This window comes from Bos grunniens, chromosome 8 (genome assembly GCF_055505025.1).
Source record: "Bos grunniens cultivar Pamir isolate PY7600 chromosome 8, Bosgru_T2T1.0, whole genome shotgun sequence".
NCBI lineage: Eukaryota > Metazoa > Chordata > Mammalia > Artiodactyla > Bovidae > Bos > Bos grunniens.
The window spans coordinates 68,241,055-68,385,233 of NC_141172.1; the positions used below are offsets into that span (position 1 = coordinate 68,241,055).

General features: G+C 42.4%; 2 protein-coding genes across 9 annotated transcripts; both read left to right on the forward strand.

Annotated features, from left to right (window-relative positions):
• Positions 1–437: 437 nt before the first annotated feature.
• PIWIL2 (piwi like RNA-mediated gene silencing 2) lies at positions 438–82,172 on the forward strand. 4 transcript variants are annotated; one of them, XM_086416183.1, is made up of 23 exons: positions 438–624; positions 2,708–2,906; positions 4,694–4,781; positions 4,927–5,065; positions 5,545–5,745; positions 6,369–6,479; positions 8,545–8,662; positions 9,117–9,241; positions 10,092–10,172; positions 10,449–10,562; positions 41,025–41,213; positions 41,826–41,910; positions 42,633–42,722; positions 44,174–44,314; positions 47,904–48,017; positions 49,103–49,291; positions 51,500–51,601; positions 52,176–52,292; positions 52,873–52,961; positions 53,834–53,939; positions 78,723–78,976; positions 79,407–79,514; positions 80,324–82,172. In XM_086416183.1, exons 2-23 carry the CDS (start codon positions 2,715–2,717, stop codon positions 80,478–80,480), a joined length of 2,910 nt encoding a protein of 969 aa, XP_086272309.1. In that variant the 5' UTR covers positions 438–624; positions 2,708–2,714; the 3' UTR covers positions 80,481–82,172. The 4 variants fall into 4 exon arrangements, with proteins under 4 accessions (XP_086272309.1, XP_086272310.1, XP_086272312.1 ...); XM_086416184.1 differs by having other exon boundaries at positions 440–650; XM_086416186.1 differs by lacking the exons at positions 47,904–48,017; positions 49,103–49,291; positions 51,500–51,601; ... (4 more) ...; positions 79,407–79,514; positions 80,324–82,172 and adding an exon at positions 47,341–47,722 and having other exon boundaries at positions 444–650.
• Positions 82,173–91,136: 8,964 nt separating this feature from the next.
• Positions 91,137–142,592, forward strand: SLC39A14 (solute carrier family 39 member 14). Of its 5 annotated transcripts, none has more exons than XM_086416188.1 (9): positions 91,137–91,307; positions 126,210–126,487; positions 128,481–128,667; positions 131,991–132,160; positions 134,110–134,232; positions 134,962–135,150; positions 135,301–135,508; positions 136,585–136,769; positions 139,464–142,592. In XM_086416188.1, the coding sequence occupies exons 2-9, from the start codon at positions 126,224–126,226 to the stop codon at positions 139,608–139,610; spliced, it is 1,473 nt and encodes a 490-aa protein (XP_086272314.1). In that variant the 5' UTR covers positions 91,137–91,307; positions 126,210–126,223; the 3' UTR covers positions 139,611–142,592. The 5 variants fall into 5 exon arrangements, with proteins under 5 accessions (XP_086272314.1, XP_086272317.1, XP_086272316.1 ...); XM_086416191.1 differs by lacking the exon at positions 131,991–132,160 and adding an exon at positions 129,451–129,620 and having other exon boundaries at positions 91,167–91,307; XM_086416190.1 differs by lacking the exon at positions 91,137–91,307 and adding an exon at positions 93,938–94,385.
• The last annotated feature ends 1,587 nt before the right edge of the window (positions 142,593–144,179 follow it).

Consider the following 144,179-nt stretch of genomic DNA (forward strand, 5'->3'; position numbering starts at 1 on the left):
CTTGGAATTCTCCTGGCCAGAATACTGGAGTGGGTATCCGTTCCCTTCTCCAGATCTTCCCAACCCAGGGGTCCAGCCCAGGTCTCCTGCATTGCAGGCGGATTCTTTACCAGCTGAGCCACGACGGAAGCCCCAATGGGAAGGTTGAGGCAAGTCAATTTCTACATGAGCATGTAAGCTAACTCTGTTTACATGAGTTGCTCTCAGTAAGAGAGTCGGGATGTTGAAAGCGAAACACACTTCAACACTTAATTTCACTCCTAACTTTTGGACACCATCCCCCGCCACTTTCCCCGCCACTTTGAGCACCCTTTCCGGGTGAACCTCGCCAGCACGGCGTGAGACGGCTGGAATGGGAGAGGAAGGCTCTTTGCAGAAGAGCCAATGAGATGGCTGGTTCTTGTGATTGGCACGTCATTTGGCCAATGGGTTCAGTCGCTTAGGCCTCGCGAGAGGACGGGAACTCGAGGTCTGGAGCATGTGGGCTTTTGGCGTGGTAGGATCGTTGAGCGCTGGCTTCTCCTGAGGCGCAGCCAAGATGCTCGGTGGAGTCCAGCACCTGTGAGAGGACGGGACGCAGGTGTGGAAGACCAGGGAGGCAGAGGTCGCTCTGCTACAGGCCAGGTGCGCTCGCACTCAAGTTCTTGGTGGTAAGCTGGGGTCCTTGTGGCCCTCTCCCCCTCTCCCCTTGGAAAAGTGCGGAGTCTGTGGGCCCCTGGGTGGAGGCTGGGCCTGGGGCGGGGGCAGGAAGTCGTTATTTGAGGTTGGGGGTGTAGGCGGAAGGCAGGCCCTTGAAAAGGTGGAACAGAGGAGGGAGGAGGCTATTGGCAGGGAGATGGTTGAATGCGTTGAGTGTTCCTTGGGCGGGAACAGTGGGCCAGACCGCTGGTGAAGTCTTGGTTTGGGGAATGATGCTTTCTCCAGGTTGAAGGAGCGTAGGGGCCCTTCCCTTCTGGTTACATCCCAGTCATAGACCCCAGTCTGGAGGTCGCGCCTGGAGGAGTACCGAACGTAGGCCTCGCCTGTCCTGGGATCTGTCTGTCCTGGCATTCTTCCGGGTTGGGCCTTAGACTCAGTCAGCTATTTGTTAACTAATCAAAGGAGAAAATCCACAGTAAGGGAGGGCTTTCTGGAGGAGGTGCTTGAATCTGTAGAAGTGATGTTGGAGGTAAGAGAGGGGTGAAGAAAGAAGAGGATTCCAGAAATCCTGTAATTGGTAGGTATCACGGTGCCTCTCAGTGTGTACCAGTTAGACTACTAATTGCTCTGGTTTCTTCCAGTGGTGGTGGGAAGGTGTGAGCCAAGAGGTCAAGCTAACTGAAAAGGAGTTTGAACAATTATAGGGGAGAACTCTAGTAGCCTTTGAGGAGGAGGCATGCCTTTCCGTTTTAGTGTAAAAAATAATTGTATAAAAAAGTTTTGCCAAATCCTGAACCGCTTTCATCTGTAGACTTGACTTAGAAATTGTATGTCAGCCTTTTCTTTATGTGCATGACCTGATTTCTCAGTAATTTATAGTTAAGACAGGTTTGTAAAAATTAAGAAGAGGCTTACTTGTTAATTACAGAAGCTTCTTTGGGAATTGGGGTGAGTCAGGACAGTGAAAAGGAGCCCCTGAAAGAAGGAGTCCTGGGCCTTTGCTAGGGGTCTAGTTGGTTAAGTCTCTATGCTTCCACTTCAGGGGGCATAGGTTCGATTCCTAGCTGGGGAACTAAGATCCTATATGCCCCTAAAAGTGAAAGTTGCTTAGTCATGTTGGATTCTTTGCGACCCCATGGGCTATACAGTCCATGGAATTCTCCAGGCCAGAATACTGGAGTGGGTAGCAGTTCCCTTCTCCAGGGGATCTTCCCAACCCAGGGATTGAACCCAGGTCTCCCACCTTGCGGGCGGATTCCTTACTAGCTGAGCTACCAGGAAAGCCTAGCATGGCCTTTTAAAAAAAGAGAAGTCTTGAAGTCTGTAGATTATATAAAGTGATTTTGAAGAGGCTTAGTGAGTCTGAGACTTGAGGGCCAAGAAGAGCATCATCCCTGGTTACCTTGAGGGCAGGGGCAAGTATTAAATGTCACCTGTGAGACTAAGCAGGAATCATAGGCTCAAATGAGGAAGGGTCTGTATGCTGAAGACCTCAGTTCTGATAGAGTGAGAAAAGAGCTCTGTTGAAAGAAATTGGATAAAGATTCAGAGAAGCACACTAAGGAATCAAGGAGGAGATGGAATAGTTTACTATGAAAATAGACTGGGAAAAAGATTAGGTCCCTGGTAGAGAGGCCCCAAATAAAGCAAAACATAAATATTTATTGACACAAAATTTTTGTGATATGTTAACTATATACTTACTTATAAAGCAAAATCATGCCCATACATAAAAAATACGTCCTTCCCCATCTGTTAACTTGCAGGACTGAGTTCTCAAAGAAGCTCTTTGGGTAGAAAATATGAGTAAAATTAAGGAGGGTTTGGCCTTTAAGAGATTGTTGATTGAGAGTATTTAGAAAATTCTGGGCTAAATAGAAACTTTTGAATATAATATATTGTGAATATCATATAGGAGTATCATTGGTATGATCCAAAGTAGCTTTTTTTTCTTTGAATGCTTTGTGTGTCTGTTGTGGAGGAAAAGGAAATTCTTTGGGAATCATTTAAACTATAAAATGATGGCAGGTGATAAACAAGGACAGATTGACACTCATGTCCTCTGCAGCCTTACAATGGATCCTGTCCGACCACGCTTCAGGGGCCTGTCTCCCGTGCACCCATCTCAGTCTGTGCGGATGCCAGGCTCTTGGCCACAAGCTCCAAAACCTTTGGACCCAGCTCTGAGCAGGGCAGGACCTGCAGGCAGGGGCCATGTGTTTGGAAAGCAAAAGGAGCCGAGTCCACAGAGTGGGCCAATGCAAAAGGTAAGACCATGTCTGTATACACAGTAGCAGCATGCAGCTTATCTTTAGAGCAAATAATGGATTTCAAGGTACTTAGGAAACCGGGAAGCCCTATATGAAAGCAGGCATTGTTTTTATTTCCCCCTTTAACAAGTAGTTTGATCTTCTAGGAATATATTTGAAATTCTTGAATTGCAGGTCTAGAAAAAGTGCCTCATAATGAATGTTAGATGGACTTGGGTAAATGGCTTAGTTTCCTGACTTCTAAAAGTATAAATATGTACATACATACATACATGACAGGTTTAGAGATACAGCCTTTAGTGTTTAGGTTTTCACTCTGGGTTGGACTCTGTGTATTAGCAGCCACTGTTGCCTCTAAGGTCGTAATTGTTAAGAATAGTTCCTTTCAGAAGGCTCTTTGCCCAAATCTTAAAGAAAAAAAGGATCTTTGGCTATTGTTACTGCTGTATATATACTTACATGGATGTGCATTCTTAATCTCCTGATTATATAGTAATTGTTAAAATGGTTTTTGTCTGTAATTAACAAATTTCAAAGAATAGAGAGTTAGATATAGGAAGAACCTAATAATGCAGTTGTGACCATGTGAAGTAGTGTTGACCGTGTTAGATGTAACGTTTTATAAAAAGAAACACTGATGACAGTAATCCTGTGTTTTCACTCAGATGGGATTGCTTGAGTCCATATGTGGCAACTCTGATTGGTGTAACAGTAGTAAACTTCCAAGACTGCCACAGGAAAACAGTAACAAGTTCTGTTGAGGATTGTTTAAAAAACAAAAACAAAAACCCCAAGACATCCCGGACGAGCCCCCCCCCAAAAAAAAAAACCCCAAGACTTCTGATACCCTTAAATGACATGTTTTTTGGGAAAATTTATTAGCTGGTATGCTTGTGCTCACTTATATTAGGTGTACAGGAAATGAGCTAGAAAAGTAGTTCTGTTGCATTTGGAATACTTATATTAAATCATGAACTATCAGTTCAGTTCAGTCGCTCAGTCCTGTCCAGCTCTTTGTGACCCTGTGGACTGCAGCACGCCAGGCTTCCCTGTCCATCACCAACTGCTGGAGCTGTCTCAAACTCTATCCATCGAGTCGGTGATGCCATCCAACCATCTTATCCTCTGTCATCCCCTTCTCCTCCTGGCTTCAGTCTTTCTCAGTGTCAGGGTCTTTTCTAATGAGTCAGTTCTTCTCATCGGGTGGCCAAAGTATGAGCTATACTGCTGCTGCTGCTGCTGCTGCTAAGTTGCTTCAGTCATGTCTGACTCTGTGTGACTCCATAGACGGCAGGCTCCCCCGTCCCTGGGATTCTCTAGGCAAGAACGCTGGAGTGGGTTGCCATTTCCTTCTCCAGTGCATGAAAGTGAAGAGTAAAAGTGAAGTTGCTCAGTCGTATCTGACTCTTAGTGACCCCATGGACTGCAGCCTACCAGGCTCCTCCGCCCTTGGGATTTTCCAGGCAAGAGTACTGGAGTGGGTTGCCATTGCCTTCTCTGAGTATGAACTATATTTATGCTTAAAAACCTAATATGAACTATATTTATAAAATCATGAACTATATTTATGTTTAAAAGCCTAATATAACATAGTTATAAGTGTTCTTAAAGAAAACCGTAAGGATTTAAACAATTTTATGAGGTATTTTTATCCTTTATTCTTGATATTTATAGAATTTGAAGTGTATAATTTTTATTATTTACCAAGGTTTGAAGAAAATCAACAATATTTCTGGCCTTTTAAACTGTATCTTAGAATAACATTATTCTTTGACTTTCTGTAGGAGTCTGTGGGTTTAGTCTCAATGTTCCGAGGACTGGGGCTTGAAACAGCATCCCAGACCCCTCTGAAACGGGAGGTGCCTCCTTTAGGTATGTGGAAAACTAACTTGAGAAAATGTGATGTTGTGTATCATTGCTTTGTTCTTAAATTAACACAGTTTATCTTCAAAAAAATTACTGTATTTTACAAAATGTTCAGCTCACAGTTACAGCTGGGATCTGACCTTTCCTTTAGGTAGAGGCATTTTAGGTCTAGGCTTATCTTCCAGTATGGCATGCAAGGACAAAGAAGAACCCCATCCCACTTTTCTGGATCCTTCATCGTTGGCAGCTGGGGATAGCAAGATGGCAGAGGCCTCCGTTGGTTGGAATAGGTGGGTAAAGTTGCCTCCTTGGGTAGCTATCAAATTTGGATGAAATATCTCCAAGTCCAAAGAGAAACTCTAAAGTGCGTTATATTGCCTCACAAGGAAACAGTGCATGGTTTCGTGGTAAGAATGGGCATTTTTCAAAAGTAGTCAGTAACTACTGACCCAGTCAGTCTTTGGACAAGGTAAAAGCAGTTTTCCACAGCACAGTTTACCACCTCGTTTGCCCTCTTAAGAAGTCATACTGATGGTGCTGATTCTTTATCCCAGGTGGGTCAGACTTCCACCTCAATTTCTGCTATGGAAGTTGGCCCTCAGAGTCCATATTAATAGTAATTGAGGAGTGAGTCTTGTTGGCATATTGGATTCAGAGAGAATCCCAATGTTTGGGTCCCATTTGCTGACTCCTCCAGGGAAAGAATGAGATTTGAGGATGATTGAGCATGATTGAGAAAGTCCTGATTTGTCTCTTTTCAACGATTCAGGATGCTCAGAAGAGGAACTTTGGACGCATCTTTGTTACCAGTGGGAAGAGCAGCTGGTTTAGGCAGAGGAATATACAAGGCTCCTGGTGCTCTCAGCCCGCCTTATCAGGATCCTGCCCAGCTCTCACCTCTGCCCACTCTGCCCCAGGCCCCACTATACTCTCTTGATACCCCTCCACTTGGGACTGCAGAGCGCAAGAAGTAAGTCGGGAGTGCTGCCTTCCTGCTTGGGGATGATGTAGCGGAGGCCTTCTTATAGGATTGCACACTCTGTTCTCTCATAGAATTGCACACCCTCTTTTGTTGTGTCTAAAGTCCTCCCTTGTGGTAGGCACCACAGGGTTGTTTTGTTTTTTGCCAGTGGGGAGAATGACAGAAGAGGTGGACAATTCCTGACGAGGTGAAATGGGGTTAGTGCTGATAATATGTATCAATCAGCTCATGACTTTTCATTTCCTTCCCAATTCAGACATAGATAATTCCTTGTCATGTTGTAGATAAGAAAATTATCTGGGAAATACATTGCAGCTGTTCATTTTTCTCTACAGAACTAACTCTTATGTTCTTAGTTAGCTGACCTAGTTATTCCAGTGATATTACTAGGACAAATAGGGTGACCTTGCTGCTCTAATTAGAAATTGCAAGAATTTACCTTCTTTCTTTCAAAGCTTCTTTTGTATGTCTTGAGGGCCTGTGTACCTATAAAATACTACTTCCCCCAGTCTATCTTTCCTTCTTTCTTTGCTTTCTTTGTATTTTTGTGGCATGGGCTATTTGTTTTTGGTATCTGTGGGTGCTTTTATTTTTTTATTTTTATTTTCTAGAGAGCTTTTTGTGAAGCAAGGATCAAAAGGAACACCTCAATCTTTGGGATTGAACCTTATCAAAATACAGTGTCATAATGAAGCAGTTTATCAATATCATGTGACTTTCAGGTATTCAAAGCTTCCCCCCACCCCGTATTGTTTACTTCTTAGAGAGCAGTAAAGAAATAGTTCAATAGGAATAACTGAATTGTTTTTCTGTATAATTCCTGATGCATATACCTCCCCCTACAGACTTCAAATACTCAAATCTTTGCAATAAGTTTGAAATTAACTTTTCTGTGTTGTCTGTTTAGCTGTATTACCAATCCAGATTTTAACTTAATAGGTACAATTTTATGCATGAGGTTAGAAGTGGATTTTCTTTGAAGTTAATGAAACTTAGGTTCAGGGCCTTTTACTTGCATGGTACTCAGTCGTATTGGACTCTTTGTGACCCCATGGACTGTAGCCCACCAGGCTTCTCTGTCCATGGGATTTACCAGGCAAGAATACTGGTATGGTTGCCACTCTCTCCTCCAGGGGATCTTCCCAATCCAACGATCGAACCTCTGTCTCTCAGGTCTCCTGCATTGGCAGGCATATTCTTTACCAGAGGCACTACCTGGGAAGCCCCTTTATTTGCATAGACCCCTTCATAACCTTTTAACTTACCTTGTATTTGTATTCCTTTTCTTTAATGTTATGAGGGAAAAAAATAGATTAAAAGAACAAAGGGGAGCATGGGCCATGAGAAATAGCCAGGGAACTAGCCACTTATTTTAAACGTTTGTAAGATGATTGAGAAATGAAATGCTAATTAGAGAGGGTAGCCAGATTGCTTTAAATGTTTCTGTGAGGTAAGAAACCAGAGCTGAGCATGTATGACAAGAGAAGGAGCCAAGAAACTGGGTTAAATTGAACTCACAGGAGGAGAAGGTAGTGAGAATGGGCCTGTTCTGGAACGTAAGGAACAGAGATGGGTGTTAATGCGAGGAAAGTGGACTGACGACTGTTCCTGAAACAGAACTGGTGTGTGACTCCTCGTGTATCTGTGCGTTGACCAGGCTGTGGAGACAACGTGGATTCTGTACATTTTGAGATTGTAGCTACAATGTGATGAGAATGCCAGGCCCTTGAGAGAATACCGAGAGGATGCACTAGAGTGACTGGTCATCCTGTGGATTCCTTGACATGATAGGGCTCTAAAAAGACTAACTCAAAAGTTGTCTGGGGCATAACGCCTTGTGTATATTAATATATGATTGTTTTTGAAGAAACATTTTGAAATGTGATGTTAGCATGTGAGTGCTTAGTTTTGGCAATGACTGTACTGGATTACCACCTGAACTTTTTGTAGTTTTTATCTTTCTTCACATACTTGAACACGCTTGACCCTTTTTAGCCTTGGGTTTGTTTAAACTTCGAAGTTGTAGGATAAGGTTGTGCATTATTGTAATCTAAGGGGAAAATCATCATACAAAATAGCTATTGGAATTTTTCAAAACTAAGATTTGTGCCAATGAATTGATAAAAAGTTGACATTGTTGAGCGAAAAATGGTTGTACTAAAATACTGTCTTTTAAAAATATATTTTTTAAAAAGTGTATATTTCTACAGATGTTGGATCAGGGATTAGCAGACTATGGCAGCCCTGCCAGGCAAATCTGACCCACTGCCTATTTCTATAATAAAGTGTTGCTAGAATGTAGCCTTGCTTATTGGTTTACCTATGGTCTATAAGGCTTTTGTGCTATGTTAGCAGAGATGAGTAGTTACAGCAGAGACCATATGGCTTGTAAAACCTTTCTGTAGAAGTTGTTTGGCCCTCTGATCTAAACTCTCAAAGAATGTACCCCGACATGCTAAGGCAGTTATGTTTGAGTGAGGATTGTTTTTATTTTAAGTGAGCCTTGGGTCAGAGTTCTTTTTTTTTTTTTGGTGGGAATTTTTATTTATTTATTTTTAAAATTAATTATTTATTTTACTTTACAATATTGTATTGGTTTTGCCATACATTGACTTGAATCCACCACGAGTGTGCATGTGTTCCCATCCTTTTAATCAGATAGATATATTTGAATTGTTTAGTATGACCACTAGATGGAGCAGTAGTCACAAGTGACTGTTTCTCCAACAAACCTACTGCCCTACTGTAAAGTCATACTGAAGTAAAATCCTCTTTATTATTTTCTAGCCCCAACGTGGAGTGCAAAAGCATGAGGTTTGGCATGTTGAAGGACCATCAAGCTGTCACCGGAAATGTCACTGCTTTTGATGGATCCATTCTCTATCTACCTGTTAGGCTTCAGCAAGTGAGACCAAATAGGAAATGCATTTTGGGACGAAGCCAGAGTGGTGGGAAATCATAGTGTCCCTGAACATTTGAGTTGTACTTACCTATTGTGAGAGGGAGGGCGGACTTCTCTACAATCAAGAAATTGCAAACTGAGAAACTTTTTATATATGAGTTCTTTCTAGTTCCTTCTTTCTTTAAGAGGAGTGGTTGGGAGCCTTTGACCTCAGTGACAAAGAATACTATAAGATTTCAAAATCATGAGGCTCTATTGCTAGTTCTCCATTGGGTGTCTCTTACCAAATCCTCTTGTAAACCCTGCTTGTCCTGCTGTGATTTGTCTAGTGTGGACAGCAAAGTAACAGAAAAAAATAAAACATGATTAAGATATGTTAGTGTTCTAGAACACAAGTTGGATTAGATTAGGGTTTGGTAATGGCATTTCTTTTTACATACATATGTTTATTTGTTAGGTTCTTGAGTTAAAGAGTCAAAGGAAAACTGACAGTGCTGAGATCACCATTAAGATTCAGTTGACAAAGATCCTGGAGCCCTGTTCTGACTTGTGCATTCCCTTCTACAATGTTGTGTTCCGTCGGTGAGAGATGGCTGAAGTCTTATTTTCTTTAACCTCAGTCTTTGTAACAGAGCTCTTCAGGAGCCTTGGATGGTATTAAAACTGCAGTGTGTATATGGAGAGTTTGGAAATATTTAATAAGTAAATGCATGACATTAAAGGCTAACTTATCTTGGGTGATTGGACAGATTTGGGTATATGAAAGTAGATCTGAGGTGGTTGGCTAGAGGAAATGGGTTCCTTTGATTCATTCAGGAACTTTAAAAGCAAATGTTGATGGTGTATATTTAATGATGTTACATTAAACACCGTGATGGGTCTACATGAAGAGGTAGTGTGTAAAAATTTTTGCTAGAATATCTCTCGGTCGTTTGAAGGTTTGGATATAGACAGCTCATAATTTTTTATTTTTACTCTTCTGAAAACTCAAATTTTCATGAAACTGTTATTTCCAAACCACTTCTTTTACAAAACACAAAACCTGATTTCTACTTAGTAAGCTGAACTGCTAGGAACAAACATAACTTCCTGTGCCAGACTGATACTCACAAATTTAGAAATGGACTCTCTTGTGCTATTTTTAGTTAATAGGGTAAAGTAATGTAAATTGAGCTTGGGAAGTCAACTTGATTTTTGGTTACCTAGTTAGGAGAAAAAGCTGCCATCATTTGCATATACAGCGAGATAAATGCTTTGGTAATTTTTATTTTCCTTTTGGTAAGAGTGTTCTGTACATAAACACTATATTGTGCAAAGAACATCAGCCTTTCTGCCCTTTTAGGCTTCCAAAGGAAAATGTAGCTAAGAGCACTTGAACTTATTTATTTTTAAATCTTCTACTAGAAAACTCATTCTTTGCTCTTTATTTCAGGGTAATGAAACTTTTAGATATGAAGCTTGTGGGAAGAAACTTCTACGACCCTACAAGTGCTATGGTGCTGCAGCAACACAGGTTGGTGGTGATTTCTTCTTCCTCAGTTTTGAACGTTCTACAGAGAAAATTTTCATTGCAATCACTGTATCAGTTTTTTATGATAGCAGGTACAATTTGTGAGTTAATTAAGTGTTTTATTAAGTTCATAGTGATGCTGACTTCATTTGTTTCCTGTTGCTTTCTCATTGTTATTGGGGGGGGGCAGTATCTGCCCAAAGTATTGCCTCAAATGGGGGCATGGAAATATCTGTGGTTCTTTTAGCATCCCAGGGTAAAGGCCATCTGTGTCTTCAGATTGCAGATCTGGCCGGGCTATGCAGCTAGCATCCGGAGGACAGACGGAGGTCTTTTCCTGCTAGCGGATGTCTCCCATAAGGTCATTCGGAATGATTCTGTGCTGGACATCATGTGAGTGGATGGATGGGGGGAATCTGCCTTCAACAGGTTAACAGTTTTCTGAGAAGTTCAGTAGTAGCTGCTAATAAATACACATTTAGCCCATTGTTCTTTTGGGGTTTTAAATTGTAGAACAGATTAAAGATACTGAATGGATGTGCTCTTTCCTTGAGTCCTACCAAGATAGACATCTGAGTAGAGACCTGCTGTGCTTAGACTGAGGAGGAATGTATCTAAGTCTCTGGTTGAGAAGACTTGGTGTAATATACACACACCCTGAGTTTTTGTTTAAAAGTATTACGAATCGCCAGTCCAAATTCGATGCAGGATACAGGAAGCTTGGGGCTGGTGCACTGGGATGACCCAGAGGGATGGTATGGGGAGGGAGGTGGGAGGGGGGTTCAGGATGGGGAACACGTATACACTTGTGGCGGATTCATGTTGATGTATGGCAAAACCAATACAATATTATAAAGTAAAAAATAAATAAAACACTTGTTCAAAAACAAAAAACAAAACAAAACAAAATATTACTGTAGTAAATATTTACTGTAGTAAATATGGATGTGTACAATTTATAATGGCTATATGAAATCCTACCTTATGCATAAATCTGTGCATCTATAATTTTTTTTTTATTTGGGTACCTAGAAGTGGAATTACTTAATGGAAAGGCCAAACACTTTAGACTTGAACTATTTACTATAATATATTTAAATACATATTGATTGATTAGCCTCTAGAAAACTTACATTATTTTCTCACCAGCTGTGTATAACTGCTAGGTTTATCAGGCTCATCAGTCTTTGCTTATTGGATAATTCATTCATTCCATCAACATGGATTCATAGAACTCCAGTTTGTGCCAGAGTTTTGGGACTTTGCAGTTAACAAAACAAAGATCCCACTTCTTATGGAGTTTGCATTGTAGTCAGGTGAGATAAATAGTAAATAAAAAACATGATAAGTAAATTGCAAGGGGTACAATAAGTACATAAGTGTAGTGTACTAGAAATGATGCGAGCTGTGGAAGAAAAAATAGGTAGAACACAGGGTAGGAGAGATCAGGAGTCCATGGAATGAGGTGCGTTGGGATGGAGAGCTGGCATTTAAGTGGCATGTCAAGCTCAGTTGAACCAACACTTGGAACAGGTGAGGGAGTTAACCAGGTGAAGGTACAGGCTAAGGGCATTCTTGTTAGAGGGACAACTGAGGTACAGACCTAAGTTAGAAGTATGCCTGGCTCTTCAAGAAGCAACAGAGAAACCAGGTTGGCTAGAACAGGGCAAGTGAGGTGAGAGCAGTGGGAAGATGGAGTAGATGGAGGGACTGAGGATGTAGAGCTTGGTAAGTCTGTTGTGAAGATTTTCACTTTTACTGTGGGCGAAACATAGGGCATATAGGCAGGAGTGGCATGGTGTGACTTGAGTTGTGGAAGGATCCCTCTCCTTACTGTTTGGCGAATAGGCTTGGTGGGATGGGGTCAAAGTGGGAAACTAGCCAGAACGCTCCTGTCCTAATCAGTGGGGAGGCGGGCGTGGCAGCGTGGTGGCAGCAAGCAGCGGCCGGCCCCTGGATAGGACCTGAAAGCGGCGCCCAGTCCATTTCCCAGCAGGATGTGGGCTGTGAGAGCGAGGGAGACGAGGACTTGGGTTTTCTTGAATGAATTTGTAATGGTTTATTCTGTCTCGACTCTGTCTTCATGGTGGGGACCATGTTTCTTTTTCTCACATGGTACACCCAGAGTGAGTTTATTCCTAGCCTATAGTAAGTGTTCAGGAATGTTTGTTAAATAAAAATAGATGTCTTTGAATTCACTCTTTTTTTTATGGTTTCTGTCTTTGTTTCTCTGCTTAGAAAGATCTGAAAGAGTGAAAGTGTTAGTTGCTAAGTCATGTCTGACTCTTTGTAACCGCCTAGGCTGTAGCCCACCAGGCTCTTGTGTCCATGGAATTCTCCAGGCAAGAATACTGGAGTGGATTGCCATTCCCTTCTCCAGGGGATCTTCCTGACCCAGGGATGGAACCCAGGTCTACTACTTGCTTTATTTTTATTTCCAGTGTTTTAAACCTTCTGGAACTTATCTTGGTATGATGTTAGGATTATCACAGTTGTTTTGGTACTGTTACACGATACACTGAAAACATTTTGTATTTTAAGTATTTTTATTGATGAATCAACTATCAGTGTTACTTTTTTTTAAGGTATTTTTTTTTTTTTTATCTTTAGTTTTCAGCAGTTTCACTATGGAGGTATACCTCATTTTATTGTGCAGTGCATTATAGTGTTCTACAAAATGAAAGTTTTGTGGCAGTCCTGCATCAAAAAAGTATGGGCACCATGATTATATTTGTTATGATCTTTGGTGTTACTGTTACAGAAAGAGTACAACTTGCTGAAGGCTCAGATGATGGTTAGCATTTTTTAGCAATAAAGTCTTTTTTAATTAAGATGTGTCACATTTTTAGTCATAATGCTGTTGCATACTTAATGGACTACACTGTAGTATAAACTCAACTTTATTATGCACTGTGCTCTGCTCATTCAGTCATGTCTGACTCGCTGCTACCCCTTGACTGGAGCCTGCCAGGCTCCTCTGTCCATGGGATTTCTCAGGCAAGAATACTGGAATGGGTTGCCATTCCCTTCTCCAGGGGACCTTCCCTACCAGGGATTGAGCCTTCATATCCTGCATTGGCAGGCGGGTTCTTTACCACAGAGCCACCTGGGAAGCCCTTTATATGCATTGTGCTGTGCTGTGCTTAGTCGCTCATTCATGTCTGACTCTTTGCAACCCAATGGACTACAGCCTCCAGGCTCCTTTGTCCATGGGGATTCTCCAGGCAAGAATTCTGGAGTGGGTTGCCATTTCCTCCTCCAGGGAATCTTCCCAACCCAGGGATCGAACCCAGGTCTCCCACATTGCAAGCGGCTTCTTTACCACCTGAGCCACCAGGGAAACCTTATATGCACTAGGCAGCCAAAAATTTTGTGTGACTTGCTTTATTGTAGCCATCTTGAACTTAATCGCAGTGTCTCCAAGGAATACCTGTAATGTGTCTAGATGTGGTTTCCCAGTATTTCTAGTGCTTAGCCCTCACCTCGAGTGTGGGCTGGATTTATTGACTTCCTTTTTTTTTTGCTATGCTGGATCTTGGTTGTGGTGTGTGAGCTCTTCATTGCATTGCATGGGCTTTCTCCAGTTGTGATGTGCAGGAGTGTCTCTGGTTGCAGCGCAGGGGCTATTTGTTGTAGCATGTGGGCTTCTCTTCTTGTGGCCTGGAGACTTAGTTGCTTCTCGACATGTGGGATCTCAGTTCCCTGACCAGGGATCGAGCCTGTGTCCCCTGCATTGAAAAGTGGATTCTCTACCACTGGACCACCAGGGAAGTCCCTGACTTATTTCTAATGAATGAAAAGTGGCAACAAACAACCCAATCAAAAAAATGGGCAGAAGACCTAAATAGACACTTCTCCAAAGAAGGCATACAGATGGCCAACAGATACAAGAAAAGATGCTCAGAATCACTAATCATTAGAGAAATGCAATCAGAACTACAATGAGATATCACCTCACTCTGGTCAGAGTGATCATCATCAAGAATTCTACAAATAATAAATGCTGGACATGGTATAGAGCAAAAGGCACCCTCCTCTACATTGTTGGTGGGAATGTAAATTGGTGTAGACACAATGGAGAGTATGGAGGTTCCCTAAAAAACTAAATATAGAGCTATCATATGATCCAGCAACTCCATTCCTGGGCATACATCAAGAGAAAACTCTTTAATTTGAAATGACACATCTACTCCAATGTTCATAGCAGCACTGTTTACAATAGACAACCCATGGAAACAACTTAGATATCCATTGACAGATAAATGGATAAAGATGATACAGTATATATATGTATACAATGGACTATTACTCACCCATAAAAAAGAATGAAATAATGCCCCTTGCAATGACATAGATGGACCTTGAGATTATCATAGTAAATGAAGTAAGTTAGAGGAAGACAAATATATGGTATGACTTGTATGTGAAATATTAAAAAAAACTTACAAATGAACTTACTTACAAACTGGAAATAGATTCATAGACAGAAAAAACAAACTTATGGTGACCAACAATGGCACCCCACTCCAGTACTCTTGCCTGGAAAATCCCATGGACGGAGGAGCCTATTAGGCTGCAATCCATGGGGTCGCTAAGAGTCGGACACGACTGAGTGAACTTCACTTTCACTTTTCACTTTCATGCATTGGAGAAGGAAATGGCAACCCACTCCACTGTTCTTGCCTGGAGAATCCCAGGGATGGGGGAGCCTGGTGGGCTGCCGTCTATGGGGTTGCACAGAGTTGGACACGACTGAAGTGACTTAGCATAGCATAGCATAGCATATGGTAACCAAAGGGGAAAAGGGAGACGGATAAATTAGGAGTTTAAAATTAACATATACACAATACTATTTACAAAATAAACAACAAAGATCCTCTGTATATCACAGGGAACTATATTCAATATCTTATAATAATTTATAATAGAAAAGAATCTGAAAAAGAGTACATATATATGTATAATTAAATCACTTTGCTATATACCTGAAACTAACACAACACTGTGAATCAACTGTACTTCAGTGAAAAAAGAGAATATGGCAGAAGGGATCAGATAGAACATCACTTCAAAAAAATTGAGATGTAGCTGACATATCAGAGATCAGATCAGTCGCTCAGTTGTGTCTAACTCTTTGCGACCCCATGAATTGCAGCACGCCAGGCCTCCCTGTCCATCACCAACTCCCGGAGTTCACTCAAACTCATGTCCATCGAGTCAGTGATGCCATCCAGCCAGCTCATCCTCTGTCGTCCCCTTCTCTTGCCCCCAATCCCTCCCAGCATCAGAGTCTTTTCCAATGAGTCAACTCTTCGCATGAGGTGGCCAAAGTACTAGAGTTTCAGCTTTAGCATCATTCCTTCCAAAGAAATCCCAGGGCTGATCTCCTTCAGAATGGACTGGTTGGATCTCCTTGCAGTCCAAGGGACTCTCAAGAGTCTTCTCCAACACCACAGTTCAAAAGCATCAATTCTTCGGCACTCAGCCTTCTTCACAGTCCAACTCTCACATCCATACATGACCACAGGAAAAACCATAGCCTTGACTAGACGAACCTTTGTTGGCAAAGTAATGTCTCTGCTTTTGAATATGCTATCTAGGCTGGTCATAACTTTCCTTCCAAGGAGTAAGCGTCTTTTAAAAAATTTCATGGCTGCAGTCACCATCTGCAGTGATTTTGGAGCCCAGAAAAATAAAATCTGACACTGTTTCCACTGTTTCCCCATCTATTTCCCATGAACTGATGGGACCAGATGCCATGATCTTCGTTTTCTAAATGTTGAGCTTTAAGCCAACTTTTCCACTTTCACTTTCATCAAGAGGCTTTTTAGTTCCTCTTCACTTTCTGCCATAAGTGTAGTGTCATCTGCATATCTGAGGTTATTGATATTTCTCCCGGCAATCTTGATTCCAGCTTGTGGTTCCTCCAGCCCAGCATTTCTCATGATGTACTCTGCATATAAGTTAAATAAGCAGGCTGACAACATACAGCCTTGACGTACTCCTTTTCCTATTTGGAACCAGTCTGTTGTTCCATGTCCAGTTCTAACGGTTGCTTCCTGACCTGCATGTAGGTTTCTCAAGAGGCAGGTCAGGTGGTCTGGTATTCCCATCTCTTTCAGAATTTTCCACAGTTTATTGTGATCCACACAATCAAAGGCTTTGGCATAGTCAATAAAGCAGAAATAGATGTTTTTCTGGAACTCTCTTGCTTTTTCCATGATCCAGTGGATGTTGGCAATTTGATCTCTGGTTCCTCTGCCTTTTCTAAAACCAGCTTGAACATCAGGAAGTTCATGGTTCACATACTGCTGAAGCCTGGCTTGGAGAATTTTGAGCATTACTTTACTAGCGTGTGAGATGAGTTCAATTGTGCGGTAGTTTGAGCATTCTTTGGCATTGCCTTTCTTTGGGATTGGAATGAAAACTGACCTTTTCCAGTCCTGTGGCTACTGCTGAGTTTTCCAAATTTGCTGGCATATTGAGTGCAGCACTTTCACAGCATCATCTTTCAGGATTTGGAATAGCTCAACTGGAATTCTATCACCTCCACTAGCTTTGTTCGTAGTGATGCTTTCTAAGGCCCACTTGACTTCACATTCCAGGATGTCTGGCTCTAGGTCAGTGATCACACCATTGTGATTATCTGGATCGTGAAGATCTTTTTTGTACAGTTCTTCTGTGTATTCTTGCCATCTCTTCTTAATATCTTCTGCTTCTGTTAGATCCATACCATTCCTGTCCTTTATCGAGCCCATCTTTGCATGAAATGTTCCTTTGGTATCTCTGATTTTCTTGAAGAGATCTCTAGTCTTTCCCATTCTGTTGTTTTCCTCTATTTCTTTGCATGTATCGCTGAAGAAGGCTTTCTTATCTCTTCTTGCTATTCTTTGGAACTCTGAATTCAGATGTTTATATCTTTCCTTTTCTCCTTTGCTTTTCGCTTCTCTTCTTTTCACAGCTATTTGTAAGGCCTCCCCAGACAGCCATTTTGCTTTTTTGCATTTCTTTTCCATGGGGATGGTCTTGATCCCTGTCTCCTGTACAATGTCACGAACCTCATTCCATAGTTCATCAGGCACTCTATCTATCAGATCTAGGCCCTGAAATCTATTTCTCACTTCCACTGTATAATCATAAGGGATTTGATTTAGGTCATACCTGAATGGTCTAGTGGTTTTCCCTACTTTCTTCAATTTCAGTCTGAATTTGGTAATAAGGAGTTCATGGTCTGAGCCACAGTCAGCTCCTGGTCTTGTTTTTGTTGACTGTATAGAGCTTCTCCATCTTTGGCTGCAAAGAATATAATCAGTCTGATTTCGGTGTTCACCATCTGGTGATGTCCATGTGTAGAGTCTTCTCTTGTGGTGTTGGAAAAGGGTGTTTGCTATGACCAGTGCATTTTCTTGGCAAAACTCTATTAGTCTTTGCCCTGCTTCATTCCGTACTCCAAGGCCAAATTTGCCTGTTACTCCAGGTGTTTCTTGACTTCCTACTTTTGCATTCCAGTCCCCTATAATGAAAAGGACATCTTTTTTGGGTGTTAGTTCTAAAAGGTCTTGTAGGTCTTCATAGAACCGTTCAACTTCAGCTTCTTCAGCGTTCCTGGTTGGGGCATAGACTTGGATTACTGTGATATTGAATGGTTTGCCTTGGAAACGAACAGAGATCATTCTGTCGTTTTTGAGATTGCATCCAAGTACCGCATTATGGACTCTTTTGTTGACCATGATGGCTACTCCATTTCTTCTGAGGGATTCCTGCCCACAGTAGTAGATATAATGGTCATCTGAGTTAAATTCACCCATTCCAGTCCATTTCAGTTTGCTGATTCCTAGAATGTCGACGTTCACTCTCGCCATCTCTTGTTTGACCACTTCCAATTTGCCTTGATTCATGGACCTGACATTCCAGGTTCCTATGCAGTATTGCTCTTTACAGCATCGGACCTTGCTTCTATCACCAGTCACATCCACAGCTGGGTATTCTTTCTGCTTTGGCTCCATCCCTTCATTCTTTCTGGAGTTATTTCTCCACTGATCTCCAGTAGCGTATTGGGCACCTACTGACCTGGGGAGTTTCTCTTTCAGTATCCTATCATTTTGCCTTTTCATACTGTTCATGGGGTTCTCAAGGCAAGAATACTGAAGTGATTTGCCATTCCCTACTCCAGCGGACCACATTCTGTCAGATCTCTCCACCATGACCCACCCATTTAGGGTTGCCCCACGGGCATGGCTTAGTTTCATTGAGTTAGACAAGGCTGTGGTCCTAGTGTGATTAGTTGACATATAATGTCGTGTTAATTTCAAGTGTACTACGTAATGATATATGTAAATATTGTGAAATGGTCACCACAGTAAATCACTGAGTCTCATTAGCATCCATTACCAGACAGTTACAAATTTTTTTCTTGTGGTGAAAACTTTTTAAGATTTGAAAGCAGCTTTAGAATACACAGTGTACTATTATTAACTATAGTCACCATGTTGTATGTTACATTCCTAGGATGTATTTATTTTATAACTGGAAATTTGTATCTTTTGCTTATCTTCACCCATTTCATCTATTTCCTGTCCCCTGCCTCTGGCAACCACCAGCCTGTTCTCTGTATGGATGAATTGAAGATTTGGTTCCTTCTTTCCTCCGTTCCTCCTTTCCTTCCATTTCATACATACATGAAATCATATATTTGTCTTTCTTTGTCTGATTTATTTCTCTTAGTGTAATACCCTCAGGGTCCATCCATGTTGTCCCAAATAGCAGGATTTCCTTCTTTATAGCTGAATAATACTGCATTGTATGTTCATGTGTGTGTGTGTTTAAATAATATGGTTTCTTTTTCCATTCGTCTGTTCGTAGGATGCTTCCACGTCTTGGCTTTTGTAAATAATACTGCAGCAAACATGGGAGTGCATGTATCTTTTCTGAGTTGGTGTTTTTATCTCCTTCAGATAAATACCCAGAAGCGGAATTGCTGAATCGTATGGTGGTTCTATTTTTAGTTTTTCGAGGAACCTCCATACTGTTCTTCAGTGGCTGCACTAATTTACGTTGCCTCCCAAGTGTATAAGGGTTCCCTTTTCACCACATCCTCACCAATACTTACTTCCTGTATATAATAGCCATTCTAACAGCTGTAAAGTGATCTCATTGTGGTTTTGATTTGCATTTTCTTGATGAGTAATGGTGTGAGCACCTTTTCATGTACCTGTTGACCATTTGTATGAGCTCTTCAAATCCTTTGCCCATTCTTTAATTATATTGTTTTCTTTTTGCTGTTGTTGAGTTGTATGAGTTTATTACATATTTTGGGTATTAACCCCATATCAGGTATGTGACCTGCAAATATTCTCTCACATTCTATAAGTTGTCTTTTCATTTTGTTGATGGTTTCCTTTGCTGTGCAGAAGCTTTTTGGTTTGTTGTAGTCCCACTTGTTAATTTTGCCTTTGTTGCCTTTGCTTTTGATGTCAATGGATGTCACTTCTGAGGTGAGATATAAAAAGACTGTGGCATCTGTCTTGGGTACTCTCTCTTGCTGTCTTGGGTCACTCACCCTGGGGAAACCAGCTGCCAGGTTGTGGAGCAGCCCAGTGAAGTGAACTTAGAATCAGAGCCTTCTTTGAGCTTTGAGATGTCTGTAGCCCTGGTTGACATCTTGCTTGCAGCCTTGTGAAATACCCTGAACCAGAGACACTCAACTAAGCCACACCCAAATTACTGACCCTTTGAAACTGTGAGGCAATAAATACGTGTGATCCTTTTTAACAGATTTATTAAGACATGATTCACACAACATTCACTACCTATTTTAACTGTGGCTTAATATAAGTCACATAGTTGTATATCCATCAGTACAATCAACTGTAGAACATTTTCATGGCTTCAGAAAGAAATCCTGCACCTCTTAGCTATCACTTCTCAATTCCTTCATCTTCACCCAGACCTCGGCAACAACTAATATACTTTGTATATCTATAGATTGATCTATTCTGGATATTTTATATAAATAGGGTCATGTAATATATGTGTAATAATTTTTGATTTGGCATGTTTTTAAGGTTCATCCATGTTGTGATATGTATCAGAACTTCATTCCTTTTCAGTGGCTGAATAATATTCCATTGAATGGATATATATCTTATTTTTTTATACACATTCGTTTAGAGACAGACATTAGAGTTGTTTTCGCTAGAGAACTATTGCAGATAACACTGCTATGAACTTTCAGGCACAAGTGTTTCCTGTGGACTTATGTTTTAATTTCTTTTCTGTAAATACTTGTGAGTGGAACTGCTGGATCATATGCTAACTTTATGTTCACCATTTAAGGAACTGCTAGACTGTTTTCCAAAAGTGACTCTACCGTTTTACATTCCCATCAGCAGTGTGTGAGGGTTGTGATTTGTCCATATCCTCACCAACATGTATTATCTGTCTTTATGATTCTCATCATTCAAGTGGTTGGAAATGGTGTAGCTTTGATTTGCATTTCACTGATGATTAATGATATAGAAAATCTGTTTCTGTGCTTATTCAGTTCAGTTCAGTCCAGTTCAGTCGCTCAGTCGTGTCCGACTCTGCAACCCCATGAATCGCAGCATGCCAGGCCTCCCTGTCCATCACCAACTCCCAGAGTTCACCCAGACTCACGTCCATCGAGTCAGTGATGCCATCCAGCCATCTCATCCTCTGTTGTCCCCTTATCCTCCTGCCCCCAATCCCTCCCAGCATCAGAGTCTTTTCCAATGAGTCAACTCTTCGCATGAGGTGGCCAAAGTACTGGAGTTTCAGCTTTAGCATCATTCCTTCCAAAGAAATCCCAGGGCTGATCTCCTTCAGAATGGACTGGTTGGATCTCCTTGCAGTCCAAGGGACTCTCAAGAGTCTTCTCCAACACCACAGTTCAAAAGCATCAATTCTTTGGCGCTCAGCCTTCTTCACAGTCCAACTCTCATATCCATACATGACCACAGGAAAAACCATAGCCTTGACTAGATGGACCTTTGTTGGCAAAGTAATGTCTCTGCTTTTCAATATGCTGTCTAGGTTGGTCATAACTTTTCCTTCCAAGGAGTAAGCATCTTTTAATTTCATGGCTGCAGTCACCATCTGCAGTGATTTTGGAGCCCCCAAAAATAAAATCTGACACTGTTTCCACTGTTTCCCCATCTATTTCCCATGAAGTGATGGGACCAGATGCCATGATCTTCGTTTTCTGAATGTTGAGCTTTAAGCCAAAATTTTCACTTTCACTTTCATCAAGAGGCTCTTTAGTTCCTCTTCACTTTCTGCCATAAGGGTAGTATCATCTGCATATCTGAGGTTATTGATATTTCTTCCAGCAATCTTGATTCCAGCTTGTGCTTCCTCCAGCCCAGCGTTTCTCATGATGTACTCTGCATATAAGTTAAATAAGCAGGGTGACAATATACAGCCTTGACGTACTCCTTTTCCTATTTGGAACCAGTCTGTTGTTCCATGTCCAGTTCTGACTGTTGCTTCCTGACCTGCATACAGATTTCTCAAGAGGCAGATCAGGTGGTCTGGTATTCCCATCTCTTTCAGAATTTTCCACAGTTTATTGTGATCCACACAGTCAAAGGCTTTGGCATAGTCAATAAAGCAGAAATAGATGTTTTTCTGGAACTCTCTTGCTTTTTCCATGATCCAGCGAATGTTGGCAGTTTGATCTCTGGTTCCTCTGCCTCTCTGCTTATTGGCCATATGTATGTCTTCTTTGAAGAAATGTCTATTCAGATACTTTGCCTGCTTTTTAAGTGGAATCATTTGTCTTTTTATTAAGTTGCAAGATTTATTTATATATTCAAGGTACAAGTCTCTTTATCAGATACATGATTTGGAAATTTTTTCTTATTCTGTAGGTTTTCTTTGCTTTCTTTAAGTACAAAAGTCTTTGAAGCATAAAAGTTTTCAATTTCATTAAGTCCAGTTTATCTGTTTTTCCTTTTGCTGCTTGTGTTCCTGTATCATGTAAAAATCCATTGCAAAAATCTGAGGTCATATAGATTTACCTCTGTGTTTTCTTTGAATAGTTTTATAGTTTTAGCTCTTACATTTAGGTTTTGAATAAAATTTTCAGTGTGGTATGAGGTAGGTGTCCAACTTCATTCTTTTGCATAAAGATAACCAGTTATTTCAGTACCATTTATTTAAAAAACTGATCTTTCCTCCATTGAATGTTCTTGGCATCCGTGTTTATAATCAGTTCAACACATGGATTTATTTCTGGACTCTCAATTCTGTTCCATTGGTCTATGACTGTCTTTAATAAAGTGCCACACTGTCTCATTACTGTAACTTTGTGTTAAGTCTTGAAATTGGGAAATATGAGTCGTTTAACCTTGTTCTTTTTAAAGATTTCTTGTGATAGTTCTGGATCTCCTGCACTTCATATGAATTTTAGAGTCAGCTTGTCAAATTCTACCAGTATATCAACTGGGGTTCTGATAGGGATATGTTGAATCAGATTGATTTGAGGAGTATTACCATCTGAACAATATTGTCTTCTGATCTAGGAACATAAGAGCTTTTCCACTTAGTTAGATCTTCTTTAATTTCTTTCAACAGTGTTTTGTAGTTTTCAGAGTGTAATCAGTTCAGTCGCTCAGTCGTGTCCAACTCTTTGCGACCCCATGAACTTCAGCACTCAGGCCTCCCTGTCCATCACCAACTGCTGGGGTCTACCCAGACCATGTCCATTGAGTCGGTGATGCCATCCAACCATCTCATCCTCTGTCATCCCCTTCTCCTCCTGCCTTCAGTCTTTCCCAACATCAGGGTCTTTTCAAATGAGTCGGCCCTTCGCATCCGGTGGCCAAAGTATTGGAGTTTCAGCTTCAGCATCAGTCCTTCCAATGAACACCCAGGACTGGTCTCCTTTAGGGTGGACTGGTTGGATCTCCTTGCAGTCCAGAGGACTCTCAAGAGTCTTCTCCAACACCACAGTTCAAAAGCATCAATTCTTCGGCACTCAGCTTTCTTTATAGTCCAACTCTCACATCCATACATGACTACCGGGGAAACCATAGCCTTGACGAGACGGACCTTTGTTGACAAAGTAACGTCTCTGCTTTTGAATATGCTATCTAGGTTGGTCATAACTTTCCTTCCAAGGAGTAAGTGTCTTTTAATTTCATGGTTGCAATCACTATCTGCAATATGCTGTCTAGGTTGGTCATAACTTTCCTTCCAAGGAGTGAGCATCTTTTAATTTCATGGCTGCAGTCACCATCTGCAGTGATTTTGAGTGTATTTTGCAGTGATTTTGAGTGTAAGTTTCACATTTATTCCTAAGTACAGATATTTTAGTCTTTTAATGATTTTATAAATTGAATTTTTAAATTGCATTTTTGGATTGTTCTTTGTAAGTGTATAGAGGCACAGTTGATTTTTGTATACTGATCTTCTATCCTGCAGCCCCTTTGAACTCATTTATTCTATTAATTTTCTTTACATATACCTCAAAATTTTCTATACAAGAGACCATATAATGTGAAAATAGAGATATTTTTACTTCTTCCTTTCCAATATGGATGTCTTTTATTTTTTTTCTTGTCAATTGCCCTGCCAGGACCTGTAGTACAATGTTGAATAAAAGTGGTGAGAGTGGATATCTTTTCCTGTTCTGATTTTAAGGCGGAAAACATCCAGTCTTTTACCATTAAGTACAGTGTTAATTACGGGTTTTGAAGATACCCTTTGTCATGTTGAGCAAGTTCCCTTTTATTCTTAGTTTGCTGAAAGTTTTTTATCATGAAAGGCTATTGGATTTTGTTGACTGCTTTTTGTGTGTCTGTAGAGATGATCACTTTAAAAATTCTGATTTTTAAATTGATTTTTGGATGTTAAATTGACTATACATTGCTGGAATCTACTTGGTCATATCGTGTAATTCTTTTCTTACGTTGCTGGATTTGGTTTCCTTATAGTTTGTCAGGAATTTTTGTGTCTGTATTCATAAGAGATACTGATCTGTACTTGTGATGCCTTTGTCTCGTTTTGTTATCTGAGTAGTATTGACCTTATAGAAAGAAATGGGAAGTATTCTCTCCCTGTTTTCTTTTTTTTTTTTTGAAGAGTTGTAAAGGATAAGTATTCAGTTTTCTTTGAATGCTTCATAGAAATTTAACAGTGAAGCCATCTGGGCTTGAATTTTTCTTTGTGTTCAGTTTTTAAATTACTAATTTGTTGTATTGTTAGAGGTTTCTTCAGGTTTTTATTTTATTCTTGGATTAGTTTGTGGCTTTCTAGGAATTATCCATTTCATTTAAGGGGATCTAATTTGTTGACATACTGCTAATAAGTGTTCTCTTATAATCCTTTTTGCTTCTTTGAGGCCAGTAGTGAAGTCCCCTGTTTTATTCCTGATTTTAGCAGTCTGGTCTCCTTGTTTTCATCGGTGGTCTAGCTAAAGGATTGTCAATGTTGCTGACCTCTTAAACCAACGTTTGGTTTTGTTGATAATCCCTATTTCATTACTTTTCACTCTTTTATTTATTATTTCCTTCCTTCTGCTTACTTTATTTCTAAATTTTTTGAAAAAACTTGCTGGTTTATTATAAACTCTGCAAACTTAGAAATAATCAAATGGAAGAGCAGTTTGAGGCAGTAGAGAATAGGGCACACTCTCCAGGCACACCCACCCTCCCATCATGTCCATGAGTTCCTCAAACCTAGGTCCCCTGCAGGCAGTCTTGTGCATTGCAGGCAGATTCTTTACCAACTGAACCACCAGGGAAGCCCCTACCAATCTAGAACCTCCCTCAAACCTATAGGTTTTTATGGAGGTTCCATTACGTAGGCATTATTGATTAGATTATTTGTCTTTGGTGGTCAAGTTCAATCTGCAGCCCCTCTCCCCTTCCCAGAAATGGAGGGGTGGGGCTGAAAGTTCCAACCCTCTAGATATGCCTTGAACTTTCCTGGGATCAGCCCCAATCCTGAAGCTACTCATGGGCTCTCTGTCCCTTGTCATCTAATTTTCTGCTTGTTTCAGGTTTAACTTGCTCTTCTTTTTCCATTGTCTCAAGGTAGAATTATTTGAGATATTTCTTCTTTTTAATACAGGCATTTATAGCCATAAATTCCCTTCTAAATATTGCTTTAGCTGTATCCCATAAGTTTGATTATGTTGTGTTTTCATTTTCATCGAACTCAAAGTATTTTCTGATTTCCCTTGTAATGTCTTGTTTGACCCATTGATTATCTAGGATAATATGTTGTTTAATTTCCACGTTTTGTGTATTTCCCAAATTTCTTTCTGTCAGTTATTTCTAATTTCATTCTATTGTGGTTAGAGGCCTTATGTATTTTTATCCGTTTATATTTATTGAGGTTTGTTTTATGAGTTAGCTTATGATCTATACTGGAGAATGTCACATGTGCACTTTGGGCATTTTAACTTTAACTGAAAAAAAATTTTCCCCCGTTTACCAAGGAAACGGCAAGATTAGGATAGCAGTGTGTCTTTTATATCAAAAGCAGGGAGACATTGAGACTTTGACATTAACAAACCCATGACAAACAAGAAAAAGAAGCGCTAAGGTCATTGAAGGATGTGTGTTTGTGAACCGTATCTCAGGTTCCAACCACAGATAGGAAGGGGCCATGAGATCAGTGACCCAACTATCGTTGACCCTGGAATTTGAACTAAACAAACAAAGTGACCTTCTCTTACAAATTGACAAGACGAGGAATGCCTTCATGACTTTTGAGAAATTGCTTTTTTACAAATTGGTCACTGGTCTAGTGGACCTATAATGTTCAGGTGTAGATCGGCTTGGTTTCAAGATTTATCTGGCTTAAGTCTCTGTCCATTCATTGTAGAACACTCCCTCACACATTGAACAGAGACAGGGAAGTCCAGGAGAAAACAAAAACAAATGAAGACTTTATGCATATTGACACGTAATAGCAAAAGCAAAATAAGCAAGTGAAGAATAGTCAACTTAATATCAAAAATATTTTCAAATAGTATATCTTCAAAACAGAAAGCCTAAAGACCTTGTACAAAGACCTCAATCTAATTATATACCAGATAATGCATTTGTAAACTGAAAGGCCAATGTTATTAAAGCAATTGGAGTCTAATGAAACTAGTCAGACCTCAGCTGGTTTTGGGATTTACTGTCTTGGCAGCAGACCTGAAGGATAAGTGGAGTTAAGCATGGGGGGCCCAGATTGGGGGCCCAGTGAGTGCATCTGTTGGTTTGAGACTGCCTGGAATGCTGCCTGGGAAGAGTTTTCACAGTTATCTTGGTGAGACGTCCAGAATTGTCAAAGGATGATGAGACCTCATAGAGAAAGCTGATTTTCTACTTACACCAGTAAGAGACTGTTGATCTCATATAGAGTACTGTATTTGAGAAGCATGTAGTTCAGGACTGCAGACTTGCAACTGACCAAGTAGGTCAACATTGTCTATAAAAGCACTGTTGTTCAGATGAGAGTTTTGTTGATTGATTGAACCAACTCAATTTTAAAAAAAGAAAAATATGGATAGAATAATTTCCTAACCATTTAAATAATTAAATTCTTATGGGATGCTTATTGGACTGTCATTCCTTCATTTCCCTGGTGGCTCAGACAGTAAAGTGTCTGCCTACAATCTCTGGGTTGGGAAGATCTCCTGGAGAAGGAAATGGCAACCCACTCCAGTATTCTTGTCTGGAAATCCCATGGATGAAGGAGCCTACTAGGCTGCTGTCCAGGGGGTAACAAAGAGTTGGAGACGACTGGGCAACTTCAGTTCACTTCACTCCCTCATTTCCAGAAACGGGGTTGACAGTGGTTGGGTTGGCTTGCAAAAGTGTGTTTTCTGAAGTGAGTTGATATAAATAATTAAGCAGGTTTAAAATTGGTTCTTATGATTACTTGTTGAGGAGGACATGGCAGCCCACTCCAGTATTCTTGCGTGGAGAATCCCATGGACAGAGGAGCCTGGAGGGCTACAGTCCATGGGGTCGCAAAGACTCAGACGCAACTGGGGGACTAAGCACAGCAGATGACTACTTGTTACCATGACTGCAATTCAGAACAATCCATTGTTTCTGAGGTTTGTGGAGATATTTTTAATTCCCAAGAGTATAAGACTGTCTATGTTTTCATCCAGTTGTATTGTTTAATCTTTAACATAATTTTAAATTCATAAAGAATTTATTTAAATGGTTAGGAAATTATTCTATCCATATTTTTCTTTTCTTTTTTAAAAATTGAAGTATAGTTGATTTACAGTATTTAGTTTCAGGTATACAACGTAGTGATTCTTTTTTTGCAGTTTATTAATATATCCCATTATAAGTTATCACAAGATATTAGATATAATTCCCTATCAGATCAGATCAGATCAGTTGCTCAGTCGTGTCTGACTCTTTGCGACCCCATGAATCGCAGCATGCCAGGCCTCCCTGTCCTTAAATCCTTGTTACTTACCTTTTATCTGTATAGTTGTTTGTATCTGTTAACCTCATACTCCTAATTTGTTCCTCTCCCCCTCTCTCCCCTTTGGTAACCGAAAGTTTGTTTTCTGTGTCTGTGAGTCTGTTTCTGTTTGGTATATGGATTCCTTTGTATATTTTTTTTAGATTCCACATATAATTGATATTACATAGTATTTGTCTTTGTCTGATTTACTTCAGTAAGTATAATATTCTGTAGGTACATCCATGTTGCTGCAGATATCAATATTTCATTATTTTTTAATGGTTGAATATTTTTTCATTGTGTATATATACACTGCGTCTTCTTAAACTAATCATCTGTTGATGAGAATTTGGGTTGATTCCAAGTCCTAACTGTTGTCAATAGCGCTGCTATGAACAGTGGGGTACATGTATCTTTTTGAATTACAGTGTTTGTTTTTTTCTGGATACATACCCAGGAGTGGAATTGCCAGATCATATAGTAGCTTTGTTTTTAGTATTTTTAGGAGCCTCCATACTGTTTTGCATAGTGGAGAACCACTTTACATTCCCTTTAGCAGTGTAAAGGAGGGTGTCTTTTTCTTTACGTTTGTAGACTTTTTGATGCTGGCCATTCTGACTGGAGTAAGGTGATACCTTATTGTAACTTTGATTTGCATTTCTCTAATAATTAGCGATTTTGAACATCTTTTCATGTGTCTGTTAAACATCTGTATGTCTTCTTTGAGGAAATGTCTATTTAGACCTTCCTCCTATTTTTTGAATGAGTTGTTTATTTTATTCATATTGAGTTCTGTGAGCTGTTTGTGTATTTTAGAAATTAATCTCTTGTCAGTAGCATTGTTTGGATATATTTTTTCCCATTCTGTAGGTTATCTATCTGTATTGTTGATGGTTTCCTTTGCTGTGCAAAAGCTTTTAAATTTGACTAGGTCCTGTTTTTTTTTTTTTTGCTTTTATTTATTTATTTTTTTGCCTTGGGAGAGTGATCTAAGAAAATACTGCTACAGTTTATGTCAAAGAAAGTTTCACCTGTGTTCCCTTCTAGGCGTTTTATGGTGTCATGTCTTACATTTAGATCTGTAAACGATTTTGAGTTTATTAAAATTTGTCTATAGTGTGAGAGAATGTTCTAATTTCATTGTTTTCTGTGTAACTGTTCAGCTTTCCCCAACATCATTGTTGAAGAGACTGTCATTTCTCCATTGTATGTTCTTGCTTTCTTTGTCATAGATTAACTGACTCTAGCAGCATAGGTTTATTTCTGGGCTCTCTGATCTGTGTTTATTGATCTATAGTCTTTTTTTGTGCCAGTATCACACTGTTTGACTACTATAGATTTGTGTTTAGTCTCAAGTCTGGGAGGGTGATACCCCATCTTAATCTTTTTTTCTCAAGATTGCTTGGGTGATTTGGGGTCTTTTATGGTTTCATATAAGGTTTAGGATTATTCTGTTTCTGTGAAAAATGTTGAGTATTTTGATAGGAATTGCATAAACCTGTAGTTTGCTTTGAGTAGTATGCCATTTTAACCAGAAACTTGTCCGTTTCTTACGGATGGTCCCATTTGTTGGCATATAACTGTTAATAATATTCTCTGACGATTTTGCGTATGTATGTGGTGGTGTTGTTACTTCTCATTCTTCATTTTGTATTGTGTTTATTTGGGTCCTCTCTTCTTGGTGAGCCTGGCTAAGAGTTTGTTGATTTTGTTTATCTTTTCAGAAACAAACAGCTCTTGGTTTTATTGATTTTTTTCTGTTGTGTTTTTTTAATCTCTATTTCCTGTCTGATCTTTATTATTTTCTTCCTTCTACTGACTTTGGGCTTTGTTTGCTCTTCTTTTTCTAGTCCTTTTAGATTGTAGGTTAGGTTGTTTGAGATTTTTCTTGTTTCTTGAGAAAGACCTGTATCACTATGAACTTCCCTCTTAGACCTGCATTTGTATTTCATTAAGTTATATTTTCATTTATTTCTGTCCATTTTTCTCTTTTGACTGTGCTGGGTCTTTATTGCTGTGCACAGGCTTTCTCTAGATGCAGTGAGCAGGGGCTACTCTTCGTTGTGACTCACGGGCTGCTCATTGTGGTAGCTTCTCTTGTTGCAGAACATGGACTCTAGGCACACAGGCTTCTGTAGTTGCAGCACATGGGCTCCGTAATTGCAGCGTGCAGGCACTCGAGGGCATGGGCTTTAGTTGCCCGAGGCATATGAAGTCCTCCCAGACCAGGGATCAAACCCTGCATTGCCAGGCCAATTCCTGTCCACTGTACCATGGGGGAAGTCCTGTCCATTTTTTAATGATTTTTTTTTCTCACTAATTGGAAATGCCACCAGTAATTACTGTATATGCAATCCTAATCTGTAGTTCAGTCTAGTTCTGGATCTTTTATTCTCTTTTTTCAGATCTGTTAAAGACACAACTGATTCTCAGTAAACTGCACACATTTAAAGTCTACACTTTATAGAGCTCTGCTCAATGTTATGTGGCAGCTTGGTTGGGAGGCAGGTTTGAGGGGAATGAATTCTTGTATATGTATGACTGTCTCCTTTGCTGTTCCCGAGAAACTATCACAGTATTGTTTGTTAGTCAGCTGTGTGTGTGTGTGCTAAGTTGTTTCAGTTGTGTCTGACTCTTTGCAACCCTATGGACCATAGCCCACTAGGCTGCTCTGCCAATGGGATTCGCCAGACAAGAATACTGGAGTGGATTGCCATTCTCTTATTCAGGGGATCTTCCTGACCCAGGGATGGAACCCGCGTCTCTTACGCCTCTTGCATTGGCAACTGGGTTTTTTACCACTAGCACCACTTGGGAAGCCCTTAATCAGCTATACCCAGATAAAAAATAAAAAGTTTTAAAAAAAAGTCTACACTTTGATGAATTTTGACATATTTTTCTATCTTTGAAACATATTCTTCCTCTGCTCCATGGGCAGTGAACACTGATCTTCTCTGTGTCACTAGAGATTAGTTTGCTTTTTATAGAATTTTATAAAAATAGAATTGTATAGTATATAACTTTTTTATTTTTGGCTGTGCCACATGGCTTGTGGGATCTTGGTTCCCCAACCAGGAATTAAACCCAGGCACTCAGCCATGAGAGTATGGAGTCTTAACCATTGGACTGCCAGGGAAATCCCAGTATATTCTTAGTTGTAGATGTATGTATCAAAAGTTTGTTATTTTTCATTGCTGAGTAGTAGTCTTTTGTATGAATATACCATGGTTTTTAAAGTCTACTCACCTGTTGTTTCCACTTGTTGGCTGTTACACATAAAGTTGCTGTAAATATTAGGGTACAAGTCTTTCCATGGACACATACTTTGATTTCTCTTAGTTAGGTAATACTTGGGAAGTAAAATGGTGGGTCAAATGATAGGTGTACATTTAGCTTTCTAAGAAACTGTTTTCCAAAGTATCTGTACCATTTTATGTTCCCACCAGCAAATGTATGAGATTTCTGTTTGTTCCACGTTCTTGCCAACACTTGATATAGTCAGTTTTTTAATATTAGAAATTCTAATCAGTACATAGTAATACTTTGTTGTGGTATTTCTTTTTATGGTGAGAACATTTAAGATCCTGTGCTTAATTTTAATGCTTTCTAAGTGTTTTTATAGTAAAAAGCAGAGATACTACTTTGCCAACAAAGGTGCATCTAGTCAAGGCTATGGTTTTTCCAGTGGTCATGTATAGATGTGAGAGTTGGACTGTGAAGAAGGCTTAGCACCAAAGAATTGATGCTTTTGAACTGTGGTGTTGGAGAAGTCCCTTGGACTGCAAGGAGATCCAACCAGTCCATCCTAAAGGAGACAAGTCCTGGGTGTTCATTGGAAGGACTGATGCTAAAGCTGAAGCTCCAATACTTTGGCCACCTCATGCGAAGAGTTGACTCATTGGAAAAGACCCTGATGCTGGGAGGGATTGGGGACAGGAGGAGAAGGGGACGACAGGATGAGAAGGCTGGATGGCATCACCGACTCGATGGACATGAGTTAGAGTAAACTCCGGGAGTTGATGATGGACAGGGAGGCCTGGTGTGCTGCAGTTCATGGGGTCGCAAACAGTCGGACACGACTGAGCAACTGAACTGAACTGAAGGGTTTTTAAAATTTTTTATTTTATATTGGAATATAGTTGATTAACAATGTTGTGTCAATTTCAGGCAAACAGCAGAGTGATTCAGTTATATATGTATCTATTCCTTTTCAGTTTCTTTTCCCATTTAAGGTTATTACAGAATATCGTTGTGGGTTTTAATCTGCATTTCTCTAGATGATGTTGAGCATCTTTTTCTGTGCTTATTTGCCATTCATTTATCTATTTTGATGAAATGTGTATTCAGAGTTTTCACCAATTTTTAAATTTTTTTTTATGGAGTGTGTAACAGTTCTGATGAGTGAGAAATATAAGCCCTATATCAAGATACATGATCTGCAAACTTTTTCTCTTAGTCTGTGGCTTATCTTTTCATTTTTATCAATGGATCCTTGTAAGGATCAAACATTTTTAATTTGACTGTCTATTATTAGTTTTTTTCTTTCATGGATTGTATTTTTGTTTTCAAATCTAATAAATCATTCCCTAACTCAAAGTCATGAAGGTTTTCTGTGCTATTTTTGGAGGCACTGTTGTTCCACTGTTATGTTTAGGTCTGTGATCCAGTTCGAGTTAACTTTTGTGGACAATATGAGGTAGTGGTCTAAATTCATTTTGTTGCATATAAGTCATAAAACACTGTCCTTTCTTGATTTAACCTGACACCTCTATCATAAACATGTAAGATTATTACTACCTTTCTCATATAATTTAAAGATGTAAACTTCCCTCTGACCACTGCATTAGCTATAACTCATGATTTTTTGATATTGGTTTTTTGCTTTCTTTCAGTTTGAGGTACTTCCTAATTTCTTTTGTACTGCCTTCTTTGAATTATTTAGAGGTTGCAGTTTAATTTCCAGATATTTGGGTACTTCCTATTCTGTTTTGTTTTCTAGTCTTATTCTGATGTATTTGGAGAACATACTTTGTATTACTTCAGGTGTTTTAATTTTATTGAGACTTGTTTTATGGCCTAGTATAGAATCTGTCCCGGGAGTTCCTTTTGTAGTTGAAAAGGATATGCATTCTGCTGTTTTGGGTGGACTGTTTTATGTACTCAGTTAGTTCAGTTGGTTTACTAATGTTGTTCAAGTCTTCTGTATCTTTCCTAATTTTCTATTTGTGGTATCAACGATAGGAATATTGAAATCTTTTCAAGTTGTTTAATTCTTTGCACTTTGTCAATTTTTTCTTCAGGTATTTGCCTTTGGCTACACATGCATCTATACTTATGATAAATGTACATATTTATAATCACTATATCTTATTGATGAATTAACTCTTTTATCATTGTGAAATGTGCCTTTTCGTCTCTAGTAATAATATCGCCTTAAAGTCTATTTTGTCTGATGTTAGTGTAGCCAATCTAGCTTTTTTATGGTTACTGTTTGGTATGTATTTTCTGTTCTTCTATTTCCAACCTGTTTATGTCTTTGAGTTATTAATAAAATGTATATCTTTTTTTTTTTTTTTTTAATGTATATCTTGTAGACAGCGTATATCTAGATTTTGTTTTTTTTCCTCGGTCTGACAATCTGCTTTTGGATTGGCCTGTTTAATACATTTATTAAGTCTTAGGATTTATACTGTTGGCTATATATCTGCCATTTGCTATTTGTTTTCTGTCTGTCTCATGTCTTTTTTTTCCCCTCCATTTTTTTCTTTATTGCCTTCTTCTGTGTTAAATATTTTTTAGTGTACCATTTAAGTTCCTCTGTAAATTGTGTGTGTGTCTATGTGTGTTTGTTCTAAGTATTTCAGTATCTTTCACATATCACAATCTATTTTACATTAATGCATACTTAATTCCAGTAAAATATAGAAATTTTGCTCCAGCATAGTTCCATATTTCTCTCCTCTTTATGAATACATACCCAGAGACACAAACTGGATATATGTTATAAACGCAACAGTACAATGTTTTAGTTGTTGCTTTAAACAGTCTTACAATTTTTTTAAGACATGAAGAAAAAGTATATTCATATAGTCACTTTATATTTACCGACATATATATCGTTGCCAACATTCTTCCTTCCTGTGACTCCAAGTTGCCATCTGGTATTGTTTTCTTATGCTGAGGGATAAAAGATTTATCTGTTAGTATTTCCTGTAGAGCAGAGTCTTCCAGGAACATGATCTCTTAGTTTTTATTTACCTGGGAATGATTTTATCTTTCATTTTCTTAAAACAGCTTCATTGAGATTTAACTGTATACCATAAAGTTCTCTCATTTAAAAGATAACATTAATGGCTTTTAGTATATTCATTATGCACCATCACTACAATCAGTTTTAGAACATTTCCATTCCAATCAAAAGAAATCCTTTACTCCTTATCTATTACCCACCCTCAGTTCAGTTCAGTTAAGTCGCTCAGTCGTGTCCGAGTCTTTGCCACCCCATGAATTGCAGCACACCAGGCCTCCCTGTCCATCACCAACTCCTTGAGTTCACCCAGACTCAGGTCCATCGAATCGGTGATGCTATCCAGTCATCTCATCCTCTGTCGTCCCCTTCTCCTCCTGCGGCCGATCCCTCCCAGCATCAGAGTCTTTTCCAATGAGTCAGCTCTTTGCATGAGGTGGCCAAAGTATTGGAGTTTCAGCTTTAGCATCAGTCCTTCCAATGAACACCCAGGACTGGTCTCTTTCAGAACGGACTGGTTGGATCTCCTTGCAGTCCAAGGGACTCTCAAGAGTCTTCTCCAATACCACAGTTCAAAAGCATCAATTCTTTGGCGCTCAGCTTTCTTCACAGTCCAACTCTCACATCCATGCATGGCCACTGGAAAAACCATAACCTTGACTAGATGGACCTTTGTTGGCAAAGTAATGTCTCTGCTTTTCAATATGCTATCTAGGTTGGTCATAACTTTCCTTCCAAGGACTGTCTTTTAATTTCATGGCTGCAATCACCATCTGCAGTGATATTGGAGCCCCAAAAAATAAAGTCTGATACTGTTTCCCCATCTATTTCCCATGAAGTGATGGGACGGGATGCCATGATCTTCGTTTTCTGAATGTTAGGCTTTAAGTCAACTTTTTCACTCTCCTCTTTCATTTTCCTCAAGAGGCTTTTTAGTTCCTCTTCGCTTTCTGCCATAAGGGTGGTGTCATTTGCATATCTGAGGTTATTGATATTTCTCCTGGCAATCTTGATTCCATCTTGTGCTTCCTCCAGCCCAGGGTTTCTCATGATGTACTCTGCATAGAAGTTAAATAAGCAGGGTGACAATATACAGCCTTGACATACTCCTTTTCCTATTTGGAACCAGTCTGTTGTTCCATGTCCAGTTGTAACGGTTGCTTCCTGACCTGCATGTAGGTTTCTCAAGAGGCAGGTCAGGTGGTCTGGTATTCCCATCTCTTTCAGAATTTTCCACAGTTTATTGTGATCCACACAATCAAAGGCTTTGGCATAGTCAATAAAGCAGAAATAGATGTTTTTCTGGAACTCTTTTGCTTTTTCCATGATCCAGCGAATGTTGGCAATTTGATCTCTGGTTCCTCTGCCTTTTCTAAAACCAGCTTGAACATCTGGAAGTTCACAGTTCACATATTGCTGAAGCCTGGTTTGGAGAATTTTGAGCATTACTTTACTAGCGTGTGAGATGAGTTCAATTGTGCGGTAGTTTGAGCATTCTTTGGCATTGCCTTTCTTTGGGATTGGAATGAAAACTGACCTTTTCCAGTCCTGTGGCCACTGCTGAGTTTTCCAAATTTGCTGGTATATTGAGTGCAGCACTTTCACAGCATCATCTTTCAGGATTTGAAATAGCTCAACTGGAATTCCATCACCTCCACAAGCTTTGTTCGTAGTGATGCTTTCTAAGGCCCACTTGACTTCACATTCCAGGATGTCTGGCTCTAGGTGAGTGATCACACCATCATGATTATCTTGCTCATGAAGATCTTTTTTGTACAGTTCTAGGCAACCACTAACCTACTTTCTGTGACTATAGATTTACCTCTTCTGGACATTTCATATATATATGGAATCATGCAGTGTATGGTCCTTTGTGACTTGCTTCTTCATTTTCACTTTTGAAAAGCAGTGTTGGAAATTCCCTGCCATTCCAGTGTTTAAAACTCCATGCTGTCATGCCAAGGGCCCAGGTTTGATCCCTGGTTGGGGAACTAAAATCCCAAAAGCTGTGAGGCATGGCTAAAAAGAAAAAGAAAAATGGTTTCCCAGGATACAGTTTTCTTGCTAGAGAGTTGTGTTGTTTTTTTTTTCTGCCCTTTGAACATGTCATTACACTACCTTCTGGTCTCCATAGTTTGAGATGGAAAGTAGGTTTTTAACTATATTGTTGTTCTTCTGTATATGATGCATCACTTTTCTCTTACCATTGTCAAGATATTCTCTTTGGCTTTGGGTTTGTCCATGTGTAGGTAGCAAGAAGAGATAAGAAAGCCTTCCTCATTGATCAATCCAAAGAAATAGAGGAAAACAACAGAATGGGAAAGACTAGAGATCTCTTCAAGAAAGTTAAAGATACCAAGGGAACATTTCATGCAAAGATGGGCTCGAGAAAGGACAGAAATGGTATGGACCTAACAGAAGCAGAAGATATTAAGAAGAAGTGGCAAGAATACACAGAAGAACTGTAGGCTTCAGCAGAATGTGAACCATGAACTTCCAGATGTTCAAGCTGGTTTTAGAAAAGGCAGAGGAACCAGAGATCAAATTGCCAACATTCGCTGGATCATGGAAAAAGCAAAAGAGTTCCAGAAAAACATCTATTTCTGCTTTATTGACTATGCCAAAGCCTTTGACTGTGTGGATCACAATAAACTGTGGAAAATTCTGAAAGAGATGGGAATACCAGACCACCTGACCTGCCTCTTGAGAAACCTATATGCAGGTCAGGAGCAACAGTTAGAACTGGACATGGAACAACAGACTGGTTCCAAATAGGAAAAGGAGTATGTCAAGGCTGTATATTGTCACCCTGCTTATTTAACTTCTATGCAGAGTACATCATGAGAAACGCTGGGCTGGAAGAACCACAAGCGGGAATCAAGATTGCCAGGAGAAATATCAATAACTTCAGATATGCAAATGACACCATCTTTATGGCAGAAAGCGAAGAGGAACTAAAAAGCCTCTTGAGGAAAATGAAAGAGGAGAGTGAAAAAGTTGACTTAAAGCTCAACATTCAGAAAACGAAGATCATGGCATCCGGTCCCATCACTTCATGGGAAATAGATGGGGAAACAGTGGAAACAGTGTCAGACTTTATTTTTTGGGGCTCCAATATCACTGCAGATGGTGACTGCAGCCATGAAATTAAATGATGCTTACTCCTTGGAAGAAAGGTTATGACCAACCTAGATAGCATATTGAAAAGCAGAGACATTACTTTGCCAACAAAGGTCCATCTAGTCAAGGCTGTGGTTTTTCCAATGGCCATGCATGGATGTGAGAGTTGGACTGTGAAGAAAGCTGAGTGCCAAAGAATTGATGCTTTTGAACTGTGATGTTGGAGAAGACTCTTGAGAGTCCCTTGGACTGCAAGGAGATCCAACCAGTCCATTCTGAAGGGGATCAGCCCTAGGATTTCTTTGGAAGGAATGATGCTGAAGCTGAAACTCCAATACTTTGGCCACCTCATGCAAAGAGTTGACTCATTGGAAATGACTCTGATGCTGGGAGGGATTGGGGGCAGGAGGAGAAGGGGATGACAGAGGATGAGATGGCTGGATGGCATCACTGACTCGATGGACGTGAGTCTGGGTGAACTCCTGGAGTTGGTGATGGACAGGGAGGCCTGGCATGCTGCAATTCATGGGATGGCAAAGAGTCGGACACAACTGAGCAACTGAACTGAACTGAACTAAAGTGTGGTACTACTGTGTTTATCACACTTGAGATTCATTGATGTTATGGATTTATAAGTTACCATTTTCATCAAATTTGGGAAATTTTAGAGTGCTGTTTTTTTTAATATTTGTTTTTACTCTCTTGTCCTCCTTCTGGTACTCTCATTTCTAGGTTGGGATCTTGACATTGTCTCACAGGATTTTGTGTCATTTATATTTAATATCTTTCTCTATCTTCTTTGCATTGAGCAGTTTCTATTACTCTATGTTGTAGGCTATTTATACTGCCATCTCAAATCTGCTGGTGAGTTCATCTTAATCAGTGTTTCATTTTCATTATTGTTTCCAACTCTACAGTTTCTTCTCCCCTCTCCCCTCCCTCTCCTCTCTCTTCCCCTTCTCTCTCCCTCCCTTTCTTCTTTCTCCTTTTTTGTGCTATTTATTTTACAGTTTCTATTTCTGTATTGAGACTATTCCTTGTTTGTTGATTTGTCATCGTATTTTCCGTTAGTTGTCTGAATGTATTTTTATTAATAGAAGGGCTTTCCTGGTGGCTCAGATAATAAAGAATCTGCCTGCAATGCAGGATACCCAGGTTTGATCCCTGGGTTGGGAAAATCCCTTGGAGAAGGGCATGGCAACCCGCTCTAGTATTCTTGCATGGAGAATATCCATGGACAGAGGAGCCTGGCAGGCTACAGTCCATAGGGTCACACAGAGTCGGACACGACTGAAGTGACTAAGCAGCAGCAGCATATTAATAGAAAAGAATTGCTGACGTCTTCATACTGCCATAATGAGAAGTCTTTTTTTAATTTCAGTTTTTATTATTGAGGTATAATTAATGTGCCATAAAATTAGCCCTTTTTAAGTGAATAATTCACTGGTTTTTCAGTTCAGTTCAGTTGCTCAGTCGTGTCTGACTCATTGCGACACCATGGACTGCAGCATACCAGGCCTTTCTGTCCACCACCAACTCTTGGAGTTTACTCAAACTCGTCCATTGAGTTGGTGATGCAATCCAACCATCTCATCCTCTGTCCTCCCCTTTTCTTCCTGCCTTCAATCTTTCCCAGCATCAGGGTCCTTTCAAATGAGTCAGTTATTCGCATCAGGTGGCCAAAGTATTGGAGTTTCAGCTTCAACATCAGTCCTTCCAATGAACACTCAGGACTGATTTCCTTTAGGATGGACTGGTTGGGTCTCCTTGCAATCCAAGGGACTCTGAAGAGTCTTCTCCAACACCACAGTTCAAAAGCATCAATTCTTTGGTGCTCAGCTTTCTTTATAGTTCAACTCTCACATCCATACATGACCACTGGAAAAACCATAGCTTTGACTAGACAGACCTTTGTTGGCAAAGTAACGTCTCTGCTTTTTAATATGCTGTCTGCTGCTGCTGCTGCTGCTAAGTCGCTTCAATAGTGTCCGCCTCTGTGCAACCCCATAGACGGCAGCCCACCAGGCTCCCCCGTCCCTGGGATTCTCCAGGCAAGAACACTGGAGTGGGTTGCCTCCAATGCATGAAAGTGAAAGTGAAGTCACCCAGTCACGCCCGACTCCTAGCGACCCCATGGACTGCAGGCCACCAGGCTCCCCTGTCCATGGGATTCCCCAGGCGTGGGGTGCCACTAAGTTGGTCATAACTTTCCTTCCAAGGAGTAAGTGTCTTTTAATTTCATAGCTGCAGTCACCATCTGCAGTGATTTTGGAGCCCAAAAAAACAAAGTCTGACACTGTTTCCACTGTTTCCCCATCTATTTCCCATGAAGTGATGGGACCGGATGCCATGATCTTCGTTTTCTGAATGTTGAGCTTTAAGTCAACTTTTTCACTCTCCTCTTTCATTTTCCTCAAGAGGCTCTTTAGTTCTTCTTCACTTTCTGCCATAAAGGTGGTGTCATCTGCATATCTGAGGTTATTGATATTTCTCCTGGCAATCTTGATTCCCGCTTGTGCTTCTTCCAGCCCAGCGTTTCTCATGATGTACTCTGCATAGAAGTTAAATAAGTAGGGTGACAAAATACATCCTTAATGTACTCCTTTTCCTATTTGGAACCAGTCTGTTGTTCCATGTCCAGTTCTAACTGTTGCTTCCTGACCTGCATACAGATTTCTCAAGAGGCAGGTCAGGTGGTCTGGTATTCATTTATAGGAAATCTGTCTCAAGGATACAGTTTAAGTGTAGAAGAATCTTTGTAAAAGATGTTCAGTCAGTTATTTGTAAGAGTGAAACAATAGAACTACTACTAAAAAAGTGAAAGACCAGTGAATTAATGTACCGTCCACTTAGTGAAATACTGTTATGTAACCATTAACACAGTTGAAGAGTTTGACTTAAAAATATTTTTTTAAAATAGTTGTATTGTTGAATAAAGCTATGTAAATAGGAAGCAAAGATTCATGAAATGATCTGTGATAAAATCTCTAATCTTATTTCAAAACACAGTGTTATGTTCTCAGTGCTTTACATGAATAAAGTCATGGAGTTCTATCAGCAACAGTGAGTTAGGCAGTTTGTTCTGATCCACTTTGACACAAGGAAACTGAAACACAAGGTTAAGTTACTTGCTCAAAATCTCATATGCTGGTAAGTGGCAGAGCCAAGATTTGAACCGAGGTTTTGGCTCCAGCGTCTGTAGTCAATGTGAACTATTTCAAGTTTCTCATGGTTTTTCATCACTGAACTGCAGCAAGTCCAGCAGGATACTAATCACCTAGAATGGTGATAGTTGTTCAAGGGACTAAAAGGGAAAAGGGAGGGAGGAGTCTGGGTTTATTCGTAAATTGTAGGTGAATGAAACTCAACATGTTTCTCTTTCTGTAGCAGTCTGATGTGGTAATGTATGTTGTGAAACTCTGAGAAGGGGTTATAATATGAAGAATGGACTCAATTTTTTTGATCGTAGAACCTTTTTCACCCCCTCAAGACTTCTCAAGGGACCAGTGTTCCTAAGGAGTATACTCTGGGTGATACTGGCCCACAGAAGAGTCCATGCTCTGACCCACAAGGAAATTAGTATCTGGTCCCTGTCTGTCTTCAGCCTCCACTGATCATCTTCATCTTCGAGGACCTTTTTTCACCTTTTTGCCTCATGAGTGTGGTCCTCCAATAGTTGTAATTTCTTCCTTCAGCTAGTGAGGGCAAATATAGTTTTAAGAATGTTCTGTTGTTCCTGTGTAGACTGCCTCCTAATAATGATGATACAGATTATTCTGATGATTAGAGTACCTTATTTTAAGGACTGTAGTGGATTTTGTCAATTTTTAGTTGTTTTTATTTTTATCTTTTCACTCTTTTTGGGGGGCATTTTTAAAAAGAGATATGAGAGTTCTGTCTCCTAAAAGAGACAGCTGGAGCCTTTTTGAACTAGGTGTTGGCATTTGGAACCCTCAAGTACTTACAGGCATCCCCTGTCCCTTTCATGTTGCTCTGTGTATACTCCATATGATCCAGAGGTCTTTTGTCTCTTTCCCAAGGCACACCATGTACTTGCAGAACAAAGAAAACTTCCAGGATGAGTGCACTAAGCTTCTGGTTGGCAATATTGTTATAACCCGATATAACAATCGTACCTATCGTATTGATGATGTGGATTGGAATAAGACTCCAAAAGATAGCTTCATCATGTCTGATGGGACGGAGATTACATTCTTGGACTACTACAGGTAGAGGAAGGAACTGGGCTTGGGCTTGCAGGTTGGTGCGTGGTCTATCGTTCTCCAGTAAGAGTGACATGTAGCAGGACACGTCAAAAGTAATTGGATTGGTAATGCACCCAAGATTGACGAGTTTGTTTGTGGGATTTGACCTGAATTTGCTACCCTTACAGTTTTATTTCCTTTAGTACTTTTTGCAAGTTATTTCATAAATTAATCTCAGAGCTTTAAAATTATGTTTCCTTTTCTGTTTTGGTTCGAAGTCTGGTTGGAGAGATTAAATTCAAGTCATTAATCATTTGACTGTCATTTTGCCTTTCTAGTTACCTAAGCCCTTTGGCCTGATGAAGATTTTTATTTTTATTTTTTTGTTTGTTGGCCTGATTGAGTTTTTAAAGAATTTCTTTCCTGGGCTGTTATCCTGTTTCCTCTCTATTTAATTGCATTAACTTGAGTCTGCTTTTTCTAGTTATGAATGTACTCTGGTGAATTTATGATGGATCTTTGACAAGGGTATAATACAAATAGTATACCTCAGTCCTGGTTAACGCTCAGACTGTGTTGCAGTAAGAATGGTGATGCTGCTACTGACAGTTTCTTCCTGCCTCTGTTCTGCTCTAGCAAAAACTATGGGATCGCAGTAAAGGAAGAGGACCAGCCACTGCTGATCCACAGGCCCAGTGAGAGACAGAATAACCAAGGGATGGTGAGTGGTGGTGGTGGTGGTGCATGTCAGGCTGATGCTTCCAGCCAGATTCTCTACCCATCAGCCGCTCTTCACCTTCTTCATGGCTCTGGGAGCCATGAGGCTATGATTACAGTGTGGTTAGGGAAAGCTGTGCATTCTTTGTCTGTCTCCTATACCCAGAGGTACTCTTGAAGACCCCTTAGTGAGAAACTAAACATCCAAAGAATGAGTTAGGTTAGGAATACGGAGAATTGACTGCTAAAGAAGATTGAAACACTGGGTCCATTTAGAGAAGCTGGAGACATTTTAACAGGGTTAGGGACCAGGGAAAAATACCTTGACACCTAACTCCTCTGTCTTCAGAGTGGAGACTGAAGATCAAAATAGGTTAAGATGAGACAGAGGCACCAGCTTGATAGGATATATTGTGTGATATCCACCTACTTACTTGGAGGCCCAAGTGAAAAAACAGTTCTAGTTTTTCTAGTTTTCCCTCTGCTTTTGACAGTTTTAATATTTTTCTCTTTACCTAGTGCAACCAATTGTGACCAATTGTGACCCAAGTGAGAAAAGGATAAAACACTGGTCGTGTTTCCTGCCCTCTTCTCTGGGGTCTTATGTTCCTAAGAGTGCCTGTTATACCCCTGTGGGACCAGTTTGGGCCTGCTAAAGTCTTATACCAGTCAGAGGAACAGGATCCTCTCTGACTGCCTTGCTTTCCCTCTGTTCTCTCCTCCAAGTTGCTAAAAAGTGAAATCCTGCTGCTCCCTGAGCTTTCCTTCATGACTGGAATCCCTGAGAAGATGAAGAAGGACTTCAGAGCCATGAAGGTGAGAAGGGCCTGCTTTGAACCCAAGACCATTTTGATAGAGATATGGCTTGCATTGGGCCAGATTTGCATCATCACCTGGGCAGGTTCATTTTTCCTCTCCATAAGCGTGATATGTGTCTCTTCCCACACACTGGGAAAGAGCTGACCAGAGCTTTCTTTGGAATGTTGTTACAATAGTAGAACCACTAGATTATAAGGTAAAAGGATACAAATAGTTCTAGCATCACCCTCCCCAATCTGATGGGGGACTGTAGGCTGGTCATGTGACCATAAATGATGTTCTTTGAGAGCACTGAATTTTTCTAACATTTCTGTAAGCCTTCAGTTTATTTGAAGGGATGGAGGAAATAATGTAGCAAAAAGTCAGCAAGTTGGAGAGAGAAATTAGAGGATAGAAGTTCATGCTGTGGTGCTTGGGCGTCCTGGAGGTCTCATGTAGGGCACAGTAGCTGGGAGGCAGAGGTGTGTGCAGTAGCGAGGGTCCAGACCCTGAGGGCTCCACCTCCATACTGTCCGCTTGGGTCTTTCCACCTGCATGCTGCTCTTCTGTCTCTGTCTCAGTCCTTGTCTGTCCCAGTTTTGGACCCCTGGGCTTGTCTGAGATGCCATGAATTGTTTTTAGTAACATCGTAAAGAGCTAAAGTGAATTCCTATAAGAGAGTTCTTTCATGTTTACCTTCTGATACTTCTGCTTTCAGTATGTAGGTCAAAGCTCTTCCTTACAACTCCCAGTTACCTAATGACTTTATGATCACAGAGCTATCTATATAGCCCCATAGACTCACTGCCCTAATGACTGCCACGCAGGGAGCAACAGCCGCACAGTTCATTAGTTCCAGAAGCTAAAGAAAGAATTCACTTGCATGATTCTGAATCTTCATCCCATTAGATGTTCATTCAACAATAAATATTTAGAAAACACCTATTATGGGTTACACCCTGGACCAAACAAGTGTTTTATAGTGACATTAACTGACTAGTATCATATGACATGAAGTATAAGACCAGATGTGTTTTACGTTTGCCTGCGTGCCTGGCATAGGGCATTTTTCTGCCCCGATGTTTAATAGGTATAGTCAAGTCTCCTTACATGGCTTTGAGAAAGAGAATAAGATTTAGATGTCATGAGAAAGAAACAGTGACAATTTTAAATACTTTGTATCTATGTGTGTGTGTAACTGAATCACTTTGCTCTACAGCAGAAATGAACACAACATTGTAAATCAACTATACTTCAATTAAAAAAAATTCTTTTATGGCTAAAATTTTAACCTTATACTTCATTCACTTTCATGAGCTATTATAATAAAGTCCTTGGAGACACTTTAAAATTTCTACAGATTTTAGTGGGAAAAAGATTTTTCTATGGAAATGTTCTCTGCATTGGGGTTTCTTTAATCTCATACTAGAGAAGTAATAGCTTAGTATCTCCATTTTGATTCTATTCAGGATTTGACCCAGCAGATCAACCTGAGCCCCAAACAGCACCATAGTGCTTTGGAATGCTTGCTACAGAGAATTTCGAAAAATGAGACAGCTAACAATGAACTGACACGTTGGGGACTCTATCTGCAGAAAGATGTACATAAGGTAAACTGGAAGATATGATGGTAGGAAATATCATTACAAAGAATTAAGAGCTTTCTGAGACTAGGTGATAACTTCCTATCTTGTCTTTATTTTACAGTTTTTGCTTTATTATTATACTTTTTATTTGGTCCTAGTCATAATTGAATTTCCTTGACTTAATTTGCTATTAGCTCTTACAGATTTTCTTCTGTATTTCCCAGGATCTGAGTTGTTACTTTCCAGTCAAGCAAAAGGAATATTGACCCTCAAAATTTACCTCATTTTTAGTTTTCCAGCCCAAATTACTCTTAACGTTCTATGTCTTTTTCTACCCCCTCTGCAAGTTTTTCTTTCCCAATGATTAACTTGTGTTTCTTTGAATGTATTACTGTTGTTGTTTTCATAGGCATAAAGTCTCAGACTTGTACATTTTAATTTTCACGTGGCCCTTTCTGCCTGCAGTTTGCCTGAGTCCACTCCATTGTATTTTATGCAGCGTGAGACAGTGCAGAGGCAGCATGAGTTGGTGAAGTCCTTGGCTTTGAACCTCAGTTCTGCCTCTTGCCTTGTTGGTTACTTGAAACAAATTGCTTAGCATCTCATAGTTTCTTTATCTGTTAAATAAAGATGATATTGAGTTAACAGAATTACATGGTAAAATCGTTAGCATAATATTTGACACCTAGCACGTGTTCAGTAAATACTAGCTTTTATTGCTTTTTTACTTTTCTCTCTAGGTTATACCTAAAATACTAATAATTGATTCTGTCTTTTGTTCTCTTTCCCTCTGAACGGACTCCTTGTTAAAATTTTTTTTTAATATTTATCTTATTTTTTGGCTGTGGTGGACCTTTGTTGCTGCGCGCAGGCTTTCTCTAGTTGCGGCAAGCGGGGCTACTCTTTGTTGTGGTGCACAGGCTTCTCCTTGCAGTGGCTTCTCTTGTTGCAGAGCATGGGCTCTAGAGCATGCAGGCTTCAGCACTTGCAGCACATGGGCTCAGTAGTTGTGGTGCCCAGGTTTAGATACCCCCAGGCATGTGGGATTTTCCCAGACCAGGAATCAAACCAGTGTCCCTTGCATTGCCAGGCAGATTCTTAACCATTGGACCATCAAGGAAGTCCCAAAATTGTTTTTCTTTTTTTTTTTAAACAAAAGTAGTGGAAAGTCTATAAGGAAAATGTGGATATCGTAGAAAATGTAAAGAAGGGAATAAAAACATCAGTAGTTTCATTGCCCAAAGATAATATCTTAGTGATTTATTTTAGGCACATAAAAAAAGATAGTATTATTTTCAGTATATTTTGTTTCCATAAACTTTTTTTCCTGTGAGAGTGAATCTTTTCTTATAAAATTGTGCTTATACTATATATGGTTTTGCATCTTGTTTTTCATGTATTATTGTATCTTGAACATGTGTTCATGTTATTAAATATTATTTGAAGATGTAGAAAACTTAAGCCAAAGAAGAAAAATGTTCATCTGTAGTCATGCTATATCAGAATACCTATAACCACTGTTAACATTTTGGTATATAACCTTTAGTTTTTTTGGTCTGGGTATATGTGCATGCACATACTCACATGCGGTATATATTTAAATGGTTTCCTCTTTTTTTTTATTTTATTTTTAAACTTTACATAATTGTATTAGTTTTGCCAAATATCAAAATGAATCTGCCACAGGTATACATGTGTTCCCCATCCTGAACCCTCCTCCCTCCTCCCTCCCTATACCATCCCTCTGGGTCGTCCCAGTGCACTAGCCCCAAGCATCCAGTATCGTGCATTGAACCTGGACTGGCAGCTTGTTTCATACATGCTATTTTACATGTTTCAATGCCATTCTCCCAAATCTTCCCACCCTCTCCCTCTCCCACAGAGTCCATAAGACTGTTTATACATCACTGTCTCTTTTGCTGTCTCGTACATAGGGTTATTGTTACCATCTTTCTAAATTCCATATATATGCGTTAGTATACTGTATTGGTGTTTTTCCTTCTGGCTTACTTCACTCTGTATAATAGGCTCCAGTTTCATCCACCTCATTAGAACTGATTCACATGTATTCTTTTTAATGGCTGAGTAATACTCCATTGTGTATATGTACCATAGCTTTCTTATCCATTCATCTGCTGATGGACATTTAGGTTGCTTCCATGTCCTGGCTATTATAAACAGTGCTGCAATGAAAACTGGAAATAGAACTGCCTTATGATCCAGCAATCCCACTGCTGGGCATACACACTGAGGCTTCCTCTTTTTTTATTCAGTTTATTTGTAATGTTTTTTCATGTCATTTAATATTTTTCTGAATATTTTAATGGATAACAGATAATTCATTTTACTAATAATTTCTTACTCTTTTACATTCAAATTGAATTTAGCATTTTCCTATGAAAATCTGTGAACATCCTTATAATTATATCTTTGTACATGATGTTTATTTTCATAGATTTATGGAAGTGAAATTGCTAGGTCAGTGGACATATATATTTATGTTTCCAGTACTTTTTGGTATTTTGCCCTCCAGAAAGTTTCAGCAGTTTTTTGCTTTCATAAGCAAAGATGAGTCTGATTCCTTTGTTGTTCAGTCACTAAGTTGTATCCAACTCTTTCATGACTGTAGCCCTCCAGTCTCCTCTGTCCATGGTATTTCCCAGCCAAGAATACTGGAGTGGATTGCCATTTCTTTTTCTGGGGATCTTCTTGACTCATTCTTCAATTCAGTTTTTATAATGTATACATTGCTGTTTATTTTTTGCAAAAACAGGATTATGTTAAGTGCACTTAGAAAGTGAGTGTAATGGTCACAAAATATCCATCATATAGATATATCAATTTAGTTATTTTCTTACTTTTGGATATTTAGATCTGATTTATTTATTATTCTTCATTTTAATTTGGTCTTTCATTATATGAATTTTTTTCCTGTTTTTCTTTTGTATAAAGTATAATAGTTTATGTTTAGTCTTATTACAGCATTTTCTCTTTAATTTTCTACTTAAATTTTTCTAAATATTATTTTCCTGTTCACCTTGAATTTATAGGCATTTTACCTTCATTCTCTGGTTCTAAAGACACAATGTTTTCTGATCCCTTTCTTGGGGACCATGTTGGGAGCTTCAGTAATTAAAGGGCTGCTGCTGCTGCTACTGCTAAGTCACTTCAGTTGTGTCCGACTCTGTGCTACCCCATAGACGGCAGCCCACCAGCCTCCCCCATCCCTGGGATTCTCCAGGCAAGAACACTGGAGTGGGTTGCCATTTCCTTCTCCAACGCATGAAAGAGAAAAGTGAAAGTGAAGTCGTTCAGTTGTGTCCGACTCTTCACGACCCCATGGACTGCAGCCTATCATGGGATTTTCCAGGCAAGAGTACTGGAGTGGGGTGCCATCGCCTTCTCCGAATTAAAGGGCAGTGCCTATCAAAACTGTGTGTGTTCAGAATTTTATTGACATGGATTCTTAACTGCTAACAGTTGCATTTTTCTACCATTTTCAGAAGTTAAGACCAGAACAGGTGTATATAGTAGAGTAGACCAAGCCTTTGAACATTTTTCTAACTAATGTTTGCAGATGGTTCGTGTCATAGGTGCTTTATTTTCTGTTTAGATTGAAGGACGTGTTCTGCCAATGGAAAGAATTAACTTAAGAAATACATCATTTATCACATCTCCGGAACTAAACTGGATTAAGGAAGTAACCAGAGACCTTTCCATCTTGACTGTAAGTGATTTGTGAGGTGGTAAAGAGAGGGCCAGTATTCCTAGAAGTGTGAGGAAGCAGAAATTATTTAGTTGTCCTCTTTTTGAGAGGAAGTACCAACTGAATTCCCATGGAATTACTTACTTAACTAAGGTTCTTCAAACAAGAGCAAATTGATGAGTTGTCAGAGGTAAGCCCTTTGCTTGACCATAGATTCAGGACAAAGAAATAAATTGCTGTGGTAATTCGTACAGTGCCAGCCTATTGCCAACTGCTCTTTGTTCTTCCTTCTTCCTTTCTCTTTCCTTCCTCTTTTCCCCTACAGTTTCCGTGAAAGAAGTAAAATTAAAAGTTTCCTACCAAGTCAACTAAAGAAAAAATGGTATTATAATTATTCTAAAATCTTTTTTGCTAACCTGGTTGCTATGGCCATGCATAAAGTATACACATTTTGTTTCTAAAATGTTTTTTGGAAATATATTTAAAGAAAAGGTACATTTATGTATATCAGATCAGTCGCTCAGTCGTGTCTGACTCTTTGCGACCCCATGAATTGCAGCACGCCAGGCCTCCCTGTCCATCACCAACTCCTGGAGTTCACTGAGATTCAGTTTTGATTAATTTTCACAAATTGAGTAATCAATACTGGGTTAAGAAGCAGAACTTTACCAGTGCCCCAGACTCTTCCCTCCATGATCCTAATTACTACTACCTGTTACCCTTACATAGTCCCAAAATGGCCACTGTTCTGACCTCTGACAGCATTGAATTTTTTAAAGCCGTGTTTGTATGTAACATATACATGGAACCATACCGTATATATTCTTTGATGTCTGCCTTCCTTTCTTCAACCTTGCTTGATGAGTTTCTCCATATCATTAAGTATAGTTATAGAGCTTCCATTCTCATTGCTGCATAGTATTCCATTGTGAGCCTGCCACAATGTACTTACAACACACATCTACATTAGTAATTGGCATTAGATAAGACAGGACTGAAGCAGAGTGAAAAGCAGTTTGTTCTTTGGAGTAACATCTCCTGAAATGATGTTGGCGTGTTGGAGATGTCATGGGAAGTACTAAAAAATAGCTTGTGGTTGTTCCTAGGTCCCCATGCATTTCTGGGCACTGTTTTACCCAAAGAGAGCAATGGATCAAGCCCGAGAGCTGGTGAACATGTTGGAGAAGATAGCCGGCCCCATTGGCATGCGTATGAGCCCACCGGCCTGGGTGGAACTGAAGGATGATCGCATAGAGACCTATGTCAGAACCATTCAATCCATGCTGGGGGTTGAGGTATAAATTAACTTGAATTTTCTGGATGCCCATTTTGAAATACTTGAATACTTGATTTTATATTACCCTGGTTGTTGGTCTGCTGTTGATGGTGTCCAGGAACCTGTGTCTTACTCATATGCACGTGAAACAATTAACAGAGTAGTCTACATGCCCTTTGGCTGGGTTTGCTTCTCTCCTGTGTTGGCATTCTCACTCACTCTAGTGTTCTGTTCCTCATGTAATTGGCCGAGAGAATAGCTGACTTAACTTCAGTTTGTTATCATTATAGAACATGTGCTCAGAAAGCAGTTTCCTGGGCCAGGTGCTATCTTGGACGATTCAGTACTGAGCTGTCACAGTCTGGTCTGGCTTAAGATTCAAATTGCTCCAGTGATGAACTTGGCAGGGGGCCTATCAGCTTGTTCCTGATAGCCGAATGGTATCACTAGAGCTGAGCAGGTCATAGTATTCACAGCTTAGTAGTTCAGGCCTACAGTTCTTATCTGTACATAAAACAGAGGAAGAAGATTAAGGAGAGAGCAAAAGCAGGCAAAAAATTTTGGAGATAACTGGCCCTTGAATTGAAGAGTCAGTTCATGTGAGATCAATACTAGAATTAGGTTATGTTCGCGTCATGACTTTCTCTTGATCCACCACTCTGGGTGTATCATCTGTAGCAGCACACTCATGTTCTCCCTTTGTTTGTATTTTCTTGCTGACTTTCCATGTCTTCTTATTCTGTAGTGGCCTTCCCTGGGCCTGATAAATTCTGCCTTGCTTTCAAAAGAAAAGTCCAGCTTAGTACCTCCGCTCGCTCCCCCCATCTCATGTTCCTTGGCATGGTCCTTTTATGAGAGTGCACTGCCAACAATCTTCATGGATATTGACATGGATATGAGTTACATTCCTAATGTAACTTAGTCTTACTTGGTCATATTGGTCTTATTATCTGTCATCTTTCTGGCATTCTGTTTCATTATTCTCTTTATTTCAGGGTCATAAACTCAGATGTCTGCCAGAGTGAAGTGAGCCAGGAGGGAACTCTAGTGAATAAAGAGAGTAAACCCCATGACTGCAGATAACAGCCCAGCATTGTCAAATTGATTTTTAATTTGTTTTTCAATAGAAGCCAAAAATCTAGATTTGCACTTGTATATCTACCTAGCAGTTTAAATGTTAATGTAAAACAAACTTGTGACTCATTATAGAGACTAAAAAACCACATCCATTTCTTAGATCCAGCCCATAGGCTCACAGTGTACAGCCTTTGTTCTCTGTGACTTTGGAAGTTCTTTGATATGATTGCTGGAATGTGTGTCCTCTGAAAGATCTTAATTTAAAACTAATCTGGTTTGGAATAGTATACTATTGATTTCTGATTGTAGCATAAAAGGTTGGCAAATTTTTTACTTCTGTGCTGCTTTCCTTTATTCACATTTTGAAAGAGCCTCTTTTTTTTTTTCCCCTCTTACTTTAATTTTTTTCAATTTTTAAAATCACACTGCACAGCATGTGGTACCTTAGTTCCCCAACCAGGGATCAAACCCAAGCTCCCTCCAGTGGAAGCATGGAGTCAACCACTGGACCGCCAGGGAAGTCAGATCCTTTGTTTTTAATATCAGATCTCTTAAGTAGTGAGAGGTAGAAGATACTGATATAAGATAAGCTGCTGGCAATATTTTTCTCTATCATAATCAGAGAGTTAGGAAGATCTTATGGATTTGGCAGTGACTTCATTTCCTCTGCATTTGGCTCTGAATCCTTTCTTCTGATATTATGTTCCCTATTTCCTAGTTAAAGTTCTGTGGCATGAATGTCATAAGGCACTTAGTTTACTAAAGAGAGTGGCAAAAAAAAAAAAAATGTCGGGAATTAAAAGCATCAACTAATAAGAAACCCTTTCATATTTTTAAGTCTGGTCTTTTGCAAGCATCTTAAGTCTCCTAATGAATAAGTCAGGTAATCAGGACCAGCTCTAGATAATTTAACATAGCATGTTACATAGCTAAGCAAAGAAGCCTGGAACCCAAAAAATGTGAACCCAAAGGTCCATTCATGTTCAAGGACCTTTGTCTGTGTTGGAATGTCCACCATCTTTGTTTCAGCCCCCATTATACACTAAAGGTCCTCTGGCTTTCCAGACTCTTGAACTGCCCCTGACTAGAACCCTATCAGGGTCCCCTCAGAGTTCCAAAGCCTGACTTATATATACTTTATCTCCTCAAGGGGAAGATACAGATGGTTGTTTGCATCATCATGGGTACACGTGATGATCTCTACGGGGCCATTAAAAAGCTGTGCTGTGTGCAGACTCCTGTACCCTCACAGGTGAGTGGGAGCTAGGCAGGAGGTGCAGATGGAAACTCGAGCATCCCTTGAGGCTTGGAAAAGCGGGATAAATCTGTTCAAAAAGACTGAAGTCACCATTAGAAGCCAGTGTGTGTAGACCCAGCTGGTGAAACTTCTCCTATTAGAGTAACCTGGGAATAGCAGATGCTCTTTGTAAATACTGCTTTCATGTCCCCACATGAGCACTTGTGCTTGTTCACAGCCAAGTCACCAGGTTGTTTCACATGACTGGGTTCTGAGAGTATAGGCGTCCCTTTGAAAGGGGAAAGCTGGCTTTTCCTATGGAGATTAATTTTTTTTTTACTCTGCATGAGATATTTTTGAAAGTTTTTATTGGCTGGTTTTTTGGTTTTCATTTTCATTTTGTGTGCACATGTGTGTACACGCATGCCTGACTAGAGACCCAATTAGAGTTAGAACTGTTAGTGCAAAGTAAATGATCTGCCAGCTGGAGTTTCTTGAGCAAATGTAGTATTTGCTTTAGAGTAGTTTATGTTGTCTGAAAGGTTGCTAGTGTCCTCTTTCCCCATATCTTTTGGTCCCTGTATTACAGGTCATCAATGTCCGAACCATTGGTCAGCCCACCAGACTTCGAAGTGTGGCCCAGAAAATTTTACTTCAGATTAACTGTAAATTGGGTGGTGAGCTCTGGGGAGTAGATATTCCTCTGGTGAGTGATGCTGAGATATGTCTTCATTCAGTTCATCTCCCCAAACAGTCCTGCCTGGCTATTTTCCTAATTTCCTCCCAGAGTTTTCCATATTCTCATTGCCTTGAAATCAGAGTGGTTCATTGCTTGTTTTCGTATAGGCCAAAAGCTTAGACTGGTTTTCACATTTTTAAATGGTTGAGAAAAATAAACATATCTCCAGACACGTGAAAATGGTGAAATTCAGTTTTCACTGTCCTTAAATGAAGTTTTATTGGAACATAGCCTTACTCCTTTATGTACTACAACCTGTGGCTGCTTGTGTGTTGCAGTGGCAGAATTACATAGTTCCCCAGAGACCGTGTGGCTCACAAAGCCTAAGGTCTTTACTGATTAGCTCTTTACAGAAAGTCTGCCAATCCCTGATCTTGACAATCTCTGACTATGTTCACAGTGTTTAAAATTTTCAGTTTGGTTGCACCCTTTCTCCCCCTCTCCCCAGAACTTACTTCCATATGTTGCTTTGGGGTTCAGACAACAGTTCAACGTGGGGTGACAGATTACTTGGATGTTTTGGTTTGTTTTTTGCTTTCTGACCCAGAAACAGTTAATGGTGATTGGAATGGATGTCTACCATGACCCCAGCAGAGGCATGCGCTCCGTGGTTGGCTTCGTCGCAAGCATCAATCTGTGAGTGCCACTCCTGGCTCTGTTGTGTTTGGTTACCTTATTTGAACACCTAGTCTTACTATAAAGCCATAAAATTTTTTGAGTATTCAATATTGTAGTAAAAGTATACTAAAATCCTTCCTTCTCTCTCTTCCTAAAATATTAATTTGTGCAATTCCTTGTCACATGTCTTAAGTTTCTTCCCTGGCTGCAGTGTGATCCCTTTCAGAATGGAGCCTGTGTCTTGGTGGTAGTGGATTTTTCCCCCTGAGAAATGAGGGATTTTTGTTTTTTCTGATTATAAAAATGAAGCTTGCTTATGTAAAAATCTCTGGAAATTGAGAAAGTGAAAATTCTTCATGGTTTATCTTTTATTAACCACCACCAAAGATTTGGCATATATATACTTTTAGGTTCTCTTTTATGTACATATTAACACTTCCAGGTAGCTGGTGGACACACAAGTGGCATATTACTATATATTCTGTTCCTCATTTTTTGTGTACTTAAACTATATATTTTGGACATTTTCCCATATCAATATAAATAAATTGTCCATTGTTTCTTTTTAATTGCTGCATGGAATTTATTATATGCTACAGCACTATTTATTTAATCCTCTGTAGGTGGATATCTAGGGTTTTTTTTTTTTTTTTTTCAATTAAAAGCAGTATGGTAGCAAATATTCACAATTATTTATATTCTGTAGCTGCTTTACATGTATCTTTTCCTTGCATCAGCATGTGATTTTACATGTAACATAAATGCATTTGCTGGGTACTTGTATGACTGATACATGCAGAAGCCTGTGTGTGCTGACATTCAGATCTAGTCCTTCCTCTGTGGATGTGTGTTCATCTTTTCTCTTTCTTTTGTCCCCACCTCTGCCCCAGCACCCTCACAAAATGGTATTCACGAGTGGTATTCCAGATGCCTCATCAGGAGATTGTGGATAGCCTGAAGCTATGCCTGGTGGGCTCCTTAAAGAAGTTTTATGAGGTGAGGAGAACAGCAGTTTTAAAGTATCAGGGTTTTTAAGGACTGCCTTCCTGATCATTTTAAGAGGAAGTCTGATTTAGTGGGGCTTCCCCAGTGGCTCAGCAAGTAAAGAATACTCCTGCAGTGCAGGAGACACAGGATATGCAGGTTGGAAGCGGATTCAATCTCTGGATGGAGAAGATCCCATGGAGGAGGGCATACCTCCTCCATATATTCTTGCCTGGAGAATCCCATGGACAGAGGAGCCTGGTGGGCCACAGTCCATAGAGTCACAAAGAGCTGGATACAACTGAAGCGACTGAGCACGTAGGTACTGATTTAGAGAGAGGTATCCCAGATCGAAGGTGAGTTTCCCAAACAGACCACCAGCAAGCAGCTCAGAAAGACTGCGTGCCTCTACTTGTCGAGCAGCTTGAAGAGCTCAGTGCTTTGATTTGGTTTGGTAAGTAATGATTATTTCCTGGCTTATCGGCCTGTTGCCTATAAATATAATCTTTAGGGCCTTATCAGAAAAGTCAGGGTAAATTTCAGTGATTAAAGCAGCTTATTAATTTTCTCAGCTTTTTATGGCTGTTATTAGTCCCTGGCTCTTTTCATTTAGGTTCAAGATCAGTGCCTCCCTGAAAATCACCCCTAGAACTCCAAGGAATGCTGAGTGTGGAGAATTGCTGTCATTAAGCTGATACTGGGTCTGGGACAATGAGCAAGCGAGGTACTGAGTTTTGCCTTGGCCCGTACATCAAAGGAAGCACTGATAAGTGGCTTTCATTTCTTAGGGGTCAGAGTTAGCCCTTCGCATAAAGATTAAACAGCAAGAAATCTAATAATTTCTCATGATTAAGGTCAATCTCAAGAACTCTGCCTTGTTTCATTTTAGAGTAACATTTCCTACAGTGTCCTTCAAATAGTTTGATACTGTTTCAATATTAGACAGTAAACCAGAAATTCAGTTTCTGTCTCTGATGAATTCCATGATATGCTACTTTGTTACCAAGTTCTCCTGCACCTTCCTTCTTATTATTGCTGTTGTTTTCCTGCAAAGTTCTATGTGTCTTTTAGGCCATAGCTTGAAGATTGCTTCTGTGAAGCCTCTTATTCCCCGGTCTGCTCTGTCCCTTGAAAGAAAGTGAAAGTGATTTAGTTGTGTCCAGCTCTTTGCAACCCTGTGGACTGTACAGTCCATGAAATTCTCCAGGCCAGAATACTGGGATGGGTAGCCTTTCCCTTCTCCAGGAGATCTTCCTAACCCAAGGATCGATCCCAGGTCTTCTGCCTTGCAGGCAGATTCTTTACCAGCTGAGCCATGCTTAGCTAGACTGATTTTTTATGGTCCTCTCTCAAGGCCTTCTGTTTACATTCTGCATGGTGATTATCACATCCTGCTTTTTGTTAGTTGTTTGTATCTTTATTTATCTCTCCCTCTAGGTTGTAAATTATTTGAGCCCTGTTCAGTTATTGATGGCTGTGTAATAAAATGCCCTAAAACTTAGTGACATACAGTGAGCATTTATGATGTTCACTGTCAGGAAGTTGGACAGTGGGCTCCCATTCCTCTCCCTTTGGTCATCTTCGTGTGGTCTTTTCACATGAGCTAGTTTAGGCTTCCTCAAGCAAGGTGGCTGGGCTCAGTGCTTGAGCATTCCAAGAGACTATAGAGAGCCAGGTGGAAAATGTGTTGCCTTGTATACCTTAGCCTTAAAATCCATGTAGTGTCACTTCTACTGCATTTCTATGAGCCAAGTAGTAACATTGTGAATTTTTGGAGGGGTCACTTTGGGGTAGGGGTAGACTTAAAGAAAAAGCTAATATGCTCTAAAAAGTCTTACTTGTATTCTCAAACTTCTATACTAATTATTATTCCCTTCTTATTTATTGGGCTTCCCTGGTGGCTCAGATGGTAAAGAATCTGCCTGCAATGCAGGAGACCTGTGTTCGATCCCTGGGTCATGAGATCCCCTGAAGAAGGGAATGGCAACCCACTCCGAATTCTGTTTGTACCTTAAAATAAACTTGTACAAAACTCTTTAGCATGGGAGTTAGCTTATGATTTGCTAATCCTGTTCTTCCTCTGAGCAGTTATTTTTCCATCAGTATTATACATCCTGAGGAGGCTTTAACCCAACTTCCCAGTATATTTGCTTACCAGTTCAGTTCAGTTCAGTCTCTCAGTCGTGTCTGACTCTTTGCGACCCCATGGACTGCAGCACGCCACGCCTCCCTGTCCATCACCAACTCCCAGAGTTTACTCAAACTCATGTCCGTTGAGTCGGTGATGCCATCTAACCATCTCATCCTCTGTCGTCCCCTTCTCCTCCCACCTTCAATTTTTCCCAGCATCAGGGTAAGATTTTCAAATGAGTCAGTTCTTTGCATCAGGTGGCCAAAGTATTGGAGCTTCAGCATCAGTCCTTCTAATGAATATTCAGGACTGATTTCCTTTAGGATGGACTGGTTGGATCTCCTTGCAGTCCATGGGACTCTCAAAAGTCTTCTCCAACATCACAGTTCAAAAGCATCAATTATTCGGTGCTCAGCTTTCTTTATAGTCCCAACTCTCATATCCATACGTGACAACTGGAAAAACCATAGCTTTGACTAGATGGACCTTTGTTGGCAAAGTACCGTCTCTGCTTTTTAATATTCTGTCTAGGTTGGTCATAGCTTTTCTTCCAAGGAGCAAGGATCTTTTAATTTCATGGCTGCAGTCACCATTGCAGTGATTTTGGAGCCCAAAAATATAAAGTCTGTCACTGTTTGCATTGTTTCCCCAGATATTTGCCATGAAGTTATGGGACCAGATGTCATGATCTTAGTTTTCTGAATGTTGTTTTAAGCCAACATTTTCACTCTCCTCTTTCACTTTCATCAAGAGGCTCTTTAGTTCTTCTTTGCTTTTTACCATAACTGTGGTATCATTTGCATATCTGAGGTTATTGATATCTCTCCCAGCAATCTTGATTCCAGCTTGTGCTTCATCCAGTCCAGCATTTCTCATGATGTGATTATCAACATTAGTATTATCACAAGACATAGTATAGATGAATCTTACCAACAAGATTAGTGTCACATCACAATGCAGGGTGATGGGTAGATATAACCTGAAATGTAAGAGTCAATAGTGACACATTAGTAGAGACCCTCATAGGCATGAATAATTAGTCCAGTTCATCATTATACTGTAAGACTAAAGTATCTCCCACAGGCATGCCACTTAAGTTTTTAGGCTTACATTCAACTTTATCAGTTTCTGAAAACAGCAGTTCATTTGCGATTTCAGACATCTGGTATTTTTGAGCTAACAGACAGTATCATCTCTTCTCTGGGACTCTTAAAAGAGACCAGTGTAATACTGTAATTTCCTCATTGCACAACCATTTATTTCTTTATCCTCAGCTACCATTCTTATTATTTTCCATTTTTTAATTGTAACTATTGTGAAGTGGAATCTCACTGTGGTTTTAACTTGCATTTCCTTAATGATTAACCATGTTGAACATCTTTTCATGTGCTTATTGTCCATTTGTATATCTTCTTTAGAGAAGTCCTTTCAGGTCCTTATCCTGTTTTTCAGTTGATCTTTGTCTTTTTATTTTTGACTTGTAAGAGTTTTTGTTTTATATATTGTGAATACAGAACTTTTATCTGATGTATGATTTGCAGATATTTTCTCCCATTTTGTAGAGTTTCTTTACTTTTTTGATAATGTTATTTGATGCACAAAAGTTTAAATTTTGATAAAGTCCCATTTGTCTATTTTTTCTTTTATTCCTTGTGCTTATGGTATCAAGTCTGAGAATCTGTTACCTAATTTGAAGTCACAAAGATTTACACCTTTGTTTTTCTTCTAGTAGTTTTAGAGCTTTAGCTCTTACATTTAGGTCATTGATCCACTTTGAGTTACATTTTGTGTATGGAGTAAAGCAGGGGTCCAGCTCTACTCTTTTGCACGTAGTTACCTGCTTCTCCCAGCACCTATTGTTGGGGAGACTATTCTTTACAGACTGGTATTGGCATCCTGGTTAAGATTCAGTTGGCCAAACAAAGCTGTTTGGGTTTATTTCTAAACTCTCAATTCTATTCCTTTGGTTTATTTGTCATCCTTAGGTCAGAGTAACACTGTTTTGGTTATATTGTTTCATTTTAGTTAGTTTTGAAGTTAGGAAGTCTGAGTTTTCCATTTTTTTTCTTTCAATATTGTTTTGGTTATTCAGATACCCTTGGCATTCCATATGAATTTGAGAATAGTCATTTTCATTTCTTTTTTCAAAAAAGGCCATTGGAAATTTGATAGCAATTGCATTGAATTTATAGATCACTTTGGAAATATTGTAATCTTAAATTTACTCTTACAGTATGTAGACATAGGATGTTTTTTCGTTTATTTAGGTTGTTTCTAATTTCTCTCAGCAATGTTTTATAGTTTCCGTGTACAAGTATTATACTTCCCTGATTAAATTTACTCTGGATATTTTAGTCTTTTGAATGCTACAGTTATAGAATAGTTCTCATTTTTGGATTATTCATGCTGGAGTTTAGAACTAACTGTTTTATGTATTAATGTTCAACTGTTCAACTTTTCCAAACTTACTAGCTTTAGTAGATTTTCCCCCCAATTCTTTTGGATTTTTTGTGTATAGAATCGATTATGTGCAAGTAGAAATAGTCACACTTCTTTCATCTGAATTTAGTTGCCTTTTATCTGTTTTTCTTGCTTAATTGCTCTAACTTCCAGTACAGTTTTTAATAGAAGTGGTGAAAACAGGCATCCTTATCTTTTTCTTGCTCTTAGGTGGATACTTTTAAGTCTTTAACCATTTAGCTTGATGTTAGCTGTGGGCTTTTCATAGACTCATTTTATCATGTTCAGGAAGTTTCTTTATGTTCCTAATGGGGAGAGTGTTTTTATGGTGAAAGTGTGTTGGACTTTATAAGTCTCATTCATGTTAATACCAAATTAATTTCAATAGTACACAAAATATTGTTCCTGTGTGGTTCTATGGTGTGCCTCTTTCTTTGTGATAATTTTATATTAGGGTTTCTAGAGAAACAGAATCAATACAATATGTGTGTGTATGTGTGTGTATTTTGAGGAACTGGCTCATGTAACTTACAGAGGCTGGCAAGTCCAAAATGTACTGGGTTGGCCAGCAGGCTGGAGACCCAGGGAAGGGCTGATGTTGCAGATTAAGTTTGGGTTTATCCTAATTGATATTTTACGTCTTATATAATGTGTCAGTTGATTTTTGCATCAAACTAGGAAATCTTTGGTCAGTATTTCTTCACATACACTTTTGCCCCTTTCCCTTTCTCCTCTGCTACTAAGACTCCCATTATTTGTATGTTGTTATGCTTGATGGTGTTGCACTGCGTTTCAGAGGCTGCATTTATTTTTCTTCCATTTTTTTCTATTTCTCATACTGGATTATCTGCTCTTAAGCCCCTCTACTGAATTTTTCATTTCCATTTCATTTAATACTTTCTGACTCCAAAATTTTTGTTGGTTCTTTCTTACAATTTTTTTTTAAATATTATTTTTTGGCTGTGGTAGGTCTTCATTGCTGCATGCAGGCTTTCTCTATTTGTGGTAAGCAGGGGCTACTCATTGTTGCGGTGTGTGGATTTCTCATTGCAGTGGCTTCTCCTGTTGCAGAGCACAGGCTCTAGGCACATGGGCTTCAGTAGTTGCATGTAGGCTCAGTAGTTGTGGCGCATGGACTTAGTTGCTCTGAGGCATGTGGGATCTTTGTGGACCAGGAATCGAAGCAGTGTCCTTTGCATTGCAAGGCAGATTCTTAACCAGTAGACCACCAGGGCAGCCCCTTTCTTATAATTTCTGTATTTTTATTGGTAGTCTTTTTTTGTGTGAGATTTTCCTTAAAGTCTTGGATGTAGTTTTCTTTAGATCTTTGAACATTATTTAAAATGATTGGTTTAAAGTCCTTGTCTAGTATAACCAATGTCTGGGCTTCTCCAGTACAGTTTCTGTTTACTACATTTTTTCATGTGAATGGGCTTTACGTTACTATTTCCTGGCATGCTTCATAATTTTTTAATTGAAAGCTAGACGTTTTTAATATAATGCTGATGACTCTGCAAGTCAGATCTGCACCCCCATGGACTGTTGTTGCTCTTTGTTTGATGACTTTCCTGGCCTGATTCTGTAATCTTGGTAATCTAAACTGTGTGTAGTCACTGAAATCTCCCCTTAGTTTAGCTTCAGTTCAGTTCAGTTCAGTCACTCAGTAGTGTCTGACTCTTTGCGACCCCATGAATCATAGCATGCCAGGCCTCCCTGTCCATCACCAACTCCTGGAGTTTACTCAAATTCATGCGCATCAAGTTGGTGATGCCATCCAGCCATCTCATCCTCTGTTGTCCCCTTCTCCTCCTGCCCCCAATCCCTCCCAGCATCAGGGTCTTTTCCAATGAACCAGGTCTTCACATCAAGTGGCCAAAGTATTGGAGTTTCAGCCTCAGCATCAGTTCTTCCAATGACACCCAGGACTGGTCTCCTTTAGGATGGACTGGTTGGATCTCCTTGCAGTCCAAGGGACTCTCAAGAGTCTTCTCCAACACCACAGTTAAAAGCATCAATTCTTCGGCACTCAGCTTTCTTCACAGTCCAACTCTCACATCCATAAATGACCACTGGAAAAACCATAGCCTTGACTAAACGGACCTTTGTTGACAAAGTAATGTCTCTGCTTTTTAATATGCTATCTAGGTTGGTCATAACTTTCCTTCCAAGAAGTAAGCATATTTTAATTTCATGGCTTAAAATAAATAAAATAGTTTAGCTTAGTGATCAGCTAATGACAGGATAAGAATTTCTTCAAATGCTTTGAATGTTCTGCATCCTCCAGCGATTGCTGGATTATTTTTACAGTTACTGTGGTCTATTGCAAAGAAACAGGGATATAACAAAACAAGTTAAAACGCCACAAAGCTCAAGATCCAGACAGTTTTATTGAATAAATGCGGTTCAGATTCTTTCAAGCTCTAGTTAGTTTTCACAGCCCTAAAAGAGTTGCTTTTGACCCTTTATGCAGTATGCGTGTTGCTTTTATGGTTGAACGGTTTTTCAGAGGTCCTTACTTTCTCATTCAAGAAGCATTTCTTGAGGAATGCTCTTGACAGTCTGCTTTTGTCAAGTGCAAGTATTTTTCTAGGTGGACAGTCATTAGACTTTAGAAGCCCCTAAAACTAGATTGCACTAGAAAACCTCCATCATTTGGTTTTAGGACCCCAAGGGGCTACTTTCTAGGAATAAGAGTAATTGAAAGCAAACTGTAGCTCACCTTTGCATTATTTAAAATTTTTGAATCAGATATGATGATCTGGTGTGCTAGTGTTTCCAAGTTTCTCATAGTGCAAATACTCCAGGTACCTGGAAGAAACAAACTTGAATCTTCTCTGTATTAAAAACATCGTTCCAGGCCCCACATTACTTGTATTAGTTGCTTAACAATAATGTAAATACAAGCATACCTCAGAGATAGGATATTGTGGGTTCAGCCCCAGACTACAACAGTAAAGCTAGTACTGCAATGAAATGAGTCACAAGTTCTTAGTTTCCCAGTGCATATAAAAGTTAGCTTTACACTATAGTGTAATCTTATTAAATGTTCAGTAAACAAATATGCATATCTTCATTTTAAAATGTATTGAAAAAATGGCACTGATAGACTTGCTCAACACAAAGTGACACAAACCTGTAATTTGTAAAAAATGCAATATCTGCAAAATGCAAAGAAGTAAAGCACAATAAAGTGAAGTATTCTATGTCTAAGCTATGTTAGCATTCAGTTTTTTAAAAGGAATATTACACACTCATATGTATACATGTGTGTTTGATATAGTTATATACATACACACATATACATAAATATGCATTCAAAATACACATATATACATACATATGTGTGTATATATATATCATATTTATCATGTATATAATTTGAGTTTAATTCAAAAGAAAGACTAAGTAGGTGAAAATACAAATAGACTGAAACACAGATGATGAGAGCTGCGTTTGGGTTCTTTTTCTTTAGGGACATAAGCTAATTCTGGAAGAGGCAGCTGAAACACTGAAAAGCTGTAAAGCACTTTTGAAGTCTTTAGGAATCAAAAGCTAGAGGCCTGGGCCCCCATGTCAGTGTCATCTGGAGTCTGCTCCCCATTACTTGTGAATCTGAAGGGCTGCAGACTGAATAAAGAAGAACTGTAGGTAGACCAACTCTGAATTAATTTCAGTTCTTGAATATGGATTCAGGTAAACTCTGACTGCTAGCTTTACTGCCCATTTGCCAAAAGCAAATAAAAATCCTCTGAAGGAAGATAGTAGTATCCTGGGCATCACATTTTTTCTGCAGTATCTAGCAATCAGTAAATAATAACCAAGGATACAAGAGAAAATGAAGGAACTGAAAAACCAAGAAGATCTACAGATAATTGATCCAGATACACAGAGGATTCAGCCAGATGAGTAATCAGATAGGTTTTTAAATAACTACACTTAATAAATTCAGAGAAATGGAAGATAACATTAAGAATTTTAGCAAAGAATTCTTGGGGAGTCCTATGGGAAAAAACTGAAATTTATAGAACTAAAAATTATGCTTACCAAAATTAAACAGTCAATGAATTGGTGCATTAGGTTGCTAGGGCTGCCATAACAATATCCCATGGATTGAGTGGCTTAAACAATAAAAGTTTATTTCCTCACAGTTATTATGTAGGGTAGGAAGTCTAAGATCAAGGTGCTATTTTAGAGGGCCGGATTCTCCTGAGGCCTCTCTTCTTGTCTTAAAGATGGCTGTCTTCTCTCTGTGTCACATAATATTCACCCCATGTATGTCTGTGTACCAGTCCCTTCTTATTAGAAAGACACCAGTCATATTTGATGAGGGCCCACCCCTGTGACCTCATTTAAACTGAATAACCTCTTTAAATAGATATTCCAAGTACAGTCACATTCTGGGTATAGTGGATTAGGTCTTCAACACACAAATTTTGGAGAAACATATCTTTGTGCATAACAATGGGTAATCTTAGTTTAGGCTTAATTGAGGAAATAGACCGTTAAAATATAGATAAAAAAATAAATTTCACAGAGATACAGAGGATTAGAAAATATAACAAGGCAACAGACATGGGAGTTACGGAGTTAAAATATAATACACACATAAGTGGCCTAGAAGGAGGTAAGTGAGAATAGAGGGCAGAAAAGACAATGGTAAAGAACATTCTAAAAGTGATAGAAAACACATCAAGTCATAGAGACAAGAAATCTGTCAAATCCCAAGCAAGATATAAAAAGTGCACTTAGGCACATTATCGGAGAAGGCGATGGCACCCCACTCCAGTACTCTTGCCTGGAAAGTCCCATGGATAGAGGAGCCTGGTGGGCTGCAGTCCATGGAGTCGCAAAGAGTCGGACATGACTGAGCGACTTCCCTTTCACTCTTCACTTTCACTCTTCACTTTCATGCATTGGAGAAGGAAATGGCAACCCACTCCAGTGTTCTTGCCTGGAGAATCCCAGGGATGGGGGAGCCTGGTGGGCTGCTGTCTATGGGGTCACACAGAGTTGGACACGACTGAAGTGACTTAGTACCAGCAACAGCAGGCACATTATAATAAAACTGTTGAAAGTAAAGACATATATATATATGCACCTGTTACAGAGAAGGCAATGGCAACACACTCCAGTACTCTTGCCTTGAAAATCCCATGGACGGAGGAGCCTGGTGGGCCTCAGTCCATGGAGTCGCTAAGAGTCGGACACGACTGAGCGACTTCACTTTCACTTTTCACTTTCATGCATTGGAGAAGGAAATGGCAACCCACTCCAGTGTTCTTGCCTGGAGAATCCCAGGGACGGGGGAGCCTGGTGGGCTGCCGTCTTTGGGATCGCAGAGTCAGACACGACTGAAGCAACTTAGCAGCAACAGCAGCAGCCCCTGTTAAGACATATTATGTATATACACACCTGTTAAGGAAAACAAGAACACTTATCTTCAAGGATTGACAAATTGACAAATAGTGAACTAGTCAAACAGTTTGAACCACAAGATAAAGAGTAGCTACAAAATGCTGAAGGAAAATGACTACCAACATAGAATCTGATATCCACTAAAAGTAACATTTAGTAAGGTGAAAAAAAGAAAGACTCTGTTATTGGCAGATTTGCACTGAAGGCGTATACTAAAGAGCATTTTTCACCTAGAAGGAAAATTATCCCAGAAAGAAATGTAGAAATGGTTAAAGGAATAAAAATAGGAATGAAAGTGCCAAACATGGGCATAAATTTAAATGAATGCCCACCATCTAAAATAACTAATGTTTTTGAATGGATATGTATTCATTTGTGTGTATAAATTTCAAGTTAATGACAATAACATTATATCTTGGAGATACATCTGGGAGAAGTAAGTGAAATTCCAATGCCTTGGGTTTCTTTAATTATTGAGGAAAAGGTGAAAGTACTAATATATTTTGATACACTAAAGAGTTATGTTGTAATTTCTGGGGTAGCCACTAAAAGAATAAAAGAAGAGCATGCAACAATTGAGACAAGAGAAGAGAAAATAAAATAATAAAATTTTTAAGGAAAAAATATAGATTAGGTGAAACAGCAAGCGATACCTGGACCTTGAATATGTCATGCTAAGTGAAAGAAGCCAGTCATAAAGGACCACACATTCACATATTACATGAGTCCATTCATCAGAAATGTTTAGAACAATCACATTTTTAGGAACAGAAAGTAGATTAGTGGTTGCTTAGGGCTAAGTTAGGGAGAGAGTAAAAGATGTAGAGTGGTGGTAGTTTAAGAGTCTGGGGCTTCTTGTTGACGTGATGAAAATGTTATAAAATTGATTGTGGTAATAGTTGTATATATCTGTGAATCCACTAAAAACCATTTAATTTTACACTTTAAATTGGTGAATTAAATGGTACATGGATTATCTGAATAAAGGTATTTTAAAGAAAATTAACCTTATAGAAATTCTGGCATTCTAAAATGTAATAAATGAAAATTTCACTATGGGGGCTTAACATCAGATTTGATTAGGCAGAAAGAGATAGCTAGAAATTTGAAGGTAGGTCAGTTGATATCATTCAGTGTGAAGAAAAGAAAGAAAAAATAAGGAATCCTAACAGAGGCTCAGAGATCTGTGGGACAACATCAGCCATAGCAATATGAACATAATGTGATTCCCAGAAGGGGAGTAATGAGAAAGGATAAGGAAGAAAGAACACTGGAGGAAATAATAGCCCCGAATTACCCAAATTAGTGAAAAAAATCATTCATCCAAGAGGCCCAATGAACACTAAATAGGAAAAATTCAAAGATACCCACACTGAGACACAACCTAGTAAAACTGCTGAAAGACAAAGAGGGCATCTTGAAAGCACCAAGTGAAAGCCACTCGTTGTGTTCAGAGCATCTTCAATTTGATTAAGAGCTGACTTCTCATCAGCAATCATGGAGGCCTGAAGGCAGTCAGATGACATATTGCAAATGCTGAAAGAAAAAGAAGGTTGAATAGGAATTGTATATCCAGAAAAGCTCCTGTTCAGAAATGAAGGTGAAACCTTGACATTGTGTTCAGTGAAAGAAGCTAAACATAAAAAGTCACGTATTTATATTATTCCATTTCTATGAATGGGCTTCCCAGGTGGCACTAGTGGTAAAGAACCTGCCTGCCAATGCAGGAGACGTAAGAGATGAAGGTTCCATCTCTGGGTTGGGAAGATCTCCTAGGGGAGGGCATGGCAATCCACTCCCGTATTCTTAACCTGGAGAAGCCCACGGACACAGGAGCCTGGTGGGCTACCACACAGTCAGACACTACTGAAGTGGCTTAGCATGCATATCTGAAATATCTGGAATAGGCATATTTGTAGAGACAAAACAGAGATTGCTGGTTTCCAGAGAATGAGAATGCTGGCAGGAATAGGGAGTAACTGCTGATGGGTACAAGGTTCTTTTCAGGGTGATGAAAATATTATTGAAATAGGTAGTGTTGATAGGTATACTAAAATCTCTGAATTATACTCTTTAAAATGGTGATTTTTTGTAATTTATATCTCATTTTTTTTTAAAGGAGAAAGTAAGACATTCTGAGATAAAAGCTGGGGGGATTTGTCACTAGCAGACTACAAGAAGTACTTAAGGGAGTCCTTCATGTAGAAATGAAATGACATAGACAGTAACTTGTATCCACATGAAGAAATAAGTAGCCCCGGGAAAGGTAACTATATAGATAAAGGAGAGAAAAAATATATTTTTGTTTGTAACTTTTCTTCTAGTTTGTGTTTTAAGAGACAAAGACAAAAAGCAATAATTATAAATCTAATTGGATGTGTATACAGTATATAAATATATAATTTGTAAGACAAAGTTACAAAGGGGAGCAGAGGGAATAGAGCCATATAGAAGCAAAGTTTTTGAACAATACCAAAGTTAACTTTGTATTAATTGACCAAATGAGATTGTTGTAATATGTTAATTGTAATCCCCAGGTGAAACACTAAGAAAATAACTCAAAAATGTAAGAAAAAGAATGATGAGGGAGTTAAAATGGTAACTAGAAAATGCCTGTTTAATACAAATTAGGGCAGTAGAGGAAAAATAGAGGGACAGAAAAGATATAAGGCATGTGGAAAACAAATAGTAAAATGGCAGATGTAAATTTTACTCTGTCAGTAATTGTACTAAATGTAAATGGACTAAACACCATTCAGAAGTATAAATTAGTAACTTAGATTAAGTGAAAATATGAAGATGTACTTTCTACACAAGACATATTTTAGTTTCAAAGACACAGTATGTTGAAAGTAAAAGAAGAAAATAAACCATGGAAATAATAACCAAAAGAGAGCTGGAGTAGCTATACTAGTAGGCCAGATAGACTTTAAGACAGCAGTTGTTACTGGAGACAAGAAAGGACATTTGTAGTAGCAAAAGGGTCTGTCCATGAGAAGATCATAAAGCATAAACTCATGTGAAACTAGCAATATAGATCCAAAAATATATGAAACAAAAACAAATATAAATGAAAGGAGAAATAGACAATTCATTAATAGATGGAGATTTCAAAATTCCATTTTCAGTAATGGATAGAACAAGTAGAAATAAGATCAACAAGGAAATAGAATATTTGAACAATTCTGTGATCTAACTCAACGTAACAGACATTTACAGAGCACCCAACAACAGAACTCCCATTCTTCGCAAATGTACGTGACACATTCTCCGTGATAGAATGTATGTAAAGCAAGACTCAGTACATTTAAAAAAATTAAAACTGCAAAATATGGTCTGAAACCACAACTAGCATGAAATTAGAAGTTAATACAAGGGACATTTGGGAAAGTCACAACTATATGGAAATTAAACAATACTCTTAAATAACCAAGAGGTCAAAGAAGAAATCAAAGGGGTAATTAGGAAACAATTTGAGATAAATGAAAATAAAACATACCAAAACTTGTGGATGTATGTAAAGCAGTAGTTAGAAGAAAATGTATAGCTGTAAATGAGTGAGTGAGTGAGTGAGTGAAATCTCTCAGTCATGTCCGACTCTGTGCTACCCCATGGACTGTAGCCTACCAGGATTCTCCATCCATGGGATTTTCCAGGCAAGAGTACTGGAGTGGGTTGCCATTTCCTTCTCCAGGGGGTCTTCCCAACCCAGGGATCGAACATCTGCATTGTAGGCAGATGCTTTACCGTCTGAGCCACCTATATTAAATAAGAAAAATCTCAAAACAACCCAAGTTCCATCTTAAAAACTAGAAAAAGAAGAGCAAACTAAGCTCAAAGCAAGAAGGAAAAATTGATAGAGGTTATAGCATAGATAAGTGAACTGGAACACTGAGAAACAACGGAGAAAATCAGTGTGACCAAAAATTGATTATTTGAAAAGATCAACAAAATTGATAAGCCTTTAGCTAGCACCCATGAAAAAGGGAAGAATCAAGATACTAAGATCAGGAATGACAAAGACTGACCTTGCAGAAATAAAAAGGATTTTAGGAAATGAACAACTATATGCCCAGAAATTAGATTACCTAAGTCCGATGGGCAAACTCCAAAAAAGGCACAAACCATCAAAACTTTTTAGTTATACCAAACATTGAAAGAATATTCTTTCACGGACTCTTCCAAAAAATAGGAAAGGAGGGAACATTGTCCAGTTTGTACCATGAGCTAAACTGGTTTGTACCAAAGCTAAACTGGTTCCAAATTGGGAAAGGAGTATGTCAAGACTATATATTGTCACCATGCTTATTTAACTTACATGCAGAGTACATCATGTGAAATGCTGAGCTGGATGAAGCACAAGCTGGAATCAAGATTGCAGGGAGAACAGCCTCAGATATGCAGACAATACCACCCTTATGGCAGAAAGCAAAGAGGAACTAAAGAGCCTCTTGATGAAAGTGAAAGAGGAGAGTGAAAAAGCTGGTTTAAAACGCAACATTCAAAAAACTAAGATCATGGCATCCAGTCCCATCACTTCATGGCAAATACCTGGGGAAACAATGGAAATAGTGTTTATTTTCTTGGGCTCCCAAATCACTGCCCATGGTGACTGCAGCCGTGAAATTAAAAGATGCTTACTCCTTGGAAGAAAAGCTATGTCAAACCTAGACAGCTCCCAACAAAAGTCCGTTTAGTCAAAGCTATGGTTTTTCTAGTAGTCATGTATGGATGTGAGAGTTGGGACTATAAAGAAGGTTGAGTCCGAAGAATTGATGCTTTTGAACTGTTGTGTTGGAGAAAACTCTTGAGAGTCATTTGGACTGCAAGGAGATCCAGCCAGTCAATCCTAAAAGAAATCAGTCCTGAATATTCATTGGAAGGACTGATGCTGAAGCTGAAACTCCAATTCTTTGGCAACCTGATGTGAAGAACTGACTCACTGGAAAAGACCTTGATGCTGGGAAGAATTGAAGGCGGGAGGAGAAAGGGATGACAGAGGATGAGATGGTTGGATGGCATCACCGACTCGATGGACATGAGTTTTTGAGCAAGCTCCAGGAGTTGGTAATGGACAGGGAAGCCTGGCATGCTGCAGTCTGTGGGGTCACAAAGAGTCAGAGACAAATGAGTGACTGAACTGAACTGAAAGCTAAGAAAATTGCAGAAGATTTCTAGACTGGAAATGAAGTTAAAGTATGCCTTTTAAAATATTTATTTTATTTGTTTATTTGTACCAGGTCTTAGTTGCAGGTGGGATCTTTAGTTGTGGCATGCAAACTCTTAGTTATGGTACGTGGGATCTGGTTCCCTGACCAGGGATCGAATCTGGGCCCCCTGCATTGGGAGCATGGAGTTTTAGCACTGGGCCACCAGGGAAGTCCCAAGTTAACTCTCTGTATCTATTTGACATTGTCTTACATATAAAAAAACCATAAAGAATACGTGTATACACACTATTGTAGCTAATAAAAGTTCAGCAGGGTTGAAGATACAAGATTAATATGCTGTAATCAACTCTTTCTCTAAGCCACTATTGTATTCCTACAGAAGGAGGAAACTTTGATCACAGAGTCATAGAAGGCCATATAAACAAGCAGAGACACATACACAGAAGGCGGCACTGGAAAGGTGGAAATGAGATTGGAGTGATGTATATACAATCCAAGAAACACTAAGGATTTTCAGAAACCACCAGAAGCTAAAGTAAGGCAAGGAAGTATTCTTTCCTAGGGCTTTTGGAGGATGCATGTTGCACTGCTGATAACTTCAATTCTGGACTTCTACCCTCTAGAAATGTGAGAGAGTACATTTCTGTTGTTCCAAGCAACTCAGTTTGTGGTTGTTAAAGCAACCCTTGAAAAGACTACAACAACCTAGTGCGTTACATTCCAGTTATGCAAGGTTGGTTCAACATTTTAAAATTTGTATACAGTCCATCAGTAGGCTCAAGAAGAAAAATCCTGTCACACCAATAGATGCAGAAAAAGCGTTGAGAAAAATCAGCTCCCATTCGTGATTTAAAAAATAAAAAAGCCTCCGAACAGACTAGCACTATAGGAGGATCTTCATAAACTTGATAAAGAACACCTACAAAAATCCTGCAGCTAACCTTGTACCTAATTCTGAGAAACTACATACTTCCCCCTAAGATCAAGAACAAAGTGTTTCTTCTCTCACCATTCCTATTCAGCATCATACTGGGAGTCCTAGCTAATGCAAAAAGACAAAAAGGAGTAAAACTTATACAGATGAAAAGGAGGGGAAAAACTTTACAGGTAGCATGTCTACATAGACATCTCAAGAAATCAACAACAAAAGAGAACTCTGCTGGAATTACAAGGTTGCAGGATACAAAGTAAATATACAAATTTAAATGGTTTAAAAAAAAAACCCACGTAATCAATTCCTTTTCCATATACCAGCAATGAACAATTGGAATTTGAAATTGAAAGCCATACAATTTGTATTAGCACCAAAAAAAAGAAATATACAGATATAAATTAACAAAGTTTGTGTAAGATCTACATGAAGAAAACTCTTAAAACTCTCATGAGAAATATCAAAGAATCTAAAAAAAGGGAGAGCTATCCCATGTTCATTGATAGAAAGACTCAATATTGTCAAGATGTCAGTTCTTCCCAATTTGATCCATAGATTTAGTGTAGCACTAGACAGAATCCCAGCAAAGTTTAAGTGGAAAGGCAAAAGACACAGGGTAGCCAACACAGTATTGAAGAAAAACAAAATCAGGGGACTTAGACTGCTGTAGATCTACAGGAATATAGATGGTGTGGTGTTGACAAAAGAAGACAAGGTAACAGCCCAGAAATAGACTGGTACAAATATATTCCAGTGATCTTTGATAAAAGGACAGGGGCATTTCAATGGGAAAAGGAGACTCTTTTCAATAAATGGTACTGGAATAGCTGCCCAGCCACATGGAAAAAAAAACAACCCAAAAAACAGTGACAAGAAAAACCACAAACTATATCCAGACCATATACGTTTCACAAAAAGTAACTCAAAATTATCACAAATTTAGTGTTAAAATACAAAACTGTAAAAGGTATAAAAGGTATAGAAATTCTTGGTCACCTTGGGTTTGGTGATGACCTTTTGATACCAAGGCACTATTACCACGTGGACATTTCACTGTCCATGAAAGAACTGATGAACAGAACTTAATTAAAATTTTAAAAAACTTCTGTGAAAGACACTAAGAGAATGAAAAGAAGCTACATATTCAGAGGAAATACTTGTGAAACACATATCTGATAAAGTCCTGTTACTTAAAAAACAGAATTATTAAAAACTCAGAAGTAATAAGATGGGCAAAAGACTTGAACAGACTTGTCATCAAAGAACATATACAGATGGCAAATAAGTATATGCAGAGATACTCAGTATAATATTGCTGCTGCTGCTGCTAAGTCGCTTCAGTCGTGTCCGACTCTGTGCGACCCCATAGATGGCAGCCCATCAGGCTCCCCCGTCCCTGGGATTCTCCAGGCAAGAACACTGGAGTGGGTTGCCATTTCCTTCTCCAGTGCATGAAAGTGAAAAGTGAAAGTGAAGTTGCTCAGTCGTGTCCGACTCTTAGCGACCCCATGGACTGCAGCCCACCAGGCTCCTCCGTCCATGGGATTTTCCAGGCAAGAGTACTGGAATGGGGTGCCATTGCCTTCTCCGCAATATAATATTAGGGAATGCCAAATTTAAACAAGGTACCACTGCACATCTTTCAGAATAGCCAAAGTCCAATAACTGACACCACCAAATGCTGGTGAGGATGTAGAGCAATCTCTCATCATTGCCTGAGGGAGTGTGGAATGGTGCAGCCATTTTGGAAGACAGTTCAGCAGTTTCTTACAAACTAAACATTGTCTTACCATACCATCCAGCAGTCATACTCCTTGGTACTTACCCAGATGAGTTGAAAGCATATGTCTACACACACAAACAAAAACTACACAATTTTTATAGCAGCTTTATTTATAATTGTTAAAACTTGGAAGCAACCAAGATGTCCTTCAGTAGGTGAATGGACAAATAACCTATAGGACATCCAGACAGTTAAAAATTCATCAGTAAACAGAAATGAACTATTGAATTATGGGAAGATCCGGAGGAATCTTAAATGCGTAATAAAGTGAAAGAAGCATATCTAAAAAGGCTACATACTATATGATTCCAACTACAGGACAGTCTGGAAAAGACACAAAGTATGGACACAGTAAATAGATAGTGATTGCCAGAGGTTTGGGAGGGTGAAGATAGGATAAATATAGGACTGTAAAAATATTGTATATGATACTACAAATGACATGTGACAGATGTAGACAAATGACATGTATTTTTCAAAGCCTATAGAATGTACTAGAGTAAACTCTAATATAAACTGTGAGCTGTGCTCAGTCGCTCAGTCGTGTCTAACTCTTTGTGACCCCATGAACTGTAGCCTGCCAGGCTCCTCTGTCCATGGGATTTTCCAGGTGAAAATACTGGGGTGGATTGCCATTTCCTACTCCAGGAATCTTCCCAACCCAGGGGTTGAACCCGGGTCTCCTGCATCTCCTCCATTGGCAGGCAGATTCTTTACCACTGGGCCACCTGTTGACTTTAGTTGATAATAATATATCAGTATTCATCAGTTGTAACAAATGTCCTATTCTAATGTAATATAGTAACAATCGGGGAAACTGTGATCGGTGGGGAAGGTGTATATGGGAACTCTGTACTATGGCCTCATGTTTGTTTGTAAACTTAATACTGGTCTAAAAAACAAAGTCTTTATTTAAAAACATGCACATATGATGGGATGCTACCACACTCATACTAAAGTGAAAGTTAAAGTTGCTCAGTTGTGTCTTGACTCTTTGTGACCCCATGAACTGTAGCCTGCCAGGTTCCTCTGTCCATGGAATTCTCCAGGCCAGAATACTGTAGTGGGTTGCCATTCCCTTCTCTGGGGGATCTGCCCAACCCAGGGATCAAGCCCAGGTCTCCCACATTGCAGGCAGATTCTTTACCATCTGAGCCACCGGGGAGCCCACACACACACTAAGATGGCTAAAATAAAAAAGAGTGTTGTTGAGTATGTGGAGAAATTGGAACCCTCATGCATTGCTGGTGGGATTGCCAAATAGTTGAGCTACTTTGAAAAACAGTTTGGCATTTCTTCAGAATGTTAAGCATAGTTACAGGAGACCCAGCAATTCTACTCCTAGATGTAAACCAAAAGAACTGAAAGCATATGTCCACACAAAAACGTGTATATGATGATCATATAGCAGTATTATTCATAATAGCCAAAAGTGAAAATACTTCATATGATTGATGAATGGACAAACAATGTGATGGAATACTATCTGGCAGCATAAAGGAATGAAATACTGATACATGGTACAACATGGGTGAACTATGAAAATATTATGTTCAGTGAAACTATTTAGTCACAAAGACCACCTATTGATTATGTTTGTCCAGGACAGTCTAATCCAAAGAAACAAAAAGTAGGTTAGTGTGTTTAAGGAGTTGGGGTTGAGGGGTCGTGGAAAATAGCTGCTAGTGCGTATGAGATTACCTTTTTGGGGTGATGAATATATTCTAAAATTGATGGTTGCAAGATTCTATAAACTTAAAACTTTTGACTCTTGTACCTTAAAAGAGTGTCTTTTACGGTGTTGCACATTATATCTCAATAAAGCTGTGAATTAGAAAAAACACTACTCCCAAACATCCATCTAGCACGTACGTGTGTGGAATCAACAAATTAATACATGCTGCCAAGGGAAAAACAGGTGCGAAAGGTTGGCTTATTTCCCTGGGCCCCCACCCTTCCTCTGACGTGCCTTCACATAGATGTTTTTGTATTTTGTCCAGCTTTTCCAATTATCCTCAGCTATAGGATTTCCCAGAATTCCTGGTCTATGAATGAGGCCTTGCTGGCAAGCTTCATTTCATCTATGGTTTTATTTAAAATCTGTATTTAGATTTATTTTTCTAGTCCAGCAGTTCTCAGATTTTCTGGTCTAAGGAAACCTTAAATATTACTGAGTTTTTTGTTGTATAAGTGTATATCTATCAGTGATTATTATCATTAGATTTTAAAACTGAGAATGTTTTATATTTTTAAATTTTACTTTCAAATACTAATAAGCTCAATTCATGTGAATAACAAAAATCACATTTTAAAGATCATAATCACAAAAAGAGAAATACCCTATGATTCCACATATATGAGATACTCAAGAGTAGTAAAATTAAAGATAACTACTTTAAAAATGTTTGGTAATGTATGTTTTACATTTCAGTGAATGGCTGTAATGTTTGGGTTAGTAAAAGGCAAGGGAATGTCCTGCATTTAATTTATTGTGGTGTCACATATCATTTACTTTCTGGAAAATTCTGGTGAATATTTGTGAGAGAATTACAGTGAAAATGCCAAGTAATGTAGTGGTATTGTGAGAACAGTTTTGACTTTGTGGACTCCTTAAAATGACTAAGGGACTCCTGGATGGGAAAGGAGTGGAGCCCAGAGCACACCCTGGGAACCACTGCTTGTGGCCCATAGCATTCGTCAGAGCTCCGGGACCACATCTCCCGCTGCCTGTGAGGCTCCTCTAGTACTGGGATGTCTCATGGACCACTGAAGCCTGACATGTGAGTCTGAGTGCCAGGGTCGCTTTCCATTCACGTGTGAAAATCAAAGCTAAGCTGTTCTTGACACTTGCTGTAGCTTTTAGCGCTCATGATTAGTAATCACCTGATGTTGAGTTTATCTGTGATTTGGCCTGAGGTTGGAGAAAATTAAACTCAGCTGTAGTTGATGCAGCCCCTGTTGCTTCTGATGTGTCTCTGGCTGTGGCTGTGATTACCAGCCTGGTCTGACTGGTATCTGACTCTGAAGACAGAAGGGCCACAGTGTTACCTTTGGAATCAAAAGTTGGAAGCAGCCAGCTTTACGATGTGTGAGTGTATAGGTTCTTTCTGCTTCTCAGTTCCACTTTCACTTCCCTTGTCTTAGCAGAATTGGGAGAATCTTAGGGTGGAAGTATCTTGAGCCAGTGATTATTTGGGAACTCTTCCAGAATTTAGCCTGCCCTTATTGCACCTACTATTGCCAATATCTTGCTGGCCTCTTCTTCCTCCTTTTTTTCCCCCCATTTATTTTTTTTTTTTAATGGCTGTACTGGTCTTTGTTGCCGCGTAGACTTTTTTTTCTCTAGTTGTAGCGAACAGGCTGGAACAGCCTGGAACAGCCTGGGCGCTTTCGTCGTTGCGGTGCATGGGCTTAGTTGCTCTGCTGCATGTGGGATCTTCCCAGACCAGGGATGAAACCCATGTCTCCTGCATTGGCAGGAGGATTCTTTACCACTGAGCCACCAGGGAAGCCCCCAGTGTTTTTTAATTAAGTAAAATACATATAAAACTTAACATTCCATCCCTTTTTAAGTATAACTTTTTAATGGTGGGAAATACGTTGATAATGTTGTGCAGTTTTCTTCATCATCCATCTCCATGGCTCTTTTTATGTTGTAAAACTGAAACTCTCTTCATTAAACAATTGTTTCCCATGCTCTCCACCCCCTCACCCCTGGCCACCACCGTTCTACATTCTGTCTCTGATTTTGATGACTCTGAGTATCTCACATCCATGGAATGATAACTCATTTGTCTTTTTGCAACTGGTTTGTTTCATTTAGCATAATGTCTTCAGAGTTCATCCATGTTGTAGTACATTGCAGAATTTCCTCCCTTTTAAGAGCTGAATAATATTCTGTTGGATGTATATGCCACGTTTTGCTTACCCATTCTTGTGTTGATGGACACTTGGGTTACTTACATCATCATATAGGTCAGTCTCCAGTTCTTTACTTGCCCCTTGTCTAGTTACAGTCTAGAACTTTGCTCAAGCTCTACCTGGAATCCTTTTAGCCTTTGCTGACTGAAGTGTCTGCTGATTCTTTTACTGAGGTTCACATATTACTCCAGGGAACAAATGTCTTATACTTCTCTCTTCTCATAGCGTTTTATTTGTACCTTTGTTACATTATTTATAATGTTTTGAGAGCATTTACTTTTAAGTGTGTGTCTCCCCAGTTTTAAGTTCCACTAATATTTGGAAGGTATCAAGATAATTTGGGGGCTTCCCTGGTGGCTCAGATGGTAAATAATCTGCTTGCAGTGGCAAGAGACAGGGATTCGATCGCTGGGTTGGGAAGATCCCTTGGAGAAGGGAATGGCTACCCACTCCAGTATTCTTGCCTGGAGAATCCCATGGACAGAGGAGCCTGGCCAGCTACGATCCATGGCATCACAAGAAGTCGGACATGACTGAGCAACTAATACTTGAACATCCTTTCAAGATAATTTTTATGAGACTAGCACAGTGGCTCATATCTAGTGGGCATTAAGTGTTTGTTCAGTGAATGAATGTAATCACACATAAAAAAACATCTCAAAGTTTCAGCAGATACTTTTTTCTCCTTGACCCTCACCATTGTATTTAGTGCTAGAGACACCAGGCCAACAAGCACAGTCCTCCTTTCAGGATATTAATGAATTTATTGTTTCATGTATTTACCGCAGTACTGAAGTGATTTGACAATGTATATTTACCATTAATGTTTCAGTATTGTGACTTGTCTCATATTTTGACCCTCCTAGATGATAGTCTTATCATTTATGAAATGAGGAGGATGGGCTAGATGACCTAGAAAAGTTACCATTGTTGACTGTTAACTATGTTATTAGATTTTCATGCTCCTTGGTAACAGGAATCATGTCCTTCACTCTTACTGGAATCTTACGTAGGACCAAGTATAGTGTCTCACCCTCAGTGGTTGGTTGCCGAGCCATGCTAAGTCGCTTCAGTCTTGTCTTACTTTGTGAGACCCTATGGACTGTAGCCTGCCAGGCTCTTCTGTCCATGAGGTTCTCCAAGCAGGAATACTGGAGTGGATTGCCAGGGTTAGCAAATTTTAAAGAAAGACGTACTATCAGTGAATACTTCAGTTGAATTTGATTCTGATTTACACTCCATTGATCTTGTTAGATTCCTTCCCTGTGCTTCAGAATATCTGTATTTCCTTGATCTAGTTTGTCTTCAGCTTTTGTATTCATGATACACACGCTTTATCTCTCAACCCTAAGAAGAAGGTGCTGCTGCTGCTAAGTCGCTTCAGTCGTGTCCGACTCTGTGCGACCCCATAGACGGCAGCCCACCAAGCTCCCCCATCCCTGGGATTCTCCAGGCAAGAACACTGGAGTGGGTTGCCATTTCCTTCTCCAGTGCATGAAAGTGAAAAGTGAAAGTGAAGTCGCTCAGTCGTGTTTGACTCTTAGTGACCCCATGGACTGCCGCCTACCAGGCTCCTCCATCCATGGGATTTTCCAGGCAAGAGTACTGGAGTGGGTTGCCATTGCCTTCTCCAGAAGAAGGTGAGGTGATCATTATTTTCAAGTGGGGAAACAGTCTTCAACAGCATAGCTGAGGAGCAACACATGCAGACTCAGTCCCAGGTCTCCTGACCCCAGATCCAGTGTCATACTTATCTGTTTCCTCACCTGTGAAATCAGGTTTTTTTCAGATCTCAGTGCCTATGTTACCCAGCCTTTAACACAGCATATCAAGACTCTTTGGGAAGTCACAGAAATGTGCTCACTTTAGCAAAATGGAGATTAGTTGGTAAGATCATGAAGAGCCTCAGGGAATTGGTGAGAAGGTTGAGCGTCAAACTGGGAAATGGAAAGGAGTTCTAGAAGCAGGGACCTGAAAAAGCACCATCAAACTCCAAGTGTTTCTGGTTCTCTGCTCAAGAGTCAGAGTGAGGGAAAAGCATTCTGCTGGCGTAGCTGGAATCATCTCCTGTCTTTTCGTTAGTGCAGTGATTCTCAACTGGGGACAGTTTTGTCCTCCCACTGTGAAGCCTGGAGACATTTTGGGTTATAACTGGGAGAGAGAGCTACTGGCATCTAGAGGGTAGAGGCCAGGAATGCTGTGAAACATGCTCTGGTGTCAGCCCCCAATAACAGAATTCACTGGTCCCACACATCAATAGTGTTGAGGCTGAGAAGGCCTGGATTAGGGGGAGGCAGCTCAATTAAAATCCCACCAGACTATCCTGTTGGAGGCAGAAGAACACTTAAATGCTCTTACCAAAAAAAAAAAGTGGAATAGATAGTAGACAGAAAAAAACGATAAAAAAGCACTTCAACTAGGGCAATAATTCCAAGGTTGTAAAGAATCAGATATGACTGAGCGATTAAGCACACACACACACACAGAATAATTATTTAGTAAAGGATCCTTGTTTTAGCAACTTTGGATGTTGCTGATGCACAAAAATATCAGGCTGGTGGATCTGTGGCATGTGCAGTTATATGTTAGAATCTCTTCAACAGTTCACCTTGTTCTTTGCATAGACAGTAATTTAGTGTTAAATCCAAGTAGAAGGAAGATTGATTCAAGCCTGTAATTTTCCTTCTTTTTAACTTTGTTCACACCGTTTCAGTATAAGCCTTGTGTATATGACTCTGAGCTTGCTTATTTGGTTCCATATTTTATAACACCTTGGCTGTGCCAGACCTGTTTTGCTACCCTGAGGAAATCTAGAAATGACTAGAAGCTGCCTTTCCTTGCCCTTTCAACATGATGGCTTCAGGTCTAGCTGTGAGAGGGACCTACTGCCATGTCTCCAGGTTGTTCACTGGGTGAGCCGCCCTCTGCCGGTGGTCATTAGCCCTTGGGCCCCACGGTTCACCTCAGCAAGGTTTCGTTTCAGGTGAACCACTGCCTCCCAGATAAGATTGTGGTGTACCGTGATGGAGTGTCTGATGGCCAACTAAAGACAGTTGCCAGCTATGAAATTCCTCAGCTACAGAAGTGTTTTGAAGCTTTTGAGAATTATCATCCCAAGATGGTGGTGTTTGTAGTGCAGAAGAAAATCAGCACCAACCTGTACCTGGCTGCCACTGAGAACTTTGCAACTCCCTCCCCTGGGACTGTGGTAGATCATACGATAACAAGCTGTGAGTGGTAAGTGGGCGAAACACGTATTTCAACAAGAATAGTTTGGGGAAGTTCTCTGTTCCCTGGGTACTGGAATGGGGAGGTAGCCTAGAGAGATTTGGAATGGGATCTTCAAGAGATTTTCCTGGTAAAAAATAAAATTTTAAAAGCTATTTAGAAAACACACAAACCACCAGTGAAGCTTTTAGCTCTTAAGTATAAAATATTGAACATACATTCTTTTCCTAAGAATATGCATGCTTAATCTTCTGCACACAGATGTGATCGTTTCTACCACCACTTTTAAATAACCTGTTGAGTCAGGAGACCTGAATTCTCATCCTCGTTTTGCCCTTGTGATGTCCTTGATCCAGTCATTTGACCTCTCTGAGCCTTAGATGAAGGAGCATCTCCAGCTCTGTAACTATACCATTAGTTTGTACTTTTTCCTTACTAGGGTGGACTTCTACCTTCTTGCCCATCATGTGCGGCAGGGTTGTGGCATTCCAACCCATTATGTTTGTGTTCTCAACACTGCAAACCTGAGCCCTGATCATATGCAGAGGTGAGCTGACCAGTAACTTACTCCTAACTTGTGAATAATTCTGGCCACTGAGCTAAGTCTAAGACCTGGAGTCTAAAAACCTCTGAATTCAGCAAATTGGATTTGGCTTAATTCAACAAATCACTGGTTTTGGCTTAATAATTTTCTGATTCTCTCTGAAAGCATTTTTTTTCTGAAAGCATTTTGAATTTATCTTTTGGAGTTGGATTTACTAAGACTCATTTTCTCTTATATAATCAAAAAAGACAAATACTGCCTGCCCCCTTACCCCTTGAGTTTCTTTATGTCTTTGATGATAATGATATATCTTTTCGAGGAATAATTGATAATCGTTTTTGTATGGTAAAATTACTTGAAGACCTTTCAAAAAATTACTAACAACCAACCAGGCTTCACCTCGAAGCATTCTGAAGCATTTGTATTTTTAAAAACTGCTCCCAGTGATTATGACACACAGCCAAGTTTGAGACCCATTGCTCTTGAGCTCAGAGTAAAAAATACTTTGCTGGGGTACTTCTCTTTCTGCAGCCTTTTCTTGAGACAAGAGAAAAAAAAGTGTTCTTGTTGTTTTCCTTGTTTTGCTATAAAAACAGGAGCACCTAAATTGGGAATTTCCCCATGTTCTCTTGACTTAAAAATAGTGGAAATAATTTCACTTAAAAATAATAATTCCAAAAAGTTGCATCATATATTCCTCAGTCCCCCAGTTTGCTGGTAAATATGCTGTGTCATGCATCCAGAAGGACATAATCATGCTTTGCACTGAAGATGGAGAGTGATAAGGCTCATGTTTTCTTCTTGGCCTACAGGTTGACTTTCAAACTGTGCCACATGTACTGGAATTGGCCTGGTACCATTAGAGTTCCAGCTCCTTGCAAGTATGCCCACAAGCTAGCCTTCCTGTCAGGACAGATCTTGCACCACGAACCAGCCATCCAGCTGTGCGAGAACCTGTTCTTCCTGTGACTGGACAGTCAGGACACGGGCTGGTCAGAACAGGCAGACTTCTGAACTCAGCTGTGAACTCATCTGTGCAGGGTCAACAGCAACCGGAAAGGGGTTTGTGTTGGTGTTTGCTCTTTCGCCAACCCAGTAGAGTATCTTTCTTTTCATTTTCTTTTCTAAGTCTATTAACACTGAGAATCAGGTTCCAACATAAATTTCAGCTAGAAATTGTCTTGTTGCCTTTGTAGAGCAAATGGAGGTAGTCTGCTGCAGTGTAGATGGGGTGGGTGAAGATGGGTGACCCTTCAGGAGTCTCCAAAGCTGACAGAAGCTGTAGAAGCCTGAAGAAGCAGCAATTACACTTACAAACTCTGCTTACTGAGCAGTTCTCATTTCTGGTCCAGAGCCGATAGTGAATGAAGTCTTTGCAAAGTTCTTAAAGTAGAGAGCTACTTTATTTGGGCAACTGGAAAGGTAAGAAGGCAAAATTTCTCAGGATTTGGCTGTTGCTGGCAAATGTGAAAGACATGTCGTGAAACCAGCTGGTGGGTACTTTTCAGGCTCTTGCTGACCTAATCGTCTCTAGGGATTGAGTTGATGAAACATGACTTGAACTAGCTTTGGAAGGGGTGTTTAGTTATTTCTTGCCTCCTGAGAGGACAAACGCAGTTTTATCTGTATACTTCAGTTGCTTTATAGTGTGCAGTGTTGGTTTCTTCCTACCTCCCCCCCCACCCGACCTCCACCACACACACGCATACCAAGATACCTTTGCTCCTTGTCCTTGTTACTGACCTTTAGTAAGTTTCAGTTTTTTAAAACTAAAAATCAGAACATGTGAAATTCAGTAGCTTCAAAGGTTCATGACAGGCCATGAGCTTTTCTTGACCCTTTCTCTGCAGTGTATCACTTCCTTTTCTGTTGATATGTTTGCAGATTGAACCACTCACTTCCCTTGCTCAATACTCTTTTCCCGGCCGTTAGCTCATTTTATTAGGAATTTCTCTGAGTCTGCATTAAGATTTCCAGAAGTTGGCTTTGGGAAACATGACACTCCTTCCAAAGTCCAGACATTTCAGTTTAGAAGGTTGTCACTGTGCCTGCACGTTTCAGTGTGTTTTGTGTGTGTGTTTATTTTTCTGCTGTTTAAAAATCTTCCAGTCCCTTCAGGGCTAATTCAGTCTTACCTTGTTTTATCTAGATTTTTAAAAGCTAGTTTTATTTAACATTTTGGAATTTGTATTTATTTGTGTGTGTATTTTATTTTATTTATCAATTTTTTTGTGTGATGGCAGGGAGGGATGACTCAGAAATCCTCATTTTATATGACAGTGTGTGAGAAGAGAAACTTTAGCTTAAAACTCCTTAGATGAATAAAAGCAACCTAGCATTGCGTTGGCTGCAGCATGCGGCAGAGGCTGAGCAGCGTGGGGGTCCGTGGTCTCGTGCACTTCTGGTTCCACGCGGAGTGAGGGACAGCGAAGGGCTGAGACCTGGGGTGTAGACACTGCAGAATCAGGCACATTGGATCACTGGTTTTGATCAAACAGTTCTCCAATTCTCTTTGGAAGCATTTTGAATTTCTCTTTTGAAGTTAGGTTTCCTAATTCACATTTCTTCACTTTTTCCTCCTGGTTTTCTTTCCTTGTTTTTTCAGTCTTAATGTGAAATGACTGGGTCATGGGGTAGAAAATAAAAAGAAATTTGTATAAATGTGTAGTTGTGTTTGTAATAATGTTGACATATGGTAGTGACATAGTTCTTTTTCTTCGTAAACCTCGTAGCACTTGTTAGAATTATTAATTTGTTACTGGGCATGCTGGGGGCAGCTGCAGTATTGGTACTCAGGTAATTTCACTGAGATCTGGCAGTAAGATTTCTTGAATACCAACAGTCTGTCTTCTGGGACGAATGAGGCACGTGTTGTATATATGGGTGTGTGTGTGTTTTGTCTTGTTTTCAAAACTCTCTTCCCATCAGAGAATTTTTGTTAGCCTGAGTAAAAGCCAGCTCCTAAGGGTGGCCCTTCCCTCTCGCCTTTTCCTAATGCTTGTCCTTCTTTGCTTGTACTTCATGGTGTGTCTGTAACCTTTTTAAGTACCTTCCCAAAGAACCCTGACTGTTTACTTCACCACTACATCCTTTTCTGTTTATTTAGAAATTCCATCTTCAGTGATTCAGTGTTTCTTGAACTCATCCTTAAAAGAATCTAATTTAGCTCCTTTTTACTTGAGCAGCATTTTATTGAATGGTGTGAAAAGGGAAGTAGTTTTATAAATGACTACCTCTTCATATTGAAAATGTTATAACTTGTGCCTGAAATTTCTCAGTCATTTGGGATAATTGGAGAAAGACCCTATTTTCTCTTTTTTTCCCCTAAACCTAGCTTTTTCTGAGTGTCTTACCTTTCCCTGTCTAGACTTATTTTCTCTCTTTTAAAAAAATTAGGAAATTCAAGAGAATGAGAAAAGAAAGCCACAGACTGAAAGAAAATATTTGAGAAAGACACGTCTGAGGGGCTCCCTGGCGGCCCAGTGGCTAAGACTGCTCTCCCACTGTAGGAGCTCGAGCTGAATGCCCTGGCCAGGGGAGTTCTACGTGCTATGAGGCATGTCAAAGGAAAAAAAGAGACATATCTGATAAAGGACTGTTATCGGAAATATACAAAGAACTCTTAAAATTCAACAGTAAGAAAACAACCTGATTAAAAATTGGGCAAAAAGACCTGAAGAGATATTTCACCAACTAAGATATACCGTTGGCAAATAAGCATATGAAAATATGCCCAACATCATATGTCATTAGAGAACTACAAATTAAAATGAGATACCACTGCATACCTCTTATTAATAGAATGGTCCAGATTTGAAACGCTGACCACTCCAAATGCTCGTGAGGATGTGGAACAGAAATTCAATCATCCATCGTTGCCCGAGGGAATGCGAAATAGCACAGCTAGTTTAAAAGGCAATTTGGTAGTTTCTTACAAATCAAAACATACCCTTATCATATGATCAAGCAGTCACACTGTTTGGTATTTGCCCAAAAGAGTTTATAATTTACATCAACATAGAAACCTGCACTGGATGTTGATAGCAGCTTTATTCCTTCATAATTGCCAATACTTGTAAGCAACCAAGATGTCCATCAGTAGGTAAATGGATAAACAAACACGGGTATAAGGAGACAATGGAATATTAGTCAGTGCTAAAAAGAAATGAGCTATCAAAGCCATGAGAAGACCTGGAGGATACTTAAATGCATATTACTAAGTGAAAGAAGCCAATCTGAAAGTGTTACATACTATATGATTTCAACCATATAACATTCTGGAAAAGGCAAAAACTATAGAGACAGTAAAAGGATCAGGGTTTGGGGAGAAGGAGGGATGAATGGGCAGAGGAGTTTTAGGGCAAGGAAACTATTCTGTAGGATACTGTAATTATGTGTAATGACATGTGGATCCATGTCATTGTGGATTTGTCCAAACCCATAGAATGTGAAACACTGAATATGAAGCCTGATGTTCCTTGAACCTTGAGTGATTATGACAAGAAGTTGATGTAGGTTCACTAACTGTAATTAACACAAGCACCATTCTTGTGGGGGATGTTGATAATGGGGGAGGCTGTGTGTATATGGGAAACGTCTAACCTTTGCAAATTGTGCAGTGAACCTAAAAATGTGCTCTAAAAAATAACTTTTTTTAAAAGAATGAGTTAGGGTGGGAGTTCCCTTGTGGTCTAGAGATTAGGATTCAGTGCTTTCACTCTCCTGTTGTTGTTATTTAGTCACTAAGTCATGTTTTAACTGTTTTGCAACCCCATGTACTATAGCCTGCCAGACTCCTCTGTCTGTGGGATCCTCCAGGCAAGAATACAGGAGTGGGTTGCCATGCCCTCCTCCAGGGGATCTTCCCAACCCAGGGATTGGACCCATGTTTCCTGCATTGCAGGCAGGTTCTTAACTGCTGAGCCACCAGGGATGCCCTTCACTGTGCTGACTGGGCTTCAATCCCTGGGTCCCTGGTCAGGGAACTGAGATCCCACAAGCTGTGCCACATGGCCAAAAGAAAGAATGAGTAAGGGAGACTTCTGGAAACTTTAGAGACTTTTGGCAATATGGTAGACTGAGCTGACCATACTGAGAAATGTTTAGAAAACAAAAAATTTTTTTTACAGTAATTATCTGGATTTGGGGGAAATAGAACAAGGGAAGAGATGATGATGGGGGAAGTAGGAAGGAAGAAAAATAATTGAGGCTGAAGAAAGAAAGGGAAGGCAGAGTGGTTATGTTGTTGTTCAGTTGCCAAGTCGTTTCCAACTGTCTTCAACCACATGAAGAGCACACTGGACTTCCCTGTCCTTCACTGTCTCCTGGAATTTGCTCAGACTCATGTCCACTGAGTTGATAATGCCAACCATTTTATTCTGTGTCACGCCCTTCTCCTCCTGTCCTCAATCTTTCCCAGCATCAGGGTCTTTTCTAATGAGTCAGCTCTTTGCATCAGGTGGCCAAAGTTTTGGAGCTTCAGCTTCAGCATCAGTCTTTCCAATGAATATTAAGGGTTGATTTCCTTTCGGATTGACTGGTTTGATCTCCTTGATGTCCAAGGGACTCTGAAGAGTCTTCTCCAGCACCACAGTTCAAAAGCATCAATTCTTCGCTGCGTAGCCTTCTTTATGGTCCTCCTCTTGCATCTGTACATGACTGTCGGAAAAACCACAGCTTTGACTATACGGACCTTTGTGGTTATAGTTGATGCCAACATAGCTCCCAGGGTTATGGACAAAATGCAGGGATGGGAGCACTGAGGTTTTTCATTTCAGATAAGGATAGAAGATGCAACCTTAGACCCTGCGAGGCACAGGATTGCTGGAGTGAATTCTTCTGGATGAAGACAGCTGGAGCCTGGAAGGGGAGTAGAAAGTCCATGCTGACCATCCAAGGGCAGTAGGAAGAAACTAAGGGCAAAAGACATTCATGAGAAATCCCCAAGCCCCACAGACAGGTATGTGCAGCCTGAATTAGTATTATTAGCATGTGGAAGGACCACATGGTGACAAATTATCATGAAGATTTGCCTAGACTGTTGAGAGCCTGTAGCCCTGCAGAAACAAATGGTCAGTCACCTGGATTGCATTGGAAGGACTGATGCTGAAGCGAACACTCCAGTCCTTTGGCCAGCTGATGAGAACAGCTGGCTCATTGGAAAAGACCCTGATGCTGGGAAGGATTGAAGGCAAAAGGAGAAGAGGGCAGCAGAGGATCAGATTATTGGATGGCATCACTGACTCAGTGGATATAAATTTCAGCAAACTCCAGGAAGATAGTGAAGGGCAGGGAATCCTGGTGTGTTGTAGGTTCCCATGAGGTCACAAAGAGTCCAACATGACTTAGCAACTAAACAACAAATGGAAGAGAAGACATAGGAGAGAGTGAGAAGGTATAATAGGAGTTGCTGCAGGTCACACAATATGGAAGATAATAGAATTTTCCAGAATTAGAGACAAATATGAATCCTCCACCAGAAGAAAATAATTGAGAATAAAGAAAAGCATAGCCATTCCTAGATGTGCTGTAGTGAAACTACAGAACACCAAAGACAGAATCTTAATCTTAAAAACAACCGGAGAGATTGCTTATAAAGAAAGTTAGATTGACAGCAGACTTATTATCAACCACAACAGATGCTTAAGACAAAAGGAATAATAATTTTAAGATTCAGTGTCAACTTGGAACTCTGTTCCCAGCTAAACATTCATTCAAAGCTGAGGACCAAACTAACATTTTCTAATAAGGCTCAGTACCTAGTAATCATGTATGGATGTGAGAATTGGACCAAAAAGAAGGCTGAGTGCCAAAGAACAGATTCTGTTTGAACTGTGGTGTTAGAAAAGATTCTAGAGAGCCCCTTGGATTTCAAGATCAAACCAGTCAATCCTAAAGGAAATCAACCCTGAATATTCATTGGAAGGACTGATGCTGAAACTGAAGCTCCATACTTTGGCCACTTGATAGGAAGAGACAACTCATTGGAAAAGATCCCGATGCTGGGAAAGATAGAAGGCAGGAAGAGAAGGGGAGGACAGAGGACGAGATGGTTGGATGGCATCACCGACTCAATGGACATGAGTTTGAGCAAATTCTGGGAGATAGTGAAGGACAGGGAAGGTCTGGCATGCTGCAGTCCATGGGGTCCCAAAGAGTCAAACATGACTGAGTGACTGAACAACAGCAACAATAAGGATCAGAGCAGAAGTGAATGAGACAGAGTATAGAAAAGCAATATCAGTTCAGTTCAGTCGTTCAGTCGTGTCCAACTCTTTGAGACCCCATGGACCCCTGTCCATCACCAACTCCCAAAGTTTACTCAAACTCTTGTCTATTGAGTCGATGATGCCATCCAACCATCTCATCCTCTGTCGTCCCCTTCTCCTCCCGCCTTCAGTCTTTTCCAGCATCAGGGGCTTTTCAAATGAGTCAGTTCTTTGCATCAGGTACCCAAAGTATTGGAGTTTCAGCTTCAACATCAGTCCTTCCAATGAATATTCAGGACTGATTTCCTTTAGAATGGACTGGTTGGATCTCCTTGCAGTCCAAAGGACTCTCCAAGAGTCTTTTCCAACACCACAGTTCAAAAGCCATCAATTCTTTGGCACTCAGCTTTCTTTATGGTCCAACTGTCACATCCATACATGACTACAGAAAAACCATAGCCTTGACTAGATGGACCTTTGTTGGTAAAGAAATGTCTCTGCTTTTTAATATGCCGTCTAAATTGGTCATAGCTTTCCTTCCAAGAAAAGCAGTATGGAAAATCAGTAAAACCAAAAGTTGATTCTTTAGAAAGAGTAACAGAATTAGCAAATCTTTAGCTAAATTGTCAAAAAAAAAAGACTCAAATTACTAAAACCAAGAATGAAAAAGAGGACCACTGACCTTACAGAAATAAAAAGGATTAGAAAGGAATACTCAGTTCAGTCGCTTAAACAATTAAAGGCCAGCAAATGAGCTATCTTAGATGAAAAGGATAAATTCCTATAGGTAACTTGCTCCTGAACCAAGTGTTATTTTTCCCAACTGTCTGTCCGCTGAAACCATCGAATGGTAACAGAAATAATTGATAAGGCTTCTAAGGATGTTCTCTTTTGGCTGGCAGAGTGTAGGTTGCTAGTCCTCTGGCATGATTTTGGGTAAACTAGAACCTGCACATTCCTTCTGATCCTCTTGAATTTGTTAAGACATGCCAAAACATAGAAAACTCATTTTTTCCCCTTAGAAACCTGGCTATTGGCTTTTCTCTTCCGTCTATAGAGCTGACCTGATAGTTGGGGGTTAGAAAGGGGATCTTTGCCCCACCCTACTGATCACGTTGTCTACCTTGTCAATATACCAGAGAACCAGCTTTGGTTTCCTGAGTGCCCAGTCTAACTTTGTATGTTCTCTGGGCTTTGTATTTGTATTTCTCTGGCGGCTTTCCCAAGGCCATTCTACTCACTTCAGCTTTGAGAAATCTGCCTGCATATCCTTTGAAAAGGCAGGCAGCTGAGATACCTTGTCAAAAGGGAAATAGCAGTCTTGCTAATGTCAGATTTTTATGGTTAGTTCCTTAAATATTCCCCAATGTCAAACTTTTAGTGAGCTGGCCTATTCATTCATCCAGCTAATATTTACTGAGCATCTGTTCTGTGCAAGATGTTAGGGGATGCAGGTATATACAGAAATCTTTGGTAATCAAGACAGATTAAGGTTCAATATGGAGGTGAGAGATGGAAATGAAATAATTTTTAAGAGGAAAAGCAAGTATCATTGGTTCAGTTGCTCAGTCATTTCTCTTTTCGACCCCATGGACTGCAGCATACCAGACTTCCCTGTCCATCACCAAGTCCTGGAGTTTGCTCAAACTCATGTCTATCAAGTCTGTGAGGCCATCCAACCATCTCATCCTCTGTCGTCCCCTTCTCCTGCCTTCTATCTTTCCCAGCATCAAGGTCTTTTCCAGTGAGTCAGTTCTTCACATCAGGTGGCCAGAGTACTGGAGCTTCAGCTTCAGCATCTGGCCTTCAATGAATATTCTGGGTTGATTTCCTTTAGGATGGACTGGTTTGATCTCCTTGCAGTCTAAGGGATTCTCAAGAGTCTTCCCCAACACCACAGTTCAAAAGCATCAATTCTTTGGCACTCAGCTTTCTTCCCAGTCCAACTCTCACATTCATACATGACTCCTGGAAAGACCATAGCTTTGACTAGATGGACCTTTGTTGGTAAAGAAATGTCTCTGCTTTTTAATACGCTGTCTAGGTTGGTCATAGCTTTCCTTCCAAGGAGCAAGTATCATAAACCATATAAAAGGTTTTAATTCTGTGAATTACAGTCCAATGAAATCAATTTACTGGGTTTGTTAACCAATTTAAAAAAAATTGAAATAGACTATAAAATATCAGTACATTGCATATGCTAAGGCAGTTTTTAAAGATTTTTGTTTGCTGTGTTATTTGTAACGAAGGTGCAGTGCAAAATATTTTTTTACAGTGGGTTACAGTAAAAAAAAGGTAGATCAAATAGGCTTCAGGAGAATCGAGCTTTTCTGAATGGAGGTGGTGGCTTTGAAGAATTCGAATTTTAACAAGTGGAAATGGGGGAATGAGTGGAAAAAGGAGCATATTTGGAAGAAAGGAAGAATTGAGGCTCCAAATCTGGCACTAGGCAGGAAAGACTGAGTGACCAAGGGAGGACTTTGGGTATACCTAAAGAATTTTGTAGGTGGGTGGATATGTAGAGCTTAAGACCTTTTGATTTTTAGCTGTGTTAATAATTAATTGAACTCCCTAATGGATTACTGATAGCTTATCAGCTCTGGTGGACTTTGGCAGCTCTGCTCCTTGCTGGTTGCAAACAAGTGAGAATGCTGTGATAGGCCTGGCGGTAGGGTGTCAGTGTCCTCCCTCCCCTCCCGTCTCTGTGACAGGCACCCTTCCCCCCAGCCTGTACTATTGACACATTGCCTGGAAGAGCCATGGGGATTGCTTTGAGGCCTCAGTTTTAGGAACAGTGTAACACCTCTTTGTAATATGTATTTATGGGCTTCAAACTGTTCAGAGCTCCCTGTGTTAGAAGCATGCTTGTTTTACTTAATCACCGGGTGAGTTTCACATTCTTGTTCCAGAACTTCAAGAAAAGGAAGGCGAGGTAGAGACTGGGCCATTTCTGACAGCCCACTGGAGATGGGGTTGAGAGTCCCAAATGGATGACATCATGTCTGAAAAATACTTGAGTTTAACCAGGGAAGACAAACATAAAGGATTATTACAGAGATGAAGGGGCTCTGAAGGAGATTGTGCAGGCATACCATTACTTTGCAATCTCTTGGAAAATGAGAGGAGTATCACCCCACCCTTTAACTCCACTAGAGGACTATAATTGCAGGGTAAGGATAATTAAATTTCAGAAAAACCCCACAGCCCAGCTTGTCTCTTCAAGTGGCATAAACATTCTGGCCTGCTCTGGCTTTGGTTCAGTGCTTTCTCTGTTTTTCCCTCTCTACCCTCCTCCTAAGGAGGAACAGGCTGCCACTGAGGCCCGGATTCTTCCTGCCATCCGCTGCAGAGATTGTCTCCTTTTCCTTTCATCACAAGCATTGCTGTCCTGGGCCGCCCTCTCCCCAGGACTTGCAGAGTGGGATGCAGTTCCCCTTCTCCGTGCAAATTCAGAGACACTTGGTGTCTACTGAGCGCCAGTCACTGAGCTGTAACAGGGCCTTGGGTACTAACAGGCTGCAGTTCTGCTTAGAAGGCCTTTCCTTTGGGTCCCCTAGACACAGGTGGCAGCTGGCCTAGCTGCAAAGGAAATAATCATGACGTCCAGCAGACTAGAACAATGGGAGTTTAATGGGTGGCTTATTTTTTCAAGAAATTTGCATTTCCGAGGCTAGATATCCATCTCAATAGAACTGCTTCACATCAGAAAAGAGTCCTAGGACACTCCTCACACAAAAATTAACATTCCTCCCAGCCTCCGTTAAGCACTATGGTTTCTTAGAGAGTCTGATCATTTTGGTAGAGTGGTGCGACGTCTTATTCGAAAACTGAGTATGATACGGCGTATTTGGAACCTGAACAGGAATTTTTTTGTTCTTTTGTTTGGTGGCAAAATGCAGAAGAAACATTATTACTTACGGGTGCGTTCCCCCCACCCCCAGGATATTTCAGAATCGAGTTGGGGAGGAAAAAGCAGCTTTTTATATTAATCAGATGTGTTAAGATACACATACACACACACATATCAGGTGGTTGGTAGTGTTACTCCGAGAGAATGGAGACCAGATCATGAGAGCTTCCCATAGAAGGAGGGAAAGGTCTTGATGGGAGCTTTCCCGAGGAAACCTCAGTGAAAGATGAATGGAATTTGCAGTAGAGTTAGAAGATGAAGCCGATAGAGCTAGGAGGTGAGCTAGGATCTCGGCGAGCTAGGGGCTCGAGCTCAGGCCCCAAGGCGCAGAAAGACGCTGGCTTGCCCCGCAAGCCTGGGCAAGCCAAGCTCCTGTTGGGTCTAGCGGGTGGCTGGCAGGCAGCACTCATAAGTCGCCCTACCACCGGCCGGAGCCCACGTGGCAAGCCCTGGGGACAGTGGGGTGGGGCGGGGCGAGGGCGGGGGCGGGCCCGGCCGTGACGCGCAGGGTATATAGCGGGGCATGCGCGCCACGCCGAGGAAGGACGCCGGCAGGGGGCTGAGGGCGCGCGGGCACGCCGACCTAGCTGCGCTGCCGCTACCACTGCTGCTGCGGGTCGCCCGGGGGACCTGGCTTGTGAGGGTGCGCGGGGCCGGGTGACGTCGGCCCAGCTTCAGGTGAGGGCGGAAGGCCATGCGGGAGGGGGAGCTCCGTGCCCCGGAGATGGGGCATCGCGCGGAGGAGCAGTGCGCCTCCGGGGCTCCGGGTCACTGAGTGGGGGTGGGGGCACGGCTGCTCCGAGAACCCGGAGCCCAGCCGCGGTTTCGGAAGTCGCTCGAGTGGACCCACACATGGGCCCGGACGCTACATGGAGGCGACACCTGGCCGCGGTGCCACTACGAGGGGTCCTCAGTGGCGAGGGAAGGGAAGGTGCAGCTACGGCCCCTTGGACTGGAGAGCGCGGGATCTGGGCGCAAGAGAGGATGTCGGTAGCCGCACTAAGGCTGAGAGAGGTGTCCTGGAGCCCATGGACTCGAGCATGGAGAAAAGCAGAGAGTAGACGGGCAAATCTGGTGGGCAGCTCTCGGGATGGCTCTGATGGGACAAGAGTATCTAGACTTGGCTTTCCAGGAGCTGAGTGCCCACTTAACCTGGGCCAGACCACCTCGCAGCTGAAGACAAAAGCCCGGTGCCTCCCAGCTGACCCCGAGCAGGAGCTGAAGAATAGCAAAGGAGGGACTAACTAAACTCTGACCTGGCTCATCCTGTGGGCATGGCTTTTTAGCTGTTTTTGGTTCCTACCGACCGGGTTAGGTGGTCTGGGGCAGGCTGCCCTCTCTTGGTGGGTTAGAGCAATGGGACAAAATATCATCCAAACAGTTATACCGTATGATCCGGAGGTCCAGTTGAGTCACATTTTCCTCTGCTCTGGGTTGTGGCTTCCGTTTGGAGGTTCTAGAGTTGACTAGGGTCTGGGTATCCTGAGCATGTGAGCATGATTTGGTGAGGGGCTGACTCCTCTCCTGGGAACCTAAGATAGAGTGGGGGTAGGAGCAGCTTTGACCTGACCCATCTTCCTGGAGCCTGCCTGGGCTGGGATTTGCCTGGAGTCATTCTTTTCTAGGAACCCCAGGCTGCTTAGGTCTCCCACTTGCAGCGCAGTGATAACCTGGTGAGTTCTGGCCTAGCTACCTGGCTTCTGTCCCACCTCTGCTCCTAACTTGCCCCATGTCTTGTGAATGGAGTCAGTGCTAAGGGCAGATTAGATCTGTGGTCTCTTATCCACAGCATCTACAATGAATCCTTAACTTTTAAAACAAGAGCCATAAAAACGGAGAGAAACTTGATGAAGCAAGAGAAAGAATGTCGAGACTCATAACTTTAGTAGGTGAAATTTTTAAAACTACACAATCCATTTCCTGTTGGATGCTCAGAGGTGAGTTTTTCATAAACTGTGACAGCCACTATATAGTGGTACGCTTCCTGGTTTGCAGGTATGACTAGAAAGCACCAAACAGAATGACTGGCCCTGTCATTGAGGCAAGAACACTGCATTGAGGTACCAGAGCCCTGTGACTCTCAGTATTTCATCACTTCAGTTTGTAAATACGCAGTTCCTGATCTGTGCTTGGCTCTGCACTTGGCCACTGGAGAGTACAAAAAGGGTATGGGATCTGGCTCCTGGCTCCACTTGTTGGAGGGAGAAAGAACATCCATCCTTACATGAAGAATAAGGTAGCAACATAATAGAGGTCACATTGTTGTGTTTGGTCAAGTTCAGAGAAGATAGCATTCTACTAGAGACGGTACAAGGTGGCAGAAGAATTCTTAGCTTTTGAGCCACATGCGTGTGTGCTTGCTTAGTTGTCTGACTCTCTATGATCCCATGGACTATAGCCCAGGTGTCTCCTCTGTCTATGGGATTTTATAGGCAAGAATATTTAAGTGAGTTGCCATTTCCTCCTCCAGAGGATCTTCCTGATACAGAAAGCAAACCCAGGTCTCTTGCTTCGCCTGCATTGGCAGGCGGGCTCTTTACCACTGAGCCACCTGGGGAGCCCTTTGAGCCACATGAAAGTGAAAGAAAGTGAAGTCGCTCAGTCCTGTCCGACTCTTTGTGATCCCATGGACTGTAGTCTACCAGGCTTCTCTGTCCGTGGGATTTTTCCAGGCAAGAGTACTGGAGTGGGTTGCCATTTCCTTCTCCAGGGGATCTTCCTGACCCAGGGATGGAACCGAGATCTCCTGCATTGCAGGCAGACGCTTTACCCTCTGAGCCACCAGGGAAGTTCATAAATCTGTTCAAATCCTGCCCCATCACTCTCCAGCAGGAGACATTGCTTCTGCAGACCTGTCCTAACCGCTGTGCAGCACGTCGTGGTTGTACTTGAAGCGTAGTAGAGGTTTGTTATCATCTGAATCAACATTATCATCTTCTCTGGGGTAAAGTGGATGATTTAGGAGTCCTAGGAGCTGATAGGTAGCTAGGGTTGTAGGAATAGTGTGAGTCCAGGCTTCAGGTTGATTCATCTAGGGAACGTGGAGGCAACCTCCGTGCCTTTCTGGGTAGGCTCCTTTTCTGTGGCGTGCCAGGCATTGGCATATTCACAGTTCCACAGAGCCTTTTTCCCCCCACCTTTAGTTTTGCAAGCTATGCTGATTCTTTCAGGTAACGGAAGTACTGTTTCTCCGGACCGGTAATAGGTGGAAAAGACTAGTGACGTGTGTGCATCTGCACGCACGCGCGCATGTTTGCGCATGCGCACGCACTAGATCAGTCACTGGACTGGATTGTTTTAGAACTGTTCCACCTACTTCCTGTTTTCCTTACCTGTTTACACCTCAGTTCCAGGAGCAACCCTCAATCCGGGTCCAGTATTTACAGGATGTTGAGATCTAAGAGTTAGTGCCGTGAATAGATGTATATTTCTGGAAATCGGGACCTCCGAAATAATCCAGCCTTTTCGCGCTTGATGTCTGAAGAAAGTAACGCTTAGGCGTTTTTGCAGAACCGCCGATGGTGATATGATATTGAACTGGAGGGACTTTGGAAATCTTCGAGTCTAGACCCTTTGTTTTACAGCTAAAGAAACTGGATCTAGAGGTTAACTGGTGTTTCCAAGTTACATTTCTTGCTACTGGCCAAGAGGCTCGATAGGGCCAGCGTGCATGCGTTCTCATTCGCTAAGTTGCATCCGACTCTTTGTGACCCCGTGGACTGTAGCCCGCTGGAAAAAGAGGTGCAACTTTTATTCGTAAGTATGATGATAAAACTGCTGGAAATCTCAGACATTTCCTTGAAAACATGAAGAAAAAGGAGCCAGTTTTCCCTGTGCTTATTTGGGGGACGGGAATTCTCAGCTTGTGTGGATAGAAATTTATTCTGGAGAACTCTTCTCCCTTCTCCTTTTTCCAGACTCCCTGCCGACACAGGAGGATGGGGAGTGAGTGAGGAAGGGTCATGCTGCTAGGGCCCTAGCCTGGACTCTCTGGATACAATGGAACTTTTCTGAACTCTGAGGCTGGCGGGCTGGCAGACTGCCCTCCAGATAAGGAGTCCAGAGTCTACACCAGCCAGGGGCCTCATGCGTTGTCCGGGCAAGCAGGACAGCCTCACCACAAGGTCTCCGAGGCTCAGCTGTCTTCACCCTTACTGTGGCCATCGAGGCTCCCAGAGGGGACTCCTTATTGGCCCTGGGTAAGAAGAAGCAGAGACCCTTGTGAACCCTCCTACAGGCGAGAGGGAAGGTGGCCACAGAATCACCCTGAGAGAGCTGTTGGCATGTCCGTCCATGGGAAACCAACTTACCTGCCTCTGATCTGACTGCATTATCAGGCCTCCTAACCTTTCTCCAACCTCAGGCCTGGGACAGTTCTGGGCTTTGGTGGAATGATAATGTGACTGTCCTGAATTTATTACCATTGGGTCCCTAGAGGCTCTTAGCAGTGTTAGTAATTAAAATGTCAGCTAAAAGTTGGGGATGTTTTTAAAATCCATGTTTTAAACAGTTCATTTTTTCTTAAAAGCATGTTCATGCATTTTTTTCTTCCCATTTTATTGAGATATAACTAACAACACTGTATAAGTTTAAGTTGTACAGCATAATGATTTGATTTATATAGTTATGAAATGAGTACCACAATAAATTTAATGAACATACATCATCCCAGAGGTAAAAGATAAAAGAAATAGAAAAAAATTTTTTTTTCTTGTGATAAGAAGTCTTAGGATTTAACTTTCTTCACAACTTTCACATATGAAAGTTTAGTGGTGGTTTAGTTGCTCAGTTGTGTCCATTCTTTATGATCCCATGGACGATAGCCTACCACACTCCGCTATCCTTGGGATTTTTCAGGCAAGAATACTGGAGTGGGTTGCCATTTCCTTCTCCAAGGGATCTTCCCGACCCAGGGGTGGAACCTACATCTCCTGCATTGCAAGCGGATTCTTTACTGCTGAGCTACCAGGGAACCCCCAAATATGACCTGTAGCAGTGTTAATTATATTTAGCATGTTACACATTACTTCCCTAGTACTTATTTATCTTATAACTGGAAGTTTCTACCTTTTGACCGCCTTGATCCAATTCCCCCTCTCTACAGCCTCTGTGTGCATATATATTTCTATTTGCCAAAACTTTGATTTAGGGCTGAGGCTTTGCCTTTGGATCTAGATCTGCTAATTACACTTGCAAATTGTATATAAAAGTCACATCTGCATGTATGACCTGTGATTTCTGGTTTCTTTTATTACAATTGGTTTTTTTTTTTTTTTTTTTTTTTTACCATATGTGAATTATGTCTCAATAAAATGGAAGAAAAAAATTTTAACAGGAAAAAATTTTTTCTATGCTATATAATCCATAGTTTAAAGATTAGAAAGATGAAAAAGGTTTAAAAAGCAACTACACATACATTAACTGCACCCCCATAAACTCCCACCCAGTACAGTAAAAAGTCTCACCTCTGCCCACCCCATCCCAGTTTTAGAAATGCTCTAAGTTAGCATTTTAGGCATTGTTTAGCACTTTGCTTTTTTCACCTAGCAACTATTCTGGATCTTTCCCTGTCAGCCCAGGAAACACTTTTACTATAGCTGCATATTATTCCAGGATAGGGAAGCATGATAGTTTTTAAACCAGCATGTGTTGCTTCCCTTTCTCCCCTAGTTTGGGTTGTTTCCAATATTTTGTCATTATGTACAGTGCTAGGGGGAATAACTTTACTAAATGGCATTTCCTATGTATATGACTACAAAAGAAATTCACAGAAGTGAGATTGCTGGGTGACAGGATATATACATCTGTTAATTAGTCTCCATTAAGAAATAATGATAGAGCAAGAATCTAAGACATTTGCAAATCAGTCCATGTGCAGCATCCTACTTTTTTAATGCACACACTTAATTTACAGAGGACGAGATGGTTGGATGGCATCACCAACTCAATGGACATGAGTTTGAGTAAACTCTGGGAGTTGGTGGTGGACAGAGAGGCCTAGTGTGCTGCAGTCCATGGGGTCACAAAGAGTCGGACACGACTGAGTGACTGAACTGAACAGAACTGAATTTAATCTTTTTCTCCCCCATTTGTAACACATTTTTCAAGATGAGCAGTTCTCAAACTTTTTGATCCTAGGATTCCTTAATTTAGTCTTCCACTTATTGGCTAAACCTGCTATTTACCATGTTAAAAATTAAATATAAAGAGTTGTTTATTCATTTAAAATAATAGAAATAAGATAATTACATGGTAACATGAAATGCATGTTTTTATGGAAAATAACTTCCAAAAAGTCGAAAAAGTGGCATTATTTTTACATTTTTGCATATCTTCAGGACTTCAAAATAATGATTTATTAGATATAACAGATTATAGTACGCATAGAATAATTTTGCTGATAAATACTCAGTGGAAGTCTGAGAACAAACTGAGTTAATCTCTGAAAACACATATATTTATACCCTAAACTTCTACCTCGGAAATTTCAGAAAACTACACAGGCACATATTCATCATACTTCACATAGCCGCTGAAAAATGAGAGTGAAAAAGCTTTTAACATCTTAATTTTCTAATAAAACTAATTTTCACCTCTCCAGCCTCCTCACACAGTCTCAGTGTATCCAGGTGTCATCTAAGACCACAGTTTTGGGAATTGCCATTCTAGAGCACTTCGTTTCATTTTTGTAGAAATCAAAAGTTTTCCTCTCTGCATTTATGTTTCAGTTATGTTTAAAACCAAACAGAACTGGCATAAAGAAGTTTGAAAAGAGGCACAGCAGACTCTCAACAAAGGAATCCTGGACAGTGACAACAGAGAGGGCCTCTTTGCTGCAGGGATGGGCCCAGCCAGCAGAGCTCAGCTAAGAGAGTGCCCACTCCATGAAGACAGGCAAAACACTGTTTCTGTTCCAAGGAGGCTTGTAAAATATGTGTTGAGATGAGCTGAGTACATGTTGGCAGCTTCACATGCTATTTGTGGCATTCTTTAAGCTCCATTGAGTGGAACAGCCAAGAGACACTGAAAGAGGCCAGTCGAAGGTGAGGCGACTGGGGAGCGAGAATGATCTGGGAAGGCTTCCTAGAGGTGGAATTGAGCCAGCGGGTTCCTGCCAGGGGAGCTGTGTGAATAATGATGTGTGTGTGCTTAGTTGCTCAGTCGTGTCCCCAACTTTGCGACCCCATAGACTGTAGCCCTCCAGGCTCCTCTGCCCATGGGATTTTTCAGGAGTGGGTTACCATTTCCTTCTCCAGGGGATCTTCCTGACCCAGGGATCGAACCCACATCTTCTGCATTGCAGACAGACTTCTTTTACTTCCCCATCAAGGAAGACCATGAATAGTGGCACTAAGATGTATGTTCCTGGATCACTAGGGTTCTGGGGTATAAGGTACCAATAGTCTCTGGTAGGTATTAGCTGTTTATCAAAGACTTGCTGGTCTTTTCAGCCTTGTCTTGGGGTCAGTGTGCTCTTTTCCAGAAAAACACCACTGGCCCCAAATCAACGTCCTTTGCACCAGTCCACTTACTCCAGCCAACCTTGTGTCCTTGATTATCAAGAGTAATGTATACTTCCTGAAAAGTATAAAGAAGTATGGGAGAAAAAGTGTAATCCTGAGGCTGTGAGGCAACCTCTGTTATTCTGCTCAGTTATTTCCTTTTATTGTAAACTTTTAATTTTCAACTTACTTTAGACTTAAAAGTCACAAAGAATATAGCAGAGTTCCTTTATATCCCCTCACCCTGTGGTATAATCATCAAGAACAGGAAATGAACATTGGCATAAAACTTTAAACTGCAGGCCTCATTTAAATTTCATCACTGTTTCTGCTGATGTCTTTTTTCTGTCCCAGGATCCAGTCTGCCATCCCACGTTGCATTCAGTTGTCGTTTCTCTGCTCCAATTTGTAACCATCCCGTATCTTTCTCCCTTAGGATAAGGTCACGAATTTTTAGCAAGAATATCAACAAAAATGATGTTGCATCCTTTTAAGAGCATCATATCAAGGCATTTGTGGTGTTAATGGTGATGTTTTCCTGGATCACTTGGTTACTTGGTGTCTGCTGGACCTCCACATTGGAAAAGTTATTCTCTCATGTTGACTCCTTCTCATGGTTCAAACCCCTTTGGCCAGGAGGAGCCTATCCCATTTAAGAGCTCACCTGATTAGTTCTGACTCATACAAGATCAATTTCCCTGTCTTAAGGTCAACTGATTTGGTCAGCTGACACCAACAAAATCCCTTTGGCAGATAATGTTACCTAATAACAGGAGTGATATCTCATATTTTCAGCTCCTGCCCACATACAAAGGAGAAGGTCGTTGAGGCCTATCTTGGAATTCTGCCAACTCTAGCAGGATAGTTTCAGATAAAAGATTGTTGTTGTTGTTGTTTGTGACCCTGTGGACTGTAGCCCGCCAGGATCCTCTGTCCATGGGATTTCTCAGGCAAGAGATCCTGGAGTAGGTTGCCATTTCCTTCTCCAGGGGATCTTCGTGACCCAGGGATTCAACCTGGGTCTCCTACATTGACAGGTGAATTCTTTACCACTGAGCCACCAGGGAAGCCCCAGATAAAAGATATTAAGCCTTAATTCCAGCATCTAAATATTAGTTTCCTGTGACCGTCCTAACAAATGACCACAAACTCTGTGGCTTAAAAGAACAGAAATTTGCTCTCAGTTCTGGAGGCCAGAAGGTTGAAATCAAGGGGTCAGCAGGCCCACATTGCCTCCAAAGGCTCTTGGGGTACATGCTTCCTTGGGTCTTCCACCTTCTGGTGCCTCCAGTTGTTCCTTGGCTTGTAGCAGCATCACTGTCCTCTCTGCCTCCATCTCCACATGGTCTTCTTTTCTGTGTGTCTGTGACGAAATCTCCCTGTCCTTTATCTTGTAAACATACTAATCATTGGATTTAGGGACTACTGAAAGTCCATGGTGACTTCATCTCTAGATCCTTAAATCATTATTTCTGCAAAGACTGTATTTCTCAATAAGGTCACATTCTGAGGTTTTGGGGTAGACATGGATTTGGGGATCAAGACCATTCCCAGGAAAAAGAAATGCAAAAAAGCAAAATGGCTGTCTGAGGAAGCCTTACAAATAGCTGTGAAAAGAAGAGAAGCGAAAAGGAGAAAAGGAAAGATATACCCATTTGAGTGCAGAGTTCCAGAGAATAGCAAGGAGAGATAAGAAAGCCTTTCTCAGTGATCAATGCAAAGAAATAGGGGAAACCAATAGAATGGGAAAGACTAGAGATCTCAATAAAGGACAGAAATGGTATGGACCTGACAGAAGCAGAAGATATTAAGAAGAGGTGGCAAGAATACACAGAAGAGCTGTACAAAAAAGATCTTCACGACCCAGTTAATTACGATGGTGTGATCACTCACCTAGAGCCAGACATCCTAGAATGTGAAGTCAAGTGGGCCTTAGGAAGCATCACTACAAACAAAGCTAGTAGAAGTGATGGAATTCCAGTTGAGCTATTTTAAATCCTGAAAGATGATGCTGTAAAAGTGCTGCACTCAATATGCCAGCAAATTTGGAAAACTCAGCAGTGGCCACAGGACCGGAAAAGATCAGTTTTTATTCCAATCCCAAAGAAAGGCAATGCCAAAGAATGCTCAAACTACCTCACAATTGCACTCATCTCACACGCTAGTAAAGTAATGCTCAAAATTCTCCAAGCCAGGCTTCAACAGTATGTGAACCGTGAACTTCCTGATGTTCAAGCTGGTTTTAGAAAAGGCAGAGGAACCAGAGATCAAATTGCCAACATCCAATGGATCATGGAAAAAGCAAGAGAATTCCAGAAAAACATCTATTTCTGCTTTATTGACTATGCCAAAGTGTGCCTTTGACTGTGTGGATCACAATAAACTGGAAAATTCTGAAAGAGATGGGAATACCAGATCACCTGACTTGCCTCTTGAGAAATCTGTATACAGGTCAGGAAGCAACAATTAGAACTGAACATGGAACAACTGACTGGTTCCAAATAGGAAAAGAAGTACATCAAGGCCGTATACTGTCACCCTGCTTATTCAACTTATATGCAGAGTACGTCATGAGAAACGCTGGGCTGGATGAAGCACAAGCTGGAGTCAAGATTGCCAGGAGAAATATCAGTAACCTCAGATATGCAGATGACACCACCCTTAAGGCAGAAAGTGAAGAACTAAAGAGCCTCAAGAGGAGAGTGAAAAAGTTGGCTTAAAGCTCAACATTCAGAAAACAAAGATCATGGCATCTGGTCCTATCACTTCATGGCAAATAGATGGGGAAACAATGGAAACAGTGTCAGACTTTCTTTTTGGGGGCTCCAAAATCACTGCAGATGGTGATTGCAGCCATGAAATTAAAAGATGCTTACTCCTTGGAAGGAAAGTTATGACCAACCTAGACAGCATATTCAAAAGCAGAGACATTACTCTGTCAACAAAGGTCCATCTAGTCAAGGCTATGGTTTTTCCAGTAATCATGTATGGATGTGAGAGTTGGACTATAAAGAAAGCTGAGCACCGAAGAATTGATGCTTTTGAACTGTGGTGTTGGAGAAGACTCTTGAGAGTCCCTTGGACAACAAGGAGATCCAACCAGTCCATCCTAAAGGAGATCAGTCCTGGGTGTTCATTAGAAGGTCTGGTGTTGAAGCTGAAACTCCAATACTTCGGGCACCTGATGCAAAGAGCTGACTCATTTGAAAGACCCTGATGCTGGGAGAGATTGAGGGCAGGAGGAGAAGGGGACAACAGATAAGATGGTTGGATGGCATCACCGACTCAATGGACATGAATTTGGGTAGGCTCTGGGAGTTGGTATTAGACAGGAAGGCCTGGCGTGCTGCAGCTCATGGGATCACAAAGAGTCGGACATGACTGAGCGACTGAACTGAACTGAATTCAACCCATTGGGCGTCCCCAGTGGCTCAGCAGTAAAGAATCCGCCTGTAATGCTGGAGTTGCAGGAGGCAGCAGGTTTGAGCCCTGGGTTTGGAAAATCCTCTGGAGAAGGGCACAGCAACCCAATCCAGTATTCTTGCCTGGAGAATCCCATGGATAGAGGAGTCTGGCGAGCTACAGTCCACTGGGTCGCAAAGAGTCGGATAGGACTGAAGTGACTTAGCACCCAAGCATGCACAGTCTACCCACTATACTCAGGATGGGGGGAACTGTCCTTTGTAAACTCTGGTTCACAGAGCTTCAAAAAAAAAGTTGGATTTGTTTTTAAAGACAGAAGGCAGGCTTGGCTGTTGGGGAGACCAGGGCCTAGCCTCAGGTCTCCCGCTCCCCTCACATTGCTACACGTCTGAGAACCAGGTGGGTATCAGTTACTGAGGACTCTGGCCTACATTCTAAATTCTAGACTCTTTGTAATGCCAACAACTTGTCTCTGTGCAAGGAGTTCTCACTGAGAGTTAGTTTCCCTGTAGGAAGGGCAGGGCAGAAACGGTGGTACCTGTTGGCCAGAGAGGGTGAACTGACTTCAAAGAGTTTCGATAAACCACAGGATATTATAGTCTGTCTGTCTAGTCCAGCAGTCCTGACTAGACCAGAATGTCAGACCAGTACCCCAGACAAGAGGCAGGCTGATCTATCAGAGCTGTGTGTACAGTTACCTGGGTCTCACCCAGGAAACTCAGATTCAGAAGAACCATGGTGAGACTGCTCATGGGGGCACCCACGTTAGGGGACCAGGCACACAGGAAGTTCTGCCCATGCAGATTAGGACTGGAGTCCACTGTCAGACTCTTAAGTGAAGGTCTTTAAAAAAGGGGAGAGAGCTGCCTTCCAGTGGGTCATCATTAAACCTTTCCCATTTCCTCATTGAACTTGAAAGTGAACTTTCTTTTTTTTTTTTTGGCTGCATCCGAGTTTCCCATCTAAGATTGAACCTAGGCCATGGCAGTGACAGTGTGGAACCCTAATCACTAGGCCACCAGAGAACCCTCTGAACCTTCTTCTTAAAGTAATTCAGGTTCATTGTAGGAAATACAGAGTAAAAAAGATAACAGAAGTCACCATTAAACTCACCACCAAGAACTAGCAATTTGTTAAATATTTTTCATCTTTTTTTGCGAATGCATACTTTGTAAGGAAAACAGGTTCTGCTATACAGAGAGTTTTGTAGCCTCTTTTTTTCTTTTCACTTAGCATATGATGTCTTTCCATGTCATTATTTTCCTGAATATTAACATTTATTGAGCCATTACTGTATATCTAGCATTGTATTTATACTTAGTATCTTACTCAGTTTTCTCACTTGCTCCAAGGGAAACTGTTAGTAGCTTTGTTTTCCTGTAGGAAGTCTCCTTGATGTTGTGACTTGACGAAATGCCTTGAAGCTAGTAAATGTGTGTTTCAGGATCTACACTGAGGTCTGTTGCACTTGGAGCCCAAGCTCTAAATCTCTGTAGTTGAACTATATATTTTGTTATGTAGATTAGGAACTTCCCTGGTGACCCAGACGGTAAAGCGCCTGCCTACAGTGCAGGAGACCTGGGTTTGAACCCTGGGTCAGGAAGATCCTCTGGAGAAGGAAATGGCAACCCACTCCAGTACTCTTGCCTGGAAAATCCCATGGACAGAGGAGCATAGTAGTCCATGGGGTCGCAAAGAATTGGACACGACTGAGCGACTTCACTTCTTCACTTTACTTTAGCAATCCCCTTCTTTTTTCCCCTTAATTTGACTGTACTGTGCAGCTTGTGGGATCATAGTTCCCCTACCAGGGATTGAACCTGAGCTCTTGGCAGCGTAAGTTTGGAGTCCTAACCACTGGACCACCAGGGAATTCCCAGCAATTCCCTTCTTTTGTATGCTTAGATTGCTTGCAGTTTTTTACTATTATGAGCCTTGCATTAGAGCAAGCTCCAAGAGGGTAGGGATTTTTGTCTTTTTGGTCATTGTTGTATTCCCTGTGCCCACAACAGTTGGTACTTGATGGACACTTGTTGTTGAATGCGTACTTCCATTCCTCAGTTTTAAAATGCCTTTTTGTTCTGTTCTCATGTTTCTGAACTAGGGAGGAGTCTCAGTGATGTGTGCATTTAATGTAGTATCTTTTTCAACTCTGAAAACCTGCCATTGCTACTTATAATTGGAGAAGTACTGCAGAATCTATCCTAGTAAGGTTATTGAGAAGATTAAATGAGCTAATGAAAACAAATTGCTTAGCACAGGGCCTGGCAACAATAAATCCTAGCAATTCCTATTATTATAAAATTAGGGAAGAAAGGATTGTGGATGAGTTACAGGAGTGTTCAGATGCAAATACCAGAGTCCAACAAGGCTAGTTTAGGCAACAGCATGTAAAGCCTCTGGCGATTAGAAGGAGGCTGGGTTCCTGCTCAGTGGTGCCTGCAGGAACCCAGGCTCTCTTCAGTGGATCTTTCTGCTCTGCCATCCTTGGCAAGTAGGACTTCTTCTCGTGATTTTTGAACCTATATTTCTGAACAGGAAAGAGGAAGGGAAAGAGAAGGCACCCTAGCCATGCTGTTAGATTTCACTGGCAGAGCGGTCCCCTGTGGATTTTCTTTACACAAAGGATGTCGTTGACTTCACCCCTGTTTCTTATCTTTTATAGACTTTACTGTTGAGGTTTACAGGGAAAATAGACTGTTCATTAAAAAACAACTGGGGTAATTAGCTAACTCCTTTTTTTGTTGTTGTTTAAGTGAGTTTCTCTTTCTCACACTATGTCAAATTAAATTCTAAATAAATTAGAGATGTAAATTTTTTTAATGCCAGAAAAAAGCAGGTATATATTTCTATAATTTCAGGGTGACAAAAGGTTTTCCAAGCATGCTACTAAAAGCAGAAACCTTATAAGAAAAGTGGGATATATTTGATTAGTCACTAAGTCATGTCCTAGTCTTGTGACCCCATGTTCTGTGACTCCCAAAATTTCTGTGTTGCTCTTTCAATGGTGGGATGAGGAGGCAGACCAGAACCCAAACCCACTGTTTTATTCTCATTTTTACTGAACGCCTGAAAAGTTGGTTTGTGTGGGAGCAAGCGAGGTGGGCATGTGTGCCCTGCTAGTCAGGGGAAACCATGTAAGTCCCAGGGAGCAAGCTGTACTGCTGGCTGCTGCTGCTGCTAAGTCGCTTCAGTTGTGTCCGACTCTGTGCGACCCCATAGATGGCAGCCCATCAGGCTCTCCCGTCCCTGGGATTCTCCAGGCAAAAATACTGGAGTGGGTTGCCATTTCCTTCTCCAATGCATGAAAGTGAAAAGTGAAAGTGAAGTCGCTCAGTCGTGTCCGACTCTTTGCGACCCCATGGACTGCAGTCTACCAGGCTCCTCCATCCATGGGATTTTCCAGGCAAGAGTACTGGAGTGGGGTGCCATTGCCTTCTCCGGTATTGCCGACTACTCTCTTCCTTTCCTGGAAACCAGAGGGCTCCTGGCCAGCCCTGGGGACTTGCTCTTCTCAAAGCACAGAGTATGAGAGGCTTGGGGTGAGGTGGAGCTGTGCTGGCCGGCAGGGGAGCTGGCCCAGTTTTCCCTGGTGGAAGGCCCTGGATTCCCTCCCCACCTCTCCCCCTGCTCTGAGAAGACACACCAGTGACACTGATGAGCGTATGTAGATTTCAACGCTGACCATTTCCTATCTGAGAGGCTGGGCAAGTCCTCAGGATACCAGGCCGCTGGGGAGTTTCCAGGGGGTAGCAAACCACAACTGTTTTCTCATCACCGTTCCCAGCAAAGCACAAAATGTACAAAGTCACCCACTCCCCCAGACTCGGGCCACTAGCCAGAGTGCCCTCAGGGGCAGTCTGACCAGCTCTCAGAGCAGATTCTGTCCCGGTTCCTGTTGCTCCCGCCTCAGCTGCCTCCTGACATCCAGGGGTGCCTCCCACAGCAGAGGCCTTGACTGCGGGTAAACCATGGTGTGCATGGCTCTGCTGGCCAAATTGCACCTCTGACCTTGGCTGCTCACACTACTCCCTCTTCTTGGCGGCGGTGGCCACAAGCCCCTCCCCCTGCATTTCAGGATGTGTGCAGCTGGCACAAAAAGAGAGGTTGTGAGCAACGGGACCAGACTCGCGTTTCCATGACCAGCTGAGAAATTCTAGAAACCGCCTGTACTTGGGGGTTTCCTTTCCTTTTCTCTGTCTGCCATGGAGAGAAGTTAACATGGTATTCTTGGCCATGTGATCAGATGGTGGCCTGTCCTTGGCACATTTGCTGCTGGGGTGGGGAAGGAAGGCTGCCTGTCTGCGCCTCTCCCCCCACCTTCCTTTTGGATCCTCCATTCCACCTAATATTCTACTTTCTTTCTTTCTTTCTTTTTTTTTTTTTTTTGACTCTACTTTTTTTTATATTCCAATTCCAGATAGACTTCTCTGGCTCTCTGGGGGTGTCTTCAGCTCTATTGATGCTGCAGAAGGGGGTGTCTCTTCCCCTCAAATTGCTAATAGTAGTTTAACTGGGGGTTGAGGCCAAAGAACAAAAAGGTTCTAAACTTGAGGACACTGCAACAAGGAGGGGCACGGGAAATTAACACATCATTCAGCAGATATTCTTTGGGCTGGAGACTCAGACATAGAGAATAGACTTGTGGCCATGGAGGAAAGGAGAGGGAGGGACAAATTGAAAGAGTAATAACACTGAAACATGTACGTTGCCATATGTAAAACCGATAGCCAAAGGGAATTTGCTGTATTACACAGGGAGCTCAACCTGGTGCTCTGTGACAACGTAGAGGGGCGGGATGGAGAGAGAGATGGGACAGAGGTTCAAGAGAGGGGGGACATTCATATACCGATGGCTGATTCAAGTTGATGTATGGCAGAAGCTAGCACAATATTGTAAAGCAATTATCCTCCACTCAAAAATTTAAAAAAATAAAAAGTTATTAAAAAAAAAGTTATTCTCTGGGGGTTGTCTGGGTGCCAGGCACTGGCCTCTCTGGGTTTGGGGAAGAAAATAGGCCGAGTCTGTCTCCACTGTTGTGGAGTTTACAGTCAGTAGGAGGAGACAGATAATAAACATGTAAACAAAACGAAAGAAAGAAAACTCTGTTAGATAGTGATATATGGTAAATAAAACAGGGTGTTAGGACTTCGAATGCCTTGGGAGCAGGCTTTTTTTTTTTTTTTTAAACCGGGTGGCCCTGCATTTTGAGTAAGTGATGTCTGAGCTGAGACTTGATATGAAAATCTAGGGGGTGGGGGGCATTCTTGGCAGAGGGAATAGCAGGTGCAAAGGCCCTGGGGTAAGAATGCTTCTGACGTGCTAAAGGGAGCTGCACACTGTCGGACGTGGGTGTGTTACGTGCGTGTACGTTATACTCTAAAAAGAGAGAAGGGACTTGGACAGTTTGCGGGTAAGTGCCCAGAGGAAGCTGAAATCTGCTTAAGAGATTTGATTTTATTTTAGTATTTTTATTCCACCAGCATTCCGGCATTTCTTTCACTCAGATTCCCTGTCTTTAGATTCAGGCAGTCCTTCCAGATCATCTAGAGAAGTCCTGAAGAATGAATTGTCCTTCAGCAGGTGGCATTCAAAAAGCAGTTATTGCAAGCTTGGGATATACACTTGGCATTACTGTCACTGTAGTTGATTCACATTGTATACTATTCTGTTGTGAGAGTCGGTTAGTTTATTTATCCACTCTCCTGCTGATGGGCTTTTGGGTTGCTTCCAAAGTTTTTGTTATTGTGAATAGTGCTACCACAAGACTTCTCATATCTGTGTTTTATTTATTTTTTTCCCCTCTCTGTTTGGGTTTGAAAGTCACCCAAACTAGAGGATGTCTGTAGTAGTAATGTTAGTCAATTAGGTGTGTCCAACTCTTTGCAACCCTGTGGACTGCAGCCCGCCAGGCTACTCTGTCCATGGGATTTTCCAGGCAAGAATACTAGAATGGGTTGCCATTCCCTTCTCCAGAGGGTCTTCCCGACATAGGGATCAAACCTAGGTCTCTCTCATTGCAGATAGATTCTTAATCATCTAAGCAAACTAAAGTCAGAAACCCTTTCCAGGTGGCATTCCGATTGTCCCCCTGGGGTTGGAGTTGGCAGTAGAGGATAAGCCTTTAAGTCTGGTTAGAATGTTGATCCCTTTTTAATAGGCAAGCAGTTGGTAGGGGGTGGGGGAGGGCAAGTGGAAATTCATTGTGACGTTAGGGAAATCACTTACGGTACTGGGTTGTCCAGAGACTGCCACCTGAGAAGGGGGAGCTTGTCCATGTGGGTCTTCTCTTGGCCCTGATCCATATCTGAGGATGATAGCCAGAGATGTGGTTGCTTTTGTTCTGGAATCCATCTGAGTATACTCTTTGACAATCTCTCTTGAGCTCTGGTTGGGCAGAGACAGGGAATCAGGAGGGCAAAGTATGGGAATCCTTATGCTGTCCTTCTCACCTTTGAGAAGATGGAGCTTTGAGATGACACTTGTCCTTTCTTGCTCTTGACCCCCTGGACCTAAATGCTGCATCTTCAGTGCAGTGTATCACCCTGTACTCTCTAGAGAAGTGAGGTGATGTCTGTGTACATATGCATTTGTATTTACATCTTCGTGCAGCAGATCCTCCCAGCCTCCTAGGATTGTTATGAAACAGCTGAGGAAACTAACTGTAAGTGTTTGGAGTGTCATTCTGAGACAGTTACAGCTTTGAGACAGAGAGGTTGGAATCAGAGGCGGGCAGGGTGGGGCTTGTGCTGGGAAGAATTTGGAATGGTCCAGAGATGGTGCTTTTTCCTACAGTTCATCCTTTTTTTATTTTTGGCTGTGCTGGATCTTCTTTGTTGCTCCGGCTTTTCTCTAGGTGCAGCAAGTGCGGGCGACTCTTTAGTTGCAATGTGTGGACTTCTTATTGCCGTGGCTTCTCTCGTTGCAGAGCACAGGCTCTAGAGTGCTCAGGCTTTAGTAGTTGTGTAGGGGCTTAGTTGTCCTGCAGCATGTGGGATTTTCCTGGACCAGGGATTGAACCTGGGTCTCCTGCCTTGGCAGGCAGATTCTTTACCACTGGGCCACTGTGGAAGCCCTATGCTTTTTTTTTTTAAAAAAAAAAAAAAAAACACATCCAAGCCCTTCACACCTGTGGAGAAAGTGCTTGGAACACAGGCGGACTGTGTTCAGCTTTCTGACTGTTGGTAGAATCAGATGTTAATTAGCCTTCCCAGGTCTGGTTCTGTGGGCAGTGTGGGTGCAGGGGTGAAAGGGAACAGGAATAGGTGTTGTGGGTGGAGCCCAGGGTCCCTGCCAGAGAGCAGTGACCTGAGGGTGAGAGATGATGGGAGCCTAGTTGGAGGAAAACCCTTGCTTGCAAGGCAGGGGGACTGAACTTTGCTGTTGGTTAGGGGGAGTGATGAAAGGTAAGTATTTTAGCAGGAGAGTGATATGATCATTGGAGGGGATGGGATGGAGCAGGTGTTAGTGACCAGTGAGACTGGTGCAATGGTTTCTCCTCTGAATCCCAAGAAGAGGGGTCCACACTGGGGAGGCAAAGGATGAGAGAAGGCCTCTCAGCTCAGTAATCTCATGGGGATGGCCAGTGTCCTTGGACCAGGGAATGAGCCATGTGGAAGTTTGGGAAGTGGGCGGGAAAGTGGAGGAATATGATTCAGGAATGTCATTACTCAATCTTCCCCCTGTCTCATCACCTTTCTCTCTCTGATTTAGAAATATGGACCTTTCCCCTCTTTTTCCCAATTACCCTCTTTCCCCAGAGAGTAGGGCTCATTTGTGACTCATGCTGGTAAATGTTTACGGTCACTGAGAGATCTCAGACCCAAGATGTAGCCTGTGCCTTTCTGCTGGGGCCCTGGCATGTGCTCATGACGCCCACTTTGGGGAAGAAAGCTGGCAACCTGATGACCTTCCTCTGAGAGTAGAGATCCTCAGACCTTTACATTGTCATCCCCTAGAGAGCTTCCTAAAACACAGATTGCTGGGCTCCACCTAGAGTTTCTGATTCAGCAGATTTGGGTGGTGCTAAGAATTTTTTCTTCCAAAAAAAGAAAAAAATTGTCTGAAGGGTAGGGGAGGAGAAAATTTATACTTTCAATAGGTTCCCAAGTGATGGTATTGCCTGCTGGTTGTGGAACCATGCTCTGAGAACTACTTTCCTGGAGAAATTATCACGCCCAGTTCAGCATCTCAGCTGTAGAGACAGTCATAGAGCTTCTGAGGAGGAGCGAGGGGACTTGCCCCTAGCTTAAGGATGCAGGTAGGGGGAGACAGTGGTGTAGCAGGACATGATGTGAAGAGCCAACTCATCAGAAGAGACCCTAATGCTGGAAAATGTTAGTCGCTCAGTTTTGTCTGACTTCTTGCAACCCATGGGTTGTAGCCCGCTAGGCTTCTCTGTCCATAGGATTCTCCAGTCAAGAACACTGGAGGGGGTTGCCATTTCCTTCTCCAGGGAAATCTCCCCAACCCAAGGTTCAAACCCACATCTCCCACTTTGCAGGCAGATTCTTTACCATCTGAGCCACCAGGGAAGCCCAGGAATGCTGAGAAAGATTGAAGGCAAAAGGAGAAGGGGCAGCAGAGGATGAGATAGTTAGATAGCATCACTTGACTCAATGGACATGAATTTGAGCAAACTCCGAGAGAGAGTGGAGGACAGAGGAGCCTGGCCTGCCACAGTTCCTGGGCTCACAGAGTCGGAAGAGACTTAGCAACTGAACAACAAACAGCAAGGATGTGAGGGACAGAGGAAGGGTGGGCTGGCTGCAGGACAGAGTCTTTGTGCAGGCTGAGTAGTGGAGCTGACCTGGGGCCCGGCTTCTAGTAGAGAAAGGTTCCTTGCACCAGGGAAACCCAGCCCTGAAACCTCCGCCTGCTGCAGCCACAGGTCCTGTAAAGGCTCACTGTCTGGGAAGAGCCCATCTCACTGCCCAGAGGGCTCAGAGCACTCCTCTTACCCATTTTGGGAAGAAGGGAACGTAGGAGACTTCTTGTGAGAGGCCCTTGGCACTTTCTGCCCACAGAGTGTTGCTGCCCAGGAGTTGGAGTTGGCCTTTATAAATGGCCCTCTTGCTACAGCAAGAGAGTTGAAATCTTAGCCTGATTGAGGAAATGATGTAGGGTGGGTTTGGGGAGGATTGTTTTCAAACTCACTTGCACTTTTGGTTAGCAGGACAGTGATGTGACTTGTTTCTCTCCTGGTAACTGCTAAAGTGGAGCCTTTTTGGGTCTTTATAGGCTTCCCTTCCCTGGTGGCTCAGTGGTAGAGAGCCAATGCAGGAGATGTGGGTTTGATCCCTGAGTCAGGAAGATGGAAATGGCAACCCATGACAGTATTCTTGCCTGGGAAATCCCATGGACAGAGGAGCCTGGTGGGCTACAGTCCATGGGGTCACAGAGTCAGACACGATTTAGCGACTGAACAACAACAGTTCAGGTGTCTAATGGAAAACTGCCAAGCCAGCAGCCCGACGAGGCAGGGAAGCACCCCAGGCAGGGTTGAAGTTGGGAGAACAAAGTCTTGCTCTTTAGACCAGACTGGATACTGTGTTCTCCTTCCTGGGGTCCTAGCTTTCTTCTTGCCCACCTCTGGTCTATTCTCCATACTGCAGCCTGACCAGAATAATAAAAACACAGATCTGCTGGCACCTTAGCTGAAGATGATCACCACTGCCCTCCAGATGGGTTCAGCCACCTTAACATGGCCTACAGGCCCTTCCCTGTCCTGGCCCCTACTACATCCTCTTATGTACGCCCTGGCCACTCCGTGCTCTTTAAGTTCTTAGATGCTGCATCTTGGCCGAAGCATTCCAAAGAATGCTACATCTTCCTAGAATATCCCGCCCCATCCCCACCCCATCACTTTTCTCCTGGCCCACTTTTACACATCCTTTTGTTGTTCAGTCACTCAGTTGTGTCCGACTCTTTGTGACCCCATGGACTGTAGCACACCAGATTTCCCTGTCTGTCACCATCTCCCGGAGCTTGCTTAAACTCATGACAAAAAGTGGTCCACTGGAAAAAGGAATGGCAAACTGCTTCAGCATTCTTGCCTTGAGAACATGTCCTGTAGGTGTCAGCAAAAATAGTGTCTCTTTCTGGAGGCCTCCCCTGACCCCGGATGCTGGATTTGACCGTCCTGCTCTGTTCTTCAAGCTTCCTTTGCTCCTCCTCATGACCTGTGGCGGATGGTGTGGATTGGCTTGTTCCCCAGGAATCCACGTTGACTCAGCCCTGGTCCTGGTGTGTTTACTAACAGCACCACCTTTCACTATTGTGTACATTACTTTGGATAATAAATTATGGTCTAAGCTACCAAATGTAGAGAAAAAACAACACTTTCCACAGACATCTTTTCACTGGAATTCCCAGTGTGACTTGCATTCTGCCAATGAGCCACATTGGATCTAGTCTTGAATATGTGGATATCCTCTTCTTCATGACAGACCTGGGACGTCCATGTGCTGGTATGGATTATGGTAGCTTCCTTGTGCCATTAGCTTCCTGATGATGGCAGGTCAGGGCAGCAGCTCCTTGGAGGGCTGACTCCACTCTGTGATTTTGGGACTAGTTCCTGGAAGTTCAGTCCAGTCTGTTTCTTCCACTCTGCCCATGATTCTCTGGGCCTTTTTAATATGTTATACAAAATCTCTTTCTGCTTAAATTGTCTAATTGAACCCCAATCAGTACACAACCCTCGTCATCACTGTTCTTGTAAGTTGGTTGTTGAATTGTTTGCTTTGCAGCTCTGTGAGGGCAGGTACCAGGCATTCTCCAACATTGTTCTTGGTATGAAATCTGTAGGCAATGAATATTTGTTGAGTGAATGAACTGTTGGAATGAGTTTTTTCGAGTCGCAGGTGTAGCTAGCCTTTTGTTCAATGAATATAAATCATATTGAAGGAATGGGAATTGTTTAGTCTGGAGGAATAAATGGTCTGGACATTTGACTTCAGATAATCTATGAAGGCCCCAAGGCGGTAGGGGTGGGGAAGGGGTTAGAATGTTTGAAAGGAGGCACTAAGTTCTATGTTCATCAAGCTGTAAGAGTGATGCAAGCAGACATTAGTTAGGTGGGAGGCTGGACTTGGCATCTTCTAGCTGAAATTTTCTACTTCTCCCCTCTTGTGTGGCCAGCACTAGTCAAGCATAAGGGGAGGACACCCTTGCCTTCCTGGAACAAAACTCTGTTGGGAAGGCTCCCTAAGAGACCAGATCATTAGCAGTTCATAGTAGTTGGAGATGAGTTCTCAGAGAGTGGTCCAAGAAGGATTCCTGGAAGAAGAGGTAATCTGAGACTCGATAGGTTCAAGTCTAGGTGAAGGGATTGGCCTGAGAGCTTGGAGGACAAGGAGCAGAAGGAAGAGACCTAAGTCCATGCTGTGTTATGAGCTTTAAGCTCTCTCTCATCCATCAGAGTGCCCCTGAGAGGCTGGGCATTTCATAGCCTAATCATGCTGGGGGCACATGGTAGGTCAGTGGCAGGCCCCAAATTTGAACCCATCCCTGCCCCACTCCTCATGCTGTCTGATGATCTAGCCCCCGGCACATGCATTTTACTTATGCATTTGACCCTGAGTAATAAGTTGGGAAGTTCTGCTTCAAGTGGGTGATGTAAGCGGTGGTTGTGAGCACACTGTTTCCTAAGCCTCATGCTGGCCCCCGTGGTCTGACAAACAGGAGTAGACTTAGAGGACAACAGGTCAGAATTTTGCAATGGAGTGTCTGGGAAATGTTGATGGATGAATGATGAGAAGAGAGGTGGAGGTGTGGGTGGGGCTCCTGCAGGCTCCTCCTTACCCGGCTGCCTGACTCATTTTGTTGGTTTTGGAAGGCTTCCTTGCTCCATCAAGCCCAGGCTCTGCTGGGACGAGGCGGGGAGCCTGGCAGATGCTCAGTTCTCCTCTGCTGGTCCAGCCCTCAGGACTCAGCGTGTGGTTAAATCAGCCGTCCCAGCCGCCTGTGCTGGCTGCCCAGGGCCCCGATGCTGGTCTCTGCCCTACCCAACCTCCCCCCACAGGCGCTGACACAGTGGGGGCTCAGTAAATATTGGTCGATGCGCGGCAGGCTGCTGGTTCTAATTTTGTTCTCTGCTTCTGGGTCACCACTTTTTTTTTTTTCTTCTAACTTTTCTCATCCTGCCTCTCCCAGCACTGTGAGGTTTCATGGGGACAGTAAGTGGCCACTGATTCTAGGTACCCCCTGCCCTACCTCCACCCTGCCGGCTCTCTTGTACTGTCTCTGGAAATCCCCCACACTGGGTGGCCTCTGGCTGAGCCACAGCCTGAGGCTAAGGTTCTGGGAGTGTGAGCTGGAAGCAGAGAGCACGTCCTTTTAGGGATATAGGAGAGCGGTTACGTGGGAGGGCCAGGGAAGGCTGGAGAAGAATGGGCCTGTTGAACCCTGGGCCTCTTGGGCAAGGCCAGGGACTGGCTTCAGGCTGTGATATTTGCACTGTATTTCAGAGGGGGTTTTGGCTTGTCCGCGAGGGGAGTGGCTTCCTGAACGAAGTTCTTTTGGTGGGTGGGAAGGACCACAGTCTGGGTAGTTTTTCTCAGAACTCCAGAGACCCTGTAGGGGGTCTTGAGCACCATGCTGTGAGACTGTTGGTTTTCTCATGAAGTCTGTTGAGACAGACACAGAGGACTGTATCATTATTAGCCTGACCATGAGTACTGGGAGAACACTCATTATTTATAGAACACTGAGCAGTTTTTGTAGTCAAATTATTAATTTTACAGGTTCTAGGTTTTGTGCCATACTTAGAAAATTTGATCCAACTCCTTGATTATAAAAATAATTACGCATGTTTTCTTGTATTGTTGTACCTACACAACACACTGGGACACATCAGTGATGCATTTTAAAAAGTGAGGGGAAAAACCCAAATACTCCAAATCCCACCACTCAGAAATAGTCATCACTAATATTAGGTGAACATTATTCCAGACAGTCTTCCAGGCATGCTTACAGATAAATGGATATAGAGAAATAGACATAAATGCTCCTGTGACACAGGGGGACTGACAAGTTAGGAGACTGGGGTAAACATATATGCACTGCTATATATAAAACATAACTAATAAGTACCTACTGTATAGCACAGGGAGCTCTACTCAGTATTTTGTAATAAGCTGTATGGGAAAAGGATCTGAAAAAGAATATCCATTCTTTATATATAATGTGTAACTGATACAACTGATTCACTTTGCTGTACACCTGAAACCAACACATTATAAGTCAACGATACTCCAATAAATTTTTTTAAATACTCCTATAAAAAGAGTATTAAAACTTTCTTGAATGTAACTGAAGAAAAAGAAACTGTAGTAAATTTAAAGGAATTATTATTATTATTTTACAGCTGTTTATCATGTAAGAGGAATATCCAACCATCTTAATGCTTCTCAAAGAGTGGGTTACTGACCACATGCATCCGAATTACCCAGGGTGTTCTTTTTTTATTGTGAATGTTTATTTATTTATTTTACAATATTGGTTTTGCCATACATCAACATGAATCCACCATAGGTGTACACGTTTTCCCTATCCTGAACCCTCCTCCCACCTCCCTCCCCGTACCATCCCTCTGGGTCATCCCAGTCCACCAGCCCCAAGCATCCTGTATCCGGCATCGAACGTGGACTGGCGATTCGTTTCTTACATGATATTATACATGTTTCAGTGCCATTCTCCCAAATCATCCCACCCTCTCCCTCTCCCACAGAGTCCAAAAGACTGTTCTATATGTCAGTGTCTCTTTTGCTGTCTCGCATACAGGGTTATCGTTACCATCTTTATAAATTCCATATATATGCGTTAGTATACTGTATTGGTGTTTTTCTTTCTGGCTTACTTCACTCTGTATAATAGGCTCCAGTTTCACCCACCTCATTAGAACTGATTCAAATGTATTCTTTTTAATGGCTGAGTAATACTCCATTGTGTATATGTACCACAGCTTTCTTATCCATTCATTTGCTGATGGACATCTAGGTTGCTTCCATGTCCTGGCTGTTATAAACAGTGCTGCGATGAACATTGAGGTACATGTGTCTCTTTCAATTCTGGTTTCCTCGGTGTGTATGCCCAGCAGTGGGATTGCTGGGTCATAAGGAAGTTCTATTTCCAGTTTTTTAAGGAATCTCCACATTGTTCTCCATAGTGGCTGTACTAGTTTAAGCTGTGAAGAAATGTGTCTTTCACAAAAGAGATGACTTGCTAAAAGACCCCAAAAAAGGCTTAAAAAAAAAAAAAGTGAGTCATATCTATAGTTACTTATTTCCATTTTAGACAGTATTTATTGACTCTGCTATGAAAAATGAGGGCATCAGCATTTTCACATTTTTTCCCATCTCCTTTCCATCTTTTAATTGTGTTAATTCTATTATTAAATTGTCCATGATTATAACATTTAGATTCTGTCCTGTAACTGTAATCCCCATAGTTCTTAATTCTCATTTGAAGGATTTTAAAGCTTACCTATTATTATTTTGTATTCCTGGAGCCCTTCATTTTTGCTTCTCCAATAAAATTTTTCTTTTTGTCATTGTTTAGCAGCAACATTTAGCAGCATTTCATTATCATGTCATTCCCCCACTCCCCACCCCAGAAAGGGGACTGGAATCTCTGACTTATTTCATACTTGACAATTTCTGTTTGTTGTTTTTACCAAATTTGTAAGATGCTGGACGTCACAGCTGGGAATAATATTCATTGGTTTGTATTTTCTTTCTCTAAGAATTATATAAACTTTGTTATACTTCTGATACTAAATGTCACTACGGGGAAGATGAGAGCAGTCTGAATTTTCTGCCCCTTAAGTTTTAGTATATCTCATAATTTTTGGAAGAAAATACTTGGGGTAGGAGGAAGTTTCTTCTGGTGGCCTGGTAAAAAAGCTTCTTTAAGTTCAGTAACTTAGCTGGGCAAAGTCCCAGTGTTGAACCTTCTGTGTAAAATTTTTGTGAAGTACTGTGTGTTAGCTGGTTTTAGAAAAGGCAGAGGAACCAGAGATCAAATTGCCAACATCCGCTGGATCATGGAAAAAGCAAGAGAGTTCCAGAAAAACATCTATTTCTGCTTCATTGACTATGCCAAAGCCTTTGACTGTGTGGATCACAATAAACTGTGGAAAATTCTGAAAGAGATGGGAATACCAGACCACCTGACCTGCCTCTTGAGAAATCTGTATGCAGGTCAGGAAGCAACAGTTAGAACTGGACATGGAACAACAGACTGGTTCCAAATAGGAAAAGGAGTACATCAAGGCTGTATATTGTCACCCTGCTTATTTAACTTATATGCAGAGTACATCATGAGAAACCCTGGGCTGGAAGAAGCACAAGCTGGAATCAAGATTGCTGGGAGAAATATCAGTAACCTCAGATATGCAGATGACACCACCCTTATGGCAGAAAGTGAAGACGAACTAAAAAGCCTCTTGATGAAAGTGAAAGAGGAGAGTGAAAAAGTTGGCTAAAGCTCAACATTCAGAAAACAAAGATCATGGCATCCGGTCCCATCACTTCATGGGAAATAGATGGGGAAACAGTGTCAGACTTTATTTTTTGGGGCTCCAAAATCACTGCAGATGATGACTGCAGCCATGAAATTAAAAGACGCTTACTCCTTGGAAGAACACTTATGACCAACCTAGATAGCATATTCAAAAGCAGAGACATTACTTTGCCAACAAAGGTTCCGTCTAGTCAAGGCTATGATTTTTCCTGTGGTCATGTATGGATGTGAGAGTTGGACTGTGAAGAAGGCTGAGTGCCGAAGAATTGATGCTTTTGAACTGTGGTGTTGGAGAAGACTCTTGAGAGTCCCTTGGACTGCAAGGAGATCCAACCAGTCCATTCTGAAGGAGATCAGCCCTGGGATTTCTTTGGAGGGAATGATGCTAAAGCTGAAACTCCAGGACTTTGGCCACCTCATGAGAAGAGTTGACTCATTGGAAAAGACTCTGATGCTGGGAGGGATTGGGGGCAGGAGGAGAAGGGGACGACAGAGGATGAGCTGGCTGGATGGCATCACTGACTCGATGGACGTGAGTCTGAGTGAACTCCGGGAGTTGGTGATGGACAGGGAAGCCTGGTGTGCTGCAATTCATGGGGTGGCAAAGAGTCGGACACGACTGAGCGACTGAACTGAACTGAACTGTGTGTTATTTCAATCATCAGATTCTGTTTTTCCTCTCATTTCAGGGAAATCCTGTGGCTTTTTATCTTTGAACCTATCTTCAGTTGTAGTCTTGGGTTCTTTATTTCAGGCACATCAGAAATAACAGTTATCCCAACACTGGTGTTCTGTCATCACTACGTGCTTTCATTTGTCTTTTCCATCCACATTCACTTTGCTTACCTCAAACCTTTTGTCAGTATTTCCATTTGAAATTCCTGGCAGAATTTAGTTCTCTGTTCATTATCGTCTGTGTATTAGTTCATCAGTGATGTTTTCTTGGTCTTTTTTTGCTAAGCCTGCATCTCCTTTTGTTTCTTCCCACCTTTGAGCCCTGGTTTTATTGTGTGAGTGTTCTAGTTGAGTAATTTCAGAGTGAGGCTATAGTGAGGGATTGCTGTCTCTGGAGTGGTAGTCTCCTTTCTGTTGACATCTCTGGCCTGCTGTCTCTTCTCATTGTGTTCATGCCAGTGCTTTTCAGCTCTGTTGGCTCTAAAATAAGGTAGTGACTTTCTTCCCACCACAATGAAGCGAGTTTGTCCCCCTCCTCAATGACAGCAGTACCAGGGGCCAAGTATTTGTGCGGTGTTCTCTGTGGAGCCTGAGTTAGACAGGTGGCCAGATTGGGCCTCTGTTCTGGGACTTTGGTGGCGCCCAGTGGCAGGGTTCAACCCTGGGTTACTGGGGAAGCGCTCCGTCGTGCTGAAGGAGGAAGAGGGCCCATTGCAGGTGGACAGTTTCCCCAATTCAGCCTGTGGCCTTGCAGCCCTTACTTCCCTTAGGGGGAGTCAGCCCATTGTTCTTGTTCCCCTGTCACCCGCTTCTTTGTTTTCCAGCACCTTTTCCCACTACTCCCCACTGGAAGGGGAAGAAGACTTGGCGGCAGGTTGCCTGTCTCTGCATCTGGGGAGGGTTAGTCAGAATCCTCCTGCTTCCTCCGGGCCCAGCCAGGGCCGGGAGACGAGCCACAAGTGGTGCTTCCTGCATTCCTTTCCTTGCCTCTGCTTTGGAAGTTATTATATCAGATTATGCTTCTTGCCTTGTTTGCTTGTTTTTGGTAACTTTGGTGGGGGGTAGGGAAGGAGGCTTGCTTTTTATTATTATTTTTTAACTCAATAATCAGGGGAAGGAAAAATCAAGACTCCATTTCAATTCCCCATCTTAATTCAGAAATCTTTATTTTTATATAGTGTTTCAACATGCATTAGCTTTCCTAATACACAAAGCTCTGGATTTGCTTTCCTCTGTCCAGAATAAGGAAACTGACCTAGTGAGATCAGTGAGATACTTGTTCAGCTGCTCAGTCGTGTCCAACTCTTTGCAACCCCATGGACTGCAGGATGCCAGGCTTCCCTGTCCTTCATTATTTTCTGGAGTTTGCTCAAACTCATGTCCATTGAGTCAGTGATGCCATCCAACCACCTCATCCTCTGTCGCCCCCTTCTCCTCTTGCCCTCAGTCTTTCCCAGCATCAGGAAATGAGTTAGCACTTCCTATCAGGTGGCCAAAGTATTACAGCTTCAGCATCAGTCCTTATAGTGAATTTTCAAGGTTGATTTCTTTAGGATTGACTGGTTTGATCTCCTTTCTGTCCAACGAGATCAAGAATCTTCTCCAGCACCACAGTTCAAAAGTGTCAGTTCTTCAGCACTCAGCCTTCTTTATGGTCCAACTTTCACATCAGGACATGACTACTGGAAAAACCATAGCTTTGACTAGGCAGACCTTTGTTGGCAAAGTGATGTCTCTGCCTGTTACTTGAGGTACTTGGGGTCACTGCATATTGGACCCCTTCCGCTAAGCCCAGCGGTCCTTCTGTTGCTGAAGCTGGCATTCTCCTGGTTACTAGCACCCGTGACTCAGAAGACAAACGCCAGGGTTTCTGAGTCCTCAGAACCTCCACCTCCACCCTGAAGCCTAGCTTTGTCTTTGGTCTGCAGGTTTCAGGGGTTTTTATACACCTGTCCTGAGGTATAGGTGTATAAAACATACAGTTGTAAAGGAGTACGTCAAGGCTGTATATTGTCACCCTGCTTATTTAACTTATATGCAGAGTACGTCATGAGAAATGCTGGGCTGGAAGAAGCACAAGCTGGAATCAAGATTGCTGGGAGAAATATCAGTAACCTCAGATATGCAGATGACACTACCCTTATGGCAGAAAGTGAAGAGGAACTAAAAAGCCTCTTGATGAAGGTGAAAGAGGAGAGTGAAAAAGTTGGCTTAAAACTCAACATTCAGAAAACAAAGATCATGGCATCCGGTCCCATCACTTCATGGGAAATAGATGGGGAAACAGTGGAAACAGTGTCAGACTTTATTTTTTTGGGCTCCAAAATCACTGCAGATGGTGACTGCAGCCATGAAATTAAAAGTCGCTAACTCCTTGGAAGGAAAGTTATGACCAACCTAAATAGCATATTCAAAAGCAGAGACATTACTTTGCCAACAAAGGTCCATCTAGTCAAGGCTATGGTTTTTCCAGTGGTCATGTATGGATGTGAGAGTTGGACTGTGAAGAAGGCTGAGTGCCGAAGAATTGATGCTTTTGAATGGTGGTGTTGGAGAAGACTCTTGAGAGTCCCTTGGACTGCAAGGAGATCCAACCAGTCCATTCTGAAGGAGATCAGCCCTGGGATTTCTTTGGAAGGAATGATGCTAAAGCTGAAACTCCAGTACTTTGGCCACCTCATGCGAAGAGTTGACTCATTGGGAAAGCCTCTGATGCTGGGAGGGATTGGGGGCAGGAAGAGAAGGGGACGACAGAGGATGAGCTGGCTGGATGGCATTGCTGACTCAATGGACGTGAGTCTGAGTGAACTCTGGGAGTTGGTGATGGACAGGGAGGCCTGCGGTGGCAAAGAGTCGGACACGACTGAGCGACCGAACTGAACTGATATGTCCTTTTGGCTCACCCGGACCACCTGCATCTGTTCACTCCTCAATAGTTAGCCTTTTATGAGGAGTGTCCACTGGGGAGACATTCCTATTAGGCTGACGGGTCACAGTCCTAGAATGGGGTGAGGAGTGGGATTGGAAGAAGAACAGTCTCTGTTGCCCATTCTGCTCACATCAATGTCCAGCCTCTGGACCAAGCAACACAGCAAGGCACTACTCTGTCCACACAAGGAGAAGTAAATGTTTGCTCATCTCTGGGATGGAGTGGACATGGGGGAAGTGTGGCGTGGTAAATGTAACAGCGACGTATGCTGCAGGACAGAGTGCCACATCCAGGAGGAGGTGCTTCTGGGCCACGTGAAGGGACGACGTGGGCAGGTAAAATCCTGACTGAGCCTCCTCCAAGGAGGGAAGGCACTTCTGAGCTCCCACGGAGGGTCGAGAGCAAGTGTGTCCTGTTGACTCTCATTCCCCCCCGCCCCTGCCCCTCGGGGGAGGGTTAGGTCTGGCGCCTTGAAGACAGACCTAAAGCACTAAAGTAATTTACTTCTTTGAACCTGAGCCAAGTGAACAAAGGGGTGGAGCGACTCCAGCTTCTGTTCAGTGGGGGAGTCTGGTCCTCTGAGCCAACAGCATACTCGAGCCTTTGTCTGTGTAGCTTGTTTTTAATGCCTGGCTCCACTTGCTCTTCTTGCTCCTCCTGGAAGGAAGGTGGCCCTGGGGCAGCTGGCTCAGCTCCCTGGGGGAGCAGCCCACCTGGGACCGCCCATTTCCATGCCCTTAATAGAACGGGCTTGAGCTTCCTCCTGCAGCTGAGGCCACACATCAAGGACCCCTGCCCAGCCTCACCATCCAGCCACTCCTAGAGTGTATGTATTTTCTTCCTCTCTTCTTTGTTTCCTCCTAAGAATCACTTATAAAGTTTCCCCCCTCCTCCCCTTAGAATAACTTCAGTGTCCATTGGAGCAGAAAGCTCCCCTCATATGTCTGCCAAAGGGCCAGGGTCACTTAGGTTTGAAGTGTCTTTAGTGACTCCAGGATCCCTGGACCAAGACTTCTTACTACCCTCCAGTTGTTTATAGATTCTCCTCTGACTCTTAGGTGGATTGGGGCGGGGTGCAGGGTATGTCTGGTGTGAGGGCCAGGCAGGAGGGCTCTGCCATCACCCACTCTTGGCTGCCGTGGTTGGGGGTCTACTGGGTTCCTTAAAGAGCAGATGCTGAGTAGATGCTTACCTTGACATGAATGCCCATCCAGGTACAATTACAGTATCTTGAGCCTCTCACCCTTGAAGTGTTTTTGCATGTCTCTTATTTCTTTCTTTAAAAAAAAAAAAAAAATTATTTATTTGGCTGTGCTGGGTCTTAGTTGTGGCACATGGGGTCTTCGATCTTTGTTGAGGCATGTGGGATCTAGTTCCCTGACCAGGGATTGAACCCCAGACCCCTATATTGGGAGCATGGAGTCTTAGCCCCTGGACCACCAGGGAGGTCCTGTGTCTCTGTCATTTCTAAGTATTCTGAAGTTGCTGCAGATAAATTGGATTGCTTGGTTTTTTTGGGGGGTGGGGGAGCCAAAAGCAAAGATAACTTTATTGGGGAAGCCAACAGTCTTGGGGAGAAGCTGGACTCCTGTTCCAAAGAACCAAATCCCCGTTTGCTGATCAGGGAGCAAGAGATTTTAAAGGGGAAATTTCAGGAATGCACTGGTACGGAGGGGTGGCTACATACAGAGGGGCACAGTCACCTTGAACTGTTCATGTGGTGGTCTGATCAGTGTCATCTTGACTGTTTTAAGTGCAGTTAATTTTCAATTCCAGGGTCAGTTTGTTCCCATTTCCTTGAGGTAAACTCTCAAGATTGTGTAAGATGGAGCAACTTATGGCGTGGCTAAAGTCTGGTCATGATTTAGTCAACTTCTTCCATCTGCTGGGGGCTTCAGTACTAAAGGATATGGCTCAGATTATGATCTGTAGCCCTTGTGTGCGTGCATGCTAAGTCACTTCAGTCGTGTCCAACTCTTTGCAGCCCTATGGAGCGTAGCCCACCAGGCACCTCTGTCCAAGGGATTCTCCCGGCGAGGATCCTGGAGTAGGTTGCCCTGTCCTCCTCTGTGGTACATTGCTTGTTTTGAAACTTGTAACATGGCCTGTCCCCTGAGACACACTTGGGCAGTTTCCCTCCACGAGTCTTTAGGGCATCTTATGCCTGGGTTTGGGGTACTTACTGGGACTGATAGAAACTGGGGTAGATCTGCTCAGGGACACACAGGCTTTGGTGGCTTCTCCACGAGACCTGGGGCGTGTATGTGTGTATCTTCACACAGCAGGGACAGTGGTTAAGTGCACCCTGACTTTAGTGTCACTTAGACCCAACTTCAGATCATGAAAATTTGGTTTCTGGCTTCACTGGTCTACTTACTGGCCATGGGTCATGCTCCCTAATCCCTAAACTTCATCTGTTGTTGCTGAGTCGCTGAGTCAGTCCAACTCTTTGCAGCCCCACGGACTGTAGCCTGCCAGGCTCCTCTGTCCATGGTATTCTTTAGGCAAGAGTACTGGAGTGGGTTGCCATTTCCTTCTCCAGGGAATCTTCCCAACCCAGGGATCAAACTCATGTCTCCTATATTAGCAGGCAAACTCTTTACTACTGAGCCACCAGGGAAGCCCTCGTTTGTTAGGCAGAGATAATTGTTCTACCTTCTCTTAAAGACATTGATGAATGTCAGATGCTTCAGTAAAGTACTGGGACCTCTAGCAGCTTATCTCATCAGCTATTTGCCTCCCCTTTCCTAAACCCATGCAAGCCCTCCCCTACTTCGTTTTAACTGCACAGCACATGCTTAGACAAATTCCACTATGGTCTGGCAGAGAACAGACTTCTTTGTACAGTGGGGTTTAGCTGTTTTAGACTTAAGATCCACTCTGCTAACTAACCATGATTTAACTTTGGTGCTTGGTAGAGACTTGAGAGCTTTTAGTCCCAAAATAGCACTTGTATAAACTACCCTCTTGGCTGGTGCCTAGCCCATTCACTGGTATATATTCACTGGAGTGACGGTTTACATCCCGGATTGGGTTGTGTGCCTTGTGTGTGGGACCTAGAGCCTATAATGTGCCAGCTGCGCTTGCACTTGGAACCTGTGTCCTGTGTGCGTGGCAGGCCTGGTGCAAAGCCAGCCACAGTGCTTCCTTTGGCAGCTTAGTATCTGACTGAGAGGGAATCAAAGTAGGGGAACCCTGCTAATGATTAGTCATATAATCATCAGAGCCCTGTTTTATCAAGTGCTCTCTTGCGTCTAGTCGCTTGCCAAAGCTCATGTCATTAGGTTTTCACAATAGTCCAATGATGTGGGTACCAATTTTACAGATGAGAAAACTGAGGTGTGGAGAGAGACTACGTAACTTGGCCAAGGTCACTTCTGGGAATCAGCGGCATGAAAATTCAAGCCAAGTCTTTTGACCCTGAGGGCCATAGTACACTACATCACTGCTCACAGTGATTCTAGAATGTTGACTCTAGTTAAATAGCTTGCCCAAGATCACACAGCTGGTAAATGGCAGAGTTGCCCTGCCGTTACCCACTCTGCTCTGGTGCCTCTGTCCACACCAGGCACTGTGCCAGAGCCCTGGGTGCCCAGGGAGATGTGGAAGTGACTGAAGCACCCGGGTTCCTGGGCCCCAGATTAAATAGGAGGCTCACTTCCCCCTCCTGGTATTTATTTCACAAATTAAATTATAACTCTCCTAAGGGAAATGATTAACTAAAGAAAAGTTGTCAGTTGTGCTACCAGAAGGTTTCATTTTTCTCTGTTCTTTCTCAGTTCTTAACTGTTTACGTAATTGTTCCACTTCTTTATTTAATGTTAAACTCCTGATTCTGCTTTTTATCACTGCATACTGTTGCATGAAATCAATATAATTCACTTGACCACAACACATCTTTCTGCCAATGGCTTTTTTATTTTGGGATTGCTTCTATTAGTGTAAATTCTAGAAGAAGTAGAATTATTAAAGGATTGAGATACATTTAGTATCATAACTTTTCCAGAGTCATTTAGATAGCCACTGGAATTTGTTGTTTAACCTCACTAACATTTGATTTAAAGTGTTTTGCTATCTTAATAAGTAGCAAAGTAGCACCCTCCATCTTTTAAATTTATATTCTTAAACCAGGGAGACCAAGTTTTGGGGGTTTTTTGGTTTTTGTTTTTAATTGGCTATACTGGTCTTCTTGCGGGCTTTCTGTAGTTGGGATCGAGTGGAGATTACTCTCTAGTTGCAGTGCGGTGGCGTCTCTTGTTGCGGAGCGTGGGCTCTAGGGCACGCGGGCTTCAGTAGTTGTGAATCACCAGCTTAGTTGCCTTGAGGCATGTGGAATCTTCCCCGACCAGGGATCAAAAACCCATGTCCCCTGCCTTGGCAGGAGGATTCTTAACCACTGGACCACCAGGGAACTCTAAGACTAGTAGTTCATATTGGTTCCCTAATTTAGGTAGTGTAGAAATAACTCTTTGGCGTGTTTGATGGTGTATATTTTCCCCAGTCTACTGCCCCCCACCTTTTAGTTGTACTTTTCATTTTTCAGATTTTTCCTTTGAAGAATTTCAAGCATATACAAAAGTAGAGAGAGTAGTATAATGAATTCCCATCACTTAGTTCCAACTCATGCCTAGTTGTCAACTCATGCCTAATCTTGTCTCATCTGTACTCTAATGCAAATATTCCCTCCTTTGTTATTTTGAAGCAAATCCCAAGTAAGATACTTAATCCACGACGATCTCCGTATCTCTAAAAAGATACAGACTTTAAAAGAAAACCGTAACCACATGACTTCCCTGGTGGTCCACTAGCAGAGGTCACCTGCCAGTGCAGGGGACCTGGGTTCCATCCCTGGTCTGGGAGGATCCCACATGCAGTGGGTAAACTAAGCCTGTGCACCACAAGTACTGAGCCTGCGCCCCCGAGCCTGGGCTCTGCAAAGAGAAGCCACCTTCATGAGGAGCCCACGCACTGCAGCTAGAGGGTAGCCCTCTGCTTGCCGCAACTAGAGAAAGTCCATGTGTAGCAAGGAAGACCCAGCACAGCCAAAAAAAAGTTAATTAAAAAAAAACACACACATAGTTTTTCTTTCCCTTTTTTAAAAAAACTACATATAATGATTTGACTGTGCTGTGTCCTAGTTATAGCACCGGAGAGTCTTTGTTGCAGCATGCAAACTCTTAGTTGCGGCATGTGAACTCTTAAGTTGTAACGTGTGGAACCTAGTTTCCTGACCAGGGATCGAACCTGGGCCCCCTGGACTGGAAGCCCGGAGTCTTAGCCACATGGACCACAGGGGAAGTCCCTACTTTTTAAGAATTTAGTCAGACCTGTTGAATTTGTTTTTATTTTCTGTCACAAAGAAGGATCGTTCTCAAAAGTTAGGCAGAGACTTAGAGAAGGGATGAAGGATCAGCTTTGGGACTGACTGGATCCAGAGTCTGAGGAGAGACCCTCCTGTCTGGAGCGAGCCCTGTGGGTCTGCAATGGAAGGAAAGGGTGGGTCTCTCACCTGGCTCTTCGCTCTTGCAGGCTCATCCGTCACCATGGAGCTGCTGCGCCCAGCCCTCCCCAGCTACTTCCTGCTGACCCTGCTCAGCATATGGACGGCTGCTTCTGAGGCTCGTGCTGTGTCCACAGGGATGCCCACCATCAGTGCAGCCTCTTTTCTGCAAAACCTCATGCATCGCTACGGGGAGGGTGACAGCCTTACCCTTCAGCAGCTGAAGGCCCTGCTCAACCACCTGGACGTGGGAGTAGGCCGGGGCAATATCTCCCAGCCCGTGCAGGGCCCGAGGAACCTCTCGACGGTAAGGCCTTCAGCTCCGCCCAGCACCGATTCTACCCTTTCAAGGTTCACAGTCTAGGTGGGGCCAGGTGAGCCTTGATGACAGAGCAGAGGGGCCACTTCTTGCCCTGCAGTCTGGGTCAGCTGGTCTGAGACTCCAGCTGCACCTCACAACCTTCTCCATGGGTGCACTGAAGCCCTTAGCCCAGGACAGCCATGCAGTAGGGGCTGCCCGCTGTCCAGACCCTGCCACAGAGCTGTACTGGGAACTCCTGGAACTGATGCTAGGCTGGGGTTCCTGGGTCAGCTTGTGCTTCTAATAGAGTTTTTGCAAAAAACTCTTTTTGCAAAACTTTGCCCATCATCCTGGGTGAGCCTCAAAGTACCTCCAGGTGCAGGTGGCAGATCTTCATTATATCCTGTATACAGTGAGATGGGCTTCTGTGGTGACTTAGACAGTAAAGAATCCACCTGCCATTGCAGGAGATGCAGGTTCAATCCCTGGGTTGGGACAATCCCCTGGAGAAGGAAATGGCAACCCACTCCAGTATTCTTGCCTGGGAAATCCCATGGACAGAGGAGCCTGGCAGGGTACAGTCCATGGGATTGCAAAGAGTGGAACACGACTGAGTAAGCAACAACAATATACTGGGATACTAAGGGACGCACCGTGTGTTCTGCAGGGACCAGGATTAAGACTCGGGTATTTTGGCTTCTGATTCTCTCTTCTGTCTTCCATGTCATCTTGGCTAATCAGAGTCTGAGGCCGTGTGTGGCAGCCAAATATAAGTCACCCCGCAATGTCTTTATACATCTTCTCTGTTCCCTGTGCTGAGTGTTGTGAAAAAGACAAAAAATGAGTCATCTTCAGGGAGTTTACTGTTCAGATGGGGAGCTCAACCAACCAAACACAGAGTTAGCTGATACTTAGATGAAGTGTTAAGAGGCTGTGGGTTGGAGAGTCATTTTCTGATTCAGAAATGACAGGAGCGGGTGAGTATGGGCTAACTGGTCAAGGAAGCTTTGTGGGTGGGGTGTTCTGGAGCTTCACCCTGAAGGAGAGCAGAGTTCAGAGAGGTCAAGTAGCCAGAAGTGGGGAACCATGTGGCATAGATGTGGAACCATGGGGGCGTGGCACACCTCTGAGTCAGAGGGGAGCCTGCCCCGGATTGGGGGCTCATGTAGCCTGACCCCAGCGACCTTCTGGTGCAGCACAAGGATTTTGGGGGTCACCAAGTCTAGCCTCCAGCTTTGTAGGCCCAGGAAACCCTCCTTCATCAGCCCTCCCAGAGGGCTGGTTCATTAGACACAGACCCACGTAAAACCAGTGAAAGACTGACGTGTGAGTGTCTAATTAGAAGTGAAATGGCAGTGTTTCAGGGGAATGGTATGTGAGAACCACTTACCTGATGCCTCCCAGGGAACTGAGAGCCCAAGCCCACTGGGCAGCCCACGCCTCTCCCTGGCAGACCCTGAATCTTCAGGTACTCCTCCTCCCTTCCCCAGTCTCTGCCAGCATATTCTTCAGGCTGCAGACATTACTGCACATGGCCCAGGAGACCCAGGAGACCCAGGAGACAGCATAGACACCTGTGCTCAGTGGCTCTGGAGAAGCATCTGAAATCTGCATTTTACTATAACAGCTCCCGGGGTTGTTGTGATGTGGAGCCAGATTGGGTATCTGGGAGAAACTGCATATTCAGGTATGCACAGAGGCATGTTTTCCAGCAGCCGCACCCTGGTCATAATAATTGGAATCCAGTTGTTTCCAGAACTTCTGGGTAGCCATTCATAGATGGGCGTGTGGAAGGCATGTCTGGGTGGCTGATCTCTTAAGATTACTTATCAGTGTTTTATGTTTAAGGACTACTTTGCTCTCATCCTTGGAAATCAGCCTGCAGATTCCATGAAAGTTAGCCAGTTCCATCTTCTATTCTTCATCTTGGAGAGCTCCTCAGGGGCAAGGTGTGACCTTGGGTCCTAAGAGGCTTTCTGCCCCTCCCTCTTGGTTTCAGTGCTTCAGTTCTGGAGAACTCTTTGCTGCCCACAACCTCAGCCACCAGTCGCAGATCGGGGAGCGTGAGTTCCAGGAGTTCTGCCCCACCATCCTCCAGCAGCTGGACTCCAGGGCCTGCTCCTCTGAGAACCAGGAGAATGAGGAGAACGAGCAGACAGAAGAGGGGAGGCCCAGCTCGGTGGAAGGTGAGCCAGGATGGGGAGGCAGGGCCTGGTGTCCATGCTTGTCAGCACCGGGACTGCCGGGGTGATCAGATAGAGCAGCTCACTGAATGATTAACCGGTTATCCTCCTCTTAGCATCGTCAGGAGGGGTGAACAGAAGTAATGTCTAAACTGATATCTCCCATGCTCACGAGACCAGTCCAGCACATCACCAGGCTGGGCAGTGTGGCTGGTGAGCGGTCAGTGTGAGGCTTTTGGACCACTTTCCCTTTTGGTTTTCATTAAACTACCAGGGGGCCAATGCCTTGATTTTTTGAGTTTAGCATTTAAGGCCTTTCTCAGTCTGCCCTCGTCCCACTTCACCCACCTACCGTCCTCCTCTGCCTGGACCTCTGCTCCAGCCACTGTGGTTCACGTGTATACACGTGGCTCCCTTGGGCCTGGATCGAGCTCCTGCAATCCTGTCCTGCTAGTGTGAGCTGCCAGCATTTGGTACCTGACAAATGCCACCTGTGTCCTGCCCCACGTCATTATTTAACTCTTGTGGTCTTTAGCTTTTCATGGGTTCACCTGCCCCTCCATCTGAAAGGTAAGCTACTTTGGATAGCAACTTTGGTGTATGTTTTCAGGCTTCTTCACAGCACCCAGCAAGAGACACTCGGCAAGCATTTATTGATGGGCTGGCAAAACTCTGTCTGCCCTGGTTGCGGCTGGGTTCAAAATGGGGAGTTGCACGCACCCCCAGCAGCAAGAGCACCCCCACCCGCAGTAATGGCGGCCCTCATCTGTTCTTGTTCCTCCACAGTGTGGGGCTTTGGTTTTCTCAGTGTCTCACTGATTAACCTGGCCTCTCTCCTGGGAGTCCTCGTCCTGCCCTGCACGGAGAGAGCGTTTTTCAGCCGTGTGCTCACTTACTTCATCGCCCTGTCCATTGGAACGCTGCTCTCTAACGCGCTCTTCCAGCTCATCCCAGAGGTGCAGTAGAACAGAAGCATGCGCGTCCTCTCTCCCCGGGGTGTCCCTGCCCCAACCTGTGCTCCAAGGCCCCTGACAGCCGCCACCTGAAACACTGACGTCTTCTTCTAGTCAAGGGACCCGAATGACTTCTGCCTCTGAATCTCCAGGGCCTCCTGTCACTCCTGGGGCACCCAGGTCGGCCTCTGGCCTCTTCAGGGGTTGTCAAATGCAAGGCTGTTAGCACTCACCCCCATCACCACCACCACATCATCACCATGCTGGGGATCTGTCAGCCTCCTTCCCCAGTCAGTGCCTTTCCTAAGCCCAGTTGGCAGGGCTTGAAAGGAAAGTGGTCAGTGGTGGCTGCCCCTACCCTTGGTCCTCCTGATCCCTGCCAATCTAAGTAGAGGCCCTGGCAGTACTCAGATGTGGCCACCAAGAGATGATCCATCTGGAATGAGGTGGAAGGAAAGAGGTTACCAACTGAAAAGTGGAACTGGCTTAAAAAGATCCTTTTTTTTAAAGCAGGCCCTAATCCACACAGTGTGGGCTTCCTTGCTGGCTCAGTGGTAAAGAATCCACCTGCCAGTGCAGAAGACACGGGTTCGATTGCTGGGTCAGGAAGATCCTCTGGAGGAGGCGATGGCAAGCCACTCCAATATTCTTGCCTGGGAAATCCCATAGACAGAGGAACCTGGTAGGCTGCAGTCCATGGGGTTGCAAAAGAGACACTACTTATGACTAAACAAAAACAGTCTGCAGGATACAAAGCCAAACACAGAATCAAGACTGTGAAACAAAAACAAGTGAAGTGACCTGCAGCCCTTCACACCTTGCATCTTGACTTCTTCCTGATAGGAGTGACTTCCTGGCGCCCCGACTTGACTGTTTTGAAATATTCGTTAATTTTGTTCTTTAATTGTAAACACTGAGGAGCTTAAAAAAAAAAAGGCCCAAGGTGACAGTCTGCCCACCTGTCAACTCGGGCAGGGACGTGCAGTGGGGCAGTGGGTGACGTGCCCCCCTCCACTTTGAGAATGTTGGCTTTGCCTTCCATAGGCAGCTGCCCACCTTTCCCAATCAGAAGACATCATGGGGATTTCCCTGGTGGTCCAGTGGCTAAGACTCCGAGCTCCCAATGCAGGGGCCCTGGGTTCAGTTCCTGGTCATGGAACTAGATCGCATATGCTGTACTAGCGACCAAAAAAAAAACTCTATGGGATGCCGGCCTTACCTTACCTGTTCCTGCTTCATGATGAGAGAAGAAATTTGGTTTAAGGTGAACCATCTCGATGCTATGTCAGAATTGCACATGAATCTAGCAAGCACTTCTCAGGGCAGGCCTCATCTTGGGCTATTTTTTTTCCAGCTCTGGAAATTAAATTTATTAATTTTTTTTTTTCAAGATCGGAAATGAAATGCTGTGTTGCCTGTTGAATAGAAATACAATAATGATGCATACTCTACCTCTGGCCTCACAGGGGAGGCTTTGTCCTGCCCGGAGTGTGTGACTCTGAGAAATGGAAGAGGAAATATTTTTGGCAGGGCGATCTTGGAACTCTGTTCTCTATGCTGCAGCCCTCTCAAAGCAAATGGAAACAAACGAAACCTGAGGGAGTTCTCTGGTTGTCTAGTGGTTAGGGCTCCAGGCTTTCACTGCTGTGGCCTGGGTTCAGTCCCCTGTTGGGGAACTAACATCCTACAAGCTATGCAGCCAAAAGAAAAAACAAACAAAAAACATAGAGGGAAAAAATGGCAAGAAAACCCGGGCTGTTGAGAGAGTGAATTCTGCGGGCATCGGGCCTTGTTTGTTTATCCTTTCTGTCCTGCACTTCTGACCTGGTTGTGTCCTGTGCAGTGCTGAGCAGGTGCGAGGAGTGTCCATGTGCCTGCAGCGTGGGTTGGATGTGCAAACGTGTATGTGCAGCACAACGGTCTCTTCCCGGGCTCTCGTTTCCTCTCCCGGACAGCCCTCGAGTCCAAAGTCCGCCAGGCAGCCTCTGGCCTGGCCTGGGGACACTTCGGCTAAGACTGAAACTGCCCTGCCAGGCACAGCAGCAGGCAGGTGGGACTCGGCCACCAGGCAGCAGGGCAGGAGAGAAGCAGCGTTCCAAGACCACCTCAAGCTCCTCCCCCATTTCTCCTGAACTTGATTGAAGAAAATTTCATCGGACTTGAATCACTAACAAATGTTCTGTTTCTCTCTCCCTCCCTGCTTGTCTCTCTCTGATTCTTCTCCTTTGTCTCCTTTGTTAATATCTGTCAACCAAACCCCTCCTGACCACTCCCTCCCCCCAACCTGCCTTCCCTCAATGGTGGCTGCCATACCCTGGGGCATTGGCCCTCGTCTCTGTCCCGGGTGGGCCTGGCTCCCCCTCTCCATGGCAGTTTGGGGGTACGGTCTCCTCTGCGTGACCGTCATCTCCCTCTGCTCCCTCCTGGGGGCCAGCGTTGTGCCCTTCATGAAGAAGACTTTTTACAAGAGGCTCCTGCTCTACTTCATAGCTCTGGCGATTGGAACCCTCTACTCCAACGCCCTCTTCCAGCTCATCCCTGAGGTATGACGAGCCAGGGCCCTCTCGAGAGCACGCCACCTCCTGGGGGACTGCGGGGTGCAGTGGGAGGACCACCCCCCATCTCCACGGATGGTGTAGCGAGGAGATCTCTCCTTTTGGAAAGTGAAGACGGGACACAGACACGAACAGGGAGAGGCAGTTTGAGCAGGGAGTAGGTTTGTGAGCTGGTACAGATCCCAGCTCCCCTTGTGCACTAGGGCAAGTCACCTAACCCCTCTGTGCTGCAGTTTCCCCATGCAGAAAAGGGGAAAAATAATAGGCTGGACCTCAGGATGAGGTCATGAGGGTTCTATGAGTTCATGTTCATAAATCACCTGGTGCTCGCTACCTACCAGGTGAAGAGAGATAGTGTAGTTAGGTCACATAATGGCCCCCAGTTTAGAGCTTTGGAAATCAAAGGATTTCCAAAACCGGAATCAATAGGTCTCAGTGAAAAAGAATGGTTCTCCTCAGTAGGGCATAAACTTCTAAAGACCCTCTGTCTTTTGTATCAGAAAGTAAGCTGAACCCAACAGTCTGGCCTCACACATGTTGACGGCCCCATTGCCCCTTCACCTGGGCTAACCAGGACACCCTCCATGGCAGAGGAGGAGCACTGTGTTTGTAAGGTTTAGCAGGGCCCAGAAGGAGTTTCTGATGCTGTGTGGTCTCCTTGTAGACCCGCTGATGCAGGAAGCAACCATGAGGTGCTTCACTGTGGGTGGTCTGACAGGCCCGGACCAGCCAGAGGTGAAGCAGAAAGATGATGCCCTGCGCTTTGTAGCACTTCGTTTTCCACGCTGTGGTTTTGTGTTTCTTGAGTTGATCCTCAGATCACTTCTGTGATGTGTAGGAAACAAGGACTGTTTGACCTTTTTAACAGATGCAGAACCCGGCCTACACAAGAGCTCATGTCCTGGTTCTTTTAGTGGAGAACTGTTAGTTGCCTCTGTCCACTCCACTTTCCCTTAAGATGGTTTGACTGTCTTGGAAAGTTGGCCTGAATGAGTCATTTCTATTCTAGAACTTGACCTTTAATGTCTCTTAGAAAACTACACTGGATTAGAGACTGCATTTTGTCTCTTTAAAACAGAAAAGAAAAAAACACTTAGTTTTTAAGCAACCCAGAGTTCCTGGTTCTGATGGCCACTTTTATCTGGGGCCCATCCATGAGATGGCTGGTGTTTGCTCTTGAGGCCCGTTTTCTATCAGAAAACTGAGGAGCAGGTCAGCAGACACTTTCTCAAGTTCCCCGCCACTGCACACAAGTTAGGAGCTTCACTGGGAATGGTTCTCCTAACTTCTACTCCTGTCTGCTTTCCCAAGGATTTTTTTTTTTTTTCCTACCATAATAAGCGAAGTTTCAAGAACCCAAAACAAACTTCCCCAGATTGATACATGCAGTAATACTGTCTGCTCCCTTGGCTTTGTGGTCACTGGGAGGTCTGCGGTCAGAAAGATGCTGCAATTCTTAAGGTTCCATCAGGGAAAGGATTTCCCATTTTAGAAAGTTTAATTACGCCATCTCCCTGTGTGTTTACATGCAGGTCATCCAGGGAGACTAGATAATGACAAAAATAAACACAAGTGTCTCCTCCTTAAATACGGAATTTGCCGGCAGAGTCTGCCCTTATTACAAAGCACCAGGAGGAAATAAAGACAGGGTTGTTGTTAAAAGTTCTGCATCCTTGTCCGAGGCTGTTCTTCCTGAAAGTAAAATTCGAAAGACGATCTGATGTCTTTTTTCTGATGTCAGAAAATCAGCTAGAGAGAACCCAGCAGATCTGGTGGCATGACATGAGGAAAACATCAAGGGTTAGATTTTGCTGGAAAAAGATGAAGTAGATGGCAGGCTTGTCCCAGTCTCTTCCTTTCTTGGAGTCAAGGAGGTGGTGAAAGAGAGGAGAGGGGACCAGTGAAGTTCAACTCATTTTGTTTTCCTGGGTCCACAGGCTTTCGGTTTCAACCCCATGGAAGACTATTACGTCTCCAAGTCTGCAGTGGTGTTCGGGGGCTTTTATCTCTTCTTTTTCACAGAGAAGATCTTGAAGATGCTCCTTAAACAGAAAAACGAGGTGAGCCCTAATTGTTGGTAAAGGAAGTGCCTCCCAGGAGAGCATCGTCTCAGAAATCTGTCCCAGGTGTGCTGTTAACCTCAGTGCTGATCCAGTGAGCTTAGCTGGATCCTCCCACCATGGATTCAAACCCACAAACTTCCTGAGTAGATAAACCCACGTCACTTCAGAAAGGGGACAAGCAGGGGGCAAGGGCGAACCAGAAACCAGATACCAGATCTGGCCTGTGTGCCTCCTCCCAGGCAGTAACTTGCCCTCTTTATCTTATTCTAGATTATTTCCTTAACAGATTTTCAGCCCTTGAGGAGATGTAGGAAGGGCACTGTATATGAAATATGTCCGCAAGGAAATGAGACCGGTTTTTGTGATGTAGGTCCCAGAAGTTGCCTTTGGTGCCTGGCTCCTAGTTTTCCCCTAAACAGTTGCTGAATGGGATATAATCAGCCATTGCGAGGAGCCTCTCTTAAGCACCTGTGCTGTGCCTCCTGACAGGAATAAGCACTGGCCCCTCGGTCACTGCTCTGAGATACATCCTATGCCAGCTGCACGCCCCACCCCGCCCCTTTCAGCTTTCTCCATTGCCTTGCCCTCGGCTTCTGTCTCTCCATTGCCTGCTCATGGTTTCCCAGACAGTGGGAGTGAGGTTCTCCCGGTGCTCGTGGCACTTGCTGGGTGGATGGTTTTGGTGAGCGTTGCTCTGGTTTGCCCCCCTCTGCACGGTGCCTCTAGCATCATCACGGACACAGCCATTATACCTCTGAGACGCTCCCCTCCCAGAAGGACCAGGAAGAGGGGGTGACAGAGAAGCTGCAGAATGGGGATCTGGATCATATGATTCCTCAGCACTGCAGCGGGGAGCTGGACGGGAAGACCCCCGTGGTGGACGAGAAGGTCATCGTGGGCTCCCTGTCCGTCCAGGTCAGCGGGCTGTCCTCCACTGGGAGATTCAAGTGGGGACTGGGAGGTGGGAAGGGGTTCCACGGTAACAGCCTTGATGACTCGGACCTGCCCTGAAGGTCTGTCGTCCACCCTTTGACCTGGGGGCCTTGGGGTCGGGCTTCCCGGCAGGACCTGCAGGCTTCCCAGAGCGCCTGCCATTGGCTGAAAGGCGTACGCTACTCAGACATCGGCACGCTGGCCTGGATGATCACCCTGAGCGACGGCCTCCACAACTTCATCGACGGCCTGGCTATCGGCGCCTCCTTCACTGTGTCCGTCTTCCAGGGAATCAGCACCTCAGTGGCCATCCTGTGTGAGGAGTTCCCACATGAGCTTGGTAGGGGCCCGGGCACTGCCCCCACCCCAGCCTGGTCCATTGTGCTGCCTCCCCACAGCCCTTCAGAACACAGACCATGTTCAGTGAACACATTCTCTGTGCTGTGTGAAATCAAACCACTGATTCTCAACAGCCGAATCAGTCACTGAAAACCGATCATTGGATAAGGACACTTGGAGGTCCAGTGATTAAGACTCTGCACTTCCACTGTGCGGGGCACAGGTTTGATCCCTGGTCAGGGAACCAAGGTGCTTCGTGTCACACAATATGGCCAAAAAACCCGGAAAATCGATCAGTGGAAATTATGGAGTTTTTACCAGCATGTTTGTTTCCCTTTAGTCCCATAACCTGTGGCTCAGTTTCCTCACTTCTACACTGGGATTAATAGTGGTACCTAGCTCGTTGATTCATCGTGAGAAACATGGAGGAAAAAAATCATGAAAAGGACTTATGGCATGCCATTCATTAGACTTAAATTTTTAGTATTGGTTATCTCTTACATCCTATTAATCTTACAAAGGCTGAGCTGCATGTTTGAGGTCTGGTGGGTAGAAGAAAGAGATGAGCCAGTTGGAAAGTCCTTGGTTTTATCAGAAGGAGAGTGTAAAAAGCCTAGACTTTTTTGAGGCTCAGATATTCAAGGTCATATCCCAGCTTTGCCATTTATTGGCTTGTGAATTTGGGCAAATGACTTAACATCTCTCCATCTCGATTTTGTTTCCTATAAACACCATGCATTACAGTTTTGAGGAAGGAAGCTCCTTCTATTTCACCATCAATCAAAAGAGAAATGAGGCCATGGCTAGGTGGTTTTCTCTTTTGAAAATCCTATGCATTGTGTTCAGCCTCTAGGCTGGACGCACATGGCCAGCCTCATAGATGCAAGCTTGCAAGCATCCTTGGTGTGGAGGTCAAGGGGGCCTTAGTCTGTCATTATGAGCTCTAGTCTGGGCTGTCAGGATTTTCACCCAGCCTCCATCCGACACTTAGGCAGTCTGTCCTCATCAAGTTGTGTGTCCCACAACCTAATATGACTCTTCTGTCCACACCCTCCCTTCTCATCCTCCCCGCTGTAGGAGACTTTGTTATCCTGCTCAACGCCGGCATGAGTCTCCAGCAGGCTCTCTTCTTCAACTTCCTCTCTGCCTGCTGCTGTTACGTGGGCCTGGGCTTCGGCATCTTAGCCGGCAGCCACTTCTCTGCCAACTGGATCTTTGCACTGGCTGGAGGAATGTTCTTGTATATTTCACTGGCTGATATGGTAAGTCTTCTGTAGTTTTAATGCCTTGTAGGCAAAACTGGATCAGGTTATTAAGTTCATTGAGTGGGATGACAGCTAAGGTACATTAGTTACTTTGTTTTTAATAACAACTTTATCAACAAATCAGTTCATGTGTGTGCACATGCTGTCGCTTCAGTTGTGTCCAACTCTTTGCGACCCTATGGACTAGTAGCCTGCCAGGCTCCTCTGTCCATGGGATTTTCTAGGTAAGAATACTGGAGTGGGTTGCCATGCCCTCCTCCAGGGGATCTTCCCAACCCAGGGATCAAACCCAGATCTCGTATGTCTCCTGCATTGCCAGGTGGATTCTCTACCACTCGGCCATGTGGGAAGCCCAAATTTGTATAACACACCATTTACCTATTTAAAGTATACAATGCTTTTTTTAAAGGGATATTAGATTTTTAAAGGATGAAAAGCCTATGTTCCTTGGGCATATGTCACTGAAGAAAATGATCTATCTCAACTCCAGGGTCCTTACCTAAGTATCTTTTAGATATTCATAGATAAATAGAAAGAAGGAGGCAGGAAGGGAAGGAAGGAAAGAAAATAACCCATAATTATTCTCTCTCAGAACACCACCACTTGGGTTTATTTCTTGTTTCTTCACAATGCATCGTGTTTGTTTTTAAACAACTAATCACACTGAATATGCATTTCTGTATCCTAGTTTCTTTTTTCACTTAATACATCCTAGACATTTTTCATGCTGCATATTCTTTAAAGGCATCCTTTTCAGGGAATTCCCTGTCAGTCCAGTGGTTAGAGTGCCGCACTTCCACGTCAAGGCATCATCTCCACTGCTGGTATTTGGTGGGAGAATGTACTCGATCCAGAACAAGAATCACTGGCTCAGAAAGGCTGCATTAGTTTGAGGTTTTAATATGTATTGCCAAATTACATTATTTAACAGTTTAACATTGCTTAACCTTCCTTTACGTTATTAGCAGTGTCTGAAAGGGTACATTGTACTGTGCGCACTGACGTTTGTTTGAGTTTGCTAGTTTAATACCTGATTTGTTGCATCTTTTTCTCTAACGCAGTTGATTTCTTTCCTTAAGGGCATGACATGTTCTTTGGCGTGTTTGATTGCATTATTTTCTGTATCCTTGGAAAGTATTATTTTTAAAAAATCATTTGTTTGTTTTTGGCTGCTCTGGGTCTTCATTGCTACATGCAGGCTTCTCTCGTTGTGGCGAGCCGAGGCTGCTCTTCTTGCAATTCCTGGCTTCTCATTGCTTCACTTGTTGTGGAGCACAGGCTCTAATGTTCACGGGCTCATTAATTGTGAAGCACAGGCTTAGTTGCTCCAAGGCATGTGGGATCTTCCCCTACCAGGGGTGGAACCCATGTCCCCTGCACTGAGAGGCAGATTCTTAACCATTAGACTACCAGGGAAGTCCTAAAAAGTAGTATTTTTCATGAGATGATGAGAGTACTGACCACCACAGTCCATCCTCAGCCAATGGGTTAGGATATTTTTTGTTCAGTCCTTGGGTCAGGAAGATCCTCTGGAGAAGGAAATGGCAACCCACTCCAGTATTCTTGCCTCGGAAATCCCATGAATAAAAGAGCCTGTAGAGCTACAGTGCATGGGGTCACAGAGAGTCGAACGTGACTGGGCATGCATGCCTTGCTAGCCAGCTGCAGGAGACCTTGAGTCACTGCAATACTTAGCTCCATTTTCTGGCCCCTTACACAGTTGCTCAGTTTCCCAAACAAGTGGCAGTTTTATTAGAGTGGTTATTTTTAACCAGCCTCTAAACATATCCAGGGTTACATATATGTATAGTACTTTGTTTCAGCTCAATAGTTGTAAAGCAGTGGCAACCACCTTGGAGAAAGGTGATAATGTTTAAGTTCTAGAAGTTACTGCTGTTGATTTTCTTTGTAAACCAATCCTATTTTTTTATATATCCTGGTGGCTTAGCAGTAAAAGAATCTGCCTGTCAATGCAGGAGACGTGGGTTCAATCCCTGGGTCTGGAAGATCCCCTGGAGAAGGAAATGGCAACCCACTCCAGTATTCTTGCCTGGAGAATCCTATGGACATGGCGGGTCACAGTCCACGAGATCACAGAGTCAGACATGACTGAGTAACTGAGCATGCATGCATGCATCTTGATTAAATATTATATATAATAGCTATTATTAATAATAGTATATTATTAATAAATAGTATATTAATTAGTATTAATTAATACTATATCATTGCTGCTGCTACTGCTAAGTCGCTTCAGTCGTGTCCGACTCCGTGTGACCCCATAGACGGCAGCCCACCAGGCTCCCCGTCCCTTGGGTTCTCCAGGCAAGAACACTGGAGTGGGTTGCCATTTCCTTCTCCAATGCATGGAAGTAAAAAGTGAAAGGGAAGCTGCTCAGTTGCATCCAACTCCTAGCGACCCCATGGACTGCAGCCTACTAGGCTCCTCCATCCATGGGATTTTCCAGGCAAGAGTAATGGAGTGGGTTGCCATTGCCTTCTCCAAGTACATCATTAATAGTATATCAATAATCATTACACTGATGATGTGTTATTTTCACATAAAAATATAATAATAATAAACATTGTAATGATTATTTGATAGTGTATATGACTGAATTGTCCTGCACTTGAAGGAGCTGCAAGAAGAAAGGAACTGCAGCTCTTGTGTTCTCTCCTTTTCTTTCACAGTTCCCTGAGATGAACGAGGTGAGCCAAGAGGATGAACGCAAGGGCAGTGCCTTGATCCCCTTTGTCATCCAGAACCTGGGCCTCTTGACTGGTTTTGGCATCATGCTAGTCCTCACCATGTACTCGGGACATATCCAGATCGGATAGGGCCCCGCCAGGAGCCGGCAGGGTTGGCAGTCCAGCCCTGGGCTGCCCGACCCCTGGCCCAAGGACACCTCATCCAGGAAGCGGTTCGGAAGAGGCAGTTCTATTAAAAACTGTGACACAGACTCTATTCCTACATTCAACTGTCAGCTGGTTTTAAAAATGCTCTATCCAAGGAATAAGCTGCCCTGGTAACCAGCCTCTCGGTAGTGCCTCTGTCCCTTTCCTCTTCTCAACGCAGCTCAAAAGACAAGCCTAACTTTCCCCTCTGGTTACCTTGGCCACTTTCTCTCCCAACCAGCACTGAGACATTCTGAATCCTTGGCCAGGTGGCACAGAAAGAGAGCCAGGGCTCACAGCTTGGTGAGAAATACTAGGAGGTGAATCTACAATTTGGGGCTCTTAAAATCTCAGTGTGTTTCCTGGGCCTCAAGGTGACCCATTTTTAAGTGAATTTGCCTGTTTTTTTTACAGCAGAAGTACAAAGGACAGAAACCCTCTAATATTTTCAAAGTCTGTTCAGTCGCCTGTTCTGTCAAAGAGAAGTCAAAGCTGGAAACAGATGAGCAGGGCTGGAGGAGAGGCAAGGGTCATTGTGTGTGGACGAGGGGAGGGTGTCTTGTCAGGATGGTCACTTATTCCCACTGGGACCCTGGGCCAAAATTGGTTCTGCACCTGGTGTTTGGTGGTTGTCCAGGTGAACAGCAAGTAGTTTGTGTTGCCTGAACTTCCCCTCCTTTCAGATGAACACTGGAGGACACGGGAGGCAGAGAAGAGAGACCTCTGAGAAATCCAATGGTTTTGCTGCAATTCCCACCCCTCAGCCCCCACCCCCATCCCCTGAGAGACACTTCCACCGCCTCCCTGGCAGCACACTCTAAGCACAGTGACAACACCCGTGTTGGAGGGGAGACCGCACAAATTCACCTCCCTGGACAACAACTCGTGCTGCCAAGTGACAAACTGACTTTCAGAACTGGAGTGCCGCTTGGGGTCTTCTTGACAAGGGTAATCGGAGGTGCAGTCAGTGCAGGCAGCATTTAGGACTTACTAATGCCACAAGTAACAGTACACATGATAGAACTCTGAGCTGGGAGGGGCGCATCCTTGGTGTTCACAGAATAGGGGACCCAGGAGCTCCCGGCAACCAGCTGGGTCCCCCTTCCGCCCTCACCCCACACCAGAAAGGGCGAATCCTGTATGGAACTGAACATGAATTATGCTAATAACTCTTCAGAAAATGAATTGATAGATTCATGTGTGTGTATGTGTGTGGGAGACCGTAGGTCCCCTGCTTGCCCTGTGGAGCCCTCTCCGCAGAGCTCCGGCTGTGAGGGGAGCTCGTCTCCAGGTTCACTAGGTGAATTGCTGTATTATTATCATATTGATAACGTGAGATTCCTCAGCCACTCTGGGGAGCCGACCTCTCCAGAAGCCTTCCTCAGTGGTGCCCGTGGTCGCAGCCCAGGGGCTGTGCTTGCAGACGACCTGTGCGCGTGGCTGACCAGCACTGGTCCGTCGCCACCATCCGAGCACATTTCCGTTCTGACAGGAAAATTTTTCCACTCTACAGTAATTGAAAGCATCGACTCTGGGTTTTTTTCTTTTTTTTTTCCTTTGGGAAACATCCCTCAAACCGGGACTGTTCTTGAACATGAGCAGGAAAACCGCTGGTGATGCTTTACAAATTTTTCTCATCTTGCCTGTTGACTTGGATAGATTTGAGAATGGGCGGAAGGAGGAGGAAAACTCAGTTCTCAAGATTCTAGATGAACTGTCAGGACAGACTTCCTGGTAGGATTACGGTCCAGTTTTTACCAAAGAACCAATTTGAATGTTGGAATCTAACTTTTTATACCGTCGTTATTATTGTCACTGTTAACTGTTTTGAAATGAATCTTTGTCTCTTCTGTTTCATTTTTCTCAGATTGCTTTCAGGAGCTAGCAGGAAATAACACTCAAATCTTAGGACCTTAGACGATTTTGCTTCCCTTAATTTACATTGATGTATTAACTTGATAATTTTAGCATTCCCTGTAGATCTGTCCTTCCTTACAGACACTGGTATCTGTGGAGTAGAATCCTAAGTGTTAGTGGGTTTCTAGTTTTAGGAGAAGAGCCCAAAAATGTAACCTTGAGCAAATTAAAAAAATAAAACGTGAGCGGTAGGGTGTTTTCCCTTCTCGTGCACATCCATATTAAGAACTGACTTTCCTTTCACAGACACCTGCTTCAAAGGGGAGTTTTTTTCAAACTGTAATTGGTCCAGAGGCCAGTCCCAATTGGAGCTTAGGAAGGGTAGAGACACTGAAATTGTGCAACGGATTACCTGTTGCTATTGGCAACAGATTTGCCTCATGAATCGAAAATGTGGCAGTTTCTTTCTGGTGTTGGGTTTGCTGTTTCAAGCATTTGTACACATTAGTAGTCTGAGGAGTAGCAAGTTCTGAGGACTTATTTCACGGCTGGCATTAGCATCTTCAGCCTCTCTCCCTTTCTCTAAGGATAACCAGGAAAGTATGTGTAACGCGCAGGAGCCGTGACTCCAGAGGAGGGGTTCTGCTGCTTCTCACCCTCCCCCTGGCTTGCAGGTCTTCTGTCCTTGCCTCCAAGGGTTTTCGTGTCTAGTGTCAACTTAGGTCTCCCTTTCACTGGTCCTTCACCTTGGGTTTTAAAAAGAAAGCTTCTCTTTTATGGTATCCTAAGACTTGTTTTTAGTAAATCCTCTTCCACATGGTAATATGGATATAGCAATATGTTGGAAATCTGCTTAAAAAGAAACAAAAGGTTGTCTGATTTTTGCAAAAGAGAGAGGTTAGTTTTTATTGTTCATATTTTATTTTACAGTTCTGTAATTCCATCACAGTATTTTTTTAAATGACTCAGGTGTTATGAAGATAAATTAGAAAATAAAATAAACTTAAGTTATGTGGACTGTAAATGTTTTTATTTGTAAGATTCTATAAATAAAGCTATATTCTGTAACTGTTGAATCCTGTGTCATCTTTTGCAGTAAGGTAGGTGTAACGAAAACTGTTGAACACAAGGTGGCGATGATGTCTCACTAACATAAAGCTTCCTTTTACTGGTCCACCTTATATTTGGAGAGGGGTTTTAGTTGCTAAAGATTCTGCCTGCAATGCAGGAGACCCCGGTTTGATTCCTGGGTCAGGAAGATCCGCTGGCAAAGGGATAGGCTACCCACTCCAGTATTCTTGGACTTCCCTTGTGGCTCAGCTGGTAAAGAATCCGCCTGCAATGCTGGAGACCTAGGTTCGATCCCTGGGTTGGGAAGATCCCCTGGAGAAGGGAAAGGCTACCCACTCCAGTATTCTGGCCTGGAGAATTCCATGGACTGTAAAGTCCATGGGTTTGCAAAGAGTCAGACATAAGTGAGCGACTTTCACTTGCACTTTAGAAGGAACCTCAGATAGTGTAACATGCTCACTTTAAAATTATTAACTTATCTTTCAGTGGAGCCCATGACTTTATCAGTGATGGACGGTGTCTCCTAAAAAGAACTTTCTGTCATACTGTTTCACTCGTACAAATCCATGATTTAAAACTTGGAGAATATTTGTCGTTCAGTCACTCAGTTGTGTCCGACTCTTTGCGACTCCATGGACTGCAGCATTCCAGGGTTTCCTGTCCTTCACTATCTCCTGGAGCTTGCTCAAACTCATGTCCATTGAGTCAGTCATGCCATCCTACCATCTCATCTTCTATCATCCCCTTCTCCTACCTTCTGTCTTTCCCAACATCAGGGTCTTTTCTAATGACTCAGTTCTTCAAATCAGGTGGCCAAAGTATTAGAGTTTCAGCTTCAGCATCAGTCCTTCAAATGAAGATTCAGGGTTGATTTCCTTTGGGATTGACTGGTTTGATCTCCTTCAAGTTCAAGGGACTCTCAAGAGTCTTCTCTAACACCACAGTTCAAAAGCATCAATTCTTCAGCGCTCAGCTCTCTTTATAGTCCAACTCTCACATCCATATGTGACTACTGGAAAAACCATAGCTTTGACTATATGGACCTTTGCCGACAAAGTAATGTTTCTGCTTTTTAATATGCTGTCTATGTTTGTCATAGCTTTTCTTCCAAGGAGCAAGTGTTTTTTAATTTCAAAGGCTGCAGTCACCATCTGGAGTGATTTTGGAGTCCAAGAAAATAAAGTCTGTCACTGTTTCCATTGTTTCCTCATCTATTTGCCATGAAGTGATGGGGCTGGATGCCATGATCTTAGTTTTTTGAATGTTGAGTTTTAAGCCAGCTTTTTCATTCTCTTTCACCTTCATCAAGAGGCTTTTTAGTTCCTCTTTGCTTTCTGCCATAAGGGTGGTGGTGTCTGCGTATCTGAGGTTATTGATATTTCTCCCGGCAATCTTGCAACTTGTGTTTCATCCAGCCCAGCATTTCGCATGATGTACTCTGCATATAAGTTAAATAAGCAGGGTGACAATATAGAGTCTTGACATACCCCTTTCCCAATTTGGAACCAGACCTTCATTCCATGTCCATTCTAACTGTTGCTTCTTAATCTGCATACAGGTTTCGCAGGAGGCAGGTAAGGTGGT

What these genes read in the sequence shown, in the direction of transcription:
- PIWIL2 (XM_086416183.1), top strand. Translation starts at nt 2,715, where the DNA reads ATGGATCCTGTCCGACCACGCTTCAGGGGCCTGTCTCCCGTGCACCCA. An exon ending in TACCTGTTAGGCTTCAGCAA is followed by an intron (nt 8,663 to 9,116) that starts GTGAGACCAAAT and finishes TTTATTTGTTAG; the next exon opens with GTTCTTGAGTTAAAGAGTCA. An exon ending in TTCGTCGCAAGCATCAATCT is followed by an intron (nt 52,962 to 53,833) that starts GTGAGTGCCACT and finishes CCTCTGCCCCAG; the next exon opens with CACCCTCACAAAATGGTATT.
- SLC39A14 (XM_086416188.1), top strand. Translation starts at nt 126,224, where the DNA reads ATGGAGCTGCTGCGCCCAGCCCTCCCCAGCTACTTCCTGCTGACCCTG. An exon ending in GAGGCCCAGCTCGGTGGAAG is followed by an intron (nt 128,668 to 131,990) that starts GTGAGCCAGGAT and finishes TCTCCATGGCAG; the next exon opens with TTTGGGGGTACGGTCTCCTC. An exon ending in TGGGCTCCCTGTCCGTCCAG is followed by an intron (nt 135,151 to 135,300) that starts GTCAGCGGGCTG and finishes GCTTCCCGGCAG; the next exon opens with GACCTGCAGGCTTCCCAGAG.